General features: G+C 45.8%; 12 protein-coding genes across 27 annotated transcripts in view; 5 read left to right on the forward strand and 7 right to left on the reverse strand.

Moving 5' to 3' along the window:
- The window catches only part of LOC114770356 (twist-related protein 2), a 747-nt gene extending 7 nt beyond the window's left edge, over nucleotides 1-740 (forward strand). The window contains 2 exon segments of the mRNA XM_074933609.1: nucleotides 1-183; nucleotides 185-740. The exon segment at nucleotides 1-183 is cut by the window's left edge and continues 7 nt beyond it. Of these exon segments, the coding sequence (XP_074789710.1) occupies nucleotides 1-183; nucleotides 185-583 (582 nt within the window). The 3' untranslated portion in view covers nucleotides 584-740.
- A 14,126-nt stretch (nucleotides 741-14,866) lies between these two features.
- Nucleotides 14,867-33,052, reverse strand: LOC114769916 (histone deacetylase 9-B-like). 3 transcript variants are annotated; one of them, XM_028963314.1, is made up of 12 exons: nucleotides 32,910-33,052; nucleotides 31,740-31,811; nucleotides 24,471-24,682; nucleotides 24,129-24,297; nucleotides 23,580-23,703; nucleotides 22,944-23,065; nucleotides 20,388-20,522; nucleotides 19,999-20,105; nucleotides 18,339-18,446; nucleotides 17,437-17,602; nucleotides 17,130-17,350; nucleotides 14,867-15,820 (listed from the first exon to the last, which is right to left on the reverse strand). In XM_028963314.1, the coding sequence occupies exons 2-12, from the start codon at nucleotides 31,759-31,761 to the stop codon at nucleotides 15,524-15,526; spliced, it is 1,683 nt and encodes a 560-aa protein (XP_028819147.1). In that variant the 5' UTR covers nucleotides 31,762-31,811; nucleotides 32,910-33,052; the 3' UTR covers nucleotides 14,867-15,523. The 3 variants fall into 3 exon arrangements, with proteins under 3 accessions (XP_028819147.1, XP_028819146.1, XP_028819145.1); XM_028963313.1 differs by lacking the exons at nucleotides 31,740-31,811; nucleotides 32,910-33,052 and adding an exon at nucleotides 29,408-29,779 and having other exon boundaries at nucleotides 23,586-23,703; XM_028963312.1 differs by lacking the exons at nucleotides 31,740-31,811; nucleotides 32,910-33,052 and adding an exon at nucleotides 29,408-29,765.
- A 3,719-nt stretch (nucleotides 33,053-36,771) lies between these two features.
- Nucleotides 36,772-50,729, forward strand: snx13 (sorting nexin 13). 6 transcript variants are annotated; one of them, XM_028963306.1, is made up of 26 exons: nucleotides 36,772-36,947; nucleotides 38,686-38,798; nucleotides 38,908-39,010; nucleotides 39,084-39,173; nucleotides 39,685-39,806; nucleotides 39,896-40,014; nucleotides 40,120-40,224; nucleotides 40,430-40,518; nucleotides 40,611-40,694; nucleotides 40,761-40,899; nucleotides 41,013-41,101; nucleotides 41,204-41,303; nucleotides 42,084-42,277; nucleotides 44,292-44,396; nucleotides 45,101-45,233; nucleotides 45,459-45,496; nucleotides 45,763-45,832; nucleotides 46,135-46,313; nucleotides 46,929-47,042; nucleotides 47,720-47,830; nucleotides 48,217-48,378; nucleotides 48,550-48,621; nucleotides 48,943-49,088; nucleotides 49,159-49,227; nucleotides 49,326-49,438; nucleotides 49,527-50,729. In XM_028963306.1, the coding sequence occupies exons 1-26, from the start codon at nucleotides 36,936-36,938 to the stop codon at nucleotides 49,757-49,759; spliced, it is 2,904 nt and encodes a 967-aa protein (XP_028819139.1). In that variant the 5' UTR covers nucleotides 36,772-36,935; the 3' UTR covers nucleotides 49,760-50,729. The 6 variants fall into 6 exon arrangements, with proteins under 6 accessions (XP_028819139.1, XP_028819141.1, XP_028819140.1 ...); XM_028963308.1 differs by having other exon boundaries at nucleotides 46,935-47,042; XM_028963307.1 differs by having other exon boundaries at nucleotides 46,138-46,313.
- Nucleotides 50,730-52,835: 2,106 nt separating this feature from the next.
- ankrd28a (ankyrin repeat domain 28a) lies at nucleotides 52,836-71,006 on the forward strand. 3 transcript variants are annotated; one of them, XM_028963544.1, is made up of 29 exons: nucleotides 56,810-56,883; nucleotides 56,974-57,231; nucleotides 58,676-58,759; nucleotides 59,732-59,810; nucleotides 59,899-59,969; nucleotides 60,074-60,274; nucleotides 61,536-61,623; nucleotides 61,746-61,888; nucleotides 64,175-64,387; nucleotides 64,684-64,762; nucleotides 64,851-64,965; nucleotides 65,298-65,380; nucleotides 66,156-66,219; nucleotides 66,299-66,367; nucleotides 66,441-66,581; nucleotides 66,660-66,771; nucleotides 66,893-66,919; nucleotides 66,999-67,073; nucleotides 67,170-67,371; nucleotides 67,457-67,544; nucleotides 67,617-67,734; nucleotides 68,388-68,607; nucleotides 68,694-68,781; nucleotides 68,862-68,945; nucleotides 69,044-69,189; nucleotides 69,474-69,556; nucleotides 69,635-69,717; nucleotides 69,871-69,962; nucleotides 70,201-70,484. In XM_028963544.1, exons 2-29 carry the CDS (start codon nucleotides 57,088-57,090, stop codon nucleotides 70,482-70,484), a joined length of 3,276 nt encoding a protein of 1,091 aa, XP_028819377.1. In that variant the 5' UTR covers nucleotides 56,810-56,883; nucleotides 56,974-57,087. The 3 variants fall into 3 exon arrangements, with proteins under 3 accessions (XP_028819379.1, XP_028819377.1, XP_028819378.1); XM_028963546.1 differs by lacking the exons at nucleotides 56,810-56,883; nucleotides 56,974-57,231 and adding an exon at nucleotides 52,836-53,072; XM_028963545.1 differs by lacking the exon at nucleotides 56,810-56,883 and having other exon boundaries at nucleotides 57,088-57,231; nucleotides 70,201-71,006.
- Nucleotides 70,987-73,284, reverse strand: btd (biotinidase). 2 transcript variants are annotated; one of them, XM_028963548.1, is made up of 3 exons: nucleotides 72,959-73,284; nucleotides 72,730-72,870; nucleotides 70,987-72,650 (listed from the first exon to the last, which is right to left on the reverse strand). In XM_028963548.1, exons 1-3 carry the CDS (start codon nucleotides 73,178-73,180, stop codon nucleotides 71,460-71,462), a joined length of 1,554 nt encoding a protein of 517 aa, XP_028819381.1. In that variant the 5' UTR covers nucleotides 73,181-73,284; the 3' UTR covers nucleotides 70,987-71,459. The 2 variants fall into 2 exon arrangements, with proteins under 2 accessions (XP_028819381.1, XP_028819380.1); XM_028963547.1 differs by having other exon boundaries at nucleotides 72,730-72,879.
- Nucleotides 73,285-73,848: 564 nt separating this feature from the next.
- On the reverse strand, nucleotides 73,849-78,385 carry sh3bp5a (SH3-domain binding protein 5a (BTK-associated)). 2 transcript variants are annotated; one of them, XM_028963862.1, is made up of 9 exons: nucleotides 78,021-78,385; nucleotides 77,743-77,805; nucleotides 77,070-77,198; nucleotides 75,559-75,723; nucleotides 75,356-75,486; nucleotides 75,158-75,200; nucleotides 74,849-75,068; nucleotides 74,512-74,766; nucleotides 73,849-74,417 (listed from the first exon to the last, which is right to left on the reverse strand). In XM_028963862.1, exons 1-9 carry the CDS (start codon nucleotides 78,129-78,131, stop codon nucleotides 74,293-74,295), a joined length of 1,242 nt encoding a protein of 413 aa, XP_028819695.1. In that variant the 5' UTR covers nucleotides 78,132-78,385; the 3' UTR covers nucleotides 73,849-74,292. The 2 variants fall into 2 exon arrangements, with proteins under 2 accessions (XP_028819695.1, XP_028819694.1); XM_028963861.1 differs by having other exon boundaries at nucleotides 75,559-75,755; nucleotides 78,021-78,302.
- Nucleotides 78,386-80,921: 2,536 nt separating this feature from the next.
- On the forward strand, nucleotides 80,922-84,977 carry mturn (maturin, neural progenitor differentiation regulator homolog (Xenopus)). 2 transcript variants are annotated; one of them, XM_028964221.1, is made up of 3 exons: nucleotides 80,922-81,320; nucleotides 81,944-82,047; nucleotides 82,876-82,998. In XM_028964221.1, the coding sequence occupies exons 1-3, from the start codon at nucleotides 81,150-81,152 to the stop codon at nucleotides 82,958-82,960; spliced, it is 360 nt and encodes a 119-aa protein (XP_028820054.1). In that variant the 5' UTR covers nucleotides 80,922-81,149; the 3' UTR covers nucleotides 82,961-82,998. The 2 variants fall into 2 exon arrangements, with proteins under 2 accessions (XP_028820054.1, XP_028820052.1); XM_028964219.1 differs by lacking the exon at nucleotides 81,944-82,047 and adding an exon at nucleotides 83,860-84,977 and having other exon boundaries at nucleotides 80,944-81,320.
- A 196-nt stretch (nucleotides 84,978-85,173) lies between these two features.
- Nucleotides 85,174-89,566, forward strand: znrf2a (zinc and ring finger 2a). 2 transcript variants are annotated; one of them, XM_028964217.1, is made up of 5 exons: nucleotides 85,174-85,719; nucleotides 87,504-87,599; nucleotides 87,713-87,818; nucleotides 87,897-87,985; nucleotides 89,081-89,566. In XM_028964217.1, the coding sequence occupies exons 1-4, from the start codon at nucleotides 85,404-85,406 to the stop codon at nucleotides 87,952-87,954; spliced, it is 576 nt and encodes a 191-aa protein (XP_028820050.1). In that variant the 5' UTR covers nucleotides 85,174-85,403; the 3' UTR covers nucleotides 87,955-87,985; nucleotides 89,081-89,566. The 2 variants fall into 2 exon arrangements, with proteins under 2 accessions (XP_028820050.1, XP_028820049.1); XM_028964216.1 differs by having other exon boundaries at nucleotides 88,748-89,479.
- Nucleotides 89,457-105,330, reverse strand: ggcta (gamma-glutamylcyclotransferase a). Its single transcript, XM_028964218.1, has 4 exons — nucleotides 105,127-105,330; nucleotides 90,131-90,276; nucleotides 89,936-90,056; nucleotides 89,457-89,834 (listed from the first exon to the last, which is right to left on the reverse strand). The coding sequence occupies exons 1-4, from the start codon at nucleotides 105,235-105,237 to the stop codon at nucleotides 89,706-89,708; spliced, it is 507 nt and encodes a 168-aa protein (XP_028820051.1). The 5' UTR covers nucleotides 105,238-105,330; the 3' UTR covers nucleotides 89,457-89,705.
- A 241-nt stretch (nucleotides 105,331-105,571) lies between these two features.
- On the reverse strand, nucleotides 105,572-107,846 carry snrpd1 (small nuclear ribonucleoprotein D1 polypeptide). The gene is made up of 4 exons (XM_028964399.1): nucleotides 107,687-107,846; nucleotides 107,332-107,408; nucleotides 106,149-106,340; nucleotides 105,572-105,809 (listed from the first exon to the last, which is right to left on the reverse strand). Exons 1-4 carry the CDS (start codon nucleotides 107,698-107,700, stop codon nucleotides 105,733-105,735), a joined length of 360 nt encoding a protein of 119 aa, XP_028820232.1. The 5' UTR covers nucleotides 107,701-107,846; the 3' UTR covers nucleotides 105,572-105,732.
- A 1,837-nt stretch (nucleotides 107,847-109,683) lies between these two features.
- On the reverse strand, nucleotides 109,684-113,967 carry thap7 (THAP domain containing 7). 3 transcript variants are annotated; one of them, XM_028963657.1, is made up of 6 exons: nucleotides 113,907-113,942; nucleotides 112,785-113,125; nucleotides 111,940-112,019; nucleotides 111,716-111,871; nucleotides 111,461-111,580; nucleotides 109,684-111,378 (listed from the first exon to the last, which is right to left on the reverse strand). In XM_028963657.1, exons 2-6 carry the CDS (start codon nucleotides 112,944-112,946, stop codon nucleotides 110,043-110,045), a joined length of 1,854 nt encoding a protein of 617 aa, XP_028819490.1. In that variant the 5' UTR covers nucleotides 112,947-113,125; nucleotides 113,907-113,942; the 3' UTR covers nucleotides 109,684-110,042. The 3 variants fall into 3 exon arrangements, with proteins under 3 accessions (XP_028819490.1, XP_028819491.1, XP_028819492.1); XM_028963658.1 differs by lacking the exon at nucleotides 112,785-113,125 and having other exon boundaries at nucleotides 113,907-113,967; XM_028963659.1 differs by lacking the exon at nucleotides 112,785-113,125 and having other exon boundaries at nucleotides 111,940-112,082; nucleotides 113,907-113,947.
- A 425-nt stretch (nucleotides 113,968-114,392) lies between these two features.
- Nucleotides 114,393-121,608, reverse strand: LOC114770606 (hepatitis A virus cellular receptor 1-like). Its single transcript, XM_028964643.1, has 4 exons — nucleotides 120,940-121,608; nucleotides 120,383-120,432; nucleotides 116,689-116,926; nucleotides 114,393-114,407 (listed from the first exon to the last, which is right to left on the reverse strand). The coding sequence occupies exons 1-4, from the start codon at nucleotides 121,606-121,608 to the stop codon at nucleotides 114,393-114,395; spliced, it is 972 nt and encodes a 323-aa protein (XP_028820476.1).
- Between the last annotated feature and the right edge of the window lie 11,758 nt (nucleotides 121,609-133,366).

The raw sequence follows: 133,366 nt of genomic DNA on the forward strand, positions 1-133,366 counted from the left end.
ATGTTCGCGGAGGACGCGATGCGGGAGGACGAGGAGGAGTGCAGCTCGCCGGGCTCGCCGGCGGACGGCAGCGGCAGCGGCAGCGGCGCGGAGGAGGCGGAGCGGCGGCCCCGGCGCGGCGGCGGCGGCGGCCGCCGGAGGAGGAGGAGGAGGAAGCGGGGCGCCGCGGCGCGGGAGGACGGACGGCGGCGCGAGTCCCGGCTCCAAGCGCGGGTGCCGGCGGGCGAGCGCGAGCCCGACGCCGCCGCCGCCGCCGCCGTCGTCGCAGCCGCCGCCGTCGCACGAGGAGCTGCACGCGCAGCGCGCCATGGCCAACGTGCGCGAGCGCCAGCGCACGCAGTCGCTGAACGAGGCGTTCGCGTCGCTGCGCAAGATCATCCCGACGCTGCCGTCCGACAAGCTGAGCAAGATCCAGACGCTGAAGCTCGCCGCGCGCTACATCGACTTCCTGTGCCACGTGCTGCAGAGCGACGAGCTGGACTCGCGCGCGGCCAGCTGCAGCTACGCGGCGCACGAGCGCCTGAGCTACGCCTTCTCGGTGTGGCGGATGGAGGGGGCGTGGTCCATGTCCGCGTCCCACTGAGCCGTCGGCTCGAACCGCGCTCCTGTCCTCGGCTGGGACCGTGGCGGGAATCCAGTCGGACCTGCGGACCGGGGGACTCCAGATTTCATATTTATATATCTATCTATATATATTTTTTTTTTTTTGCAAAAGACTGCGTTCACAGAGACTCCACAAATGAGACTTTTTTTTTACATTTTCATGGTCCTTCCTACATTTATTTATTTATTGACTGCGGAATAGATCTGGTGTCTACGTGCATTTTATATAGACCATGCTGTAAATATTTGTAAATGACCTGCAATAAAAACGATGATGAATTTTAAACCTGTAGACCTGAGTTTGGCTGCAGAACGTCCGGGTTCTGGGTTCCTCGGGGATTTTTTATTTTGTATTTTTCTGGTTCGGTCATCTTGGAAACGTCTCGTGTGACGTTTTTTTTTTATCATTTCGCTGTGCTAATGTTTTTTTTTAAGAGACGTATAACAATCTGCGGAACGATTTTTTCTTTTTATTTTTTTGGAAGTACGGGGGTCTGGTAAAACGTTTGGGAATCAAAAGCGCGGATCCATCCGAGGAAGGCGCGCGCGGAATTCCCAGATGGCAGCGACGGGGCGCGCGCGTTCTCCGGGGGTCAACGGGAGGCGCACAGGGGTCAAAGTGCGCCGCAGGTTTTCTGCAAAAGATACCCCCAATTTTCCCCACTCGTTTCTTGAAAGAAAGATATAAATAAAATTTAAAAATTAAATTTCGTTCTCATGCATTTCAATTCTATTCAATTCTGTTCTATTCCGGCCTTTTTTATTCGCTGCATCGAATGATCAACGAAACCAACACTTTAAAAACGCTTTTTACATTTTGTGAAAAGGCAAAAGTGTCTGGAAGAATTTGAATCGAATTTACAGCTACTTTTGCGTTTATTTTGAATTGAACAAAGTCTGTTTTGGAGCGAATCGAATCGGGGGCTCTCTGGCCTCTGGACGAAGCCCATTTTTTCCAGATGTTCTCAGTATTTTTCGCGAGAGTCACGTGAAGCGGACAGATGTGGAGAGTCGTCCTCGGGACGCGCAGGGACAGAGACGCGCGGAGCGCGGCTGGGAGCGACTGCCCGGATTTATGTCCCGGTTCTGGAACTTTTCGGGACGAGGAGAAGCGGAGTGGCGCCGGAAAGAAAGGTGGAACGACACGAAACGGAATGAAATTAAATGAAATTAAATGCATGCGAATGTGAATGTGCGGGGTGTCGAGCTCGGACTTGGTCTTGGCGATGGTGGTGTATGGTGTGTGTGTGTGTGTGTGTGTGTGTGTGTGTGTGTGTGTGTGTGTGGACAGGCTTTAGGCCTGTGGGCCTTCACCCTCCCTGCGGAAATATTTCGGATTTTGTTCTGGTGTGACGAAGCGGCCGAATGGCGAGTTTTCAAGCCTTTAAATCTGGAATACACACACACACACACACACACACACACATACACACACACACACACTCGCACAATAATCCAAATTCAAACACACAAAAACTTTTTAACGAATCTGGATTAAGTCAGAAAATAATAAGAATAAAAGCGACAACAGTAAAAAAAGTGATGATAATAATAATGCAATGTAATGTAATAAAGAAAATACTGTTATAGACCTAATGACAAAAACAGTGACAATATTTAGAATAATACCAATTAAAATAATCAAATGAAGGAAAGTATTATAAAAATAAAAAAATAAAAAAATTCCATGACGTTTATTCATCGAGTTTGAGGTATTAACACCCCGGAGTATTTTAATTAATGTGCGGTACGAAATAAATAAATCAATAAAATTTCAAAGCAGCGGCAACCGAATTCAGCGCCAGAAACAACCCAGGAAAGACGCGACGTGACGTCACACGTACCTTCAGTCACGTCAAAATGTACAGAAAAAAATATATAGGTCGCGTTTAAACGACGTGATTAAAAAAAAAAAGCACAAGCTGCAGAAAAAGCAGCTAAACGCCATACAGGATATAAAAGGGAGATATTCTTGCGCTGTTAAGAATATGAATATTAATTTTCGCGTCACGTGACGACAGAGCTGAAGCTCCTGCTGTCCTTGTGTGCGTGTTTACGTCGGTGGTATTGCTATTCTACGATGAAAGGATGTAGGAGGCAGAGAACCAGGTTCCTCTAAAGTTCGATTTTTTTTATGTCAAGTTCACGGTTGTCTGTAAATAAGCAGGCAGATGTTTTGCGGCCTCCCATTTCTCCACCTCTGCTGGATGGAATAGAGGAGAATTGATCGAAGTCCTTCTCTAGTCTGAGTTGTGACCCCTCTGGCCTGCGTCACATGACCACATGGCCATAGCTGAAAGAGGAGAGAGGGGAACTAAATCATCTGGCTCCTCTGGTCGTCCTGAATCCCTCCCAGATGGCGCGGTTCTGCCTGGGTTCTCTGCTCCTCCAGGGAAATTTTCACTTTGACTTTTGCCGGCCACCGTCTTTTCCCCAGAAGTGGCGTTTATTTAAAATGTCCACCACCTCCTGACCTCCACAGAGCATCGGCAGCCAATCCCACGCCTTTCACGACTCTGAATGGTGCTGAGTCAGGACACTCAGGATGCTGTTGCCAACACACACTCAAACATATGAATTTAGAATTGTTCATGTCCATATTTCTGTTATTATCACGGAATAATACCAAATGTGAATTCTCTTATTGGTAAATCAACAGATTTTTTCATAATTCATTTTTTAGCCACACTGAGAGAGTAAAAAAATGGGATAATCGTTAAAAACATAGCTGACAGAACCCGGTCGAGGTCTCACACGCTGCGGCCGGGTTGACGCACAGGAACCCCGGACTGCTGTTGGCTCGTCACGGCACCAGTCCGAGTCTGAAAATAAACAGACGATCAGAAAGCAACGTGAGAGAACACAACGCCACTCCACGCCACCGGCTGATGAAAGGCAGATCTTCCTCCTCCTCCGGCTCCTCCTCCTCCTCATTTATTTTCCTCCCCGAAGGCCTCTGGGGATCCCTGAGCAGCAAACCCCACACTGAATGCCTCACACTCACGTGAAATGGCATGTGCACTGTTGATCGTGCTGTTTGAGTGTGTGTATGTTGGTGGCTGTGGGTGTGTAATACAGCCTTGTGTTAAGTGTATTGTTTGAGTTGTGTGTGTAAAGGAGGTGTCTGCATGTGACACCTCAAAAGTCCAGAAAGCTTTAAGTAGAGGTGTGTATAAATGGTGTATTCAAACATGACACACACACACACACCCCACACAGCCTGTCCTTTTCCTTTTGGCAGAACCTCAGGAAATTATTAGACTGCTGACGCATGCTGGCAAAATGCTGAATCACCCGTCACACTGTTTGTGCAGATATTCAGGCTTCTGGTTTGGTTACCACGACAACAGGACAGTGGCAGGGGTGGCCCAGCGGTTAAGGAAGCGGTTAAGGTAGTCAGAAGGTTGCCGGTTTGAATCCCCAAACCGCCAAGGTGCCACTGAGCAAATCACCGTCCCCACACCGTCCCCTGTCATGGCTGTTCACTAAGGGTGATGGTTAAATGAAGAGGACACATTTCATTGCTGCAGTGTTTCACAATAACAACCACGTCACTTTCACTTCAGGATGTTGGCACCGTCACTCTGACCCTGTCGCTCTTCATACTTGTGTAGTGATGGAGTTCCAATCTCTTCCAATTTACCCCGCCACTCTCGTCCTTCCTCTCTTTTTGGCTTCCCTCTCCCGCAGGTAGTAGTTGCACCAACAGGATGCAGAAACAGTATTCTCACCTGGACACAGATCCCATCCTCAAGTAGGACCTTCCATGAGAACGTCCGATCAGGGCCAGGAGGAGAAACCTTCACTCTTCCAGGTGCTGTTTCATTTAAAAATGACATAGAACTGCACAGATGGCAATATGTCATATATGTAGCCAGAGTATACAAATTAAACATGTTTGATTTGTATGTTTTTCCTGCACACACAAAACCCTAGATACTGCCATATATAATATATATATATATGTCTAATATCAGAATGCACTTTTTTTTTCCTCTCCTGAATCTTTGGTGTTTGACTTGATGCAACAGTAATATATTACCTGGTTAGCATGCTGACCTCAATAAATATCTCCGAATGTTTCTCATTTCTTTGATACCTTTTTACAGAATGCAAACACATTACACTTTTAAATTATTTCTGCTAACGTCGGAATTTTCAGCTCATGCACAATCTTTATTGTCCGCAAAAGTTATTAGTGCACTAGACTGCCAGAAATCCGAAACGACGCTTTTTTGTAAATTCATAGCCTTTGTTTTTCAGCAGGCTTGAAGTCTTTTATTTTATCCTGTTTCCCTCAGATGACCTTTAACCCCATTACCCCCCCTCGTCCTTAAAAAAAAAAAGCGGGAAGCAAATATGGATAGAACACATAATGATTCCTTTCCTGTGCTGTAAAGCTGCAACAGTAAAGGATGGTAATTAGGGTTGCTGTGGCAACGGGCCCTGCATGTCGGCAGCACTGTGAGCGTGCTCAGTCGGGTCTTCAAACAGGAGCCCCGGTGTGGGCGGGGCTTCCGGAGCGTGGTACCTGGTTTGAATTAGAGACACCGCTTCCACTGGAGAGAGAGGGGGCGGAGCTTCATCTCCAATGGTCTGGGATTCATTAGAACCAATTAACTTATCTGTTTCATCTCACGACTGGCCCACAGGGGTGCTGCGGTCCAGACGCACACACAGAATACCTACATACACAGTGAAACACACACGTTGATGTGTACTACACACTCAGTTAGTTGTAGCCAGTTAAACATGCAGAACCACGTCACATGACCCTGCCGTCATGTTTAACCCGCCGCCATGCTGCACTGTAAACATACTTCTGCTATGTGACATGAAAGTCAGATTAGGTGCGTGTGTCGTTATCAGTAAAAACCCCGGATCTGCTCCAGTGCTGGAACACAAAACTTGTTTGGATGGTTAGTCCACCAGCATTTATACCCTCGCACGCCCGCGCCAAGCAATGCCCATAAACTGCGGCGTGGCTGGCGATGAAACGTGCCAAGTCGCCCCCTAAAGACCCTTATCCTGCGAGAGAACCCAGGAAGTGTTTTACTGAGTTTTAACACCCAGGTGTGAAAGATGCCCATAAAAACCGAAGAATGAGAGTCAAAATACACAACATCCATCCAGAACCTTCCGAGGATCTCTGAGGAGCAGCACCAGCTCAATTAAAGGGCACCTCCGGGCTAAAAAAAAATATTTTCTTTGGAAACATAGGAGGATTAAGCTTTTAACTCATGGAATAACTCATGGAATTTGTCAAAACTACTGGGCCTTTTAGAACTGTTCAATTCTCTCCACCCCACATTTTCACGATGGTCACCGTAGTTTGAAAAAGTTATTTTGTTTCCTAAGTTGCTAAGTGATCAAATACATTTTGAATGGCCACCGTTCCAGTTATAAGAACATGACATTAAAATATGAATTAAATTCGAGGAACTTTAAACTGGGTCTTAATGAGTAAGTGGGTAACTAGTTGAGTTCCTGGGTTCTTCAAGAAGAACCGGTGCTGTTGGTGAACCCAAGATTGATCATAACTGCACCATGACAGAGAACATGAACAGGTGTAACACACTTTACACACTCACCTACACACACACACACAAGCAGATCAATAAAACACACATTTAACATTTGATTCAGTTTTAATACAAAAGGTATTAGAGGTTATTAGAAGGCCACGCCCATGACCTGCTGTCCCATCATGCACCTCCACATCGCTTGGTGGACAGAGGGAGACAAAAGGGCCCTTAAGTCTCGGCCCGGCGGCAGCAGCGGGGCGAGAAGGCGGCTGATTGGTTCCAGGTGTGCGCCGGTTCCTGCCGCTGCCCGGGTTCATTTCCTGTCCAAGGGCCCCGAGCATCTCGGCAGCTCAGAGGGGGGTTGTGGGCAAAGGCAACGCGGCGCTCCGCAGGTGTGCAGCCCCGTCTCGGGTTTCCCAATCAAACCGGGCCGCGCCGACGCGGTGCCCAGCACGGGTCACATGTTAATCAGGCACTTCCTGTGACGCACCGTCGCCGACATGCTGATAACGAGTGTCTCGCCCAAATCAATCAACTTCGCTCATCAGAAATGTCCTATAAAACAACCACTTATGTGTGTGTGTGTGTGTGTATGTGTGTGTTGAGCCCCATTTGTCCTGTATAAATATGCATTAATGTGATAAATGTGTGTGTGTGTGTGTGTGTGTGTGTGTGTGTGTGTGTGCTGTTAAGCCTGAATGCCCACCTGAGCAAACAGTACATAGGAAAGATAAGAGCTATGGGGAGAGGAGGAGGAACAGGAGGAACGCCGGGAATGAAGAAGGAGTGTGAGGAGCGGGAGTGACAGGAGGAAGAGGCAGAGACACCAGTAAAAGACAAAAATGGAAAAGACAGAAAGCGCCAAAGATACTTTGTTTTAGTTTAAACAATTAACATGTTGAGGTTTAAAAAAACTACAATAATATCAGCAATTTTAATGCTATTAAAATTATTATAGCAAAATTAGTAGCACTAATGACTTATAATAATAATAATTAATGAGCAAAAAATGAGTTATAGAACAACACAATCGATGAGTTGTCATACAGTGTATCTTGGGGTCGGAGCTAGATGTTGAGACCTGCGGAGGGTGAATCTGAATCCTGGATGTGGAGGCGGATGGGGACTGGGAGATAGAGAGTCTTTCTCCACATTCCCTCTCTGGAAGCACCCATCTCCAATGGAAACACATTCCGGTCATGCCATGTTTGTATTCTTGTTCATGAACCCCACGACAGTGCCAGGCCAGTCTGTGTCCAGCCACAGGCCAGACTAAACAGGACCTGGATCACCATGGTCTGCGACCACGCCCACTGGTCACACTCACGATTGATGGGAGTTTGGACACTCATGCAGAACCCTGCAGAACCTCAGAACTAAAGATTTGTGCAGTACCTGAAAGCCTGGGATGGTCATTCATTTTTATGTTTCAGTTACAACAAACCAGCAAACAAATTGATGAATAAATTAATTAAACAAGAAACAAAACAACTAATTAATGAACAAACAAAGAAGGAATAATGAATGAAAAAAATTGTGAATTTTGGAATTAAGTTTCATGAACGAATGAATGACTATTGGATGAACCAATAAATGACAATGAATAAATGTCCCACAGTGAGCCAAACAATGAATAAATGAACAAATGAGTGACTGTATGATAGGCCAATTAATTCAGGAACAAATGAATGAATGAACAAACAAACGACAGACAAACAACAATAAATAAAGAAATGAAAGTTTACATTTACAGCTTTTATCAGACACCCTTATCAAGAGTGCCTTACAATCAGTAGTGATAGGGACAGTCCCCCTGGAGACACTCACGGTTAAGTGTCTCTCTCAGGTACGTAAGTGGGGTTTGAACCTGGGATTTTTTTTTATCCAGAGTGTTACAGACTAGGTTACTACCACCCATGACTAAACCAGCAAATATATAAATGAAAGTAACATATTCACCCATGAATGAATGAACGATTTTATGAACGAACGAACGAACGAATGGATGGATGATGGAAGCAGCTCTCTCAGTACCCTCAGGCCGTCCATTGCTGCTGAGTTTCTGCCAGGCGTCACAATGGGCGCCTTTGTGCGTGTTGAGTCCTGGACTGCGGCCTTCAGCTTATTGTTCCAGAGCTCCTAGGTGGGTGGACCAGTGGTGGTAATTTTCACTCTTGCCCAGCGTTTTCCAGATTGTTCTGAAGGGGGGGGGTTCCAGTTGAGGACCATCACTCAATCTGTTATCAATTTCAGCCGAACCCGACTCCCCCGCCAGGGAAATGACAGCAGAACCCGTAGGGGTCTTCAGAAGTCGCCCAGCTGGTGACAGCTCCATCAGGGACAGGCCTCTTCTCCACTTTCAGGGATTTTTCTCGGTTTCCGGGGCGGACGGCGACACCACCACAACACAAAGAGCCCAGCGGCCGCCGCAGAATGGCGGGACCCATCGCTTCTCACGTAAAAAAACATGAGAAGAGGGGAGCTCCGCCTCCCCGTCACATGATGGATCCGATTTACTATGAGGAAGACCTGGAAAAATGCAACTGCACTGCATGATTCAGCTTCAGATAAAAAAAAAAAAAGAAATTCATTCCACGTTGTGTGCGTAGAATGAATTTTTTCTTTTTACACACACAAACTGCACAGCGACGTTCTGCTCCCTCTCTGTTCTCAAATTCAGGACAAGGGAGAAGAGGCCAAGAGAAACGTGCTGCTGGAGAACTGCACTTCTGCTCCACTCTTCCACGCCTTCATTTTGTCAGGACACAGCAGCTCCATCATTAGTACGGTCTGTTTCTGCGGCCCGAGGACGAACCCAACAAAAACTCGACTTCTTTTTTTTTTTTTTTTAAAACTCACTTTATATTTAGACTGCGTTTTTTTTTTTTTTTATTCAGTTGCTAACAAGCCAGGGTCCAAACGAAAGCCACATTCCATAAGCTCTTCATGTGCATCTCGGCTCCAGAACTGAAAACAAAAGCCCGTCCGACACCACGCTGGCAGTGGTTCTATATTCAGACTGCACGGAGGGTCTCTGTTTGGAATGATAATTCTCCTGTAAATGTCCTGATTCTCGACATATTTTTATATGATTATAAAGAAAATAAACAGAAGCCACTAATACCTGCTGGACTGAGTATGAAATATGGGAGATACTGATACTGAGACAATATCATAACAGGGAATGGCAGTGACTGTAATACACCCTTCCCTGCACACACACACACACACACACACACACACTCAGTTCTGTGCCGCTGTGGAGGTTTGTGGCCTCATAAAAAAAAAACAGTTCCAGTGCTCTGATTAGAAAGCCCTGTCATTACACACACACACACACACACACACACACCGACACACACACACACTCCAACATCTAGAAGCCGACAGACCTGATTAGCATCTGCCGGCAGAGTTCAAGGCACCTTAATGCATTGGGCAGGTTCAAACCCCACTTTTTACCATTGTGTCCATGAGCAAGACACTGAACCCCGAGTGTCTCCAGGGGGGACTGTCCCTGTAACTACTGTATTTCATTCCGATAGAAGTGGACGTATCACTCTGTGATAAAAATAAATGCAGTAAGATAAGCAGGTTCTCTCAACTGATCCCAACGTCTAGATTTGGGCCCTCAAAGGTCCCCTATTATGAATTTTTCACTTTGTGAGATTATTTAACATTAATACGAGTTCCCCTGGCCTGTCTATGGTCCTGCAGTGAAATGGCAATAGGTGTAAAGAGCGCTTTGGTCATTCTGCTTCGTCGTTCAGAGAACCGCAGCTCAGACGATCAGATTTGGAATTTGTCCCCTTATGTCATCAAAGGTTACCTCCCCTTTCTCATGCTTTTTCTACCCAGAGAATTTTCCACCCCTCCCCTAAAATGTTATCTCCACCGACCATCATGGCTTCTAAATGTGCAAAGCTTTGCAGTTGCTTGATGATTGGATGTAATTTTTTTTTTAGTTCTGTCACATAAGACTGTGAAGAACCAGTGGTTTCATTAAATTTTTTTCTGAAAAGACGCAGACACGACTTCCTGTCAGTGGCAAACATTGCGGTTGGTGAATGGAGTTGATGATGTCACTTCTATGGGCCGCTCACCTCCTCGTCCCGCCTGACTCCTCCTCAATAGTATTTAAAGCTACAGACACCGGAATGGTGCGTCCTGTGGAAATCTCACTGTGGGACTGGATCAAAGTGGCTGTAATTCTGCACCACGGCTGACTTCAGATACAGTAACAGGACATCACTAAGACCTATATAAAAGCAAAAAAAAAAAAATCATAATAGGGGACCTTTAAAGGATCGTCTGACCTGGAGGAAGTGAGGGGTCAAACTTCCCAGACAGCCACTGTGTCCTCTGATCCAGCGGGGCTGAACACCTTGGCCCGCGTCACACCGCCGACCCGCGCTGACCAGCCCCTCAGTATAATTCTGTGTAATCCACCACAGATCTTGACCAAGTAACACCGTTTATAACAGCCTTATCTTGTCACGATCCGAATCCCGGTTACTGGTCCAGAGTGGTCAGAACCGAACTGACTTTACATTCCGGTACCAATATGTCTCAGGTTTCACTTTACACCAGACTGGCCCTTTAAGACCCGGTTTAGCCGCTTTTCAACGTACTCATCTCTCCATCAGAACAGGGAGGGGAACAAAAACCGAGGCGGAGGAGAAACAGGAAGCGGCCGCGGCGAGTCGCAGTAAAAAAGAAAGGAAAAAAAAGGCCTCCTCCCGGCAGGAGGTTGGTCCCGAGACTCGGGTCGCCGAGGCCCATAAAGATTAGTTATATCAGCGCCACACCACGCCGCTGGCCCGCGGCTATTTGCGCTAGATATTGAGTTAAGCCCGGCCCGCCTCGGGCCCGGCGCGGGAGAAAAGTTGCTCTTTTTTTGATGTGGGCCCGGCCAGGAAGGAAAAATAAACAATGCGAAAACGCCGGCCCGTCTGATTCGCCAAGAAGATACGCCGACGACCTGGATTCGGGACGTTATTAAATTACGGCGACTTTCAATAATATTTGTGTGAATTCAAGACCCCCATTTAGTGAGTCATTCTCTGTGTTTACACTCACAGGCCTCTTAAAGGTTAAAAAAGTCTGCAGTGTTCTGTTACTTTCTCGGCAGAACCGGGAGGGGCCCGTGTGCTTGGCTCGCAGTTGCTAGGAGGGCGGAGTGGAGATGAGGGGGAGGTTTTAATCGCCCTCCGGAGTCCCATCCAGCCAGCGGCGTGGCGGCGGCGGCGGCGGCTCGGCGCTCGGGGCCCCGTAGGCCGGGGGGGGGGCACCGGGACAGGACTCTTAAGTCACCGCGTCATAAAGAGAGGAGAGGAGCAGCGAACCCGTCCGGCGGGGGATAAGCCGCCTCCCTTTGAACTCCCCCAGAGGTGAGGGCTGCCGCTGTTTTATCTGCGGCTCTGAAGAGGAGCACTGATCCTGCCAAGAGGCTTAGATAACAGGAGCCCATCACCCCAACACCTCCATCAACCCGCCCTGCTGCAGATGTGGGTCCCCCGCCCTCACAAATTCCTTTCATCCCCTTCCTGCTGCAGCGGGGAATGAGCGGAATGTCGAGAAAAGGCCGGAACGTTCTGTGGAACGGTTCTGGGGCCGGTTCTGCAGCGGCAGGCGCTTGCGTCATGCCGAGGCCTTCGCGCGTTTTACGGCCCTTCAGGACCCGTCCAGCTTGGCCAGAGAAACCGCGGCTAGGACGTTGTGTTTTTCAGTCGGGGTGGTCCTTTTACTCTCGCTGCCAGCGTGCGTAATGGCGCGCGTAAAAAGAAACGCGGGGGATGCGTCAGTGCGTTTTCCACTGCGGGACGCGCACAAGAGACATAGGGCGCAACAAAATGTTCCAAATCCCGGTAAAAAATGTATAAAAACCAAACCATGTGTACATTTAAAAATGAATATCTTGTAAAAAAAAAAAAAAAAAAGTGGGCCGGTTGGTCGTTTTTTTGGACGACCAGAACATTGGCGCGAAATGGCGCCATTCAGGCCAGAAGCACCGCTGCCCACAACCTTTCCACCACCAAATATTTTTAATTTGAATACATGCTTTAATTCTATCAATCAACATAAAATCACTTGAAGCTTTCTGTTCAATGAATAGGGATTTACTTTTTGAAAATGCCCCTTTTCTCATTTTTTCCGATGTGTCATTAAGAAGGATGAGATTATGGTTGACAATTGGGCATAAATGTGATGCCAATTATACCAATCGGTGATAAAACAAAAGTTACAGGATCACTTCTGTTGTTTATATTTCACACGTCCATAAACATTTGCATATCGATTCTGTATTTTAGCCCCCCGTTTTATTTCAAACTCAAATTAAACTCAAATTGGAATTCGAAACCGCTTTACCATCCCAATTGGATAAAAAAAAAAAAAAAGTCACACCTTTTGCGTGGTGCGTGGAATGAGGGTCACGCAGCTCACCTGACTGCCGTGGCTGGTCAGAGAGTCTTACACACACAGAGCACAGAGACTACATGCCACAAAACAATACACACACACACACACACACACACACACACACACACACACACACACAGTGAAGCTAGAAACTGTGTTCGGACTACTTGGCCTCTATGTGAGGCCCAATTAAAATAAATGACAGGAAATGGGTTTTCCTCTGCTGGGGCCACACAATCTCATACACACACACACACTTACACAAAATCACATGGTTCCGTGCACACAAAAATATACATTTTTACAAAGGAATGCTGACATGAATGAACATACACACACACACTCTGTCCCTGTGTGCACAGCTCTGCTATAACAGCTGGCACAGGTTCTGCAGGTGGCCCTGAGGGTCACCCTACGGGTTCTGCCATCCAGGAACCAGGCAAGGGGCACCAGGCAATGAGGAAGGAGTTTTTCCAAGTTTGTTGCGCAGCACTGCACAAGAACTGTCGTCTTGAGCACTGGCCCACTTTCTGTTCCAGACGAGGAGGCTGACAGGAGGGAAGAAACCTAAAACTTTCAGCTGAGCTGCACCTACCCTGCACACACACACACACACACACACACTAACACAAAAAAATACAGTAGAAACAACAAACGCTGTTCTATCTGGCAGCCTGAGACAGTCTTTTCTCACAGTGCAGGCCTCCGTCAGCCGTATTGAGTGTTTTCTCCGACTCTCCGACTCCACACCCTCCCCGTTCATGCCGCAGAGCAGCCCGAGACGCCCAAAGCACACTTCAAAGGGTTAACCTGATCCATGATCCCTGCTAATGCTGCGGGGTTAACCCTGCGCTCCCCGGCGTAACGGTGAGCTGGGAGAGCTGTGGGAAACTCGGCGGCAGGAGAGAGGAGGTCACCGCTGAGATGTGGAGGGGTTTTTATATATATGTCCTGGCAAAAGTACTAACATATATACATATATTTAAATATATATCCACACACACACACACAAATGACAAAAATACAAAAACAAGAGGCTTTCCTGGTTGAAATGTGCCAGTAAAGCTCCCATCTTGTGCATCATTTATTATGACCCAGCTTAATCAAGATCCAGCAGAGACATGATACAAAAAATCCGAGAATTTCCCCCTTTTGCGTAACTAAATCAGGAGTTTTTGATGATGAGACCAGGGGGTCCTTTGCAAAAAGGACATAAATTACAAGCGGTGTAAGATGGTGACATGATGGAAGTGTAATGGCGTCTCCCCAGTGCCCATTGCTTCACATGCGACCCGTTGGAATCCCAGCATTAAGGGGTGCAGGCAAAACCGTAAAATAATAGACCAGACCATGGATTGTATAGTGTCAACAGCTTGTGTTCAGAATGGTTCTCTACTTCCTCAAGAGTCAAGAAATTTGCAGATGGTGAAAAGGTTGTTTGGTTTAAAAAAATTAATTTCAAAAAGACCTTCGGTCCCTGCGTGTAAATTAATAATTTTTTCACCATATTTTAATTTCTAGGATGTGTTAAATGTTTGGACACACCTACTCATTTATGGGTCTTGTGTTTTTTCGTTTTTAACAAAACTGAAGATGCAGGACTATGAAATAAAACGTGAGGTTATGTAATAAACAAAAAGTTGAATATTTGCATCTCTCCAAATCAGGGAGCTTTTGCAGTGATGGCACAATTTCACACCTTAAGTTGGACAATGGGGACAGTTTTCAACAGTTGTGAAGGTTTATACTGTACACTTTCTTATCGTTCACTCATAATAATGAGCATCTCATCAAGCTGATGAAAATAGAGAACAAAGCAGCCGATAAGGTAAAAAGAGGCAACTCTGAAAAAACAGATTCATCAAACATACTTCACTTTCTCCTTAAACGACAAATACTACATGTTTCTTCCAAGGTCTGAGATTTGTTCATGATGTCTTATAGGGTGGTAGTAGCCTAGTGGGTAGGACACTCACTTATAAACCAGAAGAACAAAGTCCCAACTTCCAAATCCCCTAAGCAAGACACTTAACCCTGAGTGTCTCCAGGGGGACTGTCCCTGGAAATACTGACTGTAAGTCACCTTGGATAAGGGTAAGTCTGACAAATGCTGTAAATATAAAATTTAATGGGAATTTTATTGTTGCGCTACCCAGACCTACCAGGCTGTGAAGCTTTTGTCCACCTGCTGGGTTGAGATGATGTCACAGATGGGACCACGGAAATCACACAAAGACATAATAATAATAATAATAATTGGATTGAGATGATGGTCTGATGTCACAGATGGGAAAATGGAAATCACACACAGACAATAATAATAATAATAACCTGTGTATTATAGGTGTGAATAGGACATTAACCAGACACACATACACAATCTTGAGTAAACCACGGACTCTCTGTTGTTCTGCAACACTGAGCTGAAGTTTATTTATAAAAGAAGAAGGAACATCAAGAACCAACAGACAATACGAACACATGGAGAACTGCACTAATACCACCGGAACCACCGCAGTGCCTAAACAAGCATGAGTGTGTGTAAAACTGTGTTTGTGTTAGAGTGTGCTTTCAACACGGGTCTGTAAGGAAGAACCTCATTGCTGAAGAACCAAACCACACAGGTAGAGACAGCAGGGTGACAGACATTCTTCGGAATATGCCCACAGACAGGGCGGGGCTTTAATGCACATGGAGGGTGGGGCTGTAAACCAGGCGTGCGATTGGATGCTGGTGGTCGTCACGCTCAAACACACACATGGGTGCTCACAGGAAACACTTAACAAGTGCATGGATGACACTGATTGGATAACGGAACAACAGCAATTTACAAGTTTCAACGTGAAATGGGCGACAGACAAAGCGGTGCTGGAGATGCGGAGCAGGGCGATGAAGATGATGAACTTTACTGCACATAAGAAGAGAAGAAGAAGAGGAAAGGTCAGAAAAGAAAATGGGTGGAGACATGTTTTCATTCAGTCCTCTGTCATGGCCCCTCCCTCCTCTGCCTCTGACTTCATCTCTGTCAGGAGCCTGCAATTCTCGCCATCCTTCCTCCTCCCTCCCTCCTCCATCTCTGCGTCGGAGTCAGACAGGTGCTCTTCTTTCACCTTGATGCCAGTGAACTGGGTTTCAATGAGGGTGTGGCCTCTGTTCCCTCCACCAGTGCTGCTCAGGCCGTGGTGTCGGATGACTCCACCAGGGGGCAGCACATCTCCCATGGTGGCCTTGTCATCGTCCTCTGTCAGGTGAGTGCTGGGCTGACGCAGGATCTGAAAAGAAAGAAAAAAAAAAAAGTGTCCACATTATTAGAGACTCCGCCCTGTGTGAACAGACCACTGATGAAGATACTGTTCAGTAGCTGGCTGACACATGACTGTTCATTCTAACTTGCAAAGATGATGATTGGCTCATCAGTCTGATGGCCCCAAACCTCTCGATGCTCTAGAGGAAACAAACTGGCAGTAAAAGCGTCAAGTTTTAGAGCCTGGAAGTAAAATATTTCAGTAAAAAAAAACAAAAAAAAAACAGATTTAGGCGGAGTCAAAGCCCAATGGCTCGATGCTAAAGCTCTCAGGAAATGAAACAGAGCTGAGGGGCTCGGGGAGGGTGGGAATGGCGAGAGAGGGATGAAGAAAAATGTCAGACGAGCAGAGCAGGGGTGAAGGTGTTGTGAAAGGTGGGGTGAATGCATGAGGAGGATGGAGGGAATAAGAGACGGAGCGAAAGTGATGTTGCCCAAGAGAGCCGAGATCAAAGCCCAGGAGCCCAGGAGAGGAGAAAGGAACGTGAGACGGAGTGATGGGGGCGGAGACTAAGTAAACATCCTGCTGGGATTTGTCCACTTCCTGTGCACCGGCGGCACCGGCGAGGGGCCTTTAATGGACGCCCTAAAGACCTCAAGGCTCCCATAAAGCACCGTGAGCCGCGGCTCCGCCACCATGGGGTCACACTGCTTCCACAGCGAATGACCACTCAGACTAACCCCAGAGGTCATAGGTTGTTTTCTCTGGAAAGCCTCATTTTTTACAGCTGCTGATTACCCAGAACTTTCCCCAGTGGCTACAGAAACCAGGAGCCTTCACCCCCCTCTTCTTTCTAACCAAACTGTACTGTTATTGGCTGGATTAGCATTAGCATGTGCCACTGGATTTAGCACCTTTCCTAGGTGGGCGGGGCAACCTAAAAAAAGGGCTACAATAAATATGGTTATGGGGCCTAAATAAATAGCACACAGTGCCACTGGAGTATTTACTTCTCAGAACCCTGGTTGACGGGCCTACCTGGAATTAGCATTAGCATTAGCATTTAGTGGCACTCGTGACCTTTGTCTTTAGAGCCATGGAAGGTGGGGTACAGGTGGGGTACACTAGGATTAGATTTGGTACCGCTGGTGTGTTTTTTCCCAGAGCCACAGTAGGTGGGGCTACCTGGCTCATCTTCTTGATGCATCTTCTTCTCAGAACCCTGGTGGATGGACCTACCCAGAATTAGCATTTAGTGCCACTGGTGTCTTTAGTCTTTAGAGCCCTGGATGGTGGGCCTGCCACCATTATCATTTAGCACCAACTGTGGGGCTACCTGGCTCAGGTGGACCTGCTGGTGGAGCTGCTTCTGTTTTTCCACAAAGCTGTGGTGCTGCTGCTGCAGAACCAGGTGGGCTAGAGTGCTGTGGGGCAATGGCGCCGACTGGGTCCGGTTGAGCGGCCGGTGCTGACGCGGCAGCCTGGGCCGTGAAGAGGAGGTGGAGCGATCCTTCAGCACCAGCGGCGACACGGGGAGGGCGGGGACAGCACTGTTACCTGGTGGTGAGAGAGGGGGGCAGTTAGTGTCAGCGGCAGGCAGATGACACTAACAGCCTCTCTTCAGAATAAGACATGGGGCCCACCAGGCGGCAGCATCTTCTGCTGCCTCATGTGATCCTTCATCAGGATGTGCTGCAGCAGTGCCTGCTGACTGTTGTTGACTTTGGTTTCCAAGGAAACAGGCGGCACGGCACCCAGCGACTGGCGCGGCGTCGGCTTTCCAGGCCTCTCCTTCAGCGCAGTGGCGGCCTGCAGCATCAGAGGAGAGAAGGAGGTTTCAACTGATTATTACCTCGTCAGACGATGGTAATAATAACTGGACAACGTGATCGCCATGCTCGATCACGCGCTTTATAAATACGGTCTGTAATTATCCATACTAATTTACTGCGCTCTGATACATGAAGTGATAAAGAGCCTGTTCTGAAACCCAAAACTCCTGGCCTAAAACACTCTCAGGTCAAAGTTCACAGGCCTCTGGGCTGCACATTAATCCACCGCAGGAGAGCCAAGCTGTCAGATATAGAAAGCACAGAGTTATCTAATTGAGTACCACTCAAAGGCTGCTGAAATAGTTAAAATATTTCAATATTTCAATAATTAATTCAAATCATAGAAATATATTATAAAATAAAATAATCAATATATACCTTGTTATCTTAATGTTAACTTATTTATCTGAAACCAGTTTAGTATTTTCAATTAGTATTTTAAGCCTTTTTTGTGTGTATTTTTCAACTCTTATTTTATGGCTTATAACACTTAAATGCTTTCATTTCTATTTAATTTTATTATTATTTTATTGCATTGTTTGGTGTCTATTGAAATCAGCAGGAAAGGTGCAAAATAAATAAAGAAAAATCCATTTTCAAACAGTGAACTCTGTTGAAGTTGTTAAAATTTGTTAGAATTGCACTAAATTGACAGGACTTGTCAGTGCTGGTTTGGCCGTTCATCATCAGTACTGGTCACATGACTCACTCACAGTGGGCGGCGAGGCGGCGGACTGCAGCCCAAGGGTCAGGTTGGGCAGAGAGGGTGAGGAGTAGAGGGTCAGCAGCGCCAGAGAACCCTCCGACTTCAGGAGCCTCGGCTGGAACGATAAGAGAATGAGAAATGAAGATTAGTATAATGCAGTGGTGGCCTAGTGGTTAAGGAAGCGGCCCCGTAATCAGAAGGTAGCCGGTTAGAATCCCGAGCTGCTGAGGTGCCACTGAATAAAGCACCGTCCCCACACACTGCTCCCTGGGCGCCTGTCATGGCTACCCACTGCTCACTAAGGGTGATCAGAACATGAAAGTACTTTGTAAGTCGTTCTGGATAAGGCCAAATGCCTTAAATGTAGCTCTTCAAGAATGAAAAATAGTTGCAGTTTCCTGTCGTTTTAATCTTGTGTAAAGAAACACCAATGTGATCAAGACAGATCCTGTGTGTGTTTATAGCCACATCTAATTAGGCTGAAATTGATCTGAATGCCTGGATGGTGAGCAATGACGCAAAATAGGCAAAAAATAGCCTTGTATTAGATTAATGGATTCAAAACAAGCTGGCTGCAATACTGAGGCTAGACCCCGTCTTAACGAAAAAAAATGTATTTCTGTTGATAGATATGGATATATGGTATATAACTGATACCGTGGCTGTTGTATATATGGCTCTCTACTGTATGTTGTATTGTATTCTAAATCACTGGCCAGAGACAAATTCCTTGAGGGTGCGCTAACATACTTGGCCAATAAGCATAATTGTGATTCTGATCCAGTTCTACACCAGACATGTGCTGCTGGGCCTTTAAGGGGGATTTAGTGCCACATCGGGGTTAGTCTGGCTCTGTGCTACTCTGTTGAGAACAGTGCTTGGCACTGGAGTTCTGCAGAATTTTCAGCTCAGAGGTGTGTATGTGTGTGTGTGTGTGTGTGTGTGTGTGTGACATAACCCACTGTAACGTGACCCTGCCACCGATTTAGAACAGAGGTAACGGTACGGATTTAGCTGCCTGCACTGCAGTCTCCACCCCGCCTAGAGGAGAGCTGCTTGATGTGTGTGTGAGACTTTGATATGATATCATCTTTGTGTGTGTGTGTGTGTGTGTGTGCTCTTATCCTATTGCATATTAAACTGCAGACCCATAATGCACCTGAAAGGTCCTCTGGTGATAAGAAAGCAACAATGGCAGAAAAAAAACACAAAAAATAATAACACCAGTGTGTGTTTGTTTGTTTCCTTGTGTGTGAATTCCAGGACCACATGGGGGGGGTCCGACTGTGACCAACAGCTGTGATAGTAATTATGCTGGAATACACACACACCCGTGCACACACATACATAACACACACACACACACACACTCACAGTCATGCACACACATATGTGCAATGCAAAAACGGTGTTGTGTAGCTGCATAATTTCATTGGAGAGAGAATAAAAGCACAGGAGGTGGAGGAGCGAGAGCCGGGGAGCTGTGCGGCTCTGTGGAGTTGGGGGTTGTGGAGAGGAAATGCCTGGGCAGAACATCACAGAACAGAGACGACCAAACGGCACAGGCTCCTCCTCCCTGCCTCCAATCCTCCAACCCCCACCAGTAGCCAGCCAGCCAAACACACACACACACACACATCACACAGCAGGACTATTCTGTCCCATACCTCAAGATGAATGGCGCTCGGACGGTGTGATGTCACATTTTCTGTGCTGCAGAAGCCAATGGGAGAGCTGGACCCGGACCCCGGTGTGCTGTCATTGGCTGAAGTGTCTGTAATTGGTCAGATCCAAATAACCAATTAGACGCGCAGTGATAATTTTTTTATAACGATAATACAAAAAAAAGTCACTGCAAGCAAGCATTCTACAAAAAACTGTTTGTGTGCGCAACGTTTCTAAAACAGGATTATTTATTTATCGTACACTTGCAAATGTGCCCAAGTCAGCTGTTCTTGAAATAAAAAGTCCTTTTCAGGATGTTCTGCCTTGTTCAGATTTAAGATTTGCTGTGTTATGTGAATGTATTTATATATTTTTGGGCAGAGTGTCGCACCGCTCGGCTCCAGTCCGCGGATCCGGTGTGGCGCGACCAGAACGCTGCCGTCTCGCCTCCTTTGGATCGGGCCGCTCCGACGTTCCGACACCTTCTGCTTCAGCCTGGAGCGCACCTTCAGATTCGGCTCAGAGGCTGCAGAAACACACACACACACACACACACACTTCTATCAGCCAGGACCCAACAATGCTTGGGAAGGTGAGTCTCTAGTTAGGGTCAGCCAATCACAGCACAGCACAGGGGCAGCAGTTGAAATGAACTGACACAGGCACAGGAGTGTATCCCACCCACCCATACACACACACACACACACTTCCAACAACAGCATAGACATCACTTAACACACAGCAGCATGATTACAGGACAGATGCAAACACACACACACAGGCATTAATCTGAAGTGATGAAAGCGAAGTAATCACACACACACACACACACACACAGATGTGGAGGATATTAATCAGCACTGCTGAGATGAACCCCAACCAAACACACTCAAAAGAAAGGCGGAGCTGAAATTGTACATTAGAATCTGTTTTCATCATTAGTGTTCCTCTTTATTCGCAGATTACTGAAGGACGGCCCCCTTTTTCACTGGCTGTCAGTGCGCAGAGCGGGGAACGTTGAACGGACGATGCGAGATCCGTCGATCAGCTTCTGTTCGGGTTTCAGGCCCTTCCCACTCTGGACAAATAAAACCGTTTTGGGGGGTGAGGATACCACATAAATATTGACGCAGCCATTAGCGGGCAGGATTTACACGACTTTAACTCAGAGGGAAAATACGCGGCCGGGCGTGGTGTTTATGTTGAGCGGGGTCATTAAAGGGCCGACTTCCCTACGCAAACACACCTGTACGGTTTTACATATGCCGAGCCAGAGAGTGGCAGGGTTAAAGTTCAACCGGCCCGTGTGACACACACAGTCGGGTGCCAGATCACCTCAATATTAATTAATGAATTAATTTTCTTACGTCGTTAAATTACCCATTCTTTTTTCTTTAATTCGTTTGTTCTATATTACAGTCCTGCACGCCATGGTTTGAAAGAAAATGTGCGTAATGTCATTATAGAACCATCTTGATGTCATAAGCGGTTCTCAAGAACCCGTCCCAGGGCCGCCAGTCAGGAGCCAGTTTATCTGAGCACCAGGATTAGAATAATCCTTCAGATCTGGACAATATATGGCCCTCGTCTCAGAGCTGCATTTTAAACCCCCACCCATGTTCTTATTAATATCAGATGATGATCATCTAAAGACATGCAGCACAATTAATTTGAGAGATTCAAGAGGATTTTAATGTCAAATTATGAAATTGAATTTTTAATAGTGTTAGGGTGCAGAATATGCCATTCCACAGTTTACTCGATTTTGTAAGAAAGGTTGCACATATGGTCACGTTGATACCCATCTCTACACTGACCAGGTGTGAGCGACTTTAATTTGAACATGATGGTACCAACGCTGATGTTTCTCGTGAGTTCCTGTGGCGACGCCATAGTGGACGTCTGGACGAAACCAGCCGAGCTACAGCAGATGGATAAAAAGCAAAAAGGAGAGACGGACCCCCCCCGTCCCCCATGGGTTGGGGGATGCAGTGGTATTCCAGCAGGAACCCGAGACCACAGCCGAAATTCCATAAAAACTCAGGCTGGATGGATACCAGACCTATTTTTAAACTTCCCTTGAAAAGGACCCGGCCTTTTCTCCTTCCACTGCACCTCGGCTGTATTGTGTTTCTCTGTAAATCTGCTGTATTTATGAAGTTATGTGGAAACGTTGCTCTGCTTTGATGTCCATGCCTGCTGCATCTAAGGCTCTTATCAACTGAGAAAGACCAGAAAAGCTCATGTCTTATCGGACAGACACCACGTTTAAAAATCCAAAACATCAGCTGCACATGGCAAGTCGGCCCGGGGCGCAGCGGGGGTCAAAGTTCAACTGACGGCATTAACCAGCTCAGTTTTAGAGCACAGGAGACGCAATGACGCAGCACACAGCCCACAGCAACACCCCTGCTGTGGCCATTTTGGGGACAGGGTGACCCTTCTCCCCCTCCCTGATGAGGGGAAACGGTCTCTGCCCCCTCACTACCCCTTGGCACCCCGTCCCGTTAACCTCTCCTCCTCATAATTGATTGCAAAAGTGGGTATGGGTGCCCCGAGGGTCTGAGGGGATGCAGCGCTGGCATCCTCACCCCTGAAGGTAAACACAGGCTCATTAGAGTTCACCCACGGTCAGCACGTGCCGTGACACGGACAAACTCTGACCTCCGTGATTAAATATTGTCGGGACTCATCTGCAAACATTTAGGCAGAGTCATCACTGTTGTGGGTCATCGGTGATGATAAAAGGGAAAAAAAAAAGTTTTATCTGAATATTTTGGTTCTCTGAATACCCAATTTTTCATAAATTGCCTTTACCTTACAACCTACAAAACCTGACGGCTGATAATCAAGTCAACACCAGTCAGCATGGACTCAAATGCCTTTTTGTTCCCTTGCTGAAATGCAATGTCTCACTCCTATGTGCAACCTTTGACCTTTGACTCACCGGTCTTCCTGAGTGGGAAGTCACCCCTTGTCTCGGGGCTGCTGGGCAGGGGCGATTTGAAAGTAGGGGGGGTCTCCCCTAAGGGCGGAGAGCTCTGCTCCATGGACATGTGCTGGGTGGCCCTGTGTGAGAAAAGGCATCAGGCTGATGCATCTTTCATTTTCAGGTGCAACTCATAAAGCTTTTACATCACACAACAGTCCCTCAGGTACCCATCCTTGGTCCAGTAATTTTTTTGTCGTCTTGGCAGTGACCGCCAGTGTATACTTTCTTTTACGCAATTTCTCCCTGATGAAGTGAACGTGTAACACCATTTAAACATAGAAGCTTCATGAACTGAATGTGAGATTGTTCAAACGAAACGAGGCCAGGCTACCTGCTGCTCTCAGACCTGATTTAAGGCCCCCCGCTAGTTTTTAAGCTTTTAATGCCAGTTCAGCAGGCTAGTCAAGTAAGTAAAGAGAGTAAAACCATCCTGGTTGCTCTCAGGGTTCTTTCTGTTTGTTTTCATTAACAGGTTTAATTGTCTCTCAATACAATTCAATAATTTAGTCTGTAAAATAAGCAAGGGGGCAACCAGAGATTGAAATTAATTACCATTAAAATGTTAGAGAGGGTGTAAGTGAGGCTACATACATGTACCAGATTTTGGACGGATGGGGCAGAGGTTGACCTGGGCTGCCGACGCTTGGGTCTTTGGCCAGTTTACTCAGCAGAAAGTCATGAAGCTTCTGTCTGACCTCAGTACTGGCCGTCGCACCTGAAAAGAAAACCTCTTGTTTGATCTGCCTCACAAAGACCAAAATGCAGTGAGCAAACAGGCTTCATCTGAAATGATGAAATGGCCCCACCCAGTGGACAGATGAGGGTGGTGAGGAGAAAATTAGGTCTTGGTCGGACAAACACCTAAAGCCAGATTTACTCCAACGCTGCTGTGACCTGATTCCCATTTTTTCCAATAGATCAGACTGATCTGATCAGCAGGACTCAACTTCAACAGTCCCACTGACCCCAGAACTGGCAAAAGGCCAGATTTGGACTGATTGGAATGATGGAAAGGTACATGGTGAGACGTATGATGTCTGAGACATCAGCAGTGAGGGGCACACTTCATATGGTAACAATTCTGCAAGGTTATACCACATCATATTTGTTCACAGAGAGACAGCTCTGATTGGTCCTTACTCTCTCTGCTGCGCTCGTTCTTTCGATTTGTGAGGAGCGGCGGCTGCTCATTCATCTGGTGCTCCTGTTCTTCCACATGCTCATGCTCCTCCTGCCCCGGCTCCTCCTCAACCTCCAGCCGGTGCGACTCCGACAAGACCTCCTGCTGCTGCCGTAAAGCCAGCAGAGCCTGAGACAAGAGAGAACAGATGACATAAAAACCACCTCGACAGTCTCCATATGTGGAGATGTTACTGGTTTTAAATGGTCTCAGTATAAATTTGCCAGTTGATCACATGCTCACCATCAATGACACATTCATTTGACCAGTCATGCAAGTGTCCGTCTGGCAGGTGGACTGACCTTGACGTGCTCCTGCAGCTGGGCCTGGTGCTGCCGCAGCAGGTTCTGGTGCTGCTTGTGGAACTCGGAGATCAGCAGCTGTTTCTGGATGTGCTGCTGCCGCTGGATCAGTGCCAGCTCCTTCTGCAGCTGCCACTCCCAGTCGTCTGATTCCCGCTCCCAGCAGCGCATCCCAGACTGCACTGCAGCTCCGCCAGCTGCCGTACTCACACCTACAGATGCACCAACAACACAAACACATCACCAGGAAATTAATTACAAATAACATCCACACATCAAAAACACCAACACACCAACTACAAATAACATCCACGCATCAACAACACACCAACTACAAATAACATCCAGACATCAACAACACACCAACTACAAATAATATCCACATATCAACAACACCAACACATCAACTACAAATAAAATCCACACATCAACAACACCCACACAGCAACTACAAATAACATCAACAACACCAAAGCATAAACTACAAATAAAATCCACACATCGACAATACAGACACATCAACTACAAATAACATCCATCAACAAATTCCCTGAGTGTTTAAATGTCTGATGGCCTGTGGAAAGAAGATATTGCATAGTCTGGCAGGGAGGGCCCGGATGCTTCGGTACCTTCTTCCGGATGGCAGGAGGGTGAAAAGTACATGTGAGTGGAGTGTAGAGTTCTTCACAATGCTGGTGGCTTATCTGATGCAGCGTGTGGTAAATGTCCATTATGGAGGGAAGAGATCTTCACATGATCTTGAAATGATCTTCTCTTCTCAGCTGTCCTCACTATCCACTGCAGGGTCTTGCGGTCCAATGCAGTGCAGTTCCCAAAATCAGACAGTGATGCAGCAAGCCAGAATGCTCTCAATAGCCCCCCTATAGAAGGTGGTGAGGATGGGTGGTGAGAGATGGGCTTTCCTCAGCCTCCGCAGGAAGTAGAAATGCTGCTGGGCTTTCTTGGCTGTTGAGGTGGTGTTGAGAGCCCAGGAGAGGCTCTCCTTTCCACACAAGATCCATTGATGTTCATTGGTCCCTCCGTTCTCTTATGAAGTCAACAATCATCTCTTTAGTTTTATCCACGTTCAGAAACAGATTCTTGACCTTACACCAGTTTGTCATTGCACCTCCTCTCTGTACACTGCCTCATCGTTCTTGCTGTGTTATCGGTGAACTTGATGATGTGGCTTGATGAGTTGTGGGTTAGCAGGGTGAACAGCATTATACTGAGCACACAGCCCTGAGGAGCTCCAGTGCTCCCTGCTGGAGATGCTGTTCCCAATCTGGACAAACTGAGGTCTCCAAGATCCACTTCAAGATCCAGTTGCAGAGGGAGGTGTTCAGGCCCAGGGGGCTCAGCTTCACATCCAGGTGCTGAGGAATGATGGTATTGAATGCTGAACTGAAGTACAGCATTTGTACATATTAGTCCTTATTTCCCAGGAAGGTGAGAGTAAGATGCAGGGTGGTGGCGATGGCATTGTCCGTTTGGACGATTGCAGTTGGTCCAAGGTGGAGGGCAGCAACTTCTTCTTATGTTTCATGACCAGCCTCTCAAAACACTTCATCATGATGGGTGTAAATGCAACGGGATGGTATACATCAACTACAAACCGCACATGAACAATTCCAACACATCAACAACAAACAATAGACACACATCAACAACCTCAATTACAAATAACAACCACACATCAACTACAAATAACAAACACACATCAGCTACACCAGCTACAAATAACAGCAACACATGAACTACAAGCAACAAAAATGTCACAAAAACATCAAAGACAAACATAAAACAACAACCACCAACCTACAACACACACACCAATGCACAACAACACATAGCAGCTCATATAAAAAACATTTAATCAATCCACATTCATGTTTTGCAGACTTTATTTTATTTCTTGTCTATTATGAACATGTTTGGAAAAGTGCTTTATACACACACAAAAAAGATTCCTGTTCATAGGCCCTTTGTGAGGAATGACTAGAGTTGCTAGAGACTAGATGTTATAAGGATATGAAATCAGGCCCTCCTTTGTGCACAGAGCTGAACCTGATCACAAATCCCAGCCCTGTTGTTTTATATCTCCGGTTCCCTCGTTAATCTCAAGCCAAAAATACGAGAGGGTCCCACCCACAGCGCCGAGGACGGCCTGAGAGACTGAACCCTGAACTCCACCAGCGCTCAGGTATTCCTAACATCTACAACGGCACTCTGATTTAGAGGCGTCTAAAGACAGATGCCGTGCGAGGGTCATGCCAGCATCTATTTTAACATGCGTGAAATATCACCGCCTGCGGCGCCGCGTGGCTCCTGGTACACCTGCTGAGAAAAACAAAACGACGAAGCTCCAAAAAAAACCATTTAAATACAACAACAGGGACGCGGACCCATGTCTCTAATAAAGGCAATTTAACACAAGTTTACACACAGGTCACACAAATGAGTAAAGACAAATGAAGATATGCAGACACACACACATCTCTAGAGGGCAGGCATTCCAATTAGCAGGTAAATACACTTGAAGGGGAAAAAAAATGTACATTTACAACACACACACATCCCTGTCTGCTGATTAGATCTCCCTGGGCTGTGTGCTGTAGGCGGAGATTATAAATAACTCTTCCGGCTGCGCATTAGATTCGCTGTTCCCTCAGTCGGAGCGACAGCGGGATAATCTTAGACCCTAAAGCCTTCAGCCAAAAATAACCAGACAGGAATAGCTGTGGCTCAGCAGAGAGCGCAGCGCAATTCTGGCCACGTACACAGGGCCCAAGAGATAAACAGAACCGGGGTTCTGTGGAAGAAAGAGTGGTGGTCAGAGCCCCATCCATCAGAAACCAGCAGAACGTCCGGCCCTCCTTCATCTGCTCCCAGCCGTACTGTACCCACAGTTTTCCCGTGACCTCTGACCCATTCTGGGAAGTGGACAGACTGAGCCAGAAACCCAGATAAGATGTGATAATTAACGATGATCCCTGTTAAATGCACACGGATACAGCAGGGGTGTGTTCCCAGGTACACACACACACACACACACACACACACACACACACTCACCTCCACTTCCTCTGGGTCTCACTGCTAATTGATGCTTAAAGGTTCTATAAACGGAACACAGACTTCTTCTAATCTTAGACTAAACCCTGTCTTAAAGTGCCAGATCTGAGAACAGAACCAGAACAAAGGACCGTTCCTACAGCAGACAGATACTGGAAGGATCAGCTGCAGATGAACACTTCAGTTCTCAAAGCACAAGTAGAATGAAAATAAAGGAAGAGACCGAACACCCCCAACAGAACCAGCATCTCATGCAGCACCACTATTCAGCCCTGCAATCAGTATTGAGTACAGCATCCCATACAGTGTTTAATGTAGAACATTGTTGTGCATAGTACAGAGCGAAATTTAACCTAGTAGAGCACCCTGTATAGATCAGTGCTCAGTATTGTACAGTTCAGTGTAGTATAGCATTTATAATAGTACAGCATTTCAGTTCAGTATTGTACAGTGTTTAGTACAATGTGCAGTTTATAGCATTCTGTGTAATACAGCAATCATATATTACAGTATTCTACAGCAATCAATGCTCAGTATACCTCTCATTATAGAAAAGCATTTGGGACAGTGCTGAGTACAGTATAGTACAGCATTCAGCACAGCATTTGGTATATAGTAAAGAGTTAGATATATGTCCAATGTAGTCCACTGTTCTGTATATTACAGTGTTCATTATAGTCCAGTGTTTAGTATAGTACAGCCTTCAGTATAGTCCACTGTTCAGTATAGTACAACATGGCCAGTGTAGTACAGGATTCAATATAATCAAGTGTTTGGTATAGAACATTATTCAGTATAGTCTCCTGTTCTGTATATTACAGTGTTCATTATATTCCACAATTCAGTATAATTTAGCATTTATTATAGTTAAGCGTTTAGTATAGTACAGCTTTCTCTATATTACAGTGTTTATTATAGCCCACCATTCAGTATAGTCCAGCATTTAATTTAGTCCAGCGTTCAGTATAGTACAGCGTTCAGCATAGTTCACTGTTCTGTATATTACAGTGTTTATTATAGTCCACCATTAAGTATTGTCCAGCATTTAGTTTAATACAGAGTTCAGTATAGGGCACTGTTCTGTATATTACAGTGTTCAGTATAGTCCATTATTCATTATAGTCCTGTGTTTATTATAGTACAGCGTTCAGTATATTCCACCATTCAGTATAGTCTAGCATTTAGCATAGTACAGTGTTCATTATATTCCAAACTTCAGTAGTCCAGCATTTAGTTTAGTCCAACGTTCAGTATAGTACAGTACAGCGTTCAGCATAGTTCACTGATCTGTATATTACAGTGTTTATTATAGTCCACCATTCAGTATAGTCCAGCATTTAGTTTAGTACAGCGTTCAGTATAGTCCACTGTTCTGTATATTACAGGGTTTATTAAGATAAGATGATCCTTTATTTAGTGTTCAGTATATTCCACCATACAGTTTAGTCCAGCATTTAGTTTAGTCCACCATTCAGTATAGTCCACGGTTCAGTAAAGTACAGCATGGCCGGTGTAAGTACAGAAATCCCCAGCAGAGCCAATGACAGAAGCAGGTTAAGAGATAAAATAAGTAGGGAAGACAGGAGCGAAAAATAGACTGATGGTGTTGATTAAGAGGATGAGCACAGTGCCCTACACCGACACACAACACACATACACACACACATAGACCTACCATACATGAATCCAGAGATATTCTCATTCTAAACACACACACACACATCTACACTCATTTATGCCACTCCTGCTTCATTCATGACCGACCAAAACACACCGCAGCCTCAGACCAACTCAGTGACCACCGCCCCAAAACCAAACCACCCTCATCTTAGACCACAGGCAGACGGAGCGACACCCTGTACCTGATCCGTTCAGCTCCCTGGACACACCATCGTCATCCAGGACCTTCTGCCGCCAGTCTGGGCTGATACGCATCTCGCCTTCATAAACAGTCTGTAACATGTTCTACCCCACAGGCAGGTCCTCCTCCCCGTCTCTCTCTCTCTTTCTCTATCTGCCTCGGTCCCTGCAGTCTCTCTCCGCTCTGGTCTTTCTCCACTCTCTCCTCAGCTAACGTCTCTCCCTCTTCTAGCTGCTGTGAATCCCTGCTTCTCCCTCAGCTCGGGGAGCTGCTGCTGACGGGCGGCGCGGCTGTGCGACTCATTAACATGTGAAAGTGCAGCAACCGAGTCTCAGGTGGCAGGAATAGCAGGCCCCGCCCACCGCAGCGCTGCGCAGGACAGAAATAACGCGACCGAAATAGAAACACGAAAACACAGCTGTCCGTCCCCGTGCTCTCCCTCCCTCCCTTTCTCTCTCTCTCTCGGCCGTTCTTATTCGTGCTCCGTTTTTATTCCTCCTCGCGGCTCACATTTCTCATGTCGACTTCCTCCCTTTCTGCAGGGCTCGGGTTTATTCTGGGTTCTCTTGCCCCTGCACTCGGCTCATTCTGTTTTATATCATCTCTAACACACACACACACACACACACACACATCAGCGACGTGGATTCCCACCCAAAACCAGGACCAGGGTTCTGCCCCAGATTACAGAGGAGGGATGCTACATGGGCGTGCGTTTCTGTGCACACACACACACATACACATACACACACAGAAACCCGAAACTGTCAAGAGGTTCTCATCCTCACCTCAATGACACTTCATTCTATACACACACACAGTCTCACACACACCAACTAAAAAAACACAAACTCTCTAGCAGAGCAACAGTCGTGAAGTGGGTCAAACCAGCACATACCAACACACACACACATATATATACTATTCGATCCACCGCCATCTGATTGATCTGTTTTTGGAGGCCCTCTGTAGGATCTTATGGATTTTCTGTTTAAAGGTCAGCGTCAGACACACAAAGTGGTGGGGTTAACATGAAACATCCACCGACACACACACACACACACACACACACAGCTGCAGTTAATAGCAGAGTGTCGCTGGATAAAGAGTGATCCTCATGGGAGCGCAGACTTCCTTTATTTCTCAGTGCAGACATACCCCAAAAAGCACACTCGCACACAGACGCACACAGTTCTGCCGGTCTTCCCCTCCAGACATTACAGAAATAGGTCAGGAACAAAAGTCTGCATCTGATGGCAAAGGGACGCTGTCTGAGGAAACCAGGGCCACCTCTGGCACAGCTAAAAATAAACAAAAACACACGCGCAAAGAAAGAAGAATCCACTTTCCAGAACCCAAATCACTCACTTCACCAGATTCTATTTGAAAACCAGTTCAATTTTTTAAAATTATAACAGGAATTCTCGTTAATTCCAGGCAGAGTTCGTCAAAAGCTGAGCGCCAGCTGCTAAAGCAGTTGGTCCCTGGTGCAGTTTTTCTCATCAGCACCCACCCCTGCACCCGGGGCGAGGGGGCAAATCCTTCAGATTGTCGGCCAGTCATGGTTAAACGTTCAAAGGGAGGTGTGACGTCCTGATTGGCCCTCAGACATCCATCAGGCAGAGCAACAGCGGCCCCTACTGGTCACCCGAACTCTAACCCCCGACCCTGGCCACCTCAGGTACATTTACATTTACAGCATTTATCAGACGCCCTTATCCAGAGCGACTTACAATCAGTAGTTACAGGGACAGTCCCCCCCTGGAGCAACTTAGGGTTAAGTGTCTTGCTCAGGGACACAATGGTAGTAAGTGGGATTTGAACCTGGGTCTTTTGGTTCATAGGCGAGTGTGTTACGCACTAGGCTACTACCACCCCCACTGTACTACCCACCCAGGTAGGACTGCTCTACTCCGAAACACAGTACACTTCTTGTGCTGTGACACATTGCCTCTACTGAGATGTGCAGGGCTAGAAGAGACCAACCAATCAGAACACCGCATCACCTTGGGGGGGCCTTCTACCTGAAATCATGCCCTTATTCAAAGTGTCCTCCCTGATCCACACGCGGAGGCAAGACAACGTCAGTCACTAAAACGCATGTGACCCACGTGTCACCTGGTCATTTTTGTCCAGAAACATGGGAATCTTCCAGAATCCACCAGAATCATCCCTGCTGACAAAAAGCATTACAAACCATTAAGGTCCTAAAGGGCAAATGGGATATGAATGTTTTCTCAGCGAGAACTGTGAAACCCAGCATAACCTTCTGGAACAAGAACTTTGACCTCTGACCCTCTTGTCCCCACCTGCTCCGCCCTCTCACGCCATACCTGTCTGCTCAGGAGACGCCATGGCAGCAGGACAGAGACGGGGTGGGGTGGGGCGATGTGGTCTCCACTCTCCTGCAAAGCAACACACACACACAAAATACACCTGCAGGTAAAGGTTTTGCACAGGGAATTTAACAAAAATGTATTTGTAAAATATCCATGCTGCCTCACAACTAAACAAACTAAGTTATCTGGCATTTCTGTTTAGTCAATACATTTACATGGAGATGCTGGGGGTTAAGTGTCCTGACACAATGGTAGTAAGTGGGGTTTGAACCCCGGTCTTCTGGGCCAATATGCTCCTACCACCCCAAAATGTTGTAAATCACTTTGTTGAATTCACTGATTTGTGCAGGATTTTGTGACATTAACCCCGCTCCCTTTAGAACGTTCCCTCAAGCGTGATCGAGCTCAATCAAACAATCAGTCTTTATTTATATGCCACTTTTTTTTTTTTTAACAATGCACATTGTCACATGTACTCAAAGCCCCAGGCGAGCAAGCCAGAGGCAACTGTGGCAAGAAAGAAACTCCTTCTAGCAGAAAGACAACCTCGAGAGGAACCCATTCTCCTCCGGTCAGTACTGGATCGGGACGAAATAAAATGATGGCACATGAAGGTTATTGCAGTGCACCTGTGCATAATGAATTACCATCCGGGTAGCGTGTTAAGAGTCCCAGCAGGTGACTATCAGACGGGGTCAGCAGAGGGCCAAATAGGACGGTCCATGGAGGTCGGCCATGTCACAGGATCTTAGAAGGTCTCGTGTGAAATGAGATCGGGAAGCAGGCGGGGGATCCCTGTTCCGGACTGGAGTGTGTGTGTGTGTGTGTGTGTGTGTGTGTGTGTGTTCTTAGATTGTGTCTATGGTTCTATTTTTAGCGCGCGGATGATTTGGAGACGATGATTTTTTTTTCTAAGGAAACCTGTTATCTCGCTCGACAGAACTGCGTCGAAAAGCGACAGAAGTTCGGCGGACGGACGGACGGACGCGTTATTTATAGAGTCCCTCCGCAGCGGCCACCATGGAGACGCGTTTTTTTTTTTTTTTTTTTTTTTGCTCCGAAGTCCCCAAAGCGCGTCCGCTGGCGCTCGGCTGTGAATGAATATGAATGGGTGTGTACGAATATGAATGGACGCACCGACGGCGGGTCCGGGAGGAGACCCACCTGAAGATTCCCGCGATCTTCCGAAGGAGACGCGCCGGCTCACGGAGAAACGCGGCGACTCAGACCAACAGGCATCTTCATCATCATCATCGCAGTAGAGGAGCAGGAAGAGGAGAGGAGCTCCGTGCTGCTGCTGCCTCTGGCGAGGACAAAAATAGCAGCACAATGACCAGATTCAGAATAATAATCACCTCAGCACACTCACACACACACATACACTCTGCGTTTAACACCTTTTATGTTTCTGACGCTCTAAATACATATATTTAACAGAATGGACACGATATGAAAATTATTTTAAAATTAATAAACCAAAAAGGACCAAAGCCCAACCACAACATGGTCTTATAATAATAAAACACTCTTTTTCTCTTTGTTTAGAATGCCCAGGTTCACTGCCTCGATAACCATGATACTTTTATACAGTAAAATCTGACTCTGACCCCATTTAACCCCTGTGATGCCTGGCCACGCCCACGCCACACCCCTAGCACCTCGTGCACAAACGCGATACTGATCAGTGGACACGCCCCTTGCATTCACAACACCTACAGACACACTGATCACCTGTCCACATGGTCAGGCGTCCGATCGCCATCTGTGTTGTTACTAAAACTGCTTCAGTGTTTCTTTTGTGTGAATAAATCCGTGCACCGCTATTTCTGCATGTGAGTCCTTCACTGTCGCTCCTCCCCTGGGTGTCACAACCCCGCGTCGTGTTACATCACGTTCTAACGCCCATATAATTGCACAGTAACGTGTCATTAAGCTGTCGATCCAGCCCTATCAGTACAGATTTATGGACGGTTATGAGAGTGGCTCAGAGTGAGCAGGCCGGGTTCAGAGTTCCTAGTAACTCATGATCAGACAAGTTGCACTGTTACAGGGAAAAAAATGTTTATAAATGTGATCTTGTTATCCTCGTGGTCATCACATGACTTCAGCTATTTAAGAAAAAAACAGGAAATGAAAGAAGCGTTCATGCCGGGAATGCAGTCCTATTTTATGCTGAACAGGTTCATGAAAACGAAAAACTGAAAGAGTTCAGAAAAAATTATGAGAATCCAATAACCCAGTAATTATAGGCCCTTAAGACACTATTTATAGAAGCGACTGTAAACCAGGCAGCAGTGAGATGTGTGCATGAGCTCAGGGGAGATCAGACAGCTAATTTCAGGGGGGGCATAGGGTGTAAAAGGTCCCCTGACATAATCTTTTGCTTTTATATCGGTCTTTGTGTCCCCTAATACTGTATCTGAAGTCTCTGGTGTAGAATTACAGCCACTTTGATTCAGTCCTACAATGCGAGGATGCGCCGTTGGTGTCTGTTGCGTTAAATAATAATGAGGGGGAGAGAGGGCAAGTAGGAGGCATTCGCGGAAATCACTCACCAGCAACAATGTTTGGCACAGACTGGAAGTTGTGTCAATGTTTTTCCAGAATGGTATAAAATAGTATAGAACAGTACAAACTCTCTTGTGAATCCTGAAGAGGCTTGGAATTCAGGGCTCTGCATGGCAGTGGTTTGCTTCCAACCTTGATGAGCGATCTTACCAAGTGACTTTGAAAGGATCCACCTCTGCCTCAGGTTGACTCTCCACTGGTGTCACTCAAGGCTCAGTACTAGGTCCTCTGCTTTTCTCCATATACACGAGATCACTTGGTGAGGTAATTTCCTCACATGGATTATCCTGCCAGTGCTATGCCAACGACACACAACTCCTCTCTTTTCCTCCCTCAGATCTACATGCTGCTTCCAAAATCAGTCATTAGTAATCTCACGACTGGATTACTGTAACTCCCTTCTAGCTTGTCTACCTCTATGTACTATCTGACCTCTACAACTAATAAAAAATGCAGAAGCCCGACTGATCTTCACCCTTCCCAAATTCTCCCACACCACCCCTCTGCTACGTTTCCTCCACTGTCTCCCAGTAGCTGCACGCATCAGATTCAGAATACTGATGCTGGCCTACAAAGCCAAACATGGAATAGCACCATCCCACCTCACAGCCCTTAGTATACCTTTTCACTGCACCTCTGAGCCTCCAGTACTGCTCGCCTGGTCCCTCCATCTCTGAAGGTACAAGGAAGACACTGAGCACTTTTAGTTCAAGATCTTCCTCTTTAGAGAATATTTAGATTAACTTGTAACCTTCTTATTGTCTTACTTATGTATAGAAACTACAACATAGTGAGTAAAAAGATTGTATTCATAGTTCGGGGTCCTAGTGAAGCAGAATTGATCACTTCATCAATGGTAACATGGAAGCATGTTGTAAGTCGCTCTGGATATGGGTGTCTGTGAAATGCCTTAAATGTAGATGTAAAATGAACCCACTGGTTCTTCAGACTCTCACATGAAAGAGCTAAAAAAAATACATGTGTGTTCATTTTTACATCCAATCACCGAGCAACTGCAATGCTTCGCACGTTTGGAAGCCATGATGGTCGGTAAAGGTAATGCTTAGGGGAGGGGTGGAAAAAGCATGAGAAATGGGAGGTAACTTTTCCCCTTGTGACAACATAAGGGGACAAATTCCAGATCCAACCGTCTAAGCTGCCGACCGTCTGAGCTGAAAGGTTAAGCAGAATGGCCAAAGCACTCTTTATACATATCGCCATTCCTAGCCACTGCAGGACCATAGGCAGACTGGGGCAACTCGTATTAAATAATCTCACAAAATGACATTTTTATGTCAGCGGACCTTAAATAAATTTGTCCTTGCACATTGTGTCCTGCATAGTTGAGGCACTAGGATTTGCAAGGTCTCATGCGAATTCGACCCTCCACTGCTCATAGTGCGGATATTTTCAGGATGAAGAGGACATACCAACGTGTCCTTTTGATCAATCACTGGTTCCTTACCGTGTTATGCTTGGGGCGGAAGTCACAGAGAATCCCACAATCCAAATATATTAGCAATGACACTTGAAACCGTTTGGTATGATACCATCATGACGGTGCCTAGTCAAGAAGAAAATTATTCCTCAAACTACATTTTCTTCGTGAATTATTTTAACCTACTGATCCAAGTTGGTAAATTTCCCACTTGTGGGACTAATAAAGGATCATCTTATCTTACCTTATATTAAGTTTCTATACCAAAGCCAGTGTGGATATTGGGCCATCCTTATTACCGTTATGAAGTCGGTATTTAAAGGGACATTATTACGTTACATATGAGGAAATATCAGACTTAAATACAGTTTTCTTTAGCTGTGGGACATATAGCTGTTCACAGTTTCTTGTTTTGCTGGCGTGTTCTTTGACATGGTGCTTCTGGACGCGGTATAGCCAGCATGAAATACCGGGTTTTAATCGGAATCTCCCTCCATGCTATGTTAGCCATCGCTTCGCAAACATGCAATTACAGAGTGCACAGGAACACAGAAAAAAAAACTACAATTTAACTGAAAAGGTCACTTTTAAAATCGGCACAGCGTTATCTATTCCCGATACAGTTATTTGAGTCATAATTTGACCGATATTCGATACTCGCATCGCAGCCCTAGTGATGACTTGTGGACTGTAATGTTACAGGACAAGGCAAACAAACCCATAAAGAATTGAACTGTCCCCTTGACACGGTGACCACGGTGACGTCACAAATTCTGAACTATGAAGAGCGTTGGACTTTGGCAAATCAACTTTAGTCATCAATGTCATTTCGTTAGCGAATATTGAATAATAGATTTGGTGGTAGCTTTGGGATGAGTCCTACGACTTTAATGCTTTTAAAAACCAATCTTAAAACCGCAGAGTAAACAGGAAATAAAACACGTTTCATGTTATCGCCGCCCGGTCACGGGTACGTCGCTTGCGTCACGCCGGACGGACCAATCGCAGGCCGCCGTGGAGCCAGCGGGCGGCGCCGTCGTAAGACAGGCAACATGGCGGCTCTCCGGAGAGCGGACGGACTGTGGGAATTGAGCCGTTTTTAAAGCAGCGAGCGGCGACGTTCCGCGGGGTAACATGCGGCGGGGTTAGCCGGACGGAGTCCCGCCGCCGCCGCCTTTTAAACGATGTTCGCAGAGGTGAGTGAGCCACCCGTAACCCCCCGAGTTTCTCCCCGGTCGGTGGCGGCGCTTCGGCTAACGGCGCTAACAGCGCGCCCCGCAGGTAAACAGCGGGCCACGCCGGGCCGCCAGGTTAGCTCGCTTCGGAGGTGGGCCAGCTGTTCCTGCTTCGGGTGAGAAGTTGGCAGACGTGGAGCCCGCGTCCGGAGCGGCTTGGCTCCGCGATGTTTAATTTAGTAGCGGCCGCAGTCTCCACCGGAGTCCGGTTCACCCTGATACCGCGGCCCGGAGATGGCCGCACAACTTTCGCCCCCAGATGTGGTGACCCCGAGGGGCCACCTGTTGGCCGGTGCTTCATGGAGCCCCTGACCCCGGGCCTAATGCCGCACTGTTGCGTTGGCAAAGCTCATTAGCGCGTCTTAACCAAGGCTTAGGAACAGCCGGTTCCTCCTGAAGACCTTCTACAGTCCTCTGGTGCAGAGTCCCTGTCACTCGACATTTTCCATCGTCCCACTGTCCATCTTCTGTTTCGCCTGGAATGCTTTGTGTGTGTGTATGTGGCATCGTTTAGAACCCTTTAACGTGGGCGATCAGGTGAAACAAGCATTGGAATAATGGCCTGGGCCGCAGGCAGGTGAGGTCTGGATTACGCGGTCACCTGCTCCAACCGTAAATAGCTGCCATCGGCTGCAGGGTCACGGCCAATCGCCGGTCAAACCATGAGCCATGTGACACTGTAGGGGTCATTGTAGGTTGTGTGCTGAATCTGTCATTAAAAAAAAAAAAATCCAAATGGTATTACAGGCCATAGTCACATGACTGTGGTGATAAGCGACTCGGCGCTTTTAACCCCAATGTTCCCAACCTGGGAATCTGTTGGTGGAAGAGAGAAATCTGGATGTGAGTCAGTTGCCGTGGCTGCCCAGTTTCCCTTCCCACCCGCCCCCAGGGTCAAGCTGCTGACTCTGCGTTTCAGCGGAACCCGCAGAACCCTTCACAAAAATGAAGCTCCGCCCCCGGACCAAGTTAAGCCCTGCCCACCTGTTTGTTTGTGTATGTGTGTGTGTGGGGGGGGTTGTCTTGGACAAGTTCTAACATGACACAACACACCCTGTTTCCACCAACACACACACACACACACACACACAGAGTAGATATGTTGCTGACATTGTGTCTGTCTGTGTTTCTGATTGCTTCTGCGGCTGACCTCTTGCAGTGGAATCTTCCTGAACGGTTTCGACACCGTGTCGCGGGTGTGAGTCACCCCCTCCGAACCGGTTTGGCGGTTTTACTGGCGGCTGTGGTGAAAATGTCACCGACCTGACATTTATACACACCTTAGTAAAGTATTTAACAGCACGGCAGAGGTCGGTCTGTTTATGTAAGAATGTGAAACGCGACGCCGCTACGCCGTTGGCTGGATGCTTTTTTTTACTTTTTTTTTTCCTCCTCCTCCGTGTAGTCAGTAGCAGGTCCAGCTCACCAGCCTGCATGTCCAGTGCGGCTGTCGTCCGCACCGCATGCATCCTCTCGGACAATTACAGGAAGTGCCTGGATGGGGCTATGCAGTGCCACGCCCACCTGGCAGCCACACACACTCCTCCATCAGTGTATCACTATTCTATGGTTCAGAACAATGTTCTTCTCATTCTTCCATTCTTCCTTTCGGGTCAAGGAGAGAGAGTGTGTTTGTGCATTCTTTTATTTGGTGGGAGGAATTTGATTTTTTTTTTTTTTTTTTTTTGTCGTCTTTCAGGCCAGTCTGTCCATCTGGGGATGGGGGGGTCTTGGAGTCATCCTCTTCCTCATCACGTTTGGACCCTTTGCAGTCTTTTATCTAGCATTTTATATCTTCTGCTTTTTTGGCGGGTAAGTGACGAGAAGGTGGAGCTATCGCTCATACCTTTTTAAAGTGACTGTTCAGAATGCACTTTTTAAAGTGAATTAATCACCAAAAAAAATTAATCTGTTGGCACAGCGGCTTCGCCGTCACACTTTTATTTGGAAAGACGAACTCTGAGAAGCACCTGGAGAGGTGTGAGCAGTCCTACCTGCCATCAACGCAGGCCGGACTCGGAAAGGTGGGTTCCCTCGTCACACTTGCTCACGAGGGGCATGTACAGAAGTTGAGTGGATTAAAAATGTTTTTTTAAGGCGCTGGACGAGATGAAGCTGGAGGTGAAGGCCATAAAGATTGACCGTCGGCTGACTGGATCCAGCTTTATCGATGAGCCGCTGCAACAGGTCTGGATAAACCTTTTTTTTTTCTTTCTTTCTTTCTTTTTCTTTCTTCTTCCCCCCCTCTTTCTCTCGGGTCCTCTTAACGTAACACATTTCTGGGCATGATCTCTGACCTTGCGGACCTGGTGACTGTGTCCTACACTCAAATACACACCAGCAGTCACATGCTTTCAAATATAATCGGTGGCGAATGTGCAGTTGTGTATGGCCATATGTTACCCAGAATGCCCGGTTTAAGTAAAGAAGGGCTTTGTGTGTTCATACACACACATAATAAGAGCCCTTGTTGCCCAAACAAACACACACAGTCTTGCAGGCTACAACTTTTATCTCATGTGATTCCACGAGTGACAATCTGTAACACAGTCACTGAACAATGTGATCAGTGAACAGGCCGCATTTCAAGAAAATGTAGAAGTTTATCCTGAAGACAGGACATACTGCATCAATCAAGGTCAACTCAATCAGCTTGTTGCCCTCCTGCTCATAAATGGGTGTCTGTTTGTGTGAACAGGTGATCCAGTTTGCGCTGAGGGACTATATTCAGTACTGGTACTACACCCTGAGCGAGGACGAGTCCTTCCTGCTGGAGATACGTAAGACGTTGCAGAACGCCCTCGTCCAGTTCTGCACGCGGTATGGACAACATTTCTGGTGGTGCTGGTCGTGTCACCTCGACCTTTAAGCAATGGGACCATCATTTTGTGTGTTTTCTCCTCTTGCAGCTCTAAGGAGGTAGACTGGCAACCCTACTTCACCACCAGGATGGTGGATGATTTTGCAACGCATCTCCGTGTCTTCAGGAAGGCACAGGAGAGGCTGAGTGAGAGAGACGAGAAACAGCGTAAGGAGCTACACACACACACACACACACACACACACACACACACACACACACACACACAGATGGTCCAGTGATGATGGTGATAATTGTGTGGCTGGCCTGCAGGTGAGGCTCCTGAGGAGTTGGTCGACTCGTTCTTTGAGACCGAGGTGGAGATGGAGCGGAACATCTGCAGAGATGTGGTCTGTTCCTCACAGAGAGATGAAGAAGGTCTGTTGCCTCCGCTCTTCTTTCTCATCTTAAACCCTGGCTCGTCTTAAAGAAACACTGAAAACGCTGAAACGTGCCACATGCCTTAAAAACCACAAGCTTGCTTTACCAGCCCTTCACCAGTGAAGGGGAGCTGGAAAGGTCCTCGTAAGGTAGATCCAGCAGAACAGTCAAGGTTTTGATGAATGGTTCTTCTTTCTTTCAGGCTTTCTAAGAGATCTGTGTGAAGTTCTGCTGTACCTACTGCTACCTCCAGGAGATTTCCACAACAAGAGCATGAGATACTTCCTTCGAGTGAGTCCATGGTGACACCAATGCCACGTTGAACTGCATTTTTAGACATTCGAGTTCTGGTTCATTCTCATGGAAACACTTCTGTCCTACAGGAGATCCTGGCCAGAGGAGTTCTGCTGCCCTTCATTAATCAGCTGAGCGACCCAGACTACATAAACCAGTTTGTCATCTGGATGGTACGTAATGACTGTCTGTGCTTCTGGCCAATGGCAACTGAAATTAACTGTGTGTTTGTGGGGCAGATCCGGGATTCCAGCTGTAATTACGAGGCCTTCATGACCATCCTGAAGCTGACTGACAAACCTGCTGAGCTGGAGGCAGTCAAAGATAAAGTGCTGGAAGAGCTTCAATACCTGCGCTCTCTCGACACTGCTGGAGACGGTACACACACACACACACACACACACACACACACACACATATTTGCGTGTGTGTACACACTGCAGACCTTAGGGTAACTCCGCCCCTTTTCTTTCCTTAAAATTAAATATCAGACATTAATGTGATAAAGAATCAGATCAACAGTCTGCTGTTTGTGAAGAAGGTCTGTGAGACTCGGATACAAAGGCTGCACTCAGGGAAGGTGAGGACATGAACACGCCGCACCTTCTTTTCTTTTCTTCTTTTTACCTTTTATTACGCCTATCTGTTCTGTAGCTGAGATGTGGGCGTGGCTGTCCCGCAGGAAGTGGACGCGCTGAAGTTGGCGGCGAGTTTCGGGAAGCTGTGCATCATCCCACTGGAGCACATCCTGGTGCATAACATCGCGCTGCAGTTCTTCATGGGTGAGGAGGAACGGTCCAGTGTCGTTTGCAAACAATTCAGTCAAAAGAATGAATCTTTAAAGGGAGCAAACTGAACTAAGTAAATTCCTGAAGTGATTTGTTCATTTGTAAGTTAATTTCAGCTATCATTATATTTACATTTACAGTATTTATCAGACGCCCTTATCCAGAGCGACTTACAATCAGTAGTTACAGGGACAGTCCCCCCCTGGAGACACTCAGGGTTAAGTGTCTTGCTCAGGGACACAATGGTAGTAAGTGGGATTTGACCCTGGGTCTTCTGGTTCATAGGCGAGTGTGTTACCCACCACCTATCAACACCTGAATGAACGAATCACTATGTGAAAAACACTCTCCTGAATCATTTTTCTCTGAAGGCGACAGTTGTTTTCCACTGTTGTAACATTTATTTTCCATATAAGCAAACTTAAAACATTCGTCTGGAAGTAATGAGAAGAGACTTACTTTCACCAGCTGTAACAGGCAATAGGCAGGAGCAGAGGGCGAGAGGGGTGTGTACCTCAGGGGGAAAAAAAAAAAAAAAAAAATTATCGCAACAACTCATGTACAGTATGTCACTGCATGTGACTAGTTGTGTATAAAACCTTGAGTTGCTGAAAATTTGCAATTGAATAGTGCAAGTTCAGTGTGAATCCTTCACTGAATGTCTTGTGGGGAAAACGTGTAGTGAATGTGAATTGATTTTTTTGGGACTCAGTATATCTAAAAGAACTGCCATGCCCATCACGTGGTTGGATGTTTCTCCCTCGTGTCCCCCAGACTACATGCAGCAAGTCGGAGGTCAGGCTGACCTCTTCTTCTGGCTGACTGTGGAAGGCTACCGCGTGACTGCACAGCAGCAGCTGGAGGTGATGAGGAGCTGGCAGAAAGATGGCAGGAAGCAGAGCAGCCAGACCAAAGGGCTGTTGAAGGCGGCGGCGCTGGGCGTCTATGAGCAGTACCTCTCGGACAAGGTTAATTCTCTTGATTCCTCCCACCTCTGTGCTCTTCATGGCTCCATAGCATGTGGGTCATGTTCAGAATAAACGGGCAGAGACAAGAAGAAACTTCTTCCTAGTTATATGTTTGTTGGAGAGGAGGCACTAACTGAATCTGTCGATACGTCACACACCCAGGTGGAACCCAACATGCATCTCCACAAAACGTATTTAATAAAAAAAGGGAGAAAAGGTAGTGAGTCAGAGAGGGACCCCCTTTCAGGGTAGAGTATGGGTGCAATATGTATTAGAGCAGATGTTAGAAGGTACTGGACAGTGCAGAGTAGGTTCCAACCAGTCCAGTGTCATAGTCCATTACATATGGAAAATGGAAATGGTGTATTGGATGTGCGTGCTTTTAGTCTATGTATGTTTTTGTGGTCAGCTGTTGTAGAGGCTCAGTGCTCTCAAGGTCTCCTCGATGGGGTTGGAGAACAGAGCTGAGAACAGAGCATCCCAGAACAGAGCTGGCCCTCAGCCTCTTTCTGTCCCCAGCAGAGATGCTACCTCCCCAATAGACCACACCATAAAAGATGGCTGAGGCCTCCACAGTCATTAAAGGTCTTCAAGAAGGGCCCTTCACCCCAAAAGACCTGAGCCTCTGCAGCCGGTACAGCCTGCTCTGCCCTTTTCTTTAGAGGGCATAAGAGTTGTGAGGTCCACTGCAGTTTATTGTTCGGATGAACACCAAGGTGTACCTGTAGCTCTCCACAGATGTTCTGTGGTTGTAGTGGAGGATGTTTGTGCCTGTGGAAGTCTACCACCAGCTCCTTGTTCTTTCCAGTGATTTGGAGGTAGTTCTGCTGGTCAGTACTCTGTACTCCTTGTCGTCCCCATTTGTGATTAGGCAAACTATTGCAGATTCATCAGAGAACTTCTGTAGGAAACAGTTGGTCGAGTTGTTAGTGAAGTCTGCAGTGTAGATGGTGAAGAGAAACAGTGCCAGAACCGTTCCCTGTTGGGCTCCCATACTGCATACCACCCTGTCTGACACACAAGCCTGAGTCCTCACATACTGTGGTTGGTTGGTGGGTGAGGTAGTCCAGGATCAATGTTCTGAGGTGATTTTTCACTCCTGTGTGCTCCAGCTTGTCCCTCGGGATTGTGGGAAGGATGGAGTTGAAGGCACTGGAGAAATCAAAGAACATGATTCTCACAGTGCTCCCAGCGGTCTCTAGGTGAGCGAGGGAACGATATAGGAGGTGAATGGCTGCATCATTCACTCCAGTGCTAGGCTGGTAGGCAAACTGAAGTGGGTCCAGTTACAAGATCATGCTGGTCTGTCTCAGCAGCATCTCAATGGCAGGAACCGGTCTGTTCCAAAGCAGGGGATTCTCCTTACCAATAAAAACCCGTCTTGTGAACGTAGCACAGTAGTCTGTTAACAAGTCACTCCAGTCCATGTTGAGTTTTGTTTGTTAATAACAGAATTTTATAGTCTGTCATTTTACAGGTACCCGATGCAGTGAGGACCGAATCGGTGTAATGTGTTCAGTTTACTTAGAGATGCCAGGCTTCCAATAGTAGAGCGTTACAGATGTCTATTCTTAACATTACAAATGCATGTATCTAATTTTTCTGCATTATGTGTAGTAAGTGTCCATCTTACCTTCTGAAATATTACAGAGGTGAAAGTAAGCACTCATACAAATATTGCTGCCATATACGCGGTTGTGCGTATGGTGGTTGGAGTCTCATCAATATTGACTGAGAAGTCAGATTTCTACTGTCAGCTTTAGGACCAGGTAACAATATTTCAGTCTTCATGGAATTTGAAGACAATGCTGTTCATCTCCTCCTTTTCACCTCAGTGTCCCTCCATGCTCTATCCCCTACTCGTAATACCCCCTGTACACAAAGGGGATTTTTGCTGTAGACATCTCAGGACCATGCCCACTGCCAGCGCCTAATTATCAGAGCTTTGTTTCAAGCGTTTTTTTTTTTTTTGTATAGGGTAAAATACAGCTTACAGACTTTGCTTATTTCTCAGGCGTCTCCCAGAGTTCAAGTAGACGAGGCATCAGTGACCCGACTGGCGGAAATGCTCAACAGTGAAGATCCTACACCGGATATATTTGATGACATCCAGAGAAAGGTGTGTGTCAGGGTATCTGTTGTTCATTAAAAAGTCTTAAGTTGAATTTTCCCACAATGAACGTGTTCTGAGAGTGGGTGTTCTCCAATATATAAACAATTATTTTGATATTATAACAACAATATTTATTTCTTATATAGCCCAAAATTACATACAGTATGTCTCAATGGGTTTTGACAGGCCCTACAGTTGACACCCCATCACACTTGACCCTTCTGCACCCAAGGAAAACCTCCACACAAAAAAAAACTTGAGGAGAGAGGAAAAAAAAAAAGAAAGGAAGGAACATTGGGAAGGAGTGATACAGAGAGGGACCCCCTTCCAGGGTAGAGTGAGCCTGCAAATGGTGTCAGTGCAGGGCTGGTGATTTATTTGTCCAACAAGAGAGAAAGGCCTAGCTTTGTAGCGGTGGGAAGAGTATTACTGAGGTATTACTGTATCAGGAATCGCCTAGTGAGGAGGGAAAAGTATGTTCCTACATTTATTTTTTTAAATTAAATGAAACAAGCCTTCAATCTGTCAGTAATCCACTGGTCACGGTGCGCTGTGCTCTTCCAGGTTCACTTGGAAATGACTCACAAATAAGAAGCTGAAAATATCGCAGTTGTCCCTCAATGTCTTTCTGCAGTATAGGTAATATGAGTCTAAATCCAGTTTAATCCAATCGTGTGTGTGTGTATGTGTGTGTCTGTGTGTGTGTGTAGGTGTATGAGATGATGCTGAGGGACGAGCGTTTCTACCCCTCATTTAAGCAGCACCCCCTGTACGTGCGGATGCTTGCGGAGTTGGACATGCTGAAAGAGCCGAGCTTTCGGGGGTCTGATGATGGTGATGTTGGTAAGAGGATGGGTTTTTGTTTGTTTGTCAGGTTTCATTATTTCTTTATGGTTTTAGTAAAGGGTGCAGATAAAAGGTAAAGGTAACTTTGTGCCTTTTTGGAGGTAAGTGACAATCCAATTTGTGCAGGAGCAGCTTTTAGGTCATAACATAAAAGCATACTATGAAAAGTACATATTATACCCAGCACTTCTCTCACTGTTCTCTCCACTTACCATCACCCAGAGTCCTTCAACGGTTCCCCGACTGGCAGTATAAATCTGGTATGTTTTTTTTATTTCAGATGATACGCAGATGTTACATCCTGCACAAAACATGGCTTAAAAGTTTTCTGCCCAGACTCAATTGTTTTAAGTAGTTTAGAGAATCCAGATAAATGTGCCAGGTGGAATAAAGATTTCCTGATAAACAGGACATTTAAAAAGGCCAATATTTGATTACATTCCAGCAGAGAAATATTACAATTTTTTTTTATTTTTATTTTTTTTATATCTGTATATTTATGACTGAATTGTGCTGCATTTTACAGTCACTGGATGACTTGTCCTGTGCAACTACTGACGAGTTCCTGCAGCTCCATGCCTTCATCTCAGACACTGGTATGTTCCACAGATGCATTGTGGTACAATGCAAACTGTGCGTGTGTGTGTTTATTTTCCCCTGCCGGCATCACTCTGTTCATTGCTGCACTTCAGTTTTCTTGTTTAACTCCATCTCTCCATCGTCTTTGTTTTGTTTTTTTGTTTTTTTCTTCCTTTCATTTCTCTCCTGCTGTTCTCTCCCCGCTTTTGGTCACCATAATTGCGTTCCCCCCACCTCCTTGTGTCTTCACTCGCTCTGCTGTCTGTCCATCTGTCCGTTGGTCCGCCCCTCTCTCCTCCTCCTCTCTGCCGCTCTCCAGTAGCTGATGCTTCTCTAAACAACCTTCCTGTGGCAGGCGTGTGTAACGACCACGGGAAGACCTACGCGCTCTACGCCATCACCGTGCACCGCAAGAACACAGACGGCAGCGAGGACACCTGGAAGACCTACCGTCGCTATAGCGACTTCCACGATTTCCACATGCGCCTCACGGAACAGGTGCTTTACACAGATCTGTAGTGGAGCTTGAATCAAAATCCAGGCCAGGTGTTTCAGCTCTGCCTGACCGCTCATGTTTGGTTATGGACTCTGATTGGTTGTACTTCATTTAAAAACATACTATTCCATTACAAAGTCAAATTTTTGCAGTCATATAAGCAGGGGCTAATGTTGCAATATTGATTAGATTATATTTATTATGCATAAGTAATGTCTAGTGTAATATTGTAAATCTTGACCTTTGGGTTGGGTTCAGGCTCAATTTCTATCATTTTATTTTGGTTCAGCTTGCACAGTAAATGATTGGTCAGGAATACCTTTCCTTGCTGTATGATTCGCTTCTTGTAATTATGTTTTAAACCCGCTTGTTTCCCCGCATATTTCCTTTCCCTCTTAGTCTGGCTGTTGTAGCACGAAGGAAGCCGGGCTTTTAAAAAGCTGTATGGGTCTGACTCGGGCAGAATTCTGAGCCAGACAGGATTTCAGATCTAGTCTACGGTCAGAGATGACGATTCATGTCATTCAGCAAACCAAACGTGGAGAACAGACACAGTAACTGGTAAATAAGGTAATAATATTTTCACGTTATTCGTAACGTATTTCTAACTCTTTGAGGTGCAGTTTGAGAACCTCGCCTCAATCCTCAAGCTGCCTGGGAAGAAGACGTTCAATAACATGGACCGAGACTTTTTGGAGAAGAGGAAAAAGGACCTCAACGCCTACCTGCAGGTAATGCTAGAATCAAGCCTAGGGCTTCGCACAAGGGCTGAATCAACGCATCAAGAATACTTTTTTTCGTCAATTAACCTTTTTGACGTGACCAAGACGTAAATGCTGGTCATGTGACGATAACTGGGTGGTAGCCTAGTGGGTAACACTCTCGCCTATGAACCAGAAGTCCCAGGTTCAAATCCCACTTACTACCAATATGTCCCTGAGCAAGACACTTAACCCTAAGTTGCTCCAGGGGGACTGTCCCTGTAAATACTGATTGTAAGTCGCTCTGATTGTAAGTCGCTCTGATAAGGGTGTCTGATAAATGCTGAAAATGATAATAATAACGAAATATATCATGTAATATTGTAGACAAATAAAAACAAGATTAAATGTGGTTTACAAGATAACAACTAGACAAAAATTTCAGTGACAAACGTTTAATGTTCAGAATTTTAGTCGACTTAAACTTGACTAGACTAAAATGTTTATGGTCCTGATTAAGACTAATAAAGGGCTAATTAGGGCTTTTTCATTCAGATATCTAAACTAGTATATATAAACTGCTATTTTAGTCAATTCAAGTGAAAATCAAGAATTGAATCGAATTGATTTGGAAATATGAATCTTTTGATTAATCGACGTGGCACACACACACAAAAAAATCACTAGATTAATCGTATTCTCCACAGCTGCTGCTGAATCCAGAGATGCTGAAAGCCTGTCCCGCCCTCACCCAGTACATCTACGACTTCCTGGAAAACAAGGCCTACAGCAAGGGCAAGGGAGACTTCGCCCGGAAGGTAAGAAACCGCTGTGCTGCCACACCATGCTGCCTGCTGCTCTGTTGCATTGCTTCACTCTGGAATTTTCCCAAATGAAACGGAGAATCCAAAGTAATTAACTTTTTAATCACTGCATAATGAAGGCAAAATGTACTGAGAAGTGCATCAGTGCTGCATGCCATGAAAAAGGCTCGGTTCTTGTCAGCCGTAACCAGTCAGGTGAGCTGACTTGGCCTGGACTTGTGCGTTTGCTCCCCTAACGCTGATGATCCTGCTTTGCTGGCCCTGCACTCCTGATTTTAAGGAACTCTCGGAGCTCGTGTGTTCTGGTTCTTGGCCGGGTTTCCCTGCTCTGTGACGCGCAGACTCCAGTAAAGTTCCCGTTCTGGGTTCTCTCTGCTCAGATGGACACGTTCGTCAACCCGTTGCGGAGCTCGATGCGAAACGTGTCCAATGCCGTAAAGTCGCTACCCGACAGCCTGGCCGAGGGGATGACCAAAGTGTCTGACAACATGGGCCGCATGTCGGAGCGCCTGGGCCAGGACATCAAGCAGTCCATCTTCAAGGTACCCACGTGCACGTCAGTGCCGCGGAACTCCAATCTCGCCCTGCTTGCGTGTTTCGTCCTGTGGCTTGCGGTTGCATGGTTCTTGATGTGAATGACCGTATTCCCGCCCACCCTGCGCACAGTTCCCATGACGCTAACGGTTTCTGTGCCCCTCGCCTCTCCTCTCCAGGTGCCACCGCTGATCCCGAAGTCCGACATCGATCCTGAGCACTGCCGGGTGTCTGCCCAGCTGGACGACAACGTGAGTACAGCCTAGACGCGTAAAATTCGGTTCCCTCAGTCCAAGGTCCCGGCTCCCATCTCAGCAACCATATCCTGCACAGGTCCAGAATTTTAACACCCCATATTCTCATCTTCCAAAGGTTTTTATTGATTGACCAGTTGAATAGTCTTACAGTTTTTGTCATGTGGTCATATTATGAATTTTCTGTGTTTTCTTTGGTCTGTGATTTTCGAATTGCTCTATACTTATGTCTGCATCAGACTGAAGCGACAGTCAAATTGTCTCCTTCATGCCTGATTGCATGAAGAGTGATGCTGATTTGAACTTTGACCTCCATAGGTCGATGACAACATTCCTCTGCGGGTGATGCTGCTGTTGATGGACGAGGTGTTCGATCTAAAGGAGCGAAATCAATGGCTCAGGAGAAACATCAAAAACCTTCTGCAGCAGCTGATCAGGGCCACATATGGAGACACGATCAATAGGTACACACGCATGCACACTCACACACTCACACAGGCACACACTCACCTGTGTCTACGTTTTTGACCTTAGGAAAATTGTTGATCACGTGGATTTCATGACGTCGCCGGAGCAGGTGGCCGACTATGTGAAGAGATTCAGGTAAGGTCCTTTGCACCGAAACTCGGCCTTCTGTTATGCCATTACTCACTCTGGCATATCATTTCTGTTTCTGTGACTCCACCCCTCCAATACAACAGGGATTCCTTTTGGCCCAACGGGATCCTTGCCGAAACTGCGCCCCGCAGAGACAAAAGTGTCCGCATGCGAACCCGAGTGGCAGCGAAAACAAGTCTACTGGGGATCATGCCAGGTAACGCACGCACACACTTTACAACACCCAGGTGGTTTTTGTGTGTGTGTGTGTGTGTGTGTGTGTAATTGTGTGTATCCGCCCGCAGACGAACTGAAGCACATCATCGGTGCGGACACTACGCGGAAAGGCATCCTGCGTGTGTTCGAGATGTTCCAGCACCAGCAGATGAACCGGCGGCTGGTGTATGTCTTCCTGGAAGGGTTCCTGGAGACTATGTTCCCGCACTACCGCTTCCCTGAGCTCTTTGTCAAGCTGCACTCGCGCTCGCCTCGGACGCGGCGCTACGCACAGAAGCTCAAGGCCTCGATGAAGAGGTGACGGTCACACGGCAAACGTGGTGGCCAGAGCTCAGAATGCGTGCCGACGCCCGAACTTGGCCACGCCCTTCAGTGATCACACCAATGAGGGGCGCCGAGCACATGCAACGGGGGCACGGGTGCGAGTGTGTATGTGTGTGTTCACGTGCACTTGATGGCGTATGGAAGTGGGCGTGGCGTCGCCGTCTCTGGGGAACATGCTCATTTTGGCCATTCAGACACGGCCCCCTAGTCTGGCCCGGCGCCATCGTATTCAGAAGCACTGTAACTGGCTGTAGCAAACCACACCCGTGTTGTCATAGCGACACGGTTGTTTGTTCATTTGACACTCAATCACTCATGTCTCTACTGCTATGGTCAGCGACTGACTGACCACGTTGCCGCCATCTTTTTTTTGGGGTGTGGGTGATATATCTGAAATCGATTTTAAAAAAAAAAATATTTTTTTTTTTGGTGCAAAATTCAAACTCCACCCATCACTCTACTTATAGTTGTTCAATTTTAACAACTGGAGCGAGGGGAGGAGCTGACATCAAGCCTAATCAAGCTGTCCAGTGTTCCCACGGCAACCTTCTACATTTTAACTGTGCGGCAAATTTTTTTTTTCATTTCAAGCAGATTTTGAGGGGGAGGGGCAACTTGGACGAACCTCATTTATTTACCAAACATTAGATTTTAACCAAATTAATTTTGTTTTAACTGTGACTCATTCTGTGGAGCATTTGGATTGGATGGAAGTGCATCACTGGCCACACCTTTCACCCCACCCTTGTTGCTCTGTGGAGGACCTGGGGGTGTCAGTGTGCATGGTCACGTGGTCACATCCAAAAGATGATGAAGGGTGTGTTACACCTCCAGATGAATGTAAAGTGTGTGTGTGTGTGTGTGTGTGTGTGTGTGTGTGTGTGTGTGTGTGTGTGTGTGTGTGTGTGTGTGTGTATGAGTGCATTTTATGGAGTAGGGGAAGGAAAGAGTGTTCCTTTTTTTTTTTTTTTTTTTTTTTTTTTTTTTTCAAATAAAAAATATTACCCAATGAAATGTGTAGCGCCCAAACACAAACTGCTTTTTAAGAAATAGAAAAAAGTAATCTAACGCGTGATTTAGAGCCTTAACTCGGAATGCAGAGAGATGCTTGGCTTCCTCACTTCAGACAAAACCGCGGCCCAGCGAATCCGGACTGCGCGACCCTTTGGTGCAATCTCTTCTTCTGATGCATGTGTGTGTTCCAGTAATTGTGTGTTGGAAGATACTGCGCTCACAACTACATACATTCCGTTCATTTTTTAATTTTTTTTTTTTGTTCGAATAGACTTGTTTTATAAGTCTGGAGCACCTTTATGTTTTATTTCTGCTCCTCTTTAAACAAACTCTCCTGGTTTCCAGTCACAGCCCTCAAGCAGCAGGCAGGATAGGTGTTCAGTCACTCCATCATCAGCTTCATCCTGTGCTCCTAGTGAACACTTCCTGCTTTGCTGGGTCTGTAGAGGATGAAACCTCCTGTGACTTGGTGGGAGGGGCCAGTCAGAACAGGAGTAAAGCACTTAGCGACCTCACACAGTTAATTTTAATGCAGTCTCTTTGTGTGTGTGTGGGTGTGTGTTACTGTGTGCTTCATTCCTGTAAACCAGCAACATGTTCCGCCGCTGTGATTGGCCGGTTCTGAGTGACTGCTGCTTTGCTGGGATTGGCTGGCAGTGATGGACCGTGGTCCTCTGTGATTGGCTGTTCCTGCTGATCGAGTTCCCTCCTCCTGCTCCTCTTGAACTCTGACCATGTAAGCAGTGAGGATGAGGAGGGCAGTGATGCAGGGCTGCTCATCTTTGTTTTATAAATCCCCGTACATATGAATTTATGAATTGTGCATATCGGTGTACAGTATACGTCTACAGTGTGCCTAAATGTATCGTCAGTTATATTTTCTTATTTTTCTTTAACTAAAAAAAAAAAAAGCAACAAAAAAAAAAAGAGAAAATGTCAATCCGAATGTCTTGTTCATTTTTAAAGACTGAAAACTGAAAATGGACTCTTGCGATCATGAAGAGTGTTTGCATTATGCTTTAAAAATATTCATTTTGAGCAGCTGAACTCAGTATAACACTAATAAAGATTTTACTCTTGACTAACGGACAAGTAGTTCTGCCTCTGCTCTTTCCATTGAGTGTGTATCTGATAAATTTTATTAATTTATTTCATATTTTTGGATTTTCAGTATTTTTAAAAAACTAATTCCACTTGGAACTTGACAGACCTCGCAGGGTTAAATATGAAATTCCAAAATGTCACCAAAACTTATTTACAGAAGTTGATAAAAAATACAATACTGCTTAATTACTAACCCCAAATCAAACAATGTAAGGCTTGGTCCTGACATTTCCACTCATTACTTCCACCACAAACATTAGTGGTTGGCTAAATGAGAATTGCGTGCAATAGCCTTACAGTCCAAACAGAACACCCTCTTCCAATTCCGGATGAACAGGAACACAGAAGGCACCACGGGCAGCAGTGCAAGTCCAGCGTCGTTCAGAAGACACAAGGTGGCGCCCAAACCCAACAGTGCGAGGAGGAGGCTCTGGAACCAGCGGCAGGTAAACGGAACAGGCGACGCCGCCAAAGGAAAAAGACGGGTCAAAGGTCAGCCGGGAGAGTCGAATCCTTCCACCATGGGGTCTGCCTTTTTATGTATTTTTTATTTCCCACAATTCTCCATAAGTTGCCTAAACACTCTCTCTCTCTCTCACTCTCTCTCTCTCTCTCTCTCTCTATATATATATATATATATAGTACTTTGACAGCCCTGTGTGTGTGTGTTTGTATATATATATATATATAGGATGTGTGTATGTATATATAAATAATATTTGCTTATTTATACACCTGATATTTGACACATTTGATATTTTTATATGTAATGTAACAAGTACTTAAAACAGTAAACAGTTGTTCCAATGTTAATTTATGTAACGCTTTTATGTTTCCAATGTGAAAATACTGTCCGCACATAAAAGCGTTAACCCCGTGAATTTGCGCTCAGCCAATCAGCGTCAGCTTTATCGTGGGTGCAGCCGGTGACGGCCAATCAGCCGCGTCGTTATTGTTGCGTGTCGGTGGCGGTAATGTTGTGGAGTCTGTGCCTCCTGCGTTTGCCCATTTCAGGAAGGGGAGAGGGGCTATTAGCCGACGGCCAGTTGAAATAAATCCCGGTGGAACCGAAACCGCGGCCTGCCGGGGATCCCGACGACCCACCGCTGAGGGGACCGAGTCGGCGCGGCGGAGGAGCGGGAACCATGGTGCTTCTGAAGATCCGGGAGCAGGTCAGTGACCAGTCTGGCGTTAGCGTTAGCCGCCTAGCATGAGGATATTCGGCGCTAATGGGGACGGACCTGGCACGTCCGGATTCTAAAATCGTCTCTGCGGCTCCGCGTTCTGAGTGACCCGGCATTCCGCTGCGACGGGGACCGCCGGGACCGGCTGTGCTGTCGGCTTGCATTAGCTCCAAGCCGGCTTAGCGGTTGTGTAGATAACTCCGCGCTGGGTTCTGTCCCAGTCCTGTCAGAATTAAACTCGTCCCCACATGAACAGACCGCAGTGGCCGAGCGGGACTCCGGTATTTGGCTTGGAGTTGGATGACGTCGCCCCCTGCACGGGGACACTCGCTCGGTGTCGCTGTCGCCCTCGTGGCGTGTAGATGTGGTGTCGCCTGCTGGAGTGCCGGTGGGAAGCCTCAGCTTGGAGGCTGGTGACCTTCACCAGCTTCTGCGAACTCCTCGCGGGTCTGGACAAGTTGTTCGTTCCCCGATCCCGATACTGGTAATCGGTGTCAGGATATCAGCGATATGAAACTAGGATTTTTTTTTAAATGAGTAAACTGTCTTATTAGTTAAACTGTCCCCCGTCTTCGTGCACATTGACTTGATGCGTTTATTAAGTTGCTCGTGTTTTACTCCACAGTGCTGCGGGTAGCAGAAGACCCAGGTTCAAACCCCACTTACAACCACTGTGTCCCTGAGCAAGACCATTAGCCCTGAGTTCAGGGGGACTGTCCCTGTCACCACTGATTTTAAGACGCACTGGATAAGGGCGTTTGGTAAATGATAGATATGTAAATTACATTATATTAGTTATTTAGTTATTGTGGCGCAAAACAGGCACGGTGTACACGTAATGGAGGGCATTAAAAACCTGCAATTTAACAGAGTACATCGAGTTTATACATTGGCCCAGTGCTACCATACCGATACGCAGCTTTGGGGCAGTGGTGGCCTAGCGGGTTAAGAAGTGGCCCCATAATCAGAAGGTCGCCGGTTCGAATCCCGAACCACCAAGGTGTCACTGTGACCAAAGCGCCGTCCCCACACACTGCTCCCCGGATGCCTTTCATGGCCTCCCACTGCTCACCAAGGTGATTGTTAAAAACATTTCTTTGTGTAACTGTGTGCTGTGTATCACAATGACAGTCACTTCACTTTCTTTACTTTATCCAAAGCGACTTACAAGGGGGAGACGCCAGCAACTTTCACTTCAGTTAATGGTCCAGCAGTGGCTAGAAGTGCCGATAGGTGTAAAGAGTGCTTTGGTCATGACATAATTTCCGCAAATGCCCGCTCACTTCTATAGGTCGCTCTGCTCCTCCTTAAAATAAAAATAAAAAAAGCATTTTAAACCTACAGACACCAAAACGTCGCATCCTGGGGAAATCTCATTGTGGGATTGCATCACAGTGGCTCCAATTCTGCATCATGGCTGAATTTCGGAAAAAGAGACTTCAGGATACAGTATTAGGGGTTAAAAAACCAACCAACAAGGTTAAAAAAGGCTTAATGTCATGGGACCTTTAACCTTTCCACATTAACATTGATGACACTGACCAATTGGAAGTGCAGTCAGGACACGCCATTTAATCACACACCCGTATCCTGAGCGCCTTACAATCAGTAGTTACAGGGACAGTCCCCCTGGAGACACTCAGGGTTTAGTGTCTTGCTCCGGGACACAGTGGTAGTAATTGGGATTTGAACCTGTGACTTCACAGGTGGGCGTGTCGGCCACCGTGCAGAGCATGATGTTCGTGTCCCTCCACGTCCCAGGGCTGCCCTGATACTGATGCTGTGCGGTACTCAGGATGTTGGTCTGCTCTCCAGAACCGGGCTTTTATAGAAAGAGGAGGCTGTGCAGGAAGAGCCTTTCTGATGACGCTCGCTCTCCCATTGTTTGCTTGGTGATTGAAAAACGGCAGACAATGAGGACTGGGGGGGGGGGGAGGGATAAAAATATCTGCTGGTTCATTGCCCGCAGCGGCGCACGCGAAAAACAAACAGCGGCGTTTCGCTTTACACGATGCCGGATTTATAGGTGTACAAAGACTTCATATCGTACATATTGCGCAATAAAGTAAATATGTCATTGGACAGACACCCACACACAATATGTTGTGGGCGGGGCTATCACAGCATCATCCTCCATGTGTAGAATGTAAGAACCCCCCCCCCCCCCCCCTTTGGACCCCGCGCCATGATAATGTGACCAGTGTAGAGTTCGCTGTGCGAGTCTCTGTTCTGTAGGTGGCGTTTTGACTCCTCCCTCTTTTTTTTCTCCCAAAGCTTTTTTTTTCTGTGACTGAGGGAGAACAGTAGCTGTCAGTGTTTTCTGTGTTTTGAAGTTATATCATTTTCCATGATGAGCCTCTCGTACAGTGTCCTTCCTATTGTATGTTGGGATAAAGCTCTGCCCTTTTTAATGAGAGCCATGTGACTGTGACCTGTACGTGTGGCTACTGCCAGTTACACATGACCACAAAGTCTCTTTGATGTAGTGTGTGTGTGTGTGTGTGTGTGTGTGTGTGTGTGTGTGTGTGTGTGTGTGTGTGTGTGTCTGAGGCAGTGGTGGCCTAATGGGTAATGAAATGGACCCGTATTCGGAAGGTTTTTGGATCAAGGCAAATCCCCCCCCCCCCCCCCACACACACACACACACACACACACATGCAGAGGACCCATTTCACTGTGTGACCGTTTGCTCTGCTTGCTGTGCTCCACAATGACACAATCTCTTTCGCATAATTCAGATGCTTTTTTTCCCAGATGAGTGTGTGTTTCTGTGTGTGAGCACATAGCTGCTTTCATATGAAAGACTTTAGACACAGAGGATCAGAACCCAGTGACCGTTTTACATAAAGGCACACGAGGTCCGCATTGCTGCGTTGCACCCTGTGTGTGTGTGTGTGTGTGTGTGTGTGTGTGTGTGTGTGTGTGTGTGTGTGTGTGTATAAAGTGAGAAATGTCAACGACTGTAATCAGAAAAATGCCGTGGTGACTCAGCGTCATGGTTTTGTCCCTTTGTTTTTGTTTAGATGTTGGGGGTGGGGCTCTACTCAGAAAGGGGTGGGATTGGTTGAGAACCATGTGGTTGGTTAAGAACATAGGCATCTTCTTATGGCTAATTCCAGATCAAGAAGAAAAAGACTAGATGGGCGAGACCATTTGTGCTACTAGACTAATCCCATTACACATTTATGGAAAGTACAAGAAAAAAAACATCATGGAGTATGTCAGTCTGAGAATCAAGGTTTAGCCTTGGTGAGCATGTTAAGCAGGATTTTATGCAAAATCCGGACCTTTGTACAGTAGAGTGGACACGTGAGGGATTTCTCTGCGAATCAGAACTCCAGGATGACTTTTTAGAATGTCATGTGACCTGAAAGTATGAAAAAGTGGCTGAAATACATTTTTCATTGTTTTATTGAACTGCACATGTTCCCAAATTTTTGGTTTATCTGAATGAAAGAAATGCCCACCTCTGCAGTGTTAGGATGCTGGACTTCCGGGACTCTTCCCCCGTCTGCTCCAGCCATCCTCATATTTCACAGCTGTCAGGTCGTGCTGAGTTGCTCTGGTGTTATTGCCCAGCATCAGTTCTCTCTCTCTCTCTCTCTCTCTCTCTCTCTCTCCACCACTCCTCCCTCACTTTCCACCATGTGCCCCTCCCCCTCGCTCTGCCCCTCTTCCCTCTCTGGCGAGAAGTGCTGTTTTCAGCACTCTCTGTCTTTCTGTGTTCCTGTGTGAATGAAGGACATTTGGATCTCCATACTGCGCTCTCTCTCTCTTCGGTCCGGGTTCCTGATCTGCAGTGCGTGTGTACCTGTGTGCATGCTTGCGCTTGTGTGTGGGGGGGGTTTCAAGGCTGCAGGCGTTGATGAACGTTTGCGGACGTTGCCAGACGTTGTCTCGTTAGAGCCTCCGCCCGGAGCGTTGCTTGGTGGCAGGAGGCGGAGCCGCTTTATGGGACATTTCGTGGCCGCTGTCTGCGTTCGGCGCCGTTCTGCGGAGCGGCATGAGGTCAGAGCGTACGAGCCGGGTCTGCATCGTCGTCCTGGAGGAGGTGGAAGATGACGACCCCTCCCCTCTGCCTCCGAAACCCCCGCTGGAGCGCCTTTCCCAACATGCACTACTGCACACGAACGCTCAGGAAGACAAGGTGAGCGAGCGGGCGAGTCGTGGACAAATGGAGAACGGCAGCTAGGCGTTTCTGGATACAGGAACGTTAGCACTAAGACTTTGTACTAGCTGCTCCAGTCTGCCCTGGACAAGGACATGCTGATTTCAGGGACGAGCCAATCGTTGCTCCGCGCCGTTGTACCACATGGTGTCGTTCTCGCTCGTGTTCCACCACCGTTCATGCTGCAGCAATAATCCTGCTCCTGTCTCCGTAAAAGCCGTACGCCGTCCCTGCAGGGTTCCTGCCAGATAATTAGCATGAACATATGGAATGGCAGCAGCTTTGGAGTAACAGAACTAGAATGGCTAGAACTAGAATGACTCCATATTTAGTAAAATAGTGTATTGTATCCAGAAGGACTATTTCTCATTATACATAATAACGAAACCAGAAAGGGGGTTTCCTCGTTACATGCTGTATCGGTTTCCTTGATATATACACACACACACACACACACACACACACTTTATTCAGAGTATACTCTTTATTCAGAGTAACGGAGCCAGAAGGATAATTTCTCATTATACACTATAACGTAACCAGAAAGGGGGTTTCCTCTTTGTATATACTTTATTGGAACCAGAAAGGGGGTTTCCTTGATATATATACTTTATTCAGAGTATACTCTTTATTCAGAGTAATGGAGCCAGAAGGATAAATTCTCATTATACATAATAACGCAACCAGAAAGGGGGTTTCCTCTTTATATATACTTTATTGGAACCAGGAAGGGGGGTTCCTTGATATATACTATAACTTTGTCTTTATTCAGAGTAACGGAGCCAGAAGGATAATTTCTCATTATTCCCTTGTTATATACTGTATCGGAACCAGAAAGGGGGTTTCCTCGTTATAAACTGTAACGCAACCAGAAAGAGAATTTCTTGTTGTACACTGTAACGGAACCGGAATTCTGCTGAGTAATGGATCCCCACTCTGTTTTATGATGCTGAATCAGCAGTGTGTGACTGGTCTTGTCACGGCTGCATTAGCACGCTGTTAGGGGCTCTGCTGGAGGTGGGCAGGTGCTGAACAGCAGCTGTGGTGGTGTGGTGGGGAACACGGATCTGTTGTAGGTCAGCTCAGTTCTGACATTATTGGTTCTTTATTGAGTTCCTTATTGATTGATTGGGAGCCGCAGATTTTTAAACTGAAACCAGAACTGAGATTTTACTAAATTAAATTAAATAATGTCTTTGGTTTCTCTTTACTTTGTCTCCAGGAGTCTGTGTTTTCTTTAATGCATTATTCTCATTTTTATTGTTATTATTAATCATTAGTGCCTAGCTTAGAGTAATGCGTGTATGCAAACTACTGGTGCCGTGAGAACGTTCGTTTGGTTCTCTAGAAGGTTCCACGTTTTCCCCCTGTGTGCCTGATAGATGACTGATTGGTTTTTGTCTGCTGTTGGTCTCTCCCTCAGCCCTCTCTGGTGAAAGCGATTTTTAATGCAGACCCCGACGAAGTTCGCTCCCTCATTTTCAAGAAGGAAGATGTCAACGTGCAGGTAACGCCCCCTGCTGACTCTCTCTCTCTCTCTCTCTCTCTCTCTCTCTCTCTCTCTCTCCCTCCCTCTGTGTGTGTGTGTGTCCTGCTGAGGCTCATCTGAAAGGCCTTTGGACAAGCCTGTGTGGTTCTGGTCCGTTTCCAGGGTGATGATGCCCTGGCATGCAGATTAATGAGGCTGTTAAAGATCCCTCTGTATTACGGCCGTTAACAATAAAAAAAAAATGTATTAATTTAAATCCCGCTAGTCCAGGAGAACTTTGACCTCCAGGACCGGAAGAGGGGGCGGTGTTCTTTGCCCAGAGAGGTGGGGCCAGCCAGTGGCTGGAACAGTCTGCTGACTCCTTTATGTGCGTGCGTTATGAGCAAGACAGAAGAATGCTGTGCTGAAGAGAGCTGGACACCATGATTAAGTCCCCGTGTCCAGTTCCTTCCTCTGTTGCCAGGAGAGAGAATATGTCTGTCTGTGCTATAATAACACAAGAAAACCTCAACACACACAATCATACATAATAAATGCACCGCACACGCGCACACACACATATCGAGATCATCCATATGCGACACTTACTGGCCTAACTGACCAACAAGGAAGGCCACAGCTCCATCACAGAGTCTCTCAGTGCTCACTGTGTGTGTCACTTTAAAATGACAGCACAGGGTGTAACTGACACTCAGGCCCTTCACGCTCAACAATGAAACCTAAAGGTTGTTGATATATTTAGAAAAAACTGCTGTCGTGAACTTTCCCTCCCTGTTGAATGTGCACACGACTCCCAGCACCACAGAACCTCCTCACTGGGCCACATAAAACCAGGAAATATATATATATATATGTAAGTACTTGACTGTAACACGAGTGTACATTTATAAAATCATGCTGGAGTTCAGGTTTAGTCAGACTGGACAAAGTGGGCAGGGGGGGTCTTCTTTGTTCTCTGATTGGCTGTGTGTGTGTTGCCACTTCCTGTAGGATAATGAGAAGAGGACCCCTCTGCACGCCGCTGCGTACCTGGGTGACGCTGAGATAATTGAGCTTCTTATACTATCAGGTATGCAGATTTTCTCTTTGCGTGTGTTATTTGGGATGTCTGGGTTTGTCTTGTAATTCTTTATTCATTTTTCCGGGTTGTCCTGTAGGGGCCAGAGTTAATGCCAAAGATAATAAGTGGTTGACCCCCCTGCACCGTGCGGTGGCCTCCTGCAGTGAGGTGCTCATCTTCTGCTTCCGCTCTCGCACCACAGAACCATACCATAGATCATTTGAGTTTGTTGTGCCATGTTTCTTACTGCGTCTCTCTCTGCTCCTGGTCAGGAAGCTGTACAAGTTCTCCTCAAGCATTCGGCAGATGTCAACGCTCGGGACAAAAACTGGCAAACTCCGCTCCACATCGCTGCTGCCAACAAGGCCGTGCGCTGCGCCGAGGCACTGGTTCCGCTGCTGAGCAACGTGAACGTGTCGGACCGAGCCGGACGCACTGCGCTGCACCATGCGGCCTTCAGCGGCCACCTCGAGGTGGGATTCATACTGACATTTCAAACTAGGTCTGAATGTAGTCTGCATCTAGACTTTCGTATGATTGGGTTTAAGACCCATCCGCTCTAAGTGTCTTAGGACTGTGACTATGTCTAGACTGGCCAAAACCTATTTTAATGGGACCAGGGATAAGTTGTGGTTTTAGTATGTATTAGGACAACATTTAGTGATTTGTAATTTAGTTATTTGAACACGTCGTTGTCCTCTTTATTAGAAATGTGCACCGTAGAGAGGGTTTGCTGTTTTAGTTGCAGCAGAACATGCTATCCAACATGTAGGAGTTTTCATTTGGGGTCCAACAGCTTGGGTTATAGGTCAGTTTGAGGTGGGGCTAAAGCGTCAGAAACGCTGACTCCAAGTGGACGCAAGGCCAGACCAGATTGAAATTTTGCTGTTTTAAAATATAAATTCTACCATAGACTGTAGACCGTATATAATCTTTAAATTTAAATGTAGAGTAACGTTTGTCCATAGCAAAGGCACTGCAGCAGGAATCTTAATAATAAGCTTTTTACTAATTTCAAAATAGATATGAACATAGGATATTTATTTAGCAAATCTGCAATTATAGGACACAATATGATCATGTTTGAGCATCTCTCCCATAAAGGTCTTTATGGGAGATTTAGGTATTTTTCTGGACATTCATGGAACTTTGCTGGATTTTTTTTTTTTCTAATTCATTAAACAAAAACCTGGAAATCTCTGCTTTCATAAAGTCATGTATGTCTGTGAACTTACATGCTTTTTTTTTTTATTCCTATAGCCGAATAAATTGTTGAAATTCTAAGCAATACAGCCGCTCTTCCACTCGCTGCGGTTTTGGCTGTTTGCAGTGTTTCAAAATAAATGCTTACATGGATCCATGTACATGGATTTACATTCTTATTTTGACCCTAAGATGAAAGGCACTATATTAATGTATGTTAAAGGACCCATGACAAGGGTTTCCACTGATCCTTAATTTGGATTTTTGAAAATTAAAGTCTTAAATATCATTAACAATTACTAGTAATCCTTAAATCCAGAGTTAAAGGACATAAAAATACTGCAGACCCAATAAACATCATTTACGTACGACTAACTCTTGAGTTCAGTGGCATGAGTGTTGTATAGGGTCATGTAGATTTTGACCAGCTGAACCATACATACATCCACAGACTCCACCCCCTGGAGTAAATAATTATGTAATAAGTGAAATAAGAAAGGAATGAAGAGATTTTATTTGCTCTGTGCACAGATGGTCAAGCTGCTGCTGTCCAGAGGCGCCAACATCAATGCGTTTGACAAGAAGGACAGGAGGGCCATCCATTGGGCGGCGTATATGGGTATGCTATTTTAACCCAGTTTTTGTGTGTGTTGGGCAGTTGAATGTGTGTTTTTCAGCAGAACAGCATTTGCCTGCAGGTGATGAGTCTGTCTGTTTCTGATTCGCACCTTGAACCTCCAGGTCATATGGAGGTGGTGAAGCTGTTGGTGTCACACGGGGCCGAGGTGAATTGTCGGGATAAGAAGGCGTACACTCCCCTCCATGCTGCTGCATCCAGTGGGATGATCAGTGTGGTCAAGTACCTGCTGGACCTGGGCGTGGATGTGAGTTTTACCCCTACAGAACTCCCATTACTTGTGTTGTCTCGGTTCCTTAAAATAGCTAAACTACACAAAAACGAACTTATTTGATCATAATGACGTTGCATTGAAAACAATTATAAATGCTAATTTTTTTTATCCCAAAAGATCCACCAAATGCCTCTAATTTTTAATTCTCGATGCATGTTGCAGATTTAGAGCATGAGCAATAACAATATTTTCAAGAGGTTACAAAAGAAAACAGCTAAACAATTCCCAATCTAGACACCCATTTTTAAAAAAATAAATAAAAGGAAAAAATATATACATACATACAGATACTCCACAAAAAAAACAGCCTACAATCGCCCCCACAATCAACCTATTTAACAACAAACAAACAAACAAACAAATAACTTCACCACCGCAGAGCTCCACCCAGACATGAACTGTATCACCCAGGAACAGAAGGGAAATTCTTACTCTTAACCAGATCGAAAAAAGGGAGCCCAGATCTTATTAAATGTTGTAAAAACAATGAAGACCATGTGATGTGGGAGAAGAGAATAGAGTGTGTAGAAAAAACTCTTTCTCCCTCCACACAAAGCACTGTATTCAACCACTCCAATTTGATGTTACCTGGCAGAAAGAGGCATGGCACAGTAGAGGTTAAAAATGAACAGTTTCTAATTTATTAACACCGGTAAATAATTATTGTAGTTACATGTGAATATTGAATGTAAAAAGGTACCAACGTTACAGAGAAAATAAAAATGAGAAAAAGAGTAAAGAGGGAGAAGAGAAGGAGAGGGAAGCCTTCTGGCCTCCGATGGAAAACCCCCTGAGCAAGAAAGCTCAGAGCGCCTTTTTCCACATGTGAGCAGACCTTTATACCCCTGGCCTACAGGAAGTTGTCACTGACCAATCAGAACCTGTTGTTTCTGATGTCACGCCCCCGGTGCCTCCCATTTGGGGAAGACAAAGAGGGTGGGCGGTCCTGACGGCTGATACTTCACACGTAACCGTCAGTCAAAAGACATGTAAAACAGGGGTGTCGAAACCATCGACACATGAATGTCACACTTCCCCCTGCAGACATCTGTTATGCAAGGCAAAAGCAGGCTCCCGTGATGTCCATTCTTACAATGTCTTAAGGGAACCCCTTAGTGAAAGTCTTATCCTTTCCAGTTATAAAGAATAAAGAATATCCCATATTCAGTGAATTCGGTTGGGAGGTTTAGAGTATTTCCAGTTTGTCGTAATTCATTTTTTTATCAGTAAAGTAGAAAAGGCCAGCAAGTCCTAGTATTGATGTTTTGATGTGTGAGAACTAATAATAATAATAATCAGAAAAATATTTTTTGGGAATTGTTGAGGTTTAATGTTTTATATTAAGAAACAGTTGTTATGGTCAATTATGTAACCATAATTGACCATAACAAGTCTGCACCAAGGCTGGATTTCGGAAAGAAACTTCAGATACAGTATTAGGGGGACACTAACACCGATATAAAAAAAAAAAGGGGAGCTTTAAAAATAATTCATATTTGAAATACAGTACAGGCCAAAAGTTTGGACATACTTTCTCATTCAATGTGTTTTCTTTATTGTCATGACCATTTGCATTAGTAAATTCTCACTGATTGCATCAAAACTATGAATGAAGTTATGTACTTAACAAAAAAAGGTGAAATAAGTGAACATGTTTTATATTCTAGTTTCTTTGCTCTGATTACTGTTTTGCACACTCTTGGCATTCTCTCGATGAGCTTCAAGAGGTCGTCACCTGAAATGGTTGTTAAGTACATAACTCCACATGTGTTCATTCATAGTTTTGATGCCTCCAGTGAGAATCTACCAATGTAAATGGTCATGAAAATATAGAAAACTCATTGAATGAGAAGGTGTGTCCAAACTTTTGGCCTCTACTGTATGTATGTTTCAGGCAGAAGTAGTTCTAAAAGATTGACTTGTTTAAAGTAAATCAATGAATATCTGTATGCTCTCAAATACGTGTGGGCATGTCTGCCATGCAGGAGGTGGCAACCGATTGTTTTTTTTCTTGCTCACATCAAAGTCACTTATCTTGCAAAAGAAAACCCGACTGAACACATTCATATTTGGGAAATATACATGCATACATGAATTTAATTTATTCAGTGGGTACATCACAATTGATGCTTTTTATCCATATTTAAATTAGGGCTTGTTATTCTTAGTCATTCGGATGTTCTTTTTTACACCAGTTCTTCATTCAGGTTGAAGTGAGATGTAATGAAACACCAGGCATTCTTTCCCTTGTCTGTTCAGATAAATGAACCCAACGTGTATGGAAACACCCCGCTGCACGTGGCCTGTTACAACGGTCAGGACGTGGTGGTGAACGAGCTGATAGAGTCTGGTGCCAACGTCAACCAGCTGAATGAGAAGGGCTTTGCCCCGCTGCATTTCACCGCAGCCTCGCGCCAGGGTGCCCTCTGCCTCGAGTTGCTGGTCGACAACAGCGCCGATGTCAACATCAAGGTGGGAGCGTGAAAGTGATTTTGTTTAGTTATTGTAATGCACGACATATCACTGCACATGGTGAAATGCCTCTAGTGAGTAGTGGGAATCCAGTGGGGGACTGTACCTTGCCCGCTATACCCCCACTGTGCCAAATCCTGTTAAAAAAATTCCTTTTCAACCAGTTACACACACACACACACACACACACACACAGACACACACATCACAAAGAAGTTTGTTCCCTGCAGCTTTTCTTAGTCTGTTTCTACCACTAAGAGGATCCATGTGTGTGTGTGGCTTACCCCCTCCTCCAGAGTAAAGACGGTAAAACTCCTCTCCACATGACTGCCATTCATGGGCGATTTTCCCGGTCTCAGGCCATCATTCAGAGTGGTGAGTCCCCACCTCTCTACTCTGATTGGACACTCTGGTTTTATTATGAGCCTGATGTTTCTGATGACTGATTCTTGTGTGTGTGAAGGTGCGGAGATCGACAGCGTGGACAAGAACGGGAACTCTCCGCTGCACATCGCTGCCCGATACGGCCACGAGCTTCTCATTAACACGCTCATCACCAATGGGGCAGACACGGCAAAGTAGGTCCAACCAGAACCCTCACCCAGAGCTCCACCCACACAAATACACACCCTCCTCTTATGTTACATCAGAACCAGACTTGAACCACCTCTGCTCAGGTGATCAATCCAATCATGATGATAAGCTGCAATTTCATTCTAATTTCTCTCTTTCTGTCATATTAACTAGTAATAATCATGTGCACATCCTGTGCCTGTAGGGCCCTTCAGTTTGTTCTTATTTCTTTTAAATGTATATATTATTGCTCACATAAATAGACAGTATATTGTTATTTTCTGTACAAAGGGGATTGCTTGTCTGGTTCTTATTTGAATCGCCTCCTCCCTTGTAGGCGGGGCATCCACGGCATGTTTCCTCTGCACCTGGCGGCTCTCAGCGGCTTCTCCGACTGCTGCAGGAAACTCCTGTCGTCCAGTGAGTTCTCTCCTTTCGCTACACTCCTAACGCCACCTATACATGGGGGCGTATCAGTGGATGTCACATTCTGCAGGGTTCTTTTATTTAAAAACCTGGAAAACCTCCAAATTTTCTATTCTATATTTATAATACCAAATAAACATAAAGTTCTGGAAAAGTCTGACACGTAAATGTATAACGAAGTACATAGTTCCAGTAAGACTGCGTGAGAAACGTTTTTCAACTTTTACAACTAGCAACGTTTAAAAGTAACGCAGGTCTGTAGTATCTTTGGCTTTATGTTGTGAACCACGCCAAGTGGTACTGTGCGCGCATAGACCTGATAAGGTCTATTTTACTCTGGCTCGGACCTCTGTGAGCTTGGAGGAAGAAACAGTGGGCACTCATTCTGGCTTGAATAAGAGCTTTTTATTTGCAACCGGGTAGGTGAAGCCGACATTAGAACACGGGCATTTTTTTTTTTAGCTTACTGAACATTGAGAACGTGCCTGGAGACGGTGCCTAACCACCCACCTACACTAAACCCACATGTAACAGACATCTCAACATTCAACTATTTACATCCGACCCACTCATTTCCATTTCTTTTTAGTGTAGTGCTCGCAAAGCATGCTGGTACGGTCAGGTTGGCTGGCCTCCAACGCCACGGAACTTTCTGAGAAATTTCATGAACGTTTGCCTTTTGAGTAATTAAATGGTCATGGATATTTTATTTATTTATTTTTGTCACTTGTGAAATCTTATTCAGACTAATACAACTGTGTGTTTTCAGGCTTTGACATAGACACCCCTGATGATTTTGGGAGGACCTGTTTACACGCTGCGGCGGCTGGCGGGTGAGTCTATGCGTCCACCTCGCTGTTCTCTGGACTCGGGCAATTCACCGGCACTGATCCCTCCCATCTACCTTGGCAGGAATCTGGACTGTTTAAACCTCCTGCTTAACACGGGCGCCGACTTCAACAGGAAGGACCGCTTTGGGAGGTGAGTTGGGTCACGCGCGACCCTCAGATCCTGTTGGTATCCAGAGGTCACAGTTGCTCTGTCCTGTGGGCAGGACTCCGCTGCACTACGCCGCGGCCAACTGCAACTACCAGTGCCTGTTCGCCCTGGTGGGCTCCGGGGCGAGCGTGAACGAGCTGGACGAACGCGGCTGCAGCCCGCTGCACTACGCCGCCGCTTCTGACAGCGACGGCAAGTGGGTGGCTTTCACTCTGTTTATATCGTCCACTGCAGCGTCCTGCTGCTGCGCGGGATCTTACTTGTGTGTGTTCAGGTGTTTAGAATACCTGCTGCGTAACGATGCGAACCCTGGCATCCGAGACAAACAGGGCTACAACGCTGTGCACTATGCCTCTGCCTACGGACACCGACTCTGCCTTGAGCTGGTGAGCGTCGACAACACACACGCAGACGGGGGGCTCAGGCTTTTTTTTAAGGGGCTTCTTAAGGGTCATTAGAGGGTCATTTGTTTATTTGACACAGCCATGAAAACTGTTTGTGTTGCAGATTGCGAGTGAAACTCCGCTGGACGTGGTAAGTTCTGCCTTTCTGTTCCTTCACGCGGTTTCTACAGTTTTTATTTGAATTCTAAGTGTGTGTTTGTGTGTGTAAGTTGATGGACACTTCAGGGACAGACATCCTGAATGACACAGACGGTCGAGCGCCGATCAGCCCCCTGCACCTCGCAGTGAGTAATATCATGCACATACACACACACACACACACACATAGACACATCACATGTGCAGCTCTTGTGATAGTTTGATTCTGTGTGTGTGTTTAGGCATACCACGGTCACCACCATGCCCTGGAGGTCCTGGTTCAATCCCTGCTGGATCTGGACATTCGGACGGCGGAGGGACGGACGCCGCTGGACCTGGCAGCGTTTAAGGGTCACGTGGAGTGTGTAGATGTTCTCATAAACCAGGGAGCATCAATACTGCTGAAAGATTACACACAGAAGAGAACGGCCATACATGCTACAGGTACACAAACACACACACACACACACACACACAGGCGGCTGTATTGTTGCATAATGACTCGTCACTCTTCTTTGTTTTCCGGCAGCCATGAATGGTCACTCTGAGTGCCTCCGTCTGCTGATCGGCAGCGCCGACCTCCACACGGCCATCAATATTCAGGATGGCAACGGACAGTGAGTCACTGTGTTTGTGAGTGATTGTGCTCCTTTGATACAGTATTGAACCTGGCCTGTGTGTGTTGCTAGAACCCCTCTGATGCTGGCGGTCCTTGGCGGACACACCGACTGCGCTTACTCCCTGCTCAGTAAAGGGGCCAGTGTGGAGGCCAGGGACCGGTGGGGCCGGACGGCGCTGCACCGTGGAGTGAGTGGATTTATTTATTTATTTATTTAAAAATTACAGATTTTATTGGACCTTTTTTCCCTCTTGGTAAACCTAAAGCTAAGGTCTACATAGGCTTTCCGTTTCTCCGGAATCTGGTGCTCCATGTAACATTTTAAACAACATTATATACTGACATAAAGCGACTGTGTATGACAAGTACAAAACGTGGGACACAAGCCGTGCAAGAGTTAGAAAAAAAAAAAAGTTAGTCAACAAGAAGACAGATACAGCACTTAAATCTAGTTAAATGAATAGTGAAGGTGCCGAGTAAAAAATTGTGCCAATACTGCTCTAATAGAAATTTGTTTTGAACATAAGCGGTAGAATTGACATGTAGGATGGTAACTTTGTTATGACTGATGCCCATTCTAAAACTAGGGAACTAAAATGTGTCCACGGAAACATTTTACGGATTCAAAATGGTGCGACGCTGACAGCAGTGTTGTTGTGCATGGGAAATACTGCCTCCAGCAGGTGGATTTTGGTCAATTCTTTTGGAAAATTATGTAATAGGATTGAAAATGTGGCTTCAAGAAAATATGCGTTAAATTGTGAAAAACTGGACTGCCTGAAGAGTGTTGAACCAAGTATCCGGTTTGACCACACTGTATGTTAACTCTGTGCATGCGTAGGCGGTGACAGGCCACGAGGCATGTGTCGATGCTCTGCTGCAGCACGGTGCGAGTGTCCAGGTACGGGACACTCGGGGACACTCGCCACTGCACCTGGCGGCGTCCTGTGGCCACGTCGGGGTCCTGGGGGCACTGATCCAGGCTGCCCAGTCCCTGGAGTCCATACCGGTCCTCACAGACAACTGGGGCTACACGCCGCTCCACTGGGCGTCCTACAACGGTGAGTAGATTTGATCTGTCCTCCATTGTTGCCGTGGTAACGTGGCCTGACCGCCTCCTGTCTGTGCGCGTGTCTTGTCTCTTCAGGCCACGACTCATGTGTTGAGATGTTGCTGGAACAGGAGCTTTTCCAGAAGCTGGATGGGAACTCCTTCAGTCCGCTGCACTGTGCTGTGTGAGTGTGTGTTTTGTGTCTCACTCAAAGAACGAATACGCTACCATGGCGATCAGGTTAATGTCGTCTGTGCTCTGCAGGATGAACGATAACGAAACTGTCGCCGAGATGCTGATTGAGTCGCTGAGTCCAGCCCTGGTCAACGCCATGGACTCCAGGTCTAGGTGGGGCATTAATGACTAACAACCACGTAACCGTAGCAACTTTGAGTGAAGTGCTTGTTTATGCATTTAACATGTAACGTTTGACCTTTGACCCTCAGGACGCCTCTGCACGCAGCAGCGTTTACGGACCACGTGGAATGTCTGCAACTGCTGCTGAGTCAAAATGCACAGGTCAACTCTGTCGACGTCACAGGCAAAACGCCACTCATGATGGCGGCTGAGAATGGCCAGACCAACGCCGTGGGTATGACACACACACGCACGCTCTTCATAACCCTGATCCTTTAGCATGTTGCACCATTTACAGCAGTGGTGTTTAAATGTTGCCAGATTGTGTTGATTTATGGTGTAATATTGTTGAAGTGGTGGACTGATTTTACTAGGGCTGTACATTTTTTTTTATTTCCTCTAAATCTCTGTATAAATGCTAAATTCAGCACTTCATCATTTACACGATACATCAGAGTATTTTAGATATGTATACCCCTATGTTGTATTGCATCGTTTTTAACCCTCCCCTGCCCACAGAGGTGCTGGTGAGCAGCGCTAAAGCTGACCTGACGCTGCAGGACAACAGCAAGAACACAGCCCTGCACCTCGCCTGCAGCAAGGTAACAGCACAACTAGAACCTCTCAACTACATCAAGCACACACACAGAGTGCAAACTGCATCGTTTCCTTCCCCTCAGGGCCATGAGACGAGTGCCTTGTTGATCCTGGAGAAAATCACGGACCGAAATCTCATCAATGCAACCAACACGGCGCTACAGACGTAAGCACCGCCTTGTTCTCGACTGCCATACAAATCATAGTATAAAACGTGTAAAAAAAAAGTATTTGTACTGTATTGAGCCCAGTGCTGGTGTAGAATATTCTACGGTTTGGGGAAAATCCAGCCTAACTCGTGTCTGTGTTTTCTCTTCAGGCCGTTGCACGTCGCAGCTCGTAATGGTCTGACAGTGGTCGTGCAGGAACTTCTGGGTAAAGGAGCCAGTGTCCTCGCTGTGGACGAGAACGGTGAGAACCTTGATGCTCTGACCCAATCATTTATGGCATTTACCATACACCCTTACCCAGAGCATCTTACCATCAGTAGTGACAGGGACAGTCCCCCCTTGAGACACTCAGGAGTTAAATGTGTTGCTCAGGGACACAATGGTAGTAACGGTAGCCGATCAGAATCCCTCTCCTGATGATGTTCATGAATGACCATATTTGGTTGCAGTCAATAATTATTATTTCTACTTGTCTCCAGGTTACACCCCTGCCTTGGCCTGCGCACCAAACAAAGATGTTGCCGACTGCCTCGCCCTCATCCTGGCCACCATGATGCCCGTATCCCCTGGTACCATGGGTGCCGTGCCCGGCCTGACCTTCAGCGCAATCAACCACTACTCAAGTCCCTCCAAGGCTGTGACCTTTGACCCTCCTCTGGGCACAGACCACACCTCCTACTGTAGCTTCAACAGCCTGGGCCGGGAGGATGGCCTCGTTGTCCCGGACGACGAGCTCAACGACTCTGACTCTGAGACGTACTGAGAACTCGGTGTGAACCCTGCCCCCCTTACGCCAGCCTAACAGTTACTGGTGGCCACACCCCCTCCCACCACTCTGTGGCCGTATTGGCCAAAACTCTCAGGAGCCTTAGTGAGCGAGAACAGTGGAGACAGAGCGACAAACAGCCCGAGGACCCACATCAGGACTCTGCGCACACACACCATTTTTTTTTCCCCTTCACTTTTATTTAGTTTTATTACTGGGTACCGTACTGGACTACAGTACCCAGAAGCCCCTTTGCTCTGGAAGTGAGAAGGAAGAGCTATGGGACCAAGTGCTGCAGACATTTCACACACAGACACACACACTTTTCCCCACTATTTCCTGAGTTCAGCTTCATTAGGGCTTCTTTCATTATTTCCCCCCATTTGGTTTTAAAGTCGCAGTTAATTTATTATCAGCTCAGAGATTCACACTTTGTGTGTGTTTGGTGGGATGAAAGAAAGGCCTTGTCTCACACACACGCACACTCCCACTCCCTTGCTTTTTTTTTTTTTTTTTTTTTTAAATCCATCTTGGTTCCCACAGTGTGTTGCTGTTTGGACTGAGTGTTTTGACTGTAATCTGAAATGGAGGCGAGCCTGTGTGTCTGTATTTTATATATATATCTATATATGTGTGTGTGGTGTGTGTGAGAGAGAGCGAGAGCATTGTTGCCTTTTTTTTTTTTGTTTGTTTGTTTTTAGGTGTGGAAAAACTGGCCTCTTGGTGCATTGTTATTAAAATGATTACTAATAAGTAATTAATAAATTTTTTCCTTTTTGAGATTCCCCCCGTTTGTGTCTGTCCTTCCCAGAAACGCTGGCTTCCTGTACAGTTCTGTTTGGGTTTATCATGAGGCATAGCTTTGGTTTTGATCAGTGATCATGGCTGTAGGAGCCATGAGAAAGTTTGTTCCCCAAAAAAAAACAGCGATCCCACTTCCTGTGGTGAGAACTCGCCAAAAAGAGGGCGGTTCTATTCCCCATCCTTCTCATAGACTCTGCTGTACAGAACTGCAGTCACCAGTCCAGTGGTCATCCCAGCTCTGGACATGTAGAACTGCCCGTCCGTCCCCCTGCCAGACTCGTCCGGCACGTCCAGCACCATGCCGCTTCCCAGAATTCCCGGGAAAATGTGACGGGAGCTGAAGTTGCCTTCCAGCCTGAAGTCTATCAGACTTCTGGAATGGTCTATTTCCTCGCCACAACTCGCAAAATCTGTGCCGGCGCACCTGACCAGGGCGCAGACCTCCAGGAAGTACACGCCGTGGACCACGTGGAGGCCCTGGAACACGCCCAGGGCGTAGAGCTCCTCCTGGCTGGCGGCAGACCTCCGGAACAGCAGGTGGCAGCAGAGCGTGCCGTGGCAGATGGACAGATTCCCCCGGACGCCCTGCAGGGGTGAGAGGGTGAAGTTATCGTACATCATGGTGGAGGTAAAGACGGGAGGTTCCTGGCCACAGCTGCCACCCTGTGACTTGAAATGCCACCCGGTCGCGTGCCACCCGTCGTGGCTCCCATCAGACCCTTGTCTGACCCGCCCAGAAAATGGTGCCACTGCTGAGCCTGGGTTCTCCACCCCTTCACCCATCATGGCCGGGTCTAGTACGGGCACCGTACCAACCAGCAGCCTCCCAGTCTCCCCCGCCGCGTCGTGATGGTAGACCGCATGCCACGGGGTGTAAACGCCGCTGCCGGTCATGCCCAGGTCGGCCGCCCGGATGTTGGCGGCGAGGAGCGTGACCCCGGCGCCATAGGAGAAGGAGCGCTGGATCTGGACGGCGCTCAGCAGGGGCAGCTGGTTCATCCAGGCGGTGGGGTACACCAGCTGCCTGACGCCCAGCTCCTCCACCAGCGCCACGGCCGGCGCGCGGAACAGCAGGTCGAAGCAGGTCAGCACCCCGAAGCGGCCCGCGAAAGGGGTGGAGAAGGTGACCAGCTCCGCCGCCCGAGGCGCGTCGAAGGCTGCTTCAAAGTAAAGATTCTGCTTGTGGTAGCGTGCCACGAGGGCGCCGTCGTCGCTGAAGACCACGTCCGTGTTGAACTGGTAGCGCCCGTCTGAGGGGCAGTGGGCGTCGGTGGTGGGGTCACATGGCTGCCTGCCGGCCATGTTGGCCACCAGGTAGAGGCGGTTCCTCCGAGCGATGCAGCTGAGGCGCTGCAGGATCTGATGACGACATTGCACGGTTTAACCACAAATCCACGTTTCAGAAGCTTCGGAACGCGCCGTCGTTCCACGGGCGTACCTCAGTGTCTGGGAAGCGTGTTGGCTCGGCGCAGGGACACCATGTCACCAGGCCAGGGTCCGGCACCGTCTCCAGATAACTGGCAATGGAGGCTCTGGTGAAGTTGAAGCCCTGAATGGCGTCTTCGGGAAAGACTATGATCTGGACACCCTGCAGCAAGGTCAGAAGGGTCACAGGGTCACCTTGGGTCACAGGGTCACCTTGATACTAAAAAACCGTCCCCGTTTACCTGTTGCGCCGCTCGCCCCGCCTGCTCCTCCAGCACGTCCAGGTTCTTCTGCGCATGCTCGAGCGCCGCCCGTCTACCCAGCGTCTCGCGGGGGTTCGGGTTCAGTTCGACCCGGTGCTCGTACACCGCGGCCACGTAGGAGTAGCGCGGCTCGGCGGCGCGCACGACCAGCAGAGTCGCGCACAGAGCGGCGCGGAGCAGCACGGGCCAGCGGAGCCGCATCGTGCGGTGACTGCGGCGACAAAGTCCGTCGGTGTCAGGTGACCACGCGGCTTTCTTACGTCATTCACGCCCGCTGCCGTCGGTGTTACGTTTATACTAGCGAGTATTTTATGTTTCGTGCGCCGGCCGGCAGGGGGCGACATGTGAGCGCAGGGGGCATTTTGTTGCCAAATCCTATCTTTTCAAGTCACTTAAAAAAAAAAAAAAAAAAAAACGAGTTGTACTTATTTGTGAACTGATTGTGATACACAGCACAGCACAGCACACGGGGCACACAGTGAAATGTGTCCTCTGTATGTAACCATCACCCTTGGTGAGCAGTGGGCAGCCATGGAAGTGTGTGGGGACGGTGCTTTGCTCAGTGACACTTTGGCGGATCGGGATTCGAACCGGCAACCTTCTAATTACGGGGCCGCTTCCTTAACCACTAGGTTCGGCGTCAACATATAAAAAACATCAGATGAAGAACATGGGTCATATGAAACGAGACTTTGTTTCTGATTCTATTGATTTAAGACACACATTTCTTTTTGTTTGCTTTTGTTTTATTTTCTTTTTACTATTTATTGCTCTATGATTGAAGAATTGTAACATATACCCCCGTTTGTATAAAACAATGTATAAATTAAACATGATATTGTGGGTTTAAACTTAAGACTTCAACTGAATTGACTTAATTCACACTCTTTATTTGTTGTGTAACAAAACCTGGTGGCATTTGTAGTCCAGGTTGATCTCCGAACCAGTCCGCTATAAAGCTGAAGGTCAAGTTTGTTTGTGTGTGTGTGTGTGTGTGTGTGTATATGAGCGAGCGAGAGAGAGAGAGAGATCAGTAATATCAATAATACTGTATGGTCTGTAGTGTTTTCTTGTCCACATGGGATAACGGCACCCAGCTGCTCAGGATGCTGGAGTTGGAACTGGAACGAGAGGCGTTCTAGATACGGAACAAAGATGGCTTCATCTGGTGCGAGGTGGTCCAACAGCCCGTCCCAGAAATCCACAACACTGATTGGTCAGTCTCACACGATGAAGACGAGAACACTGATGCTGTTTAGGGTGTTTTTAGTTTTTGAGTTTTAAACTCCACTGAGTAGCAGAGAAGGGCGGGGTCAAGGGTCACAGTCATCGGCGCTCCTGATGGTAAGGCTGTTCAGACTCGGCTCCAGCAGGGGGACCCCCTGACTGGGGAGTTTGGCGGCTTCCGGCTTCCCCTCGGCACCCTCTGCACGTTCTCCTGCACACAGACATCCACAGGGTGTCAGCAACTGAGACGCTACCACACACACACACACACACACACACACACACACACACACACACACACACACCTCTCTCCTGGTCACATTCCGGTGACGACGCCCCGCTGCACTCACTCCGGGGCCCAAGGACTGGAGACACGTCCCCAAAACCCTCCAGTGAGTTGGAACCTGGCAGCTCCAGAGATGTGGGGCAGGAGGAAGACGCAGGGTAGGGGTGGGGCAGGGTTATGGGGGTGGAGCCCAAACTGCCCGTGGAGCACGTCTCTGGATCGTCCTCTGACGTCGTTCTGTTTCCGCCGTCTTCCTCAAATGTCATTGAAACCACTGCAGAACCGACAGAACCCAGGTCAAGAACCCCAATCAATATGAACAGCTCACACACACACACACACACACATCGACTCACTAGAAATGCCATCGGACTCCATTTTGAAGTTGGAGATGTCATCTGCTGACCCTCGGTCACCTTCTGCCCCTACGCCCCGCCCACGAGGCCCCATGGGCGTGAGGCGCCGGCGGGCATGGATCTCGTCGGAGATGCTCTCCAGATTACGCAGGGCGGTGCGGTACTCCGCCTTGGCGTGGCTCAGCTGCGCCTGTCGCTCGTCGACGCGCCGCCTCAGCTGCTGTGAGACACAAGGGGGCCGGCAAGCAGTCAGAGCTCCGCCCATCGGCCACACCCACTCAACATTAAACACCCCCACTCCGCACTCACCTCCAGCTGCAGGTAATACTGCGCCTTCAGCTCGAAGTACGGCCTAAAGGGGGGGGGCGAGAGGCGTCATCACGGAGACGCGGAACAGTTACACAACAGCGACCCACGGCCCACATTCTCCCGCCATTCGAAAGCAGGAAAAACATCTGGAGTTGATCAGAGCTGGAGAGACACACATTCTTTCTCTTTTTTTTTTACCTGGATTTGTTTATAACTCGTTTCAGCTTCTTCTCCAGTTGCTTCATGTGATTGATGGCCGTGTTGTATTTTGCCGCGGTCTTCCGGTGCTCCAATTCGCTGCGCGTCCTGCTCTGCTCCGCCTCCATCACCTGCGACAGCCAATCGCAGATCTTTAAATGGCTGTAAAGCCACAACGTTACCAGCTGGACCGGCGTGCATACCCTCTGGGTGGCGTGGTTGAGCATCTCCTGCCAGGCGGAGTCGAACTGCCGGGTGTCCTCCTCCAGCAGCCGCTCCTCGGCCAGGGCGATGGTCTCCTTCGCCGCCCGCAGGATCTCCACGGCCCTCTGGAACTCCTGCGTGGCTTTCTGCGCCTCCAGCTGCGCCTGTGGAGGGCCAGGGGGCGGAGTCGTCACAGATTCTGCACAACAGGGGGCGGAGTCGTCACCGCTGTACAACTCAGCGAATTCAGCAGCTTTTATAAACTCCTTGCATGTCGTCAACATTCCAGAAGCATTACAGAACAGACCAGACATGAAATCTGCTGGACACGTTCGGCCTCTCGCCGTGAATGAGTCACATGACTCTCGCTTTCCTCCGTGTGTGTGTGTGTGTGTGTGTGTGTGCAGCTTTATCAGGCTGAAATTGGAGCCATGTCGGGAGGGGTGTGGTTTGTTTTTACGCCCTTGAGAGAAGAAGGACGCGACTTTGGGAAACTGCCCGCGTTCTGGTGGTTGCGTAACCCCTGGCCCCACCCACAAAGCGACACCCCAGCAGCGGTCTGAAGCAACGTGACCCCGTAAAATATGGAACGTGAGTGACGCTGAGACTGGCCACATGCACACTTGACCCCCAGATGAGCCCGTTTGAATCGGACGTAAACAGCCTAGTGTCAGGAAGTTACATTCAAGCCCTTTCTGACCGACAAAAGCTCCTGAGCCCTCGGTTCCTGAGTTCGTTGACCCTGGCAGAAAAAGGGGAAGCAGGCGGTGACCCCCTGACGCGAATCGTGACCGGCCGCGGCGGCGGCACAAAGACGCCTCACAGGTCCGAGGTCAGTGGGTGGCGGCGAGTGGGCACTGGGCTACATGACTGTGCCGAGATCACAGAACGCATTTCATTTTCCCTGGAGGGAGGTGGAACCAGAACTGGGTTTCTGTGTGTATTGGACGAACTGGTCCCAGTAAGGAGGCGGGGCTCGAAACGCTGAGTGGTGGGCGTCGGTGGACGAGCCCCTGAGTTTGAGTGACGACTGGCTGAGGATCATTTACACACACACACTCGCACACTCAACAGGCATGTGTCTGTGGTCATTTAAAAATAGATGAGACCCAGACAGACCGGAGCAGTGAGATCTACCTGCTGCACCTCACAATTCATATCGTCACTGCAATATATCGCAAGTTTTAATACGGTGATGTTGCATCGACGCAGAGTCATAAATATCAATGTTTTTGTATAAAAATGTTGTCCTCCAGACATACCTCCACTCCTGTAGATGTTAGTAAGTGGTGTTTGAACCCGGGTCTTCTGGTTATTAGGCGAGTGTGTTACCCCACTAGGCTACTACCACCCACGGGGTACTTTGAATATCACACATCTCCAGTATCTCAATATATCGAGATATTAATCGCATCGTGAACCATTTCGCATTGTGAGATCCTTGCCAATAATCACCCCTAATTATTACTATGGGAACCTGTCGGTTCTGCACAGTTCTGGAGACGCTCACCTGCCTCGCCGCCCTCCGGGCCTCCCAGTACGGCTTGGAATCCTCCACCGGTTTGCCGATCTTTTTGACATGCTCGTCCAGCTTGGCCGTGGCCTCGGCCAGCACGGCGCGGAACCGCTGCCTGGAGTCCTGAGGAAAGGTCAGAAGAAGCCGGTTCTTGTCGTCCTCATACTGATAACATGGTTGTACTGTCCTCGGCACCCAGGACATCTTGACGCCTTTTTCTAGAACGATGATAATGAACTTGTCTACACGCCAGAGACGCCCAGACGTCTACACGCCAGAGACGCCCAGATCAGGGCGTTGGTCAGTAGGTGGTCTGGGTTCCATTCAGGTTCTGGACTCTTTTGTTCATTAAAAACAGCTGAGAGTTCCTCAAAAGATCTAAATTCAATTCCACGCTAACTGGTCTCACGAGGAATGACCAGGAGAAAAGAATCTGTCCACTTTACACAGAGCAACAATGCAGGTGGAACAGCGGTGGTTTCGGGTACCGTTCTGACGTCTGACCGGGACATTTTCTCAAAAACCTGACTTCCACTCAAATTCCAGCCCTAAGGAACATGAAGCAATCGGAACAAACGCCTCATTACAGGTTCCCTTATATAGAGAACCAACTGCAGTCGTGTAATTCATCCTGATCTCTGGTAGAACAGTGGATGGAAGAACGTACCTCCAGCTCGGTCTCCCATCTGTTGATATCGTCTGTGGACTGGTTGAGTTTTTCCAGTTCGCCCTGGACACAAATACACACACACGGAACACAGAATCCGTTATTCTGGAACAGTCCTTTATTCCCAGGTTTTCCATGTGGACTGTCTGCTACTTTTCCTTAAAACCTAGATCACACACACACACACACACACACACACACACTGTTCCCTACGCAGGGCGTGTATAATATTTAAACATTTCTACATTTATAAATGATATATTTGCTGTGTTACTGACCTGGATTCGGGGATCCACCTCCTCGTCCCCTTCTTCCTCTTCTTCCTCCTCCTCTTCCTCCGCCGGAGACTCTTCGGCGCATTTCGCTCTTCCTCTGTCTGGAGGGTCCATGGCGGATCGGCGGACGAAGCGGCGCTTCCGAGCGGCTGTTCGCGCACCAACCCAGCTGCCGTCCGGGCGAAACGGCGGGCGCCTCGACCTCCGGTGAACGGGTGGAGCGGAGCGACTGGACGGAGGCGCGCAGCGGACGGGACGGAGGCGCGGGTTGCCAGATAAAGAGAGAAACGCGCAGACCGGATCCGTTACAGCTTCATGAATTTTCCGTCGGACAAAACATGTTTACTGTCATTTGTGGTTTCAGTTTTTTTTTGCAAAATCATAATTCGTTACCAGAAAAAAAAACAAGAATTCAAGAATCAAGATTTTATTTGTCACATGCATAGTTATAGCAGTACCGTGCGGTGAAATGCATCCTGAACAACCCTGTTTCACAGTGCATTATAAAACACAGTGCATTATAAAAATAAAGAAGAACAAGAAGAAACAAGAATAAGGTTAGTAAAAAAGTAGTGAAAAGGTAAGCAAGCTAAAATATGTATGTTTGAGAACATAAGACACTAAACATGGGTAGTGGATATGGATTCTGTTAAACCGCAATAACCATTCAGTGCAACAGTAACAGATTGCAGTAACAACAGTGGACATTCAGACGGTCGGGGCGTGGGAGGTGTGAGGTTTGCTGGTTCATGTCCTTGTTCCAGCATCCTTATGGCCTGAGTCTCCTGAGTCTCTCAGTCCTGCCTGATTTTAGGTGCTGGAACAGGCTGTTGTTTGGGTGTGTTTTTTTTTTTTTCTTTAATAACCTTGATGGCCCGGGTTCTGCATCTCTTTGTCTAATTGTCCTGCAGAGAAGAGGTGACCTGCAGCAGCGTTTGGCCACATGGATCACCCTCTGTGGGGCTTTGCGATTCTGGGCACAGCTGTTCCCAAACCATGAAGTGAGGTCTTTTGGATGTCTGAAGACACCCTGAACTTTCTCAGCTGTCTCCAGGCGGTACAGGTGCTGTTTTGCCCTTTTGTCCTGAGCCTGGATGTGTTCAGACCACGTCAGGTCCTCCAAGATGTGGACACCCAGAAGCTGCTCACCCTCTCCACTGGAGTCCCACTGATGTTAAGGGGCTTGTAGTCCCGTCGGCGTCTCCTCCTGAAATCCACCACCAGCTGCTTGGTCCTACTGACATTCAGCTGAAACCAATGTCTGTCTGGCTTCCTCTAAAAATCCCAGAAAAAAGCAGCTGAATTGTACACAAAACTCTTATAAAGGTGGCTTTCCTGACACCACAATGCGAGCTCCTCTACTTCTTCCATGTAGGTCATCTAATTGTTGTTTGAGACCCCGTCACAACATCAAAATGACTCAAAGCTGTTCCTGCACTTAATCATGGTTAGGACTGCAGCAGAAAACTGAAGAAAACAAGACAATATACCGGATTGTCTGGATCCTATTAAACAGTTAATGAACGTTCTGACTGGCTTCCTCTGAAAATCGCAAATGAAAGAAACATTTACATTTACGGCATTTATCAGACGGCCATCAATGCGGCCTTATCCAGACCATCACTACTTACAGGGACAGTCCCCCCCTGGAGCAACTTGTGTCACAAGTGTCTTGCTCATGGACACAATGGTAGTAAGTTGGATTTGATTCTGGTTCATAGGCGAGTGTGTTACCCCACTAGGCTACTAGTAACAGAACTGGACACAACATTCTTATTTGGAAACTTTGAATCACTTTGTTTGTTTTGCGGTGTATAGCCCGGCATGCTATACTTGCTGCAAATACAGCCAACGTGGCAACAAGCCTCGCCCCGCCCCCTACAGTGCTCAGTGTGGGCGGGGCATGGGGCCTTTGTGAGTTCCCAGATGCCAGCGTGAGGATGAAGTTTGCAGCCAGAATTAAATGAACGACTGGACGCGTGGCTTTGTTAGTTCAAACCTCATATTAAACCGTTCATTCATGAATCATCCAGACGGAGGCCCGTTATGCTTGATTCTGTGTTTGTGCTTTATTAACGGTGTTATTTGAATGCTGTGTGGGGTGTGTGATGGCGGGGTTCATCTTTGGTCACTTCGGGCCACGTGACTCGCGACTGCACTTTTGATTCATAGTGGATCAGCTGCAAAATCTACACACGAGCTCATTGTAACCCCCCAAACAGTATCACTACCATGACCTTTAGATGACAAAAATAATTGGATGTGTGTGTGTCTGTGTCACCTCGGTGACACATTTCAGAAGTTCCAGTCCTGCCAGTGTGACTCTTCACCACGCCCACACGTGGCACTGGAAACAAAAGGCCGCGTCCTAAATCCGAACCGTGGATCGGTTACTCGGGGGCTGCTGGGAGGGGCACGGCTGGAACGGAGAGGATGGTGTCGCCGCCTAGAGAATAACCAGAGTGTAGCAGCGACAGTGGCTCTTACAGTTCCTAGATCAGGACGTTTACATAATGCGTGTTGTCGCCTGTCCATAGTTCCGAATAAAAGGCCCCAGACCGGCGTTGTAAGCCAAAACCAAACCAAAATGATGTTTTAATAATGTCTAAATTCAGCATTCGGGTGCCGGGACAGTTTTTAACTCTCTAAAACAGTCACGTCCTAGTGTCTTTAAAGGTACACCCGTTTAAGAAAAAACAATGCAGGAAAATATAAGAAATATTTTTTATAAATGTAATTGACTGGTTTAAATGTGATTTTCTGTAGCAACACATTTTCTGTGTAAGTGAGTTGAAAGAGAAGGGGCGTGGACACACGAAGGGGCAGGTATGACGTAGCGTCTTCTTGGCGCGGACCACTGCGATGACGTAGAACAAAGGCCACAGCGGCGACCACTTGCGAAGCCACGCCCCCGGCCCCCATGTCTGTCACCAAGCCCCGCCCACCCGGAGATGCGCCCTCTCCCGTAGCCGGGATCTCGCACGACCCGCAGGAGCCGGTGCGTCGCGTCTTCCTCCCGTGCGAGACGCGGGCTCCGCTGGCGAGGGGCATGGGGCAGTAGGGGCCGCGGAGCGCCGTCAGCATCACCCCACACCCCACACCGCGGCACCGCCCTGAGCGCGCAGGTGCACGATGGACTTCAAGCAGCTGGTGGACGCGGCGGAGAACTGGTGCAGCGGCAACCCGTTCGACCTGATCTTCGCCGAGGAGCTGGACGAGAGGCGCCTGGACTTCTACGCGGAGCCCGGCATCTCGTTCTACGTCCTGTGCCCCGACGCCGCGACGGGTGGCGCGGACACGTTTGTAAGTAGGGCGGGCCTGCAGGGGGGAGGAGGTGCTTTATTTTGCTTTATCATCATCATCATCGTCGTCGTCGTCAATTTCGACTTGTTCCCGACGCGCCTCGATCCCGCGTCACCAACATCTTTTATCGTTCTTAGGCCGACCTTATATGTATCGATTTCTTTGAGCGAATTAGGTCTTTTACTGCATCCTTCTGTAATGACGTCACGCAGTTTGCTGCATCCAGTTGAGAAGATGGTGGGATGAGTTCCTCTTTATGTCTGCAGGCTGAGCATCGAGGCCTCGGGGTGGTAAGGGAGGGGTGGGTTCCTTTATACCGGTTCTAGTGCCGGAACCAACGTGCAATAATCCCCGCTCGGCCCCTGATGTCAGCAAATAAAAGGCAGGCTGGAGACGGGGGAGAGAGAGGGCGTGAATGGCCGCAGCATCCTGCTGACCGGACAGAAAGTTCACGACTGCATTACTGGAGCCCGTCCCTCCCCGTCCCACACGCACAGGCCTGGTCAGAAAAATAAATATGGTCGTGATGTGTTTTTTTTTTTTAAAGTTAAACACTGCAGCACAGCACACGATGACACAATGAAATGTGTCCTCTGCTTTTAACCATCACCCTTGGTGAGCAGTGGGCGGCCATGACAGGCGCCCGGGGAGCAGTGTGTGGGGACGGTATCTTGATCAAGGGCACCTCAGCGGATGTGGATTCGAACCGGCAACCTTCTGATTACAGGTTTGTTTCATTATCTGCTAGGCCACCACTGTTATGATGATGTCTGAGGCCTGACTGCGACTCTGAACTGCCTGGCCTGAGCTACAGTTGCAACACACACACACACACACACACACATAGGCTGAGAGGCCTTCCAGAAGGCACCACACGTTTATTCTGGCGAATAAACGTGAACGCCCACCTGCAAACAAATTTGCAATTTTGTCGGAAAATAAATAAGTAAATGTTTTGTTTTTAAATTTAGGGTTATGCATAAATGTAGAGGATGCATTTTTTCTGAAGCAGTCAAGAGAGGAAACACTTCATCCATCCGGTTGCTGTAGTAATTGGGTTTCTTTATTATTATTATTATTATTGTTGCTATATCCTATTTGTTAAGGCAGGTTTAGAGCCTTAACCCGGGTCACTGTCCTCTTCTCCAAACACCAGAGGGTGCTGCACTGCGTGTCTGCAGGAGATTATGACATAACGCAAACCTGTTCATGTCACATGACCGATGTTGTTGTTTATTCGCAATCACATGAAACGGGCCCAATATTGCCGACACGTGCAATATGTTTAAACCGTATAATCCTGCATATTAGAAAGGTTATGCATTTTTCTAAAAACTCACCATACTTTCTGTCTTAACAAAATTCTGATGTATTGACTGTAAAAGTCGTTGAGTGTCTGATGAAATATGATTCGTGCCATAACGGGGACACAGTGTGACCCACATTCACAACTTAACGCCCTCTTTGCTCGGCCGCTCTTGCCCAAGGCTCAGTCAGACGTATTTAAAACTCTCTTAAGATCTGAGGTTCTTTTTTTTTTTCCCTTCTCTGTTAGCATGTCTGGAGTGAAAGTGAGGACTGCCTGCCCTTCCTGCAGATGGCCCAGGACTACATCTCCTCCTGTGGGAAGAAGACTTTAGTCGAGGTCCTGGACAAAGTCTTCCGATCCTTCAGACCCGTGAGTTCTGCACGTGAATATAGCCAGATATGTTCAATTAAAGTGGGACGTTTCAGTGCGGTACTGATGCATGGTACTAACAGGCAGGAAGACCTCGCTAATGCATGCATCTGCAGGATTGATCGGGCAACTACAACAGCCTAATCAGATTTAGATTTATCCTGGGTTACAAATCATAGAATTATTGTGTCCACCTAAAACTGGACTTTTAAAACACGTAGTTCAAGGACAGTTGTCCGATGAAAATTTTTTTTTGCTTTTATATCGGTCTTGTTGGTCCCCTAATACTGTATCTGAAGTCTCTTTCTGTGGGTGCAGAATTACAGGCACTTTGATCCAGTACCACATTGAGATTGCCGCAGGACGCGCCGTTTCAGTCTGTAGCTTTTAATGCTAATGAGAAGGAGAGAGGCGGGACGAGGAGAGGAGCGGTCTATAGAAATTGAGCGAGCATTTAGCAGAAATTACGTCATCAACGCCGTTCACCAACCACTACGTTTGGCGCAGGCAGGAAGTTGTGTCAGCGTTTTTCCAGATAAAACAAATCCCCTTATGACGACATAAGGGGGCAAATTCCGGATCCGACTGTCTGAGCTGCTGCTCTCTGAAGAGCGAAGCAGAATGGCCAAAACACTCTTTACACCTATCGCCATTTCTAGCCACTGCAGGACCATAGACAGGCCAGGGGAACTCATATTAATGTTAAATAATCTCACACAGTCAAATTTTCACGTGAAAATTGTATTCTGAATACAAGAATACAAGTATTCTGAATACTTGTCTAGATAATTAAGTGACCTAAATAACCATAATGGAGGTTCAGAAATGGGAAAAGTGACATTGTGCCATTGTGGAATGCAGCTCCTAGGGCTTCCGGACATGGATGAGGAGAGGTTTGAGCCTTACCAAGCTGACGTGGAGGAGGATCCGGAGACGGACCACCAACAGATGGGAGTCAGTCAGCAGTAGTGCTGCTGCTGGAGAGACTCGGCCACGGCCTTGTAGGTCAGCACCAGATTGAGAACCTTAAACCTCATGTTTAGAACCCCTCGAAAATGATCCTTGCCAAAATGATCCTACCACCACGGACATCTTCTTTTAAACAGGTCTTCTCCTCTCACACACACGCCTCATCCCCCCACCCAACCCCTCTGCCCACTTTCTGGCTTTTGGATCAATTCAATTAAAATACAAGTCTGAAATATATCAGCCAAGTATGTGTATGAAATATATCCTTGTTTCCCAGTTGAACTTAATTGTAAACACAATGAAAATTCATTATTATGGTCTAATGACGGAAACTGTGGATGCCCTGGAGAGATGTGGATTTATCTTGGCCCACTTGGAAATGTAATCACGATGATGAGGTCGTGGGGTAGATCCACTGAATGTTCCTGTGATAGCAGTGTTCTGATAGGAAACGTGTGCCGAGGTTGGTCAAGTGTCCCGGGTGATTGCGTCAGTCCCCGCAAACCTAATCAGTTAGTCCCCCCCCCCCCCCCCCCCCCAGTATCGCTAGGTGCTTTGATCTCGTGCTGGTTTTCAGAACCTTTCCGAGGTTTGGGGTGAGAAACGTGACACGGAACGGTGTGCTGCGTCCGTCAAGCTGCTTTAACATGTAAACGCTTTTATGTCCTCCCACCCACCGAATGTGTTCGCTCGGACAGACGCTCTGAGGTTCTAACGGTCCAGTGTAAAAGAAAGGCCCCCGTCCCCATCCCTGTCCCAGCTGGTGACAAGCTGCTGCTCTGAGTCCATTCCCTGTGTCTTCTGTTTGTTGTGTGGTGTTAATCCGATGGACACGTTGCTTTAGACCCACGGCCTTTAAAAACGAACCCAACAAGCCACCTGTCCTTTAGGCAAATTCAGCTTCAGAAACACTTTTTAAAAGGATGATGATTATTATTATGTTGTCTTGTGTTCTGTTGTCCTCCAGTGTATGTGTATGATTCTTTAATAAAATCATGTGGATGAAGCACTTTGTGTATTATTATTTTTTCTTAGTATTATCTATAAGAAATATACATTTTTCACGTTCACGAATGTGGGTTAACTTCCGGCACGACAGAGAGGGAATTATAACAACATTCTAGAAGTAAGTTAAATAAAAGTCGGCGAGAGAGAGAGAGTGAACGTGCGGCGGCGCCCTTGTTGTGAGCGCGCCGGTGACGTCATCTGACGCGGATAAAGCGCAGGTCACTCGCGGCTCCTCACGCGGTCAGATCAGCGCGCGGCGCCCGGGCTTCCTCTTCCTCCTCCTCTTCTTCGTCGGCCCCTTCGGTTCGTCGACCTCGGAACGGAGGAATGTGACGCCGCTCCCCGCCGAGACGGAAACTTCTCTCGGTCGTCGGTCGTCACGCACCATGCGCCCCGGAGCTCCGGGTCTGTGAGGCTGCGGCGCGCAGATGGGTCCGAAGCAGAGCAGTCCCGCCGGCGGCCGGGTCCGGGCATATTCGGGCTCCGACATCCCGTCCTCGTCCTCCGCCGCCGGCGGGCCGGGCAGAGCCGCGTTCCGCGGGAATGTCGGGGTGGCTCGGTTCGGCCCCCGAACCGGCTACCCGTCCGGCACAAGACCCCCTTCCGTCCACCAGAACTCTATTAACATCCCCGGCGGTGGCGGCGGCGGCCCCGACCCCGACGAGGAGACGCACCTGTCGTCCAGGAGCCACCGGCTCTTCATCGGGTCCCTGCCCGCGCACCTGTCCCCTCACCTGCTGGCAGGTAAGCCGCTTCTGCCCAACTTTTCGCGGCCGGTTTTCCGTGGTCGTTTTCTGGTTGTGTAACGTGGGACCGCGAACTGTCCGCATTAGAACCCCAAACAGATAAAAGGTCGCGATAAGGGACCTGGATCCGGGCACCTTGACCGCTCGCGGTGACCGTTGGCCCCGCCAGGTGCTTTTATTGTTGCCTGCTCATAATTTTTCGTCGCCAATAACCCCGACACAATAATATTCGGATTTTAGGCGTATTCACGTGTTCCGCAGGTTCTTTTTCGCGGTAGCGAACCTGTGGCGGCAGCCAATCAGAACGAAGGACTGGCCGTGACGTCACAAAGGCCCGAGGACGAGAGCCTCATTATTGGGGATTATTGCCTGCACACGTGGGCGAGGTCAGAGGTTAAGCGTGTGCCTTGCACGTTCTGATAATAATCACCATATTCGCGGTATTTTTGGCGTCATGTGTTAACGTGAGTACTGTGGTGATTTTTAGTAAGTAGGTTTTTAAAAAGATGGAGTCTGGATGTGGGCGGGCAGAGTAGATACCAGGTGATCTGCGGGAGAATAAACAGGTAAACAGCTTTACTGTAAGAGGCCATAAGGCGTGAATGACGCCCGACCTTCGGCACGTCGCAGCCGTGCCGCAGATAACGGCAGGTCAAAGGTCACCAGGGATCAGCTGTATAAACAGGCTGGCGTGGCGGTAGGGGGGGGAGGTTGGGCTCTTCTGGGAAACGTCCCCGGCAGGTCGTCCCTGTTGACTGTCGCGCTGCAGGCCAGTAATCCACCCAGAAGAGTTAATCCTGCTGGCCTGAGGGGCGTGGCCTGGCGCTCGCCTGCCTGCCTGACCCCGTTTTCCTGTCCTGCTAATCTTTGGTCCAAGCTGGCAGTTACAGTTAACAGGTGTGTGTGTCTGTGTGTGTTTTTGTGTGCGCGCGCATGCATGCATGCAGTTAATACATAATGAAGCAGAACTGTTAAAGGCTTCGGAAATGCCTGCATAATATTTCATGCAAATTCAGTCGCTCTGTATGTTTATTATTCCTCTTCTTCCGACAAACAATGTTTTATGATTGTGGCAGCAGCCTAGTGGGTAACACACTCGCCTATGAACCAGAAGACCCGGGTTCAAATCCCACTTACTATCATTGTGTCCCTGAGCAAGACACTTAACCCTGAGTGTCTCCAGGTGGGGACTGTCCCTGTAACTACTGATTGTAAGTCGCTCTGCATAAGGGCGTCTGATAAATGCCGTAAATGTAAATGGTTGTGGCTGTTGTATTAGTTCAACTTAAAAGGTTCAAGTTTGCAAGTGGCATATACTCCGTACCTCACAAGCGCAAGTTTTTCCCTAAATATTTACTCTCCTTGGGACGACAGTGAAGATGTGACACTTTGATGCATTCAGAAGTCAGTGTCCAGCTTCTCCACGACAGTGTCAATTTGCCGTCGCAAACATGCAGACATTAATGTCTAATCCTCTGGCAAGAAACGCGAGGACACCCCGAAATGAATTGTGCCCAAAGTGACGAGATTTTGCGTGTCCGCCATTATTTTCCGGCAGTTCACTCCAGCGGAATCCTCTTCCACTCCCGGTGGGCGTTCGAGACGCTGATGGCCGCGTGTTTAGTTACTTCGTGACACCGACCGCTTTACACTGCATCAAAGTGTCATGTCTTCAGTGCCGTCACAAGGAAAGATGCCCTCACTTTCATCAGACGGCGTACAGTTTCCGGGGGTTTCCGTCCACATCTGCACCGGTTCACACCCGGTTGCCTCTCGCTGCAGGCTTCCAGTGTCCGGTCTGCACCAAGCTGGTGTCTTCAGATGAGATGGACCTGCACCTCATCATGTGTCTGACGAAGCCTCGGCTCACGTATAACGGTATTTAATGTTTCCTGTTGGGGCGGGGAAGCCACGCCCCTCTCAGCAGGCACCCAGGTGGACCCCCCCCCGGGTGGGCGGGGCTATGACTATTCTGTTTCTGCTCGCCACAGACGACGTTCTGAGCCGGGACGCGGGCGAGTGTGCCATCTGCCTGGACGACATGGGGCAGGGCGACACCATCGCCCGGCTGCCCTGTCTGTGCATCTACCACAAACCGTAAGAGTCCGTAGCGAGAACCCGCGCGGCTCCCGCGGACGTGGGCAGCGTCTGATGCGCCTTTCTTCCGTCCGACAGGTGCATAGACGAGTGGTTCCAGGTCAACAGGTCGTGCCCCGAACACCCGGCTGACTGAAGAAGCCCGGGCGGCGGCTGGCGGCAAGTTGGTGGGTGTTTTTAATGGTTCGGGAAACGAGGAATGGATCATTAGAAAAGGTCCGCGATTTATATTGTACAGTTTTGTAACCAACTGCGTATCAAAGTAAACAAATATATATATATATATATATATATATATATATATATATATATATATAAAAGTGAAGTGATTGTCACATGTGATACACAGCAGCACAGCACACAGTGCACACAGTGAAATTTGTCCTCTGCATTTAACCCATCACCCTGAGTGAGCAGTGGGCAGCCATGACAGGCGCCCGGGGAGCAGTGTGTGGGGACGGTGCTTTGCTCAGTGGCACCTCAGTGGCACCTTGCCGGCTATATTGCCCAATATATATATATATATATGTATGTATGTATGTATATGTGATCCACTATAACCAAAATGTACTTGACTACTGTTTTAAACACATTTAGGTAGAACGTTTCTAAGCATTCTACAATTGTACTTTATATACACCTTTTTATAGATCTTAACACTCACTATTCAATCAAATGTGCAAGTAATGCCTTTTAAGCATTAGCACAAGTTAGTGTACTTACATGTAATATACATGTAAGTACACTAACAAGTACATTTCATTCAGTATTTCTGAATGCATGTTTAATACATTTTGGAATCATAAATTTAGCACACTAGAAATACTGCGCCACAAATGCACATGGTGAACGTAAATTACATTTTTAGCCGGATACTAGCATTGCATTGGGTGTTGCGCATTTAACTTGTGCAACATTTCAATCCACAGCCCGTCACCCGTTGGACGACAGAACTGATCTTCAGAAACCCCGTCGTGCAGCGCTTGTGCCAAACCCCCCCCCCCCAATAATAGTTGTAAATGAAAGCTTCAGGGATTTCACTGTTCATGTCTGCTTGGAGCAGCAAGGCCCGGACGTTCCGCTGTGTTTGAACTCGGCACGCGCTCGCAGCTGAGCTCAGTTTGGGTGCAGCTGTGCAATTTTTAATTTTTTTCCCTCCCCCCACTCGTCCACTGGTGCTGCTGCTGAAATCGGTTTAAATCGGGTGAATGTGAGCCGGGCCGGTGTACACGTGAGCAATTCCTGCGTCCTGGGCCCATCAGATCCGGCACGGGACCGACAGCAGAACTCGGGATTACACGGAACTGGACGCAGGAAGAGGCCGAGTGGAAGGAGGCCCGGAGACCTGCTGCTCCCACATCAGACAAAAGTGCCATTTATATATATTAAAAAAAAAAAAGTAATTATAAATAACTGAGCAAGAGAGACAAACTATTTCTGTACCAGTTCAGTCGTGTAGCTGTTCCCAAAACCACACGTAACGACCGAAGTAGTGAACCTGAGCTCAGGGAACCCACGGAACGTGCTGGGAGGACGCCTGCTGAATGTGGACCTGCCGGTTCTCCGTAGTGAATCTGCACTTTTGACTGATGATTGTAGAACTTCTGCAAGCTTCTGTTTCTCAGATGAAATGATGTAAATAAAGTGAAATATGATTATTATTTGTGTTGCCAAGTGCTTACTGGTTTATTGATTGAATATTGCAGCTTTGTGTTCATTATATTGTGATAAAATATTGAATCCCTCAATCCTGTCATGTTATTTCATCGTCATGGAACCAGACACCCGCAGCAGAGCGGAAACCGGGTTCCAGACCGGGTTTAGGTTCAGGATCTTGATGGTCAGCATCGCAGATGATCCACCATGGACGGCGCAGTAGAACTCTGCTCAGTCCATGAGCAGCTGGATCTCCTCCAGGATGGACGACGGTCCGCTGTACTTGTTGGTCTCTATGGACTCCAGTTTCCTCCTGTAGTCTGGCGGTAGTCCGTTCTGCAGGGCCCCCAAACACAGAACCTGCCGGAGAGAAGCATCGCTTTTTGTCTTCTTGACTATTTTTTTTTTTTTTGTTTCGTAAATTTGGTCAGTAGCAACCTGACGTCAGTGGTCCCTCTCACCTGCTTGTAGTGTGGAGAGGGCAGACAGGGCCGGAAGTCGTTCATTCTGTACGTCCTGCAGAGCAGCTGTCCCGCGTCCGTGTCCACCGTCACCTGCAGGGGGCTGTAGACCTGCTCCTGTCTGCGGACGGCGGGCCGGACGGTCAGGAGAGGAGCGGTCCGGCATGGAGGCTCCGGTCGCGCCGCGTCACCTACCTGTCCAGCGTGGCGAGGTGCTGGTTGCTGAGCCTCCAGACGATCCCCCACACCTCCTCCCCCCGGCTCTCCTCGACCGTGGCCACGCCCCCGTTCCACGCGTTATCCACGTGTTCCGCCCACAGTCCGAAGCGCAGAACATAGTCCTGCGCCAGACAGGGTCCACAGTCAGCAACGCTTCAGCGCGTTAATGGTGAACAGGTTTCATCACCTCACATGATCCTAAATCCACTAAACGTGAATTTCTACCACACAGGGCTGTACACAACTATACAAACCAACACCAGACTACAATATAACACAGGACTGTACACAACTATACAAACCAACACCAGACTACAATATAACACAGGGCTCTACACAACTATACAAAACAACACAGACTACAATATAACACAGGGCTGTACACACTATACAAACCAACACCAGACTAACATATAACACAGGACTGTAACACAACTATAAAACAAACCAACAACCAGACTACAATATAACACAGGGCTGTACAACAACTATACCAACCAACACAGACTACAATATAACACAGGTGCTCTACACAACTATAACAAACCAACACCAGAACCACCCCCTAAAAAAACAATATAAACAGGGCTGTACACAACTAGACAAACCAACACCAGACTACAATATAACACATGGACTGTACACAACTATTACAAACCAACACACAAGACTAACAACATAATAACAACAGGGCTCTACACAACTATACAAACCAACACCAGACTACAATATAACACAGGGCTGTAACACACTATACAACCAACGCCACTTACAAGTAACACAGGACTGTACCAACTACAACCAACACCAGACTACAATATATACACAAGGGACTGTACACAACTATACAACCAACACCAGACTAACAATTATACCCAGGGACTGTACACAACTATACAAACCAACACCAGACTACAATATAACACAAGGAACTGTACACAACTATAACAAACCAACAACCAGACTACAAATATAACACAGGACTGTACACACTATACAAACCAACACCAGACTACATATAACACAGAACTGGACACAACTATAACAAAACCAACACCAGACTACAATATAACACAGGGCTTACACAACTATACAAACCAACACCAAGACTACAATATAACACAGGGACTGTACACAACTATACAAACCAACAACCAGACTACAATATAACACAGGCTGTGCACAACTATACAAACCAACACCAGACTACAATATAACACAGGGACTGTACACAAACTATACAACCAACACCAGACTACAATATAACACAGGACTGTACACAACTATACAAACCAACACCAGACTACAATATAACACAGAGGGCTGTTACACAACTATACAAAACCACACCAGACTACAATATAACACAGGGGCTGTACACAACTATACAAACCAACACCAGACTACAATATAACACAGGGGCTTGTACACAACTATACAAACCAACACCAGACTACAATATAACACAGGGGCTCTACACAACTATACAAACCAACACCAGACTACATATAACACAGGACTGTACACACTATACAAACCAACACCAGACTACAATATAACACATGGCTGTACACAACTATACAAAAACCAACACAAGACTACAATATAACACAGGGACTGTACACAACTATACAACCAACACCAGACTACAATATAACACAGGGCTTCACAACTATACAAACCAACACCAGACTACAATATAACAGGGCTGTTACACAACTATACAAACCAAAACCAGACTACAATATAACACAGACTGTACACAACTATACAAACCAACACCAGACTACAATATAACACAGGGCTGTTCACAACTATACAAACCAACACAAGATACAATATAACACATGACTGTACACAACTATACAAAACCAACACCAGACTACAATATAAACACAGAACTGTGCACAACTATACAAACCAACACCAGACACAATATAAAACAGGACTGTACACAACTATACAAACCAACACCAGACTACAATATAACACAGGGCTCTACACAACTATACAAACCAACACCAGACTACAATATAACACAGGGCTGTACACAACTATACAAACCAACACAGACTACAATATAACACAGGGCTCTACACAACTATACAAACCAACACCAGACTACAATATAACACAGGGCTGTACACAACTATACAAACCAACACCAGACTACAATATAACACAGGACTGTACACAACTATACAAACCAACACCAGACTACAATATTAACACAGGACTGTACACAACTATACAAACCACACCAGACTACCAATATAACACAGGACTGTTACACAACTATACAACCACACAACTACAATATAACACAGGACTGTAACAACTATACAAACCACACAGAACTACAATCATACACAGGGCTGTTCACAACTATACAAACCAACACAAGACTACAATATAACACATGACTGTACACAACTATACAAACCAACACCAGACTACAATATAACACAGAACTGTGCACAACTATACAAACCAACACCAGACTACAATATAACACAGGGCTGTACACAACTATACCAAACCAACACCAGACTACAATATAACACAGGGCTCTACACAACTATACAAACCAACACCAGACTACAATATAACACAGGACTGTACACAAACTATACAACCAACACCAGACTACAATATAACACAGGACTGTACACAACTATACAAACCAACACCAGACTACAATATAACACAGAACTGTGCACAACTATACAAACCAACACCAGACTACAATATAACACATGACTGTACACAACTATACAAACCAACACCAGACTACAATATAACACAGGACTACACAACTATACAAACCAACACCAGACTACAATATAACACAGGACGTACACAACTATACAAACCAACACCAGACTACAATATAACACAGAACTGTGCACAACTATACAAACCAACACCAGACTACAATATAACACAGGGCTGTACACAACTATACAAACCAACACAAGACTACAATATAACACAGGGCTGTACACAACTATACAAACCAACACAAGACTACAATATAACACAGGACTGTACACAACTATACAAACCAACACCAGACTACAATATAACACAGGACTGTACACAACTATACAAACCAACACCAGACTACAATATAACACAGGGCTGTACACAACTATACAAACCAACACCAGACTACAATATAACACAGGACTGTACCACAACTATACAAACCAACACCAGACTACAATATAACACAGGACTGTACACAACTATACAAACCAACACCAGACTACAATATAACACAGGACTGTACACAACTATACAAACCAACACCAGACTACAATATAACACAGGACTGTACACAACTATACAAACCAACACCAGACTACAATATAACACAGGGCTGTACACAACTATACAAACCAACACAAGACTACAATATAACACAGGGCTGTACACAACTATACAAACCAACACAAGACTACAATATAACACAGGACTGTACACAACTATACAAACCAACACCAGACTACAATATAACACAGGACTGTACACAACTATACAAACCAACACCAGACTACAATATAACACAGGACTGTACACAACTATACAAACCAACACCAGACTACAATATAACACAGGGCTGTACACAACTATACAAACCAACACCAGACTACAATATAACACAGGGCTGTACACAACTATACAAACCAACACCAGACTACAATATAACACAGGACTGTACACAACTATACAAACCAACACCAGACTACAATATAACACAGGGCTGTTCACAACTATACAAACCAACACAAGACTACAATATAACACAGGGCTGTTCACAACTATACAAACCAACACAAGACTACAATATAACACAGGGCTCTACACAACTATACAAACCAACACCAGACTACAATATAACACAGGGCTGTACACAACTATACAAACCAACACCAGACTACAATATAACACAGGACTGTACACAACTATACAAACCAACACCAGACTACAATATAACACAGGGCTGTTCACAACTATACAAACCAACACAAGACTACAATATAACACATGACTGTACACAACTATACAAACCAACACCAGACTACAATATAACACAGAACTGTGCACAACTATACAAACCAACACCAGACTACAATATAACACAGGACTGTACACAACTATACAAACCAACACCAGACTACAATATAACACAGGGCTCTACACAACTATACAAACCAACACCAGACTACAATATAACACAGGGCTGTACACAACTATACAAACCAACACCAGACTACAATATAACACAGGGCTCTACACAACTATACAAACCAACACCAGACTACAATATAACACAGGACTGTACACAACTATACAAACCAACACCAGACTACAATATAACACAGGGCTGTACACAACTATACAAACCAACACCAGACTACAATATAACACAGGGCTCTACACAACTATACAAACCAACACCAGACTACAATATAACACAGGGCTGTACACAACTATACAAACCAACACCAGACTACAATATAACACAGGACTGTACACAACTATACAAACCAACACCAGACTACAATATAACACAGGGCTGTACACAACTATACAAACCAACACCAGACTACAATATAACACAGGACTGTACACAACTATACAAACCAACACCAGACTACAATATAACACAGGACTGTACACAACTATACAAACCAACACCAGACTACAATATAACACAGAACTGTGCACAACTATACAAACCAACACCAGACTACAATATAACACAGGGCTGTACACAACTATACAAACCAACACCAGACTACAATATAACACAGGACTGTACACAACTATACAAACCAACACCAGACTACAATATAACACAGGGCTGTTCACAACTATACAAACCAACACAAGACTACAATATAACACATGACTGTACACAACTATACAAACCAACACCAGACTACAATATAACACAGAACTGTGCACAACTATACAAACCAACACCAGACTACAATATAACACAGGACTGTACACAACTATACAAACCAACACCAGACTACAATATAACACAGGGCTCTACACAACTATACAAACCAACACCAGACTACAATATAACACAGGGCTGTACACAACTATACAAACCAACACCAGACTACAATATAACACAGGGCTCTACACAACTATACAAACCAACACCAGACTACAATATAACACAGGGCTGTACACAACTATACAAACCAACACCAGACTACAATATAACACAGGACTGTACACAACTATACAACCAACACCAGACTACAATATAACACAGGGCTGTTCACAACTATACAAACCAACACAAGACTACAATATAACACATGACTGTACACAACTATACAAACCAACACCAGACTACAATATAACACAGAACTGTGCACAAACTATACAAACCAACACCAGACTACAATATAACACAGGACTGTACACAACTATACAAACCAACACCAGACTACAATATAACACAGGGCTCTACACAACTATACAAACCAACACCAGACTACAATATAACACAGGGCTGTACACAACTATACAAACCAACACCAGACTACAATATAACACAGGGCTCTACACAACTATACAAACCAACACCAGACTACAATATAACACAGGGCTGTACACAACTATACAAACCAACACCAGACTACAATATAACACAGGACTGTACACAACTATACAAACCAACACCAGACTACAATATAACACAGGGCTGTTCACAACTATACAAACCAACACAAGACTACAATATAACACATGACTGTACACAACTATACAAACCAACACCAGACTACAATATAACACAGAACTGTGCACAACTATACAAACCAACACCAGACTACAATATAACACAGGACTGTACACAACCTATACAAACCAACACCAGACTACAATATAACACAGGGCTCTACACAACTATACAAACCAACACCAGACTACAATATAACACAGGGCTGTACACAACTATACAAACCAACACCAGACTACAATATAACACAGGGCTCTACACAACTATACAAACCAACACCAGACTACAATATAACACAGGGCTGTACACAACTATACAAACCAACACCAGACTACAATATAACACAGGACTGTACACAACTATACAAACCAACACCAGACTACAATATAACACAGGGCTGTACACAACTATACAAACCAACACCAGACTACAATATAACACAGGACTGTACACAACTATACAAACCAACACCAGACTACAATATAACACAGGACTGTACACAACTATACAAACCAACACCAGACTACAATATAACACAGGGCTGTTCACAACTATACAAACCAACACAAGACTACAATATAACACATGACTGTACACAACTATACAAACCAACACCAGACTACAATATAACACAGAACTGTGCACAACTATACAAACCAACACCAGACTACAATATAACACAGGGCTGTACACAACTATACAAACCAACACCAGACTACAATATAACACAGGGCTCTACACAACTATACAAACCAACACCAGACTACAATATAACACAGGACTGTACACAACTATACAAACCAACACCAGACTACAATATAACACAGGACTGTACACAACTATACAAACCAACACCAGACTACAATATAACACAGAACTGTGCACAACTATACAAACCAACACCAGACTACAATATAACACATGACTGTACACAACTATACAAACCAACACCAGACTACAATATAACACAGGACTACACAACTATACAAACCAACACCAGACTACAATATAACACAGGACTGTACACAACTATACAAACCAACACCAGACTACAATATAACACAGAACTGTGCACAACTATACAAACCAACACCAGACTACAATATAACACAGGGCTGTACACAACTATACAAACCAACACAAGACTACAATATAACACAGGGCTGTACACAACTATACAAACCAACACAAGACTACAATATAACACAGGACTGTACACAACTATACAAACCAACACCAGACTACAATATAACACAGGACTGTACACAACTATACAAACCAACACCAGACTACAATATAACACAGGGCTGTACACAACTATACAAACCAACACCAGACTACAATATAACACAGGACTGTACACAACTATACAAACCAACACCAGACTACAATATAACACAGGACTGTACACAACTATACAAACCAACACCAGACTACAATATAACACAGGACTGTACACAACTATACAAACCAACACCAGACTACAATATAACACAGGACTGTACACAACTATACAAACCAACACCAGACTACAATATAACACAGGGCTGTACACAACTATACAAACCAACACAAGACTACAATATAACACAGGGCTGTACACAACTATACAAACCAACACAAGACTACAATATAACACAGGACTGTACACAACTATACAAACCAACACCAGACTACAATATAACACAGGACTGTACACAACTATACAAACCAACACCAGACTACAATATAACACAGGACTGTACACAACTATACAAACCAACACCAGACTACAATATAACACAGGGCTGTACACAACTATACAAACCAACACCAGACTACAATATAACACAGGGCTGTACACAACTATACAAACCAACACCAGACTACAATATAACACAGGACTGTACACAACTATACAAACCAACACCAGACTACAATATAACACAGGGCTGTTCACAACTATACAAACCAACACAAGACTACAATATAACACAGGGCTGTTCACAACTATACAAACCAACACAAGACTACAATATAACACAGGGCTCTACACAACTATACAAACCAACACCAGACTACAATATAACACAGGGCTGTACACAACTATACAAACCAACACCAGACTACAATATAACACAGGACTGTACACAACTATACAAACCAACACCAGACTACAATATAACACAGGGCTGTTCACAACTATACAAACCAACACAAGACTACAATATAACACATGACTGTACACAACTATACAAACCAACACCAGACTACAATATAACACAGAACTGTGCACAACTATACAAACCAACACCAGACTACAATATAACACAGGACTGTACACAACTATACAAACCAACACCAGACTACAATATAACACAGGGCTCTACACAACTATACAAACCAACACCAGACTACAATATAACACAGGGCTGTACACAACTATACAAACCAACACCAGACTACAATATAACACAGGGCTCTACACAACTATACAAACCAACACCAGACTACAATATAACACAGGGCTGTACACAACTATACAAACCAACACCAGACTACAATATAACACAGGACTGTACACAACTATACAAACCAACACCAGACTACAATATAACACAGGGCTGTTCACAACTATACAAACCAACACAAGACTACAATATAACACATGACTGTACACAACTATACAAACCAACACCAGACTACAATATAACACAGAACTGTGCACAAACTATACAAACCAACACCAGACTACAATATAACACAGGACTGTACACAACTATACAAACCAACACCAGACTACAATATAACACAGGGCTCTACACAAACTATACAAACCAACACCAGACTACAATATAACACAGGGCTGTACACAACTATACAAACCAACACCAGACTACAATATAACACAGGGCTCTACACAACTATACAAACCAACACCAGACTACAATATAACACAGGGCTGTACACAACTATACAAACCAACACCAGACTACAATATAACACAGGACTGTACACAACTATACAAACCAACACCAGACTACAATATAACACAGGGCTGTACACAACTATACAAACCAACACCAGACTACAATATAACACAGGACTGTACACAACTATACAAACCAACACCAGACTACAATATAACACAGGACTGTACACAACTATACAAACCAACACCAGACTACAATATAACACAGGGCTGTTCACAACTATACAAACCAACACAAGACTACAATATAACACATGACTGTACACAACTATACAAACCAACACCAGACTACAATATAACACAGAACTGTGCACAACTATACAAACCAACACCAGACTACAATATAACACAGGGCTGTACACAACTATACAAACCAAACACCAGACTACAATATAACACAGGGCTCTACACAACTATACAAACCAACACCAGACTACAATATAACACAGGACTGTACACAACTATACAAACCAACACCAGACTACAATATAACACAGGACTGTACACAACTATACAAACCAACACCAGACTACAATATAACACAGGGCTGTACACAACTATACAAACCAACACCAGACTACAATATAACACAGGACTGTACACAACTATACAAACCAACACCAGACTACATACAGGGCTGTACACAAACTATACAAACCAACACCAGACTACAATATAACACAGAACTGTGCACAACTATACAAACCAACACCAGACTACAATATAACACAGGGCTGTACACAACTATACAACCAACACAAGACTACAATATAACACAGGGCTGTACACAACTATACAAACCAACACAAGACTACAATATAACACAGGACTGTACACAACTATACAAACCAACACCAGACTACAATATAACACAGGACTGTACACAACTATACAAACCAACACCAGACTACAATATAACACAGGGCTGTACACAACTATACAAACCAACACCAGACTACAATATAAACACAGGACTGTACACAACTATACAAACCAACACCAGACTACAATATAACACAGGACTGTACACAACTATACAAACCAACACCAGACTACAATATAACACAGGACTGTACACAACTATACAAACCAACACCAGACTACAATATAACACAGGACTGTACACAACTATACAAACCAACACCAGACTACAATATAACACAGGGCTGTACACAACTATACAAACCAAAACAAGACTACAATATAACACAGGGCTGTACACAACTATACAAACCAACACAAGACTACAATATAACACAGGACTGTACACAACTATACAAACCAACACCAGACTACAATATAACACAGGACTGTACACAACTATACAAACCAACACCAGACTACAATATAACACAGGGCTGTACACAACTATACAAACCAACACCAGACTACAATATAACACAGGACTGTACACAACTATACAAACCAACACCAGACTACAATATAACACAGGACTGTACACAACTATACAAACCAACACCAGACTACAATATAACACAGGACTGTACACAAACTATACAAACCAACACCAGACTACAATATAACACAGGGCTGTACACAACTATACAAACCAACACCAGACTACAATATAACACAGGGCTGTACACAACTATACAAACCAACACCAGACTAAAATATAACACAGGACTGTACACAACTATACAAACCAACACCAGACTACAATATAACACAGGACTGTACACAACTATACAAACCAACACCAGACTACAATATAACACAGGGCTGTACACAACTATACAAACCAACACAAGACTACAATATAACACAGGACTGTACACAACTATACAAACCAACACCAGACTACAATATAACACAGGGCTGTACACAACTATACAAACCAACACAAGACTACAATATAACACAGGGCTGTACACAACTATACAAACCAACACAAGACTACAATATAACACAGGACTGTACACAACTATACAAACCAACACCAGACTACAATATAACACAGGACTGTACACAACTATACAAACCAACACCAGACTACAATATAACACAGGACTGTACACAACTATACAAACCAACACCAGACTACAATATAACACAGGGCTGTACACAACTATACAAACCAACACCAGACTACAATATAACACAGGGCTGTACACAACTATACAAACCAACACCAGACTACAATATAACACAGAACTGTGCACAACTATACAAACCAACACCAGACTACAATATAACACAGGGCTGTACACAACTATACAAACCAACACAAGACTACAATATAACACAGGGCTGTACACAACTATACAAACCAACACAAGACTACAATATAACACAGGACTGTACACAACTATACAAACCAACACCAGACTACAATATAACACAGGACTGTACACAACTATACAAACCAACACCAGACTACAATATAACACAGGGCTGTACACAACTATACAAACCAACACCAGACTACAATATAACACAGGACTGTACACAACTATACAAACCAACACCAGACTACAATATAACACAGGACTGTACACAACTATACAAACCAACACCAGACTACAATATAACACAGGACTGTACACAACTATACAAACCAACACCAGACTACAATATAACACAGGACTGTACACAACTATACAAACCAACACCAGACTACAATATAACACAGGGCTGTACACAACTATACAAACCAAAACAAGACTACAATATAACACAGGGCTGTACACAACTATACAAACCAACACAAGACTACAATATAACACAGGACTGTACACAACTATACAAACCAACACCAGACTACAATATAACACAGGACTGTACACAACTATACAAACCAACACCAGACTACAATATAACACAGGGCTGTACACAACTATACAAACCAAAACAAGACTACAATATAACACAGGGCTGTACACAACTATACAAACCAACACAAGACTACAATATAACACAGGACTGTACACAACTATACAAACCAACACCAGACTACAATATAACACAGGACTGTACACAACTATACAAACCAACACCAGACTACAATATAACACAGGGCTGTACACAACTATACAAACCAACACCAGACTACAATATAACACAGGACTGTACACAACTATACAAACCAACACCAGACTACAATATAACACAGGACTGTACACAACTATACAAACCAACACCAGACTACAATATAACACAGGACTGTACACAACTATACAAACCAACACCAGACTACAATATAACACAGGGCTGTACACAACTATACAAACCAACACCAGACTACAATATAACACAGGGCTGTACACAACTATACAAACCAACACCAGACTAAAATATAACACAGGACTGTACACAACTATACAAACCAACACCAGACTACAATATAACACAGGACTGTACACAACTATACAAACCAACACCAGACTACAATATAACACAGGACTGTACACAACTATACAAACCAACACCAGACTACAATATAACACAGGGCTGTACACATCTATACAAACCAACACAAGACTACAATATAACACATGACTGTACACAACTATACAAACCAACACCAGACTACAATATAACACAGGACTGTACACAACTATACAAACCAACACCAGACTAAAATATAACACAGGACTGTACACAACTATACAAACCAACACCAGACTACAATATAACACAGGACTGTACACAACTATACAAACCAACACCAGACTACAATATAACACAGGGCTGTACACAACTATACAAACCAACACCAGACTACAATATAACACATGACTGTACACAACTATACAAACCAACACCAGACTACAATATAACACAGGACTGTACACAACTATACAAACCAACACCAGACTACAATATAACACAGGACTGTGCACAACTATACAAACCAACACCAGACTACAATATAACACAGGGCTGTACACAACTATACAAACCAACACCAGACTACAATATAACACAGGACTGTACACAACTATACAAACCGACATGAGAATATAATGCATGTGACAGGGCATTCAGGCCATTACAGACTATAAACCCAGCAATTCAACCACCATAACCACAAATATCCTCTTTTTGAATGACTTTTATGCTCGCTTTGAAAGAGACAACAAGCAACCTGCTGTCAGGACCTCCTCCTCTACCGACCACTCACCCATCACGCTCACCTCCTCAGCTGGACCACATGGCATCCCGGGGCACGAACTTAGAGCATGTGCAGAGCAGCTCGCTGGAGTATTCAGACATTATAAACATGTCCCTCGCCCAAGCAGCTGTTCCAACATGCCTCAAATCCACCTCCATTGTGCCAGTGCCGAAACACTCTAGCCCAACATGCATGAATGACTACCGCCCTGTAGCACTCACACCCATCATTATGAAGTGCTTAGAGTGGTAAGTCCTGGCACATCTGAAGGACTTCCTCCCACCAACTCTGGACCCACACCAGTTTGCTTACCGTAGCAACAGGAGCACAGAGGATGCCGTCTCCATAGCGCTACACTCTGTACTCACACACCTGGACAAGAAAAACATCTCTGCACGGATGCCGTTTGTTGATTTCAGCTCAGCATTTAACACTGTCATCCCCTATAAATTAATCACTAAACTTAGAGCCCTGGACATTAATACCTCACTTTGCAACTGGATTATGGACTTTCTGACCAACAGACCACAGCATGTAAGGTCAGGCCACATCTGCTCCACTACCGTCACGCTCAGCACTGGTGTACCACACGGCTGTGTGCTGAGCCCCTTCCTCTACTGCCGACCCGTGTATGGATCGAACACTGTTATCAAGTTTGAAGAGGACACCACGGTGATAGGTCTCATCAACAACAACGAAGAGACTGCCTACAGGGAGGAGGTCCAGCATCTGGCCACTTGGTGCACAGACAATAATCTGCTCCTTAACACCACCAAGACCAAGGAGCTCATTGTGGACTTCAGGAGGGAGAGAAGAGGCTCGCATGATACCATCCACATCAATGGGATGGCTGTGGAGCCTGTTTCATCCTTCAAGTTACTGGGGACCCACATCTCAGAGGACCTGTCCTGGACCATTAACACCTCCAGCCTGGTCAATGCAGTGGGTGGTGAAAACTGCCCAGCGCATCACAGGGACTCCACTTCCATCCATTGAGGACATCCAGAGGAAGCACCGAGGACTCCTCCCACCCTGAACACGGACTGTTTTCTCTCCTGCCTTCGGGCAGAGGCTTTAGGTTACCCCAGACAAGAACCAGCAGACTCAGGAACAGCTTTTTTTCCCAGAGCTGTCTCCTTGCTCCTTGCTAATCTAATATAATACAGGACTGTGCACAACTATACAAACCGACACGAGACTACAGAATAATACAGGATTGTACACAACTATACAAACCGACACCAGACTACAGAATAATACAGGACTGTACACAACTATACAAACCGACACCAGACTACAGAATAATACAGGGCTGTACACAACTATACAAACGAAAACGAGACTACAGAATAATACAGGACTGTACACAACTATACAAACCGACACGAGACTACAATATAATACAGGATTGTACACAACTATACAAACTGACACGAGACTACAGAATAATACAGGATTGTACACAACTATACAAACGAGACTACAGAATAATACAGGATTGTACACAACTATACAAACCAACACCAGACTAGAGAATAATACAGGACTGTACACAACTATACAAACTAACACGAGACTACAGAATAATACAGGACTGTACACAACTATACAAAGCAACACCAGACTACAGAATAATACAGGACTGTACAAAACTATACAAAGCAACACCAGTCTAGAGAATAATACAGGACTGTACACAACTATACAACCTACAAAAACAATTCAGGAAGTCATGCAAGCAGCATATAATATAATACATGGCAGCACGGTATGATGATCCTCGATGGGGTTCATACACACACCCAACGGGATTAAACACTGATGGGTTGTTTATTCCTCAAAGAGTTTAAATATCTAATGGTCATTTTAGAGCAAAAAAGAGCGAAAGTCATCCAGATTCAAGCACGACACACAATTAAACTCCAAAAAATACAGTCGATGCTTTTTCATCCGATCCATCGACCCAACATCAGCAGAACAAAAGCCATAAAACACTGATAAATAGAGTAAAAAATACGCCGACATTTGCGATGACCTGAGAACACCAGACTATACTCCGTCCACGTCTCCATGTGTCCACCCCCCGGCCACCGTACCTTCAGCCGGCCGACGCTGACGAACTCTGCGGAGGGATTCTGTAGCCGCAGACGCTCCCTCAGCAGGTTGCTGCCGTAGGCAAAATAGAGGAAAGAGCCGCCGCTGGTCATGCTGCTGCTCCGCGGGACCGGCGACGTGCGGGTCGCTGCGCGGAATGGCGCCGCGGCGACGGTCCCGTGTGGCTCAACCGGCCAGTGCGGTTACGTCCGCGCTGCGTGACGTACCCCGGGGGCAGCTGCTGATTGGCTGGAAGCCCGAGTGCAGCGTGAAGGCTAGCGGACTGAGCCGAACACCAAACAAAAACTTAAACTAATAAAATCTTGACTAATAAAGTCTAATGTATACAATAATGTAATATCGACACACACACACATATATATATATATAAAAATAATAAGTAGTGGATTAGTAGTGGAGAACACAAAACACACTCCCATCACAGGAAATGGAACAAAGACTTTATTTTTCTTTTCAAGCAGAACAAATTTCCAAATGTACAAAATACAAAAAAAAAAAAATCTCCTTTAAAAAGGAAGATGAGGGGACAACAAATCAGGTCCTGTACAAACAGAGAGTGGAGGTCAGAAACCGGACTGAGACAGGACTCATCTTCTGGGTCCTCCCCGACCGCGCCCTCTTCCTCTGCCTCGTCCTCTTCCTCTGCCTCGTCCTCGTCCAGCAACTACAACAGTAAAAAAAAAAAAAAAAAAAAATTTAATTTAAAAAAATTATATATGCATCATCAGTGGTAGATTTCCAAAGACACTGAGGGGTCAGGGGTGATTAACAGTACTAAATCGCCAACACCTGACCAGACTGTGTTAACAGAGATCATAAAATAGCATCAAAACGGACTCATAGCCAAAGGGTTTCAGGTTCGAATCCCGAACCGCCAATGTGCCACACCAACGTCCCCTTGACCAAGGTACCGCCCCCCACACACTGCTTCCCGGGCACCCTTCATGGCACCCATTGCTCACCAAGGGTGATGGTTAAATACAGAGGACACACTGGGACTCACCCGCTTCCCTCTTCTTGGATTTGACTTTGGGCTCGATGTCCACCAGCAGTGTGTCGAGCGGCAGGCTGTCCGGCAGGATGAAGTAACGGATGTTGTTGCCTCGGATGCTGAGGGACTCCAGCTGGGTGGGTTCCCGGTTCTTCGGCGTCATCTTCACCGCCTTCAGGTGAGTGTTCATGCTGACGTCCACGCCTGAAAGGCAAGAGGCATACTTTTCTTAACAGGAAGGACTTCACCTGGACTCAGGGCTGCCCGCAGGAGCTCTGGGCCACACACACACACACACACAACCAACTTCTTCACCAGTTGAATATTTCTCAGCACCTGCCAACCCCACATAAAATCTCAAAACAAAACTCTCCAGTGTCCATAAAGTTTTGAAGATGCCAGATTGTTTTTTTCCATTTTATTTGCTCAATATCAAAGCACCACTTCAGTGTCGCCAGGCGTATGCTAATAATCACATTAGTCCCATAATTTTACCCTCTGTACAGTCAATACTTAAAAAAAAAAAAAATCCAATATACAATGATTTTACCCCTTCATTTTAGTTATTTGATTTGGAGCAGCATACAATTACACTGGGCCGTGAAGTCATTTAAAATATATCCATTACAATGGGCCAGCGATATGAAGCACACAAACTACAGATCCCATAAGGCAGCGCTTCAGTTGCGTTGACGAACACCATCCGTTCTGTAGGTAAAAGTTGCCTTAAACATTATAATTTGCACAGGCTCTGATAATGCGTGTTACCGAAGCAGACGTCAGACTGGAAAGAGCGTGTGTATGATCGTTTTAAGATGCTGGTGCGATATACTTCACCAGCACTTTTTTTTACTGCAGCGCACCTCACCGGCAAATATCGAACATTTTAACTGTAATGTTAAGGACGCAGAATACACAATGGTTGCCTAGCGGGTAAGGAAACGGACCCGTAATCAGAAGGTTGTGGGTTCGAATCCCGGACCGGCACACACTGCTTACCAAGGGTGACGGGACAAAAGCATTTCGTTCGTTTCACAGTGGCAAATCACTTCACTTTCGTTCATTTTCAGGAGAAAGAAAAAGGCGTATTTACTTCAGGGGAATTTGAAAATCTTTGAACCAGGCAGCACAATTCATGAAGAGAAGGAAGAAGAAAAGGAGTTAGGAAGCAGAGAGGAGAAACGACGCTTCCTACCCGTGATCGTGCCGTGGACCTGGGTCCCATTCTTCAGCTCGATGGTGACCGTTTCGTGGCTCAACTTCATCAAAAACCTGCGGGCAGGAGCAGAGAGACCGTCTTCAGCTGCACGTCATCCAGTCAACCCAAACTATCAACGCAACCGGCCTACGCCGCGGTTTTATTTTTCCCCAAAACGAAATCAAATAAGCAGCGCGACTTTTAATTCGCCTTCCCGCCACAGGAAAGCGGGAAGCTAGGCGGCTAACGCTAACGAGCCACGGCAAATCTAGAGCCATCCTCCCTCGAACAAGCACTTCATCGCAGGGCAGAGCGTTGCGGCACACGACGCGAGCTGCCTCTTCGCGGTTACCTGACGAGTTTCATGGTGGCGGGGGAACGACGACGAGTTCCTCCACCCGGAGTTCAAAAATTTCCTGCAACTGCGAACAACAGCGGGACGTGACGGCGGAACCCGGACGTTCTTCTTCCCCTTCCTCCTTTCTTCTCGCGACGGGCTCCTTCAAACGCTCGTTACCGCCCCCTGCCGCAAAACAACGGTACTGCGGGGAGCTGAGCCTGCACATCGGCGACTCTGCTGCTGCTGCTTTATTCATATCGATGCTCGTGCGATATTCCAACCAATATGTGGTGCAAAATCTCTCACAGCCATATAAGATTTGTATACATTTTTAAATAAATATACCATATATAAATAAATGTATACTTAAGATACTTTGTTAAGAACGAGATTGTGGTCCTGTCCACCACCCCTCAGTGCAAAATGCCATCCAATATATAAGAAATAGAAAATAAAAAAGTAATACAATAAATAAAATACACATGATACATTAATACAAATCTGAATAAAAGCTGAATAAAAGATAACAGTACGGACGTAGTACGGTGTAATGTGCAGTATCTGAATTTCACACCCTATGTCCTGGGTGTTTGCGGTCTGTAGTGAAACAGCGAGGGCCTGAACAGGAAACCTGGAATTTCCAGTTTCAGAAAGCCAGTTGAGCTCCGACACGGCGTGCCTTTTCCTCAAAAAACCTATTGACATCGAAGCACAAAAAAGAGAAAACCCTGGTTGAATTGACCAATCTATATTGTCAAATAAACACAATATGCACATTTTTATGAGGTTCTTATTTCCTTCAAGTGCACATAGAAAACAATTAATATTTAATGATGAATGAAATTCTACAATCCAAATTATGCAATTAATGCACCAGAAACTGATGTTTGGTACCTTGGAGACTCGGGTTTAAGAGCAGGAGTGTGATTAATGGGGAGGAAAATAACACACATTTACAGCATTTAACAGACACCCTTATCCAGAGCGACTTACGATCAGTAGTTACAGGGACAGTCCCCCTGGAGCAATTAGGAGTTAAGTGTCTTGCTCAGGGACACAATGTTAGTAAGTGGGATTTGAACCTGGGTCTTCTGGTTCATAGGCTAGTGTGTTATCCACTAGGCTACTACCACCCATGTCCCAGTAACTGTATTTCTGATGATTTCTAGTTGGGTTTCCTGTATTTGCAAGGTCCACTTTTTAACTGCTTTCACATGGAGCTACGGGACCAACAGAATGTCCACTTAGTTACTCCCTGTGTCCACAAATTTATTAGTTCCCACTGCAGTAACAATTTTGCAAAACAGGCCGTCAATTGTGCCTTTGTCACAATTTCCAGCATTACCCAGCGAGGGAAAAAGTTTTAACGCTACATCTGAGTGAAGGTGCGGATTATTTTCAAGGTCTTTCAGCTGCTTTCCTTCTGGTGCCAGCCGATAATGTGTCTTCATCGTCCTGTAATGAATTTGAACTATTTTGGGGGTCCACAAGACACATTACACCATCAACAACTGCAAGATGATGACAATGAATTTGCACAGAATAGTGCCCCAGCGCATTTGAATTAGGTTTTTACAACAGTATATCCACCTTATTTCCTCGACTCCGCATTCACATATCCGGTAAGCACTAATCTGGACACTTGCAAATACGTTTAAGATAAGATGATCCTGTATTAGTCCCACAAGTGGGAAATTAACATAGTCACGGCTGAAAGTGAAGTGATTGTCATTGTGAAGCACAGCACAGTGACATTTAAACCATCACCCTTAGTAAGCACCATTAACACTGCTCACTAAGCGTGATGGTAAAATGAAGAGGACAGATTGCACTGTGTCACCGTGTGCTGTGCTTCACAATGACAATCACTTCACTTCAAATTTCAAATGAAAAACACATTTAACTTGATCTCATATTATTTATATGTATTTTTAGTTATTTCAGAATAAAACCCTTAAAGGCATTTTAAAAATGGATGTTTTATTTTTCAGATTTAACGTGAAGTTGGATTTTTGAGTTGACAGAGTAAAATGTCACCAGGCTGGAAGGTTACAACAATTTTAAGAACATGTTTTTATATGTCCTCTCAATTTGTTTTATTATAATAATAATAATTGCCAATCACACTAGACTTGGCCCAAATAGTATTTTAATGTCTGTTTAGTACAAATGTAAACGGGTTTTAGGTCACATGGCGCATATCAAGTCTTGGGCCAAGATACATCCGTACAGAGAACACGTCTTTCCATGACGCACGCCAGACCTGTACAGCAGGGGTCAGAGTTCAGAACGTGAAAATAAGTGCAGCCCTATCATTTCAGTAACGCTGGTGAACAGTCATGTCTGTCATCTGATCTGATGTCCTGAATTAGTCCATAAACTCGTTGCTCAGCTGAAGCTGAAATCCCTCGAGATGTTCCTTCAGCCTCTCCTTCACGTCTCTGCTCACCACCGCGGCCCTGACGTTGGATTGGCGCGCGGCGTGTTGGTCACCCGACACAATTATGGCCTGGGCGTCCGCGTGCTCCAGCAGGCCCGTGAACGTCAGGCTGCTTCTCTCCCCGCCGTGGACCACTGGTAGCAGCACCACCCCCTGCGGCAGGGCGGGGCTGGTCTGGATTAGCTGATACGTTGCTGCGACGGCTTCCTGAACTGCCACTGAAGCAAAGGCAGGTTGAGGGGTGACGTCCGTCTCGGCCGGGGTATGAAGTGGGAGGGGTCGCTTGTCATGGAAATCGGCGGGACCTTCGGACCCCGATTCCACCTGAGCCGGCAGAAACTCCAAGCTAACAACCTCCGTGTGATCCTGGCCATCCGCCACTGGGCTGTAGTAGATGAAACACTCATTTGCTGGGGTCGCAGTATCGGCCCGCTCTTCTGTTGACCTCTGACCCCGGCCTCTCTTTGAGGGCCTTTTTCCTCTTTTACAGTCCTCCTTGTCTCCAGGGTCCTCGGAGTTCGCTCTTTGTCGGTCTCTGGTTCCAGACTCTCTGAACCCGTCATCTTCTCTCCCGCCCCGTCCACAGTAGAAACAGCAGCCCTCCTCCTCCTCGCCCGCAGCCCTCCGGGCGGCCGGCCGGACCGAGGACTTCCACATGCGGGTCTCCTCGCCCGACAGCTCCAGGTCCTCCGAGGTCCCCTCGGCCTCGACGTCCTCCGGCCCGCCCGGCCTGGCTGCTCCGCCTCCTCGCTGAGATACCCCCACCTTTCCCGGCCCCCCCCGGCCGTCCCTGGACCGGCCGCCCTCCTGCATACGGACCAGGCTCTTGAGGTGGCTCTCGCGCAGGCGCAAGAGGGCGAGTCGGAGGCGGTTCTCACGCCGCCTGGCGGTGCCCAGCACGCGCAGAGCCTTCTGCAGGCTGTCTATGGCCCGGTCGTAGCGCTTCCGCCACACCAGGGGGCAGAGCAGAGCGTAGCTGTGCTCCTTGGGCAGATAGAAACCCGGCGGCGGGGGGAGGCGCCTCATGTAACGAGATGGCGAGGGTGGGCGGGGAGACGGTGGAGACCGGGAGGGGCCGGAGCCTGCTTCCTCTGCTGACTGGCAGTCCTGCAGGGAACTTTGAGGCAGCTCAGATGAACCCACCGGCTCCGCCTCTTTTGAGCTATTCTTGCAAATGTCGCCACTGTCCTTCTCCTGTTTGGCCACTACTATGATCTGGATTTCCTCTGAGTCCATCACGTCCCTCGCTGCGCTGCCTTTTGTCCTGAGAGGGAAAAAGAAAATGACTTCATGAATCATGGTAGAACGTCACCCAGGAGAGACAACCGTGGTCCCTTTCACAGCACCTGCTGCGAGCGCCTTCATCTGTCGCTTTGCTCCTCCTCCTCTGGGTCTTTCTTCCTGCGCGGCCTGAGAAGGTCTCAAAGATGGTGGGCACTGCATCCTCCTTCACTCGTCGATAGCCACTGGAGGGTACGTGAAGCACAAGAGGAGCAGTCACTCATCTCAGTTCTCCCAGACTGCATGGAGTTAATGGAGTTAATGCACTTTCAGCGCCGAATGAAGTCCATCGTTTCACGGACGGGTTGTGAGCTGCTCACCTGACCCCCGGGAGCTCGAAGCTCTCTGCGGTGAAATGCCTCGAGCAGAAGTAGACGTAGTCACTCTGGGGGTCCCACGAGCCCTGGCCCTTTGGACCCTTGCGGTGTGAGTTGATGATCCAGAGAGCGCGTCGCGGGTTGCCTCTTTTTGGCAATCTGATTGTGGGAAACAGAGGTTTGGTTAAAAAGGTCCCTTTTCGTGACCATCGTATTTTTTTGCAGACCTGTGGAATGTGATGCCGGACTTGCGGGCTTCTCTGGTGTCCCGGGAATTGCACCCAACAGCCGAACAGTGTCTCGGCATCTGCAACCAGGGGATTCTTCTTGAAACGTTTATTACATATTATCTCAGCATAACGTTACCCTGCTGACATTTATAAGCAAACGTACGATTATTATGTATGAGATCAGATTTGTGCCACAATTATTGAAAAAATATAACGCTCAAAGGAAAAAAGAAGTGAAAGAGTGATATAAAAAGTGAAAGTTGAGGACACGCCTAAATTTACGGAGCCGAGAGCTGTCGTTCGAATTCTCGCTGGCCAAATGCTGCCCTGCCCACGTGCGAGATCCCGTAATTCCCTTCGCTCCTCTCCCCATCCGGCGTCCTCGCCGCTCCAAACCCCCAAGCCACCTCCCCATTGCCCTCCTCTGTCACGACTTTTTATGGTGTGAATTGAGTTTTTTTTTCAGTTCCTACAGTGAAGACCCCTACTGGAGTAATTTTTTTTATTCACCTCCTCTCTCCCCACGTAATTCTGTTTTCTCTGTTCTTCCTGACCTGTCTATTTAATGGCCACTCTATCGCTGGTACTTGTGGTGTAATAAAAGGGCATATCTATCATCTATCTCTTGCTCTGTCCCTGAGCAAGACACTTAGCCCTGAGTGTCTACAGGGGGGGGGGCTGTCCCTGTAACTATTGATTGTAAGGATAAGGGCGTCTGGTAAATGCCGTAAATATAAAGCCAGCAGTGAAAGAATAAAAGAGCGAGCTCTTTAATATGAGAGAAGTTTTGCTCGTCTCGGCTTTTTGCGGATGACGTGGTCCTAGTTTCATCAGGCTCTGACCTTCAGCTCTTGCTGGGCAGGTTCGCAGCCGAGCGTGAAGCGGTTGGGATGAGGATCGGCACCTCCAGATCGGAGACCATGGTTCTTGACCAGAAAAGGGTGGCTTGGGAGAGAGGTCCTGCCCCTAGTGGAGGAGTTTAAGTGTCTCGGGGTCTTGTTCATGAGTGAGGGAAGAAGAGAGCAGTAGACCGACAGGCGGATTGGGGCGGCGTCTGCAGTGGTGAAGAGGGAGCTGGGCCAGAAAGCAAGGCTCGCGATTTATCCGTCAATCTATGTCCCAATCCTCACCTATGGTCCTGAGCTTTGGGTGATGACCAAAAGAACGAGATCTGCTTGGGATGCTGCCCCCGCAACCCGAATAAGCGGAGGAAGATGATGATGAAGTTTTGTTCAATCATTTTTGCCCAAATCTGATTCATACAAATGTGCCAAATATACGTATTAACACATGTGTTCATGATAATGCATTTTCCCTGTAAGGCAATGCATAGTTTTTGAAGCTGGGTAAAAGAATGAAAAGAATCTAGAGTGAAGGGTGGTAGTAGCCTAGGCGAGTGTAACACACTCGCCTATGAAGCAGAAGACCCAGGTTCAAACCCCACTTACTACCATTGTGTCCCCGAGCAAGACACTAAACCCTGAGTGTCTCCAGGGGGGACTGTCCCTGTCACTACTGATTGTAAGTCGCTCTGGATAAGGGCGTCTGATAAATGCCGTAAATGTAAATGGAGGGGATATGAATGATCAGTATTCTGACAGTCTGCGCATATTCTGCGCAACGGTGAGGGCCACTAAGAAAAAAAAAACAAAAAACAACGGCGAAGACGAAGCTCCAACATGGCGCCCAATTTACACATTTTTTAAGAGACTCGAACACGCAGTACAGTGGACGACTGTCCTTTCTTCCGTTTTAATCGCTACAACTGAACCACGAGGTTCGAAATGAGTCCAAACGAGAAGGCGCTGCGAGTCCGCAGCAGTCGAGCCCACGTCGAATATGGACATTAAAGCGCTTATTAAAAATAAAAAACGATCTACAGGAGGAAGGGAGGCTCCGTATTCGTTTCGTCGATACCGATAGTCCGCGTCCTTTTCTATTATTTAGGAAAAACGTGCACGCACCTTGACTACGGACCTCACGAAGATGGCGGCTTTGGTCTTCCTCGGGATCCGTGTGGGCCGCGTGACCACGCCCCCTTTGAGAAACTGGGCGGGGCGTCCCCTCGCCCAGTAATAGTGATGCGGCGCTGTATCAGTCAAAATGAAAGCCAAGGCTACATGTATGGGTTCCACTCCATTAGAAAAAGCAATTGTACGCTTTTGTTAAATCTTCTTCTGCATTTAACCCATCACCCTGAGTGAGCAGTGGGCAGCCATGACAGCAGTCTGTGGGGACAATGCTTTGCTCAGTGGCACCGTGGCGGATTGGGATTCAGACCGCAACCTTCTGATTACAGGGCTTACAGGCCAGGCCAGGCCAGCCCAACATATATAAGCCCAACAGCGAACGGCCAGTTACGGAATGCCTCCAAAAGAAGGCTCAACTGTCAAAGCTGGGTGTACAATGCTTAATTGCAGACTGTTCATAACCATTGCCAGACTCAAAATTTACTGGCTGGGCATCTGCAGCCAGGAAAAGAATCATTATGACAGATGTGCAGATGTGCTCGGACCGGAGTTTCATGTTTGTCCTGTGTTATTATGTTTCCTGATCGTGTACGCCTGTGCATAATTGTATAAAGCTGCCCTGTTCGTGTCTGTTTGCCGTCGGGTCATTGATTGGTGATGTTTCCCTTGTCCTGTCTACCATGTTTTAAACCCCTGTCTTGTGACGTCATGCATATGCGTCCTTCTTCCTCGAAATGTCCAGCCATTGTGACACTTAGGTTTTAGTATGGGTCTAACTTTGTGTAAGTTACACCTATAGACAGCACAGATAAAAAAGATATTTGTTGGAGACAAAGATTATGAGCACTATACATATATGCATTCTGTATTTTGAACACTTATTTGTACACTGAAGTTATTGAAATGTATTATGAACTGATCATTGTTGTATGCCTAAGCACACACATGCACATAGAAGAGACAAGACCTGTTGTTGAGGCACTCGGAGTGGTGCCTCCTTTCATCGCTTATATCCTGGATCACATGGATCCTGAGAGTGAACATAAATCTTAAAAACAAGCATTTAACGCATTTTAATTAATCATTCATGCAGAAAAATGTATATAACACAAACACTCACACAAATTATTGAGACAGGAAGATGTTTAATGTTTAATGTGCTCCATTTATACAGCAAACAGCCATCTTGTTACTATGGCACATGGCAAGATATATTTTAGAGAGACAGTTTAGTGTTATAACTAATTGGTATTAGTAGTATTTAGTTTCAGTATTTAAACATTGTACTGAATATAAGGACTTAATTTTAAATGTTTTCTGTGGTTGTCTACAGGTCTGATTTCTGACAGATGGAGATTCGTGCAAATCAATTTTATTTCTGTATCGCTTTCATCACAGTTTGTTTCAGAAACACGTCTCAGCACTGCCAACAAGAATTTGAACAGTGATACAAGCTGGTTACAAAGGCGAAATGTCCTTCAATGTCCTTGTGTGAACATAATGACAAGCTGCCTGAAAGGAAACATGACAACCATACATCGACGGTAAGTGCATCACCTAGTTGGAATGCCTTCTGCCACTGAATCCGCGTTGTTTAAAAATGGAGTTTCACAGTGAGACGTGGCTTTAAATGTTTGCTTTTGTACAGATTCAGCAAGAGTTTCAGAGTTAGTCCTGCTTTACTTTGCTTTTGTTTTCTTGCTTCCGTTAAAAAGAAGATTGGTTTACTCGTTGGTGCATTAGAAAATGTCATTTTAGCTTCAGATGTTGTGTCTTGTCTTTCTAATGATGTTCCAGCAGGCATAGCAGATGGCGTTGTGCTGACATCTTGTGCTGAATCTTGTAGCATGGACATGACCGCTGGTGTTGTACAATCATACAGAGGTGAGGAGGCTGAATATTGAGATGTTCCATGAGCTTGAGAGAAACCAGCTGTGGTTTTTGTTGTATTTGACTGTAGTGGGCTTGATCTAGAATTGGTGAACATTGATGAAGGAGCTGGAAATTCAGTGTGAGTACTGCCAGCAAATGTTTCATGCTCTGGTTCTGTGGTTGCCGCATCTGTGATGTCACTGTGAGCAGTTGATGATGATAATTTGGTTGTTTCTGTTGAAGCGGTGGGGGTCAGTGTTGATACTTGTGGATTTGTGTCTTCATCATTGAAGAAGACCATTGGGGTTGTCGTTGATATTTTGCTTGTGGTTTCTGTGGATATAGCAGGCTCTGTCACAACTACACTTGTTGTAGTTTTCCTTTGAGGAACCACACATGGACGTGCAGGCTTGGTTGAAAGTCTTTTACTTGCTAGGACAAGTTTTGATGTAGTAGATCGTGAAGATGGTGGAGCTGGAATTTCAGTGTGAATACTTTCTGCAGATGTAGAATGCGAAATTACCGAAATGCCCGCAAATGTTTCATCCTCTGGTTCTGTGGTTGCTGCATCTGTGATGTCACTGTGAGCAGTTGATGACAATGATTTGGTTGTTTCTGATATAGCAGTGGGGGTCAGTGTTGATACCTCTGGATTTGTGTCTTCATCATCGAAGAAGACCATTGGGGTTGTCCATGATATTTTGGTTGTGGTTTCTGTGGATATAGCAGGCTCTGTCACAACTAAACTTGTTGTAGTTTTCCTTTGAGGAACCACACATGGATGTGCAGGCTTGGCTGCAAGTCTTTTACTTGCAAGGACAAGTTTTGATATAGTAGATCGTGAAGATGGTGGAGCTGGAATTTCAGTGTGAGTACTTTCTGCAGATGTAGAATGCGAAATTACAGAAATGCCCACAAATGTTTCATCCTCTGGTTCTGTGGTTGCTGCATCTGTGATGTCACTGTGAGCAGATGATGACGATGATTTGGTTGTTTCTGATATAGCAGTGGGGGTCAGTGTTGATACCTCTGGATTTGTGTCTTCATCATCGAAGAAGACCATTGGGGTTGTCCATGATATTTTGGTTGTGGTTTCTGTGGATATAGCAGGCTCTGTCACAACTAAACTTGTTGTAGTTTTCCTTTGAGGAACCACACATGGATGTGCAGGCTTGGCTGCAAGTCTTTTACTTGCAAGGACAAGTTTTGATGTAGTAGATCGTGAAGATGGTGGAGCTGGAATTTCAGTGTGAGTACTTTCTGCAGATGTAGAATGCGAAATTACAGAAATGCCCACAAATGTTTCATCCTCTGGTTCTGTGGTTGCTGCATCTGTGATGTCACTGTGAGCAGATGATGACGATGATTTGGTTGTTTCTGATATAGCAGTGGGGGTCAGTGTTGATACCTCTGGATTTGTGTCTTCATCATCGAAGAAGACCATTGGGGTTGTCCATGATATTTTGGTTGTGGTTTCTGTGGATATAGCAGGCTCTGTCACAACTACACTTGTTGTAGTTTTCCTTTGAGGAACCACACATGGACGTGCAGGCTTGGCTGCAAGTCTTTTACTTGCTAGGACAAGTTTTGATGTAGTAGATCGTGAAGATGGTGGAGCTGGAATTTCAGTGTGTGTACTTTCTACAGATGTAGAAGGCAAAAAATCTGAAATGCCAGCAATTGTTTCATGCTCTGGTTCTGTGGTTGCCACATCTGTGATGTCACTGTGAGCAGTTGATGACAATGATTTGGTTGATTCTGATATAGCAGTGGGGGTCAGTGGTGATACTTCTGGATTTTTGTCTTCATCATCGAAGAAGAACATTGGGGTTGTCCTTGATATTTTGGTTGTGGTTTCTGTGGATATAGCAGGCTCTGTCACAACTAAACTTGTTGTAGTTTTCCTTTGAGGAACCACACATGGACGTGCAGGCTTGGCTGCAAGTCTTTTACTTGCAAGGACAATTGTTGATGTAGTAGATCGTGAAGATGGTGGAGCTGGAATTTCAGTGTGAGTACTTTCTGCAGATGTAGAATGCGAAATTACAGAAATGCCCACAAATGTTTCATCCTCTGGTTCTGTGGTTGCTGCATCTGTGATGTCACTGTGAGCAGTTGATGACGATGATTTGGTTGTTTCTGATATAGCAGTGGGGGTCAGTGTTGATACCTCTGGATTTGTGTCTTCATCATCGAAGAAGACCATTGGGGTTGTCCTTGATATTTTGGTTGTGGTTTCTGTGGATATAGCAGGCTCGGTCACAACTACACTTGTTGTAGTTTTCCTTTGAGTAACCACACATGGACGTGCAGGCTTGGCTGCAAGTCTTTTACTTGCTAGGACAAGTTTTGATGTAGTAGATCGTGAAGATGGTGGAGCTGGAATTTCAGTGTGAATACTTTCTGCAGATGTAGAATGCGAAATTACCGAAATGCCCGCAAATGTTTCATCCTCTGGTTCTGTGGTTGCTGCATCTGTGATGTCACTGTGAGCAGTTGATGACGATGATTTGGTTGTTTCTGATATAGCAGTGGGGGTCAGTGTTGATACCTCTGGATTTGTGTCTTCATCATCGAAGAAGACCATTGGGGTTGTCCTTGATATTTTGGTTGTGGTTTCTGTGGATATAGCAGGCTCGGTCACAACTACACTTGTTGTAGTTTTCCTTTGAGGAACCACACATGGACGTGCAGGCTTGGCTGCAAGTCTTTTACTTGCTAGGACAAGTTTTGATGTAGTAGATCGTGAAGATGGTGGAGCTGGAATTTCAGTGTGTGTACTTTCTACAGATGTAGAAGGCAAAAAATCTGAAATGCCAGCAATTGTTTCATGCTCTGTTTCTGTGGTTGCCACATCTGTGATGTCACTGTGAGCAGTTGATGACGATGATTTGGTTGATTCTGATATAGCAGTGGGGGTCAGTGGTGATACTTCTGGATTTTTGTCTTCATCATCGAAGAAGAACATTGGGGTTGTCCTTGATATTTCGGTTGTGGTTTCTGTGGATATAGCAGGCTCTGTCACAACTAAACTTGTTGTAGTTTTCCTTTGAGGAACCATACATGGACATGCAGGCTTGGCTGCAAGTCTTTTACTTGCAAGGACAAGTTTTGATGTAGTAGATCGTGAAGATGGTGGAGCTGAAGATTTGATGTTCAGCTGGGTGGGTGTTTCTCCAATTGTAATTAGAATTGCCCCAGTTGTGCTTGGCTCATGTGCTGCTGCATCCGGCAGCTTGGCACTTTCAAGAATGCTAGTAGATTTAGACAATCTGGTTATTGTAGTTTCAGAGATTGATGAAGCAGAAAGTCTGGGTTGAAATTGAGTTGTCTCTTGTGAGCCATCAGGATTTCCTGTAGAAGTAGGAAATGGTGCCAGTGCTACTCTTGTCAATCTTGGCTCTGCAGATGAAGGAGCTCCATATGTGATGTTTGATTGGTTGGCTGTCTCTCCAAATGTAATTTGGATCTGAGGAGGTGATGGGGGCTCGTCGGCATATATTTCACTTTTAGAAACTTTGGCTTTTCCAGAGGAATATGGTGTTTCAGATGGTAATATGGTAGCTGATCTTGTTTGAGCAGCTGGATCTTCTATCACTGCATCTTTGAACTTGGCTCCTAATGCAAGTTTACGGGCAAACGCTGAAAATTCAAAACGAGTTGTTTCTGGTCGAATGGTGGTGATTCTTGAAGTTGGAGCAAGTGACATCAGAGCTGATGACACTGAAGGATGTGCCATTTCAGGGTGTGCAGCAGTTGTTAATGCAGGCTCCTTCATTTTTGAATCAGTTGTAGTTGGCAAAGTTGTGGTTGTTGTAGACAGTAGAGGGAGATCTATTTCTGGTGTACTTTGCAATTGTGTAGTTGTAACAAGAAACATGGAAATGGAAGCTTGGGTTCGACTTTTAGAATATGGTGTTGTAGGTACTGAGGCTTTTGATGAGGTTGAAATGTCAGGATGAGTGGTTGGATCTGGTGTTAAAGTAATGGTTTTAGGCAGTGCTGTGTCCTTTGCTGCAGTGGAAGTTGTGATAGCAGCATTAGTTGATTCTGGAGGTGATATTGTTGTACTTGTTATTGATACAGTGGCTGGTGTCAATGCTGCTGGATTTGGCTCTTTAGTGACTGCACCTGATAAAGGGGCTTTCTTTGGAAGTCTGGAAAGTGTGGATTTTGAAGTGTCAGGTGGTAAATCAGAAATTGATTTTTCATTATGGACTGTCTCTCTTAAATTGTCCGTGGCAGTTTGTATAAATTTTAATGCTGCTGCAGTTGGCACTTTCATGGGTGGTTCTGCTAGCATGGGAGCTACCAGATTTTCAACATTTCCAAATCTGGATATGGTAGAGACTGAAGGTCTGGTTTCTTCAGATAGAGTGGGTTGGGTCAGAATTAATCTAGCTGGGGTTTGCATCTGATGACGGAAGCTGGACATCTCAGGAGATATTTCAGGCTCAGAAAAAAGTTTTAATTTAACATATTTTGAGATCTTTGCCTGGCTGGTTTCTTCATATGTCTCAAGTGGCATCACATTTTGTCTTTGTGTCTTTAGTCTTAGTCTATGTACTCTTGACAACAATGTGGCCAGCGTAGTGTACTTTCTTTTGGTAGCAGATGTTTCTGATGGTAATGTGGTAACTGTTATTGACTGAGCAGATGGTTCTTCTGTGATTCTATTTGCCAACATGCCAGATACTGATGTTTTGAGGAGAGTTGTGGATGTACTTGACATTGAAAATGATGTTCCTTCAGCTATTGTTGGCTGTGTCAGAATAATGCCAGCATGATTTGTTTCTGATTGTAATGTTTTTGTTGATATAGCAGAATAATACTCCTTGACTGCATCCTCAAATACTGAAAATTCATTATTAGCTGTTATTTCAGGTTGTAATGTGGAGACCCTTGCAAAAGATGTAAAAGTTGCTGCTACTGAAGGTGGCTCTCCATCATCGTACATCAAGGGAGGTAGTGTTTCCACAGCCGTTGAGGTTGCAAACTGAAGGGTTGTTTCAGTAGTTGAAATGGTGCTCTCCGGCGAAGTTGAAAACTGGAGATTGAAGAAGATTACGCTCAGATGACAGCACAAAAGGTTGTTTTATATTTGTAGATAGTAAATGTGATCAAAATATTGTGGTCAAAATTAACACTATTCTACCTGGCTTGGAGTGGAAGAAATTGAAGTTTCAGTTGACATGATGGCAGAAGTTGTGGTCTCAGCCAGTGGTGTTGTTATCATAGCTTCAGATAATGTTAAAGAAGAAGTTGTATGTTCACATTCAGTTGTGTGCTTGGTTGATATTGTTGTTTCTGTTAAGATACTGGGGGACAGCACTGTTGGTGTCATTGTGATTGGCTCCTGTGTAGTTCTATAAGACAGTGTGGAAATGGAAACTGGTGTTGTTTCAGACACAGTCATGGTTGTTGTAGCTTCTGAAGTTGTCATAGAGGAAGTCGAAAGTTCAGTTTGAGGAGTTGGTTCAGTTGTTAAAACGGTGGTCTTTGGCGATGCGGCAGTGGTTGTCACAGGAAGTCCTTCTGTATTTTCTGGTGTGCTTGAACTGGGTACAGATGATGTGACATAAGCTGTTGTGGTCTCAGCCAGTGGTGTTGTTTTAATGGCATCTTGTTCTTGTTCTTGTTCTGTAGTTTCTTGAGTGGTTAAACTCTGTACAGTTGATTTGACAGCAGGAGTTGTGGTCTCAGCAAGTGATGTGGTTGGCAATACTTCAGATGTTGTTACAAAGGAAGCTGTTGTTTCAGACTCAGTTGTTGTGCTTTCTATTGATGTTGTACTTTCTGCTGAGATGGTAGTAGATGTCACCATACCTGTTGTTGTGCTTGGCTCTTGAGACGTTGTAAGAGAAAGTCCAGAAATGCTGGCTGCTGTTGTCACAGACTCGAATATTGTCGTTATGGGTCCTGATGTTGTTTTAGCCAAAGTTGAGAGTTCAGTTTGAGGGGTTGTTTCAGTTGTTAATTCAGTCGTCTTTAGAGATGCGGCAGTTGTTGTCCCAGTCGTTTCTTCTGTGGTTTCTGGCATGCTTGAACTGGGTTTAGTTGATGTGACGGCAGTAGTTGTGGTCTCAGCCAGTGATGTTGTTGTCAAAGCTTCAGATGTTGTTACAAAAGAAGTTGTACTTTCAGACTGAGTTGTTGTGTGAGCTGTTAATGTCGTTGTTTCTGCTGATGGGGTCGTAGATATCACCATTCCATTCGATGTGCTTTGCTCTTGTGAAGTTGTAAGAGACATTGTGGAAATTGTAGCTGGTGTTGTTTCTGACACAGTCATGGTCGTTTCAGGTTCTGATTTTGCTATAGATGAAGTTGAAGGTTTAGATTGAGGGGTTGTTTCAGTTTTTAACATGGTTGCCTGTGGAGATGTGGCAGTTGTCGTCACGATTGTTTCTTCTGTAGTTTCTGCTGTGCTTGAACTGGGTACAGTTGATATTACGGTAGCAGTTGTGGTCTCAGCCAGTGAGGTTGTTGTCATTTCTTCAGATGTTGTTGCAAAATAAGTCGTACTTGCAGATTCAATTGTTGTTTGTGCTGTTGATTTTGTTGTTTCTGCTGAGACGGTAGTAGATATCACCATGCCGTTCGATGTGCTTTGCTCATGTGAAGTTGTAACAGACGTTGTGGAAAATGTAGCTGGTGCAGATTCATACACAGTCATGGTCGTTTTAGGTTCTGATGTTGCTAGAGCGGAAGTTGAAGGTCCAGATTGAGGGGTTGTTTTGGTGTTTACCATAGTAGTTATTGGAGATTTGATAGTTGTCGTCATGATTGTTTGTTCTGTAGTTTCTTGGGTGGTTAAACTCTGTACAGTTGATTTGACAGCAGGAGTTGTGGTCTCAGCAAGTGATGTGGTTGGCAATACTTCAGATGTTGTTACAAAGGAAGCTGTTGTTTCAGACTCAGTTGTTGTGCTTTCTATTGATGTTGTACTTTCTGCTGAGATGGTAGTAGATGTCACCATACCTGTTGTTGTGCTTGGCTCTTGAGACGTTGTAAGAGAAAGTCCAGTAATGCTGGCTGCTGTTGTCACAGACTCGAATATTGTCGTTATGGGTCCTGATGTTGTTTTAGCCAAAGTTGAGAGTTCAGTTTGAGGGGTTGTTTCAGTTGTTAACTCGGTTGTCTTTGGAGATGCAGCAGTTGTTGTCACAATCGTTCTTTTTGTAGTTTCTGGCATGCTTGAACTGGGTTTAGTTGATGTGACAGCAACAGTTGGGGTCTCAGCCAGTGATGTTGTTGTCAAAGCTTCAGATGTTGTTACAAAAGAAGTTGTACTTTCAGACTGAGTTGTTGTGTGAGCTGTTAATGTCGTTGTTTCTGCTGATGGGGTCGTAGATATCACCATTCCATTCGATGTGCTTTGCTCTTGTGAAGTTGTAAGAGACATTGTGGAAATTGTAGCTGGTGTTGTTTCTGACACAGTCATGGTCGTTTCAGGTTCTGATTTTGCTATAGATGAAGTTGAAGGTTTAGATTGAGGGGTTGTTTCAGTTTTTAACATGGTTGCCTGTGGAGATGTGGCAGTTGTCGTCACGATTGTTTCTTCTGTAGTTTCTGCTGTGCTTGAACTGGGTACAGTTGATATTACGGTAGCAGTTGTGGTCTCAGCCAGTGAGGTTGTTGTCATTTCTTCAGATGTTGTTGCAAAATAAGTCGTACTTGCAGATTCAATTGTTGTTTGTGCTGTTGATTTTGTTGTTTCTGCTGAGACGGTAGTAGATATCACCATGCCGTTCGATGTGCTTTGCTCATGTGAAGTTGTAACAGACGTTGTGGAAAATGTAGCTGGTGCAGATTCATACACAGTCATGGTCGTTTTAGGTTCTGATGTTGCCAGAGCAGAAGTTGAAGGTTCAGTCTGAGGGGTTGTTTCGGTTATTAACATAGTAGTTTGTGGAGATGTGACAGTTGTCGTCATGATTGTTTGTTCTGTAGTTTCTTGAGTGGTTAAACTCTGTACAGTTGATTTGACAGCAGGAGTTGTGGTCTCAGCAAGTGATGTGGTTGGCAATACTTCAGATGTTGTTACAAAGGAAGCTGTTGTTTCAGACTCAGTTGTTGTGCTTTCTATTGATGTTGTACTTTCTGCTGAGATGGTAGTAGATGTCACCATACCTGTTGTTGTGCTTGGCTCTTGAGACGTTGTAAGAGAAAGTCCAGAAATGCTGGCTGCTGTTGTCACAGACTCGAATATTGTCGTTATGGGTCCTGATGTTGTTTTAGCCAAAGTTGAGAGTTCAGTTTGAGGGGTTGTTTCAGTTGTTAACTCGGTTGTCTTTGGAGATGCAGCAGTTGTTGTCACAATCGTTCTTTTTGTAGTTTCTGGCATGCTTGAACTGGGTTTAGTTGATGTGACAGCAACAGTTGGGGTCTCAGCCAGTGATGTTGTTGTCAAAGCTTCAGATGTTGTTACAAAAGAAGTTGTACTTTCAGACTGAGTTGTTGTGTGAGCTGTTAATGTCGTTGTTTCTGCTGATGGGGTCGTAGATATCACCATTCCATTCGATGTGCTTTGCTCTTGTGAAGTTGTAAGAGACATTGTGGAAATTGTAGCTGGTGTTGTTTCTGACACAGTCATGGTCGTTTCAGGTTCTGATTTGCTATAGATGAAGTTGAAGGTTTAGATTGAGGGGTTGTTTCAGTTTTTAACATGGTTGCCTGTGGAGATGTGGCAGTTGTCGTCACGATTGTTTCTTCTGTAGTTTCTGGTGTGCTTGAACTGGGTACAGTTGATATTACGGTAGCAGTTGTGGTCTCAGCCAGTGAGGTTGTTGTCATTTCTTCAGATGTTGTTGCAAAATAAGTCGTACTTGCAGATTCAATTGTTGTTTGTGCTGTTGATTTTGTTGTTTCTGCTGAGACGGTAGTAGATATCACCATGCCGTTCGATGTGCTTTGCTCATGTGAAGTTGTAACAGACGTTGTGGAAAATGTAGCTGGTGCAGATTCATACACAGTCATGGTCGTTTTAGGTTCTGATGTTGCCAGAGCAGAAGTTGAAGGTTCAGATTGAGGGGTTGTTTCGGTTATTAACATAGTAGTTTGTGGAGATGTGACAGTTGTCGTCATGATTGTTTGTTCTGTAGTTTCTTGAGTGGTTAAACTCTGTACAGTTGATTTGACAGCAGGAGTTGTGGTCTCAGCAAGTGATGTGGTTGGCAATACTTCAGATGTTGTTACAAAGGAAGCTGTTGTTTCAGACTCAGTTGTTGTGCTTTCTATTGATGTTGTACTTTCTGCTGAGATGGTAGTAGATGTCACCATACCTGTTGTTGTGCTTGGCTCTTGAGACGTTGTAAGAGAAAGTCCAGAAATGCTGGCTGCTGTTGTCACAGACTCGAATATTGTCGTTATGGGTCCTGATGTTGTTTTAGCCAAAGTTGAGAGTTCAGTTTGAGGGGTTGTTTCAGTTGTTAATTCAGTCGTCTTTAGAGATGCGGCAGTTGTTGTCCCAGTCGTTTCTTCTGTGGTTTCTGGCATGCTTGAACTGGGTTTAGTTGATGTGACGGCAGTAGTTGTGGTCTCAGCCAGTGATGTTGTTGTCAAAGCTTCAGATGTTGTTACAAAAGAAGTTGTACTTTCAGGCTGAGTTGTTGTGTGAGCTGTTAATGTCGTTGTTTCTGCTGATGGGGTCGTAGATATCACCATTCCATTCGATGTGCTTTGCTCTTGTGAAGTTGTAAGAGACATTGTGGAAATTGTAGCTGGTGTTGTTTCTGACACAGTCATGGTCGTTTCAGGTTCTGATTTTGCTATAGATGAAGTTGAAGGTTTAGATTGAGGGGTTGTTTCAGTTTTTAACATGGTTGCCTGTGGAGATGTGGCAGTTGTCGTCACGATTGTTTCTTCTGTAGTTTCTGCTGTGCTTGAACTGGGTACAGTTGATATTACGGTAGCAGTTGTGGTCTCAGCCAGTGAGGTTGTTGTCAAAGCTTCAGATGTTGTTACAAAAGAAGTTGTACTTCCAGACTGAGTTGTTGTGTGAGCTGTTAATGTCGTTGTTTCTGCTGATGGGGTCGTAGATATCACCATTCCATTCGATGTGCTTTGCTCTTGTGAAGTTGTAAGAGACATTGTGGAAATTGTAGCTGGTGTTGTTTCTGACACAGTCATGGTCGTTTCAGGTTCTGATTTTGCTATAGATGAAGTTGAAGTTTTAGATTGAGGGGTTGTTTCAGTTTTTAACATGGTTGCCTGTGGAGATGTGGCAGTTGTCGTCACGATTGTTTCTTCTGTAGTTTCTGGTGTGCTTGAACTGGGTACAGTTGATATTACGGTAGCAGTTGTGGTCTCAGCCAGTGAGGTTGTTGTCATTTCTTCAGATGTTGTTGCAAAATAAGTCGTACTTGCAGATTCAATTGTTGTTTGTGCTGTTGATTTTGTTGTTTCTGCTGAGACGGTAGTAGATATCACCATGCCGTTCGATGTGCTTTGCTCATGTGAAGTTGTAACAGACGTTGTGGAAAATGTAGCTGGTGCAGATTCATACACAGTCATGGTCGTTTTAGGTTCTGATGTTGCCAGAGCAGAAGTTGAAGGTTCAGTCTGAGGGGTTGTTTCGGTTATTAACATAGTAGTTTGTGGAGATGTGACAGTTGTCGTCATGATTGTTTGTTCTGTAGTTTCTTGAGTGGTTAAACTCTGTACAGTTGATTTGACAGCAGGAGTTGTGGTCTCAGCAAGTGATGTGGTTGGCAATACTTCAGATGTTGTTACAAAGGAAGCTGTTGTTTCAGACTCAGTTGTTGTGCTTTCTATTGATGTTGTACTTTCTGCTGAGATGGTAGTAGATGTCACCATACCTGTTGTTGTGCTTGGCTCTTGAGACGTTGTAAGAGAAAGTCCAGTAATGGTGGCTGCTGTTGTCACAGACTCGAATATTGTCGTTATGGGTCCTGATGTTGTTTTAGCTAAAGTTGAGAGTTCAATCTGAGGGGTTGTTTCAGTTGTTAATTCAGTCGTCTTTAGAGATGCGGCAGTTGTTGTCCCAGTCGTTTCTTCTGTGGTTTCTGGCATGCTTGAACTGGGTTTAGTTGATGTGACGGCAGTAGTTGTGGTCTCAGCCAGTGATGTTGTTGTCAAAGCTTCAGATGTTGTTACAAAAGAAGTTGTACTTTTAGGTTGAGTTGTTGTGTGAGCTGTTAATGTCGTTGTTTCTGCTGATGGGGTCGTAGATATCACCATTCCATTCGATGTGCTTTGCTCTTGTGAAGTTGTAAGAGACATTGTGGAAATTGTAGCTGGTGTTGTTTCTGACACAGTCATGGTCGTTTCAGGTTCTGATTTTGCTATAGATGAAGTTGAAGGTTTAGATTGAGGGGTTGTTTCAGTTTTTAACATGGTTGCCTGTGGAGATGTGGCAGTTGTCGTCACGATTGTTTCTTCTGTAGTTTCTGCTGTGCTTGAACTGGGTACAGTTGATATTACGGTAGCAGTTGTGGTCTCAGCCAGTGAGGTTGTTGTCATTTCTTCAGATGTTGTTGCAAAATAAGTCGTACTTGCAGATTCAATTGTTGTTTGTGCTGTTGATTTTGTTGTTTCTGCTGAGACGGTAGTAGATATCACCATGCCGTTCGATGTGCTTTGCTCATGTGAAGTTGTAACAGACGTTGTGGAAAATGTAGCTGGTGCAGATTCATACACAGTCATGGTCGTTTTAGGTTCTGATGTTGCCAGAGCAGAAGTTGAAGGTTCAGATTGAGGGGTTGTTTCGGTTATTAACATAGTAGTTTGTGGAGATGTGACAGTTGTCGTCACGATTGTTTGTTCTGTAGTTTCTTGAGTGGTTAAACTCTGTACAGTTGATTTGACAGCAGGAGTTGTGGTCTCAGCAAGTGATGTGGTTGGCAATACTTCAGATGTTGTTACAAAGGAAGCTGTTGTTTCAGACTCAGTTGTTGTGCTTTCTATTGATGTTGTACTTTCTGCTGAGATGGTAGTAGATGTCACCATACCTGTTGTTGTGCTTGGCTCTTGAGACGTTGTAAGAGAAAGTCCAGAAATGCTGGCTGCTGTTGTCACAGACTCGAATATTGTCGTTATGGGTCCTGATGTTGTTTTAGCCAAAGTTGAGAGTTCAGTTTGAGGGGTTGTTTCAGTTGTTAATTCGGTTGTCTTTGGAGATGCAGCAGTTGTTGTCCCAGTCGTTTCTTCTGTGGTTTCTGGCATGCTTGAACTGGGTTTAGTTGATGTGACGGCAGTAGTTGTGGTCTCAGCCAGTGATGTTGTTGTCAAAGCTTCAGATGTTGTTACAAAAGAAGTTGTACTTTTAGGCTGAGTTGTTGTGTGAGCTGTTAATGTCGTTGTTTCTGCTGATGGGGTCGTAGATATCACCATTCCATTCGATGTGCTTTGCTCTTGTGAAGTTGTAAGAGACACTGTGGAAATTGTAGCTGGTGTTGTTTCTGACACAGTCATGGTCGTTTCAGGTTCTGATTTTGCTATAGATAAAGTTGAAGGTTTAGATTGAGGGGTTGTTTCAGTTTTTAACATGGTTGCCTGTGGAGATGTGGCAGTTGTCGTCACGATTGTTTCTTCTGTAGTTTCTGCTGTGCTTGAACTGGGTACAGTTGATATTACGGTAGCAGTTGTGGTCTCAGCCAGTGAGGTTGTTGTCATTTCTTCAGATGTTGTTGCAAAATAAGCCGTACTTGCAGATTCAATTGTTGTTTGTGCTGTTGATTCTGTTGTTTCTGCTGAGACGGTAGTAGATATCACCATGCCGTTCGATGTGCTTTGCTCATGTGAAGTTGTAACAGACGTTGTGGAAAATGTAGCTGGTGCAGATTCATACACAGTCATGGTCGTTTTAGGTTCTGATGTTGCCAGAGCAGAAGTTGAAGGTTCAGATTGAGGGGTTGTTTCGGTTATTAACATAGTAGTTTGTGGAGATGTGACAGTTGTCGTCATGATTGTTTGTTCTGTAGTTTCTTGGGTGGTTAAACTCTGTACAGTTGATTTGACAGCAGGAGTTGTGGTCTCAGCAAGTGATGTGGTTGGCAATACTTCAGATGTTGTTACAAAGGAAGCTGTTGTTTCAGACTCAGTTGTTGTGCTTTCTATTGATGTTGTACTTTCTGCCGAGATGGTAGTAGATGTCACCATACCTGTTGTTGTGCTTGGCTCTTGAGACGTTGTAAGAGAAAGTCCAGTAATGGTGGCTGCTGTTGTCACAGACTCGAATATTGTCGTTATGGGTCCTGATGTTGTTTTAGCTAAAGTTGAGAGTTCAATCTGAGGGGTTGTTTCAGTTGTTAATTCAGGTCGTCTTTAGAGATGCAGGCAGTTGTTGTCCCAATCGTTTCTTTCTGTGGTTTCTGGCATGCTTGAACTGGGTTTAGTTGATGTGACGGCAAGTAGTTGTGGTCTCAGCCAGTGATGTTGTTGTCAAAGCTTCAGATGTTGTTACAAAAGAAGTTGTACTTTCAGGCTGAGTTGTTGTGTGAGCTGTTAATGTCGTTGTTTCTGCTGATGGGGTCGTAGATATCACCATTCCATTCGATGTGCTTTGCTCTTGTGAAGTTGTAAGAGACACTGTGGAAATTGTAGCTGGTGTTGTTTCTGACACAGTCATGGTCGTTTCAGGTTCTGATTTTGCTATAGATGAAGTTGAAGGTTTAGATTGAGGGGTTGTTTCAGTTTTTAACATGGTTGCCTGTGGAGATGTGGCAGTTGTCGTCACGATTGTTTCTTCTGTAGTTTCTGCTGTGCTTGAACTGGGTACAGTTGATATTACGGTAGCAGTTGTGGTCTCAGCCAGTGAGGTTGTTGTCATTTCTTCAGATGTTGTTGAAAAAGAAGTCGTACTTGCAGATTCAATTGTTGTTTGTGCTGTTGATTTTGTTGTTTCTGCTGAGACGGTAGTAGATATCACCATGCCGTTCGATGTGCTTTGCTCATGTGAAGTTGTAACAGACGTTGTGGAAAATGTAGCTGGTGCAGATTCATACACAGTCATGGTCGTTTTAGGTTCTGATGTTGCCAGAGCAGAAGTTGAAGGTTCAGATTGAGGGGTTGTTTCGGTTATTAACATAGTAGTTTGTGGAGATGTGACAGTTGTCGTCATGATTGTTTGTTCTGTAGTTTCTTGAGTGGTTAAACTCTGTACAGTTGATTTGACAGCAGGAGTTGTGGTCTCAGCAAGTGATGTGGTTGGCAATACTTCAGATGTTGTTACAAAGGAAGTTGTACTTTTAGGCTGAGTTGTTGTGTGAGCTGTTAATGTCGTTGTTTCTGCTGATGGGGTCGTAGATATCACCATTCCATTCAATGTGCTTTGCTCTTGTGAAGTTGTAAGAGACATTGTTGAAATTGTAGCTGGTGTTGTGTCTGACACAGTCATGGTCGTTTCAGGTTCTGATTTTGCTATAGATGAAGTTGAAGGTTTAGATTGAGGGATTGTTTCAGTTTTTAACATGGTTGCCTGTGGAGATGTGGCAGTTGTCGTCACGATTGTTTCTTCTGTAGTTTCTGCTGTGCTTGAACTGGGTACAGTTGATATTACGGTAGCAGTTGTGGTCTCAGCCAGTGAGGTTGTTGTCAAAGCTTCAGATGTTGTTACAAAAGAAGTTGTACTTTCAGACTGAGTTGTTGTGTGAGCTGTTAATGTCGTTGTTTCTGCTGATGGGGTCGTAGATATCACCATTCCATTCGATGTGCTTTGCTCTTGTGAAGTTGTAAGTAGACATTGTGGAAATTGTAGCTGGTGTCGTTCTGACACAGTCATGGTCGTTTCAGGTTCTGATTTTGCTATAGATGAAGTTGAAGGTTTAGATTGAGGGGTTGTTTCAGTTTTTAACATGGTTGCCTGTGGAGATGTGGAAGTTGCAGTCACGATTGTTTCTTCTGTAGTTTCTGGTGTGCTTGAACTGGGTACAGTTGATATTACGGTAGCCGTTGTGGTCTCAGCCAGTGAGGTTGTTGTCATTTCTTCAGATGTTGTTGCAAAAGAAGTCGTACTTGCAGATTCAATTGTTGTTTGTGAGCTGTTAATGTCGTTGTTTCTGCTGATGGGGTCGTAGATATCACCATTCCATTCGATGTGCTTTGCTCTTGTGAAGTTGTAAGAGACATTGTGGAAATTGTAGCTGGTGTTGTTTCTGACACAGTCATGGTCGTTTCAGGTTCTGATTTTGCTATAGATGAAGTTGAAGTTTTAGATTGAGGGGTTGTTTCAGTTTTTAACATGGTTGCCTGTGGAGATGTGGAAGTTGCAGTCACGATTGTTTCTTCTGTAGTTTCTGGTGTGCTTGAACTGGGTACAGTTGATATTACGGTAGCAGTTGTGGTCTCAGCCAGTGAGGTTGTTGTCATTTCTTCAGATGTTGTTGCAAAATAAGTCGTACTTGCAGATTCAATTGTTGTTTGTGCTGTTGATTTTGTTGTTTCTGCTGAGACGGTAGTAGATATCACCATGCCGTTCGATGTGCTTTGCTCATGTGAAGTTGTAACAGACGTTGTGGAAAATGTAGCTGGTGCAGATTCATACACAGTCATGGTCGTTTTAGGTTCTGATGTTGCCAGAGCAGAAGTTGAAGGTTCAGATTGAGGGGTTGTTTCGGTTATTAACATAGTAGTTTGTGGAGATGTGACAGTTGTCGTCACGATTGTTTGTTCTGTAGTTTCTTGAGTGGTTAAACTCTGTACAGTTGATTTGACAGCAGGAGTTGTGGTCTCAGCAAGTGATGTGGTTGGCAATACTTCAGATGTTGTTACAAAGGAAGCTGTTGTTTCAGACTCAGTTGTTGTGCTTTCTATTGATGTTGTACTTTCTGCCGAGATGGTAGTAGATGTCACCATACCTGTTGTTGTGCTTGGCTCTTGAGACGTTGTAAGAGAAAGTCCAGTAATGGTGGCTGCTGTTGTCACAGACTCGAATATTGTCGTTATGGGTCCTGATGTTGTTTTAGCTAAAGTTGAGAGTTCAATCTGAGGGGTTGTTTCAGTTGTTAATTCAGTCGTCTTTAGAGATGCGGCAGTTGTTGTCCCAGTCGTTCTTTCTGTGGTTTCTGGCATGCTTGAACTGGGTTTAGTTGATGTGACGGCAGTAGTTGTGGTCTCAGCCAGTGATGTTGTTGTCAAAGCTTCAGATGTTGTTACAAAAGAAGTTGTACTTTCAGACTGAGTTGTTGTGTGAGCTGTTAATGTCGTTGTTTCTGCTGATGGGGTCGTAGATATCACCATTCCATTCGATGTGCTTTGCTCTTGTGAAGTTGTAAGAGACATTGTGGAAATTGTAGCTGGTGTTGTTTCTGACACAGTCATGGTCGTTTCAGGTTCTGATTTTGCTATAGATGAAGTTGAAGGTTTAGATTGAGGGGTTGTTTCAGTTTTTAACATGGTTGCCTGTGGAGATGTGGCAGTTGTCGTCACGATTGTTTCTTCTGTAGTTTCTGCTGTGCTTGAACTGGGTACAGTTGATATTACGGTAGCAGTTGTGGTCTCAGCCAGTGAGGTTGTTGTCATTTCTTCAGATGTTGTTGCAAAATAAGTCGTACTTGCAGATTCAATTGTTGTTTGTGCTGTTGATGTTGTTGTTTCTGCTGAGACGGTAGTAGATATCACCATGCCGTTCGATGTGCTTTGCTCATGTGAAGTTGTAACAGACGTTGTGGAAAATGTAGCTGGTGCAGATTCATACACAGTCATGGTCGTTTTAGGTTCTGATGTTGCCAGAGCAGAAGTTGAAGGTTCAGATTGAGGGGTTGTTTCGGTTATTAACATAGTAGTTTGTGGAGATGTGACAGTTGTCGTCATGATTGTTTGTTCTGTAGTTTCTTGGGTGGTTAAACTCTGTACAGTTGATTTGACAGCAGGAGTTGTGGTCTCAGCAAGTGATGTGGTTGGCAATACTTCAGATGTTGTTACAAAGGAAGTTGTTTTTTCAGACTCAGTTGTTGTGCTTTCTATAGATGTTGTACTTTCTGCCGAGATGGTAGTAGATGTCACCATACCTGTTGTTGTGCTTGGCTCTTGAGACGTTGTAAGAGAAAGTCCAGTAATGGTGGCTGCTGTTGTCACAGACTCGAATATTGTCGTTATGGGTCCTGATGTTGTTTTAGCCAAAGTTGAGAGTTCAATCTGAGGGGTTGTTTCAGTTGTTAATTCAGTCGTCTTTAGAGATGCGGCAGTTGTTGTCCCAGTCGTTTCTTCTGTGGTTTCTGGCATGCTTGAACTGGGTTTAGTTGATGTGACGGCAACAGTTGTGGTCTCAGCCAGTGATGTTGTTGTCAAAGCTTCAGATGTTGTTACAAAAGAAGTTGTACTTTCAGGCTGAGTTGTTGTGTGAGCTGTTAATGTCGTTGTTTCTGCTGATGGGGTCGTAGATATCACCATTCCATTCAATGTGCTTTGCTCTTGTGAAGTTGTAAGAGACATTGTGGAAATTGTAGCTGGTGTTGTTTCTGACACAGTCATGGTCGTTTCAGGTTCTGATGTTGCTATAGATGAAGTTGAAGGTTTAGATTGAGGGGTTGTTTCAGTTTTTAACATGGTTGCCTGTGGAGATGTGGCAGTTGTCGTCACGATTGTTTCTTCTGTAGTTTCTGCTGTGCTTGAACTGGGTACAG

Source organism: Denticeps clupeoides, chromosome 20, assembly GCF_900700375.1.
Source record: "Denticeps clupeoides chromosome 20, fDenClu1.1, whole genome shotgun sequence".
Classification (NCBI taxonomy): Eukaryota; Metazoa; Chordata; class Actinopteri; order Clupeiformes; family Denticipitidae; genus Denticeps; species Denticeps clupeoides.

What these genes read in the sequence shown, in the direction of transcription:
- LOC114769916 (XM_028963312.1), bottom strand. Translation starts at nt 29,507, where the DNA reads ATGTTACAGACTGTTTATGAAGGCGAGATGCGTATCAGCCCAGACTGG. An exon ending in CGAGCGCCATTCATCTTGAG is followed by an intron (nt 18,447 to 19,998) that starts GTATGGGACAGA and finishes TTATCGTTCCAG; the next exon opens with CCGAGGCTCCTGAAGTCGGA. An exon ending in GCAGAAGATGCTGCCGCCTG is followed by an intron (nt 17,351 to 17,436) that starts GTGGGCCCCATG and finishes TCTCACCACCAG; the next exon opens with GTAACAGTGCTGTCCCCGCC.
- snx13 (XM_028963306.1), top strand. An exon ending in GTCTGATGATGGTGATGTTG is followed by an intron (nt 45,234 to 45,458) that starts GTAAGAGGATGG and finishes ACCATCACCCAG; the next exon opens with AGTCCTTCAACGGTTCCCCG. An exon ending in CTGCCCAGCTGGACGACAAC is followed by an intron (nt 48,622 to 48,942) that starts GTGAGTACAGCC and finishes TGACCTCCATAG; the next exon opens with GTCGATGACAACATTCCTCT.
- ankrd28a (XM_028963544.1), top strand. Translation starts at nt 57,088, where the DNA reads ATGAGGTCAGAGCGTACGAGCCGGGTCTGCATCGTCGTCCTGGAGGAG. An exon ending in CGGTGGCCTCCTGCAGTGAG is followed by an intron (nt 59,970 to 60,073) that starts GTGCTCATCTTC and finishes GCTCCTGGTCAG; the next exon opens with GAAGCTGTACAAGTTCTCCT. An exon ending in GGACGGCGCTGCACCGTGGA is followed by an intron (nt 67,735 to 68,387) that starts GTGAGTGGATTT and finishes GTGCATGCGTAG; the next exon opens with GCGGTGACAGGCCACGAGGC.
- btd (XM_028963547.1), bottom strand. Translation starts at nt 73,180, where the DNA reads ATGCGGCTCCGCTGGCCCGTGCTGCTCCGCGCCGCTCTGTGCGCGACT. An exon ending in CGGGGCGAGCGGCGCAACAG is followed by an intron (nt 72,880 to 72,958) that starts GTAAACGGGGAC and finishes ACCTTGCTGCAG; the next exon opens with GGTGTCCAGATCATAGTCTT. An exon ending in CACGCTTCCCAGACACTGAG is followed by an intron (nt 72,651 to 72,729) that starts GTACGCCCGTGG and finishes TGTCGTCATCAG; the next exon opens with ATCCTGCAGCGCCTCAGCTG.
- sh3bp5a (XM_028963861.1), bottom strand. Translation starts at nt 78,102, where the DNA reads ATGCGCCGAAGAGTCTCCGGCGGAGGAAGAGGAGGAGGAAGAAGAGGA. An exon ending in TCAACCACGCCACCCAGAGG is followed by an intron (nt 75,487 to 75,558) that starts GTATGCACGCCG and finishes TGGCTGTCGCAG; the next exon opens with GTGATGGAGGCGGAGCAGAG. An exon ending in AGTATTACCTGCAGCTGGAG is followed by an intron (nt 75,069 to 75,157) that starts GTGAGTGCGGAG and finishes TGTGTCTCACAG; the next exon opens with CAGCTGAGGCGGCGCGTCGA.
- mturn (XM_028964219.1), top strand. Translation starts at nt 81,150, where the DNA reads ATGGACTTCAAGCAGCTGGTGGACGCGGCGGAGAACTGGTGCAGCGGC. An exon ending in CGGGTGGCGCGGACACGTTT is followed by an intron (nt 81,321 to 82,875) that starts GTAAGTAGGGCG and finishes CTTCTCTGTTAG; the next exon opens with CATGTCTGGAGTGAAAGTGA. An exon ending in TCTTCCGATCCTTCAGACCC is followed by an intron (nt 82,999 to 83,859) that starts GTGAGTTCTGCA and finishes TGTGGAATGCAG; the next exon opens with CTCCTAGGGCTTCCGGACAT.
- znrf2a (XM_028964217.1), top strand. Translation starts at nt 85,404, where the DNA reads ATGGGTCCGAAGCAGAGCAGTCCCGCCGGCGGCCGGGTCCGGGCATAT. An exon ending in GTCCCCTCACCTGCTGGCAG is followed by an intron (nt 85,720 to 87,503) that starts GTAAGCCGCTTC and finishes CTCTCGCTGCAG; the next exon opens with GCTTCCAGTGTCCGGTCTGC. An exon ending in CTGTGCATCTACCACAAACC is followed by an intron (nt 87,819 to 87,896) that starts GTAAGAGTCCGT and finishes TCCGTCCGACAG; the next exon opens with GTGCATAGACGAGTGGTTCC.
- ggcta (XM_028964218.1), bottom strand. Translation starts at nt 105,237, where the DNA reads ATGACCAGCGGCGGCTCTTTCCTCTATTTTGCCTACGGCAGCAACCTG. An exon ending in TCAGCGTCGGCCGGCTGAAG is followed by an intron (nt 90,277 to 105,126) that starts GTACGGTGGCCG and finishes TGTCTGGCGCAG; the next exon opens with GACTATGTTCTGCGCTTCGG. An exon ending in CACCTCGCCACGCTGGACAG is followed by an intron (nt 90,057 to 90,130) that starts GTAGGTGACGCG and finishes CGCCGTCCGCAG; the next exon opens with ACAGGAGCAGGTCTACAGCC.
- snrpd1 (XM_028964399.1), bottom strand. An exon ending in GGTCCACGGCACGATCACGG is followed by an intron (nt 106,341 to 107,331) that starts GTAGGAAGCGTC and finishes CTTGCCTTTCAG; the next exon opens with GCGTGGACGTCAGCATGAAC. An exon ending in ATCCAAGAAGAGGGAAGCGG is followed by an intron (nt 105,810 to 106,148) that starts GTGAGTCCCAGT and finishes TTACTGTTGTAG; the next exon opens with TTGCTGGACGAGGACGAGGC.
- thap7 (XM_028963657.1), bottom strand. Translation starts at nt 112,946, where the DNA reads ATGAACAAGACCCCGAGACACTTAAACTCCTCCACTAGGGGCAGGACC. An exon ending in TCCGGCATCACATTCCACAG is followed by an intron (nt 111,872 to 111,939) that starts GTCTGCAAAAAA and finishes TCCCACAATCAG; the next exon opens with ATTGCCAAAAAGAGGCAACC. An exon ending in GATGAAGGCGCTCGCAGCAG is followed by an intron (nt 111,379 to 111,460) that starts GTGCTGTGAAAG and finishes TTTCCCTCTCAG; the next exon opens with GACAAAAGGCAGCGCAGCGA.
- LOC114770606 (XM_028964643.1), bottom strand. Translation starts at nt 121,608, where the DNA reads ATGGTGACATCTACTACCATCTCAGCAGAAAGTACAACATCAATAGAA. An exon ending in TTTCTTCCACTCCAAGCCAG is followed by an intron (nt 120,433 to 120,939) that starts GTAGAATAGTGT and finishes CCATCTGCTCAG; the next exon opens with TCAATAACAGTTACCACATT. An exon ending in ACATCTGCTACCAAAAGAAA is followed by an intron (nt 116,927 to 120,382) that starts GTACACTACGCT and finishes GGTTCCTCAAAG; the next exon opens with GAAAACTACAACAAGTTTAG.